At 40.6% G+C, this 144,179-nt stretch overlaps 6 protein-coding genes and 1 long non-coding RNA gene across 9 annotated transcripts; 2 read left to right on the top strand and 5 right to left on the bottom strand.

The window, feature by feature from the left end:
- Nucleotides 1-24,271: 24,271 nt before the first annotated feature.
- On the bottom strand, nt 24,272-31,732 carry stk16 (serine/threonine kinase 16). The gene is made up of 8 exons (XM_080884840.1): nt 31,626-31,732; nt 31,130-31,255; nt 29,932-30,151; nt 29,715-29,848; nt 28,395-28,482; nt 27,698-27,826; nt 27,458-27,579; nt 24,272-26,051 (listed from the first exon to the last, which is right to left on the bottom strand). The coding sequence occupies exons 2-8, from the start codon at nt 31,213-31,215 to the stop codon at nt 25,913-25,915; spliced, it is 918 nt and encodes a 305-aa protein (XP_080740966.1). The 5' UTR covers nt 31,216-31,255; nt 31,626-31,732; the 3' UTR covers nt 24,272-25,912.
- pcnp (PEST proteolytic signal containing nuclear protein) lies at nt 31,700-34,595 on the top strand. 2 transcript variants are annotated; one of them, XM_080884842.1, is made up of 5 exons: nt 31,700-31,806; nt 32,393-32,619; nt 33,331-33,405; nt 33,500-33,555; nt 33,642-34,595. In XM_080884842.1, exons 1-5 carry the CDS (start codon nt 31,761-31,763, stop codon nt 33,751-33,753), a joined length of 516 nt encoding a protein of 171 aa, XP_080740968.1. In that variant the 5' UTR covers nt 31,700-31,760; the 3' UTR covers nt 33,754-34,595. The 2 variants fall into 2 exon arrangements, with proteins under 2 accessions (XP_080740968.1, XP_080740967.1); XM_080884841.1 differs by having other exon boundaries at nt 31,722-31,806; nt 32,390-32,619.
- A 1,551-nt stretch (nt 34,596-36,146) lies between these two features.
- LOC308398471 (interleukin-18 receptor accessory protein-like) lies at nt 36,147-50,776 on the bottom strand (the record flags this gene model as incomplete). Its single annotated transcript, XM_080885131.1, has 12 exons — nt 36,147-36,371; nt 40,282-40,397; nt 40,473-40,613; nt 40,692-40,799; nt 41,035-41,172; nt 41,572-41,732; nt 41,819-41,930; nt 42,078-42,140; nt 48,329-48,497; nt 48,579-48,729; nt 50,363-50,555; nt 50,695-50,776. 12 exons carry the CDS (start codon nt 50,774-50,776, stop codon nt 36,147-36,149), a joined length of 1,659 nt encoding a protein of 552 aa, XP_080741257.1.
- Nucleotides 50,777-52,803: 2,027 nt separating this feature from the next.
- Nucleotides 52,804-71,740, bottom strand: LOC308398469 (uncharacterized protein). Its single transcript, XM_080885126.1, has 23 exons — nt 71,484-71,740; nt 70,317-70,572; nt 69,395-69,578; nt 69,169-69,313; nt 69,002-69,064; nt 68,784-68,907; nt 68,221-68,363; nt 67,977-68,039; nt 67,758-67,881; nt 67,504-67,646; nt 67,270-67,332; nt 67,052-67,175; nt 66,803-66,945; nt 66,536-66,667; nt 66,405-66,420; nt 55,755-55,938; nt 55,496-55,640; nt 55,352-55,414; nt 55,132-55,255; nt 54,873-55,015; nt 54,556-54,699; nt 54,285-54,437; nt 52,804-54,186 (listed from the first exon to the last, which is right to left on the bottom strand). Exons 1-23 carry the CDS (start codon nt 71,524-71,526, stop codon nt 53,828-53,830), a joined length of 3,081 nt encoding a protein of 1,026 aa, XP_080741252.1. The 5' UTR covers nt 71,527-71,740; the 3' UTR covers nt 52,804-53,827.
- Nucleotides 71,741-85,356: 13,616 nt separating this feature from the next.
- LOC308398064 (interleukin-1 receptor accessory protein-like) lies at nt 85,357-94,463 on the bottom strand. 2 transcript variants are annotated; one of them, XM_080884457.1, is made up of 11 exons: nt 94,312-94,463; nt 94,136-94,248; nt 91,541-91,796; nt 89,608-89,791; nt 89,349-89,493; nt 89,205-89,267; nt 88,985-89,108; nt 88,726-88,868; nt 88,482-88,628; nt 88,210-88,362; nt 85,357-88,099 (listed from the first exon to the last, which is right to left on the bottom strand). In XM_080884457.1, the coding sequence occupies exons 2-11, from the start codon at nt 94,191-94,193 to the stop codon at nt 87,780-87,782; spliced, it is 1,593 nt and encodes a 530-aa protein (XP_080740583.1). In that variant the 5' UTR covers nt 94,194-94,248; nt 94,312-94,463; the 3' UTR covers nt 85,357-87,779. The 2 variants fall into 2 exon arrangements, with proteins under 2 accessions (XP_080740583.1, XP_080740584.1); XM_080884458.1 differs by lacking the exon at nt 94,136-94,248 and having other exon boundaries at nt 94,381-94,448.
- A 6,169-nt stretch (nt 94,464-100,632) lies between these two features.
- LOC308397886 (coiled-coil domain-containing protein 81-like) lies at nt 100,633-134,318 on the top strand (the record flags this gene model as incomplete). Its single annotated transcript, XM_080884129.1, is given in 14 exon segments — nt 100,633-100,662; nt 120,081-120,155; nt 120,237-120,408; nt 121,125-121,242; nt 121,893-121,995; nt 127,219-127,365; nt 129,545-129,613; nt 129,870-130,039; nt 130,129-130,207; nt 131,499-131,609; nt 131,749-131,802; nt 131,806-131,855; nt 131,966-132,091; nt 134,180-134,318. Coding segments are annotated over 14 exon segments (1,443 nt in total).
- On the bottom strand, nt 106,090-115,956 carry LOC308397887. The gene is made up of 2 exons (XR_013971857.1): nt 108,163-115,956; nt 106,090-108,018 (listed from the first exon to the last, which is right to left on the bottom strand). It is a non-coding gene; the product is annotated as an uncharacterized lncRNA (long non-coding RNA).
- Nucleotides 134,319-144,179: the final 9,861 nt, after the last annotated feature.

Below are 144,179 nucleotides of genomic sequence, written 5' to 3'. Positions count from 1 at the left end.
TTTCCCTCTACATCAGCCGTCCTTCTCCACCCCTGGAGGCCTCTGCCAGCTGGGGATTGGCTGGAGCTCGAGCTGCTCTGACGGGCCTCTAATCAGCTAATTACTCGCTCGTTTCTCCCCCCAGAAAGCATTCAGAGTGAGGTAATGTCCAACCCTTGTCCCGCCTGCAAACACCTTCAACTGCATCAAAGCACCGAAGTACATTAGAAGATTGGGCAATTGTATTTTCAGTATCTATCTTACTGCCAGCTCATCGTACTCTCCACAGATTGCGGCTACCTGGCTGCCATAAACAAAGAATTATACGCTGCTTTCATTGTCCAGACTAATTATTAGTGCTGCTAATATCCTCCACACCTTAGAGCCAAATACTGGCCTGTTTTCCACACTAATGTTATTGGTTACCTCTGATTGGTGTGACGTTAGAGACGTTGTGTACGGTATTTAAATCATTAGTATTAATGGTTTGTTTCATTCCTATACCAAGGCCATACCGATGCTATTAAAGTTTACGATCAGGAATTGCACACAAACCGTATAAAAGTGTAATGACTTGGCAGAAGAGGCTATAAGTTAATTGGCCCTCTGCTTAATGTGAACTAATGCAGTTTTAAGACTGGAGAAAGGCGGCGTACATCCGTCTCTCTTCGTCTCTCAGACATGGTACAGTTTATCAAAAATTATAAGTCACAGAATAATAAGTGGAATCTGCATGTTGCTGCACCAGAAGGAAAACTCCATCTTTTGATAATGCGACATTACAGATCTCTATCCAACCCAACAATAACTATAAATAATGTGATTTTTTCCTGTGCAGTTGTGGCTTGTGTAATACTAACAATCTAATATTTATATTTATTTGTTTTATGTGTTCCCAAGAATATGTTTTAGGCTCTAACACCTTCACTAACAAATAGTCATCTTTTCCTCATGTCACAATATTACATTTTCCACATAAAAGCACACGTGGGCCTTTGTGTGCTTCGTTCTGCTGATGTGAACAAAAACGCCACCTGTTTGAGGACACCCCCTTCTTAAATCTGTAAAATTGTGCGCACACGTGTGTATGTGCGGTGCAGTTGACCTCCAGGAAATTGCTAGTCCGCCCATTTCTCACTCTCTCTTTCTCCTTTACCGTGTTACTGCGGTGTCTCTCATCCTCAGCTCTCTCTCTCTCTATCAGGCAGATTGGTGTCTGTCTCCGGGGCTGATATAGAGGTAATTTGCTCCTGGGTAATCAGTGCTACCTTCTGCCTGTTTCTCGCAACCTCTCCCCTCTTTTCTTTTGCCTTTATTATTTGAAAGTATTTAAATAGCCAGGCCACCGCTAAACCTGTCACTTGAGTCTGCCAACAGAGGTCCACGAATTAAATTAAATCAGCGCCTGCTTCCAGTGTCTGGTGCATTCTTCTGACGATGGATGGTCTTTTCCTCCTAAAAGATGAAATTTTGCTGCTATATGTACATAAGTCCTGCTAATCCTAAATAAGTTAATAATTGAATATAACAGCTGGATCAGAAGCTTTAAGAACTTATAATACAAATCTTATTAATGAAGAGAAGACTGATTAATATAAATGTCTACAGACAGAACAGGTGGAGCTGGTGTAATTGAGATGGGGTCTAAAGAGCTTTAATAGTTTAGAAGAAGAAGCTGTTGAGGTTAGCTCAGCAATTTCTTAAGTGCCTGTTTGATGATATAAATTTGAATGTTGTTGGAGAGAATGCTATGATTTTTATTTTTTATTTTTGCAAGATGCTCATGAATTTAATAGTAGAATAAATCAAAAGAAACTCTAGTGATTCATTGAGGTTTCCAGGCATTTGTTCATACGCAGCCCTCTTAAGGTCCCGCCACAGGGTTTCAATCAGGTCGAGGTCTTTGGCCCGGACTTTGACCAGGCCATTACAAAACTTTGATTCTTTTCTTTTTTGGGCAATCTGTTGTAGATTTGCTGCTGTGGCTCATGGCTTCAAAATAAGCCCCAATCGTCATCCCTCCACCTCCGTGTTAGACGGTTGTATGAGGTAATTTGTGTTCACCAAATATACTACTTTGAATAATAGCCTAACATCTTCATTTTGTTCTTGTCTGTCCAAAGGACATTGTTCCAGAAGTCATGTGGTTTGTTCATGTGCAACTTTGCTAACTGAGGTTTGTAGAGTTTGAAATGTAGCTCTTTCTTGCAATTTCGAGCACTGATTTCAAGCACAAATTCTTGGTTGCAGATTTTACCATCTAGCTTACAGTGCTGAATATAGTCACATGGCTTCTTGTAAAGCTGATGACTTCTTCTTCTTTGTTTACTTTGAAACTATAAACAGCAGATATAGTAATGCGATCTGTCTTGTGATTAGTTATGGGCAAACCTCTCAGAGGTCAAAACTAGGTAAAATGCAGGACAATGGGAATAGCATGATAGCTTAATTACACTGTTGTTAAAAATGAGTCAGTAAGAGCAAACATTACTCCAGGCTGCAGTTTGCAGGTGAAATATCTGACAGCAGGTGTAGCTGAAAGTGTCTTATTTTAATGTGGTGGAAGGCTTAATAATAAATGTTTTCAGATCTAAACTATCATTACTTCCTTTCCCTTCTTTCCTTGTGACACATGTCCTCACATGCACATGCCCCCTTGAACCTTTAGTGAAACTCTCCAAAAGCAGTGCACACCCTTCTCTCTGTGAGAGGACAATTGGTTCAAAGGAGCCGCGAGCCCTTGACTACAAAGCCAGAGTTTATCGATGAGTTATGCGTCAGTAAACCTAGCGGCTAACAGGAGTTTACTGAAACATTAAAGAACTTATCAGCAATTACAGGCATATTTTTCAATCATTACCACAGCTCTGAGACAGCTCACCCTGTCCTTAAACTAAGTCAGGTGTGCTCTTGTTCTATCTGCATGCTGGACCAGTCATTATGTTTTTCACCTCCACTGGGTCAGTGATTCTTGGCGGTTTGAGGTATTGATAAGATCTTTCCTGCTGCTGATAGAGCAGAAAGTTCAGGCGCTTCTATAGTTCGTCAGAACAACACAGAACATGGAAAAACATCAACAAAGCAATGTAACGGACATTGAAAGATATATTTTCTTTGATTCGCTGTCATTGATACAATACCTAGGCACTGTGATTAATCCTAATCCAGTTTACTTTGATTGTGTGTGCACATTCCTGGATCTGCCCTCTCTTCAGGCATGTTGTGACACACAAAGGTTTCAGGGACGCTGTTGACCAACACCACCTTTCCCACCAGGCCTGGAGTACAACGACCAGACTGCTGCTGTGATAAATGGTTGTGGTGCACAATGGGCTTACTGTGAAGTGAAAATCAGCTCTCCATAGCTCTGGTAATTAGACTAATTCCCACAGCGTTAAAGACAGATGATAAATCAACTCACTTTTCTGCCAGACCTTGAGACCAAAATTAATGTTGTCTCATTAAGGAGATAAAAGTAATTTATTACTTTTACTTCTCCTCCTTGTCTCTGTATCCTGTCCCCCTTCATTTATTAACCAATATTGAGCTTTGCCATATGACATCTAGCCTGCTGGATGTGAATCTTTCGTTGTCTGTCTTTGCTACTTTGGCCCCTTCGCTCTCCTCTCTCTCTCTCTCGCTTTCATTGTGCATTAGCATGTTTATGAGCGTCTAGCAGAGAGATAACACAGGTGTTTGCCAAAGCTGGAATGCACTGCAATGATAAAAAAAACTTTGAACTTTTGGATGTTTCTGTGTGAAAGCTTTGTTTTTATGCAAACTAGTGTACACTTTATATACCATTAAGACAAGAGTAAAAGAAGCCAAATGAAAAGACGATCACATCCTCGGCTGGTACAGAAGGTGCAAACTGACCGTAATTGGAAAGTTAGCAGGGCGAGTGTGTGTGAGGTACTTCCTGCTCGGGAAACCAGGAAATTTCCCCAATTCTGCAAATGTTTGACAACCAAAAGGCTTACAATAACCTAAACCTCTTGAAATGGTAACCAATTCAAGTATTTTCTTTATTAATTTATACAATATAAAGTCTTTATTATCAAGCTAGGTTTGCTGTTAGCCAAATTTACATTACTCATGTTGGTTTGCTAGCCAAACTCCTGACCAGTGTTGGTCAAGTTACTTGAAAAAAGTAATCAGTAACTAATTACTGATTACTTCCACAAAAAAGTAATCCCATTACTTTACTGATTACTTATTTTCAAAAGTAATGAATTACTTAGTTACTTTTTAAAAACAAGATTTACAACCTGAAGAAGTGATAAAGCGATAGATCTTTCAGCCCAATTCTACTTTTTCTGCATAATCCATCATACAAAATGTAATCAAATGGAAAAGTCTCTTTTTTTAACTTGTTTTATCAGTTTTAATCTTTTAACTTTATGCATGAAGCAAAAATTTAATTATATGCACCATTCTCTGACTTGAATAAATTAGTTTAACATTTAAACCTATTTTCTGCACATTCCAGCACATAAAATAAAATATTTTTTGTGTTTACACTCACTCTTTCAAATAGATGCAAGTAAAACACAGCAGGGCCCTATTTCAGGAAGCCGGTTTAGTGCAAACTCTGAGTAAGTATACCCTGAGTTAACGAAAACTCCGGGTTTTCGGTTTCACAAAGCGAGTTTAGATTAATTCTGAGTGAGTTACTATGACGACACACTCCGTGAAGCTAACCTGCCCCCTAGCAGGTTTACTTCAACTAACCCTGACTTTCTCCGCCTCTTTGTCGGAAACCTGACTGTAGGAAGTGTCAGACATGGCGTGCCCCTTCCTTGAAGAGCCAGTAGATGTTGAAGCCCAAATTCTCCGCAGAGCTCTCCGCCGGGAGAGAGTGATTAGAGCGCGTTTGGACATTTTATCATTTCCTGATGATTTTCTGTGTGAACGTTACCGTTTTTCAGCACAATCTATAATTTATTTGAATAACATCCTCAGGCCTAATATTGCTCATGTGACACATCGCGGACATGCTCTCAGTTCTATACATATTATTTGTATCGCACTTCGGTTTTTTGCAAACGGGAGCTTTCTGTATAATATTGATGACGCTGAGCACGTTTCCAAGGCTACCGTCTGTCGGGCAGTCAGGAATGTTACAGTTGCACTGAAACGTCTCCTGTACCCGTTTGTGGTGTTCCCCGGTCCCACAAGATTTATCAAAGAGGGATTCCACAAAATTGCAGGTAGCAGGATGAACAAAACTTAATTCATGATGTGGTGATACTTGAACTACTACTTAAATGTTACATTTATTTTCACGGTTCCCAGGCGTGATTGGCTGTACAGATGGCACTCACATTCCAATCATTGCTCCTTCAGTAAATGAAGGAGACTATGTGAACAGGAAGTCTTTCCACAGCATTAATGCACAGGTACATAGTTCCCTGTAGCATTTCAAACTAACAAATTATTTCATTATAGTAATGGATGCTAATTTGTGTTCTCTGCACTGTGAAGATCATGTGATGCTGCCAACATTATCACAAATGTGGAAGCCAACTGCTCAGCCTCTGTGAGTGGTGGTGGTGGAGGACCCCACCTGTTTTTCGGGCCTCCGCTTTTTTTCTGTTGGCTATAACGGGTCACATTTGAGCATACAGAGTAAGCAAATATGTACTTGTAATGTGCTCAGATAATTTCAATAAGTGCTCACAGAAAGAAAATTAATGTAGCCTCTAACCGCAATTGATTTACATAGGACAAACAGACCAAGCACTATGGCTCATAATACAATACCTGTTTGGACTATATTTTTATATTTCATTTTTACTTGCTGCCAGGCACGTTTGGGGCCTGTTGGGTTGCACCTGCGCTCACATCACGTCACAAAATAAAATGTATAAAATAAAAAATGAAATAAAATATAATAAATAACGTGTTAAATGGGTGGAAATCCCTAGATCAATGTTTAAATTAACACTCACGCATTGACTCTGTCGGCTATGTTTTGCCATGCATGCTCCCTTTCTTTTGCAGCTGAGGCTGTGTTACCTTTTTCCCGCAAAATTTGCATGTTATCGGCATATGCTGCCATCAGAATTTCGGCCTCAAGCGCTGTAAAATACATTGACCGCGCCTTCTTTCCCTCCGTCTCCATGGTGACTCGCTTAATCTGTGCTCCACTAATCAGGGCTTTATGTATCCTCGTGCGCGCACTTAACTTGCGGTTGACGCAACTCCGCGTTGATTGAACTAATTGTTATCAGCCTTTCTGAAACCGAATATTCCGAGTTGGACAGTTCGGGGTTACTCAACCCTGAGTATCGTTTTTCACTCTGAGTTTTCTAAACCGGCTTCCTGAAATAGGGCCCAGAAAATAAATAAAGTCAAAGACTAGCGGTCCTTTTGCTCTATTTTCACCTGTAAAGCAGGAGCAGGGTAGGCGGAGGTTTACCCTGGTGCAGGTGTGCCGCGGTCAGTTGAAGAATCCGCGAGTTTCTCTGTGAATTTCCCATTACATCATTGCGCACTTGGTGCTTGTTTAGGGTTTTTTTCGCTGTAAAAAGAAGTTTTCTTCCCACGCACGATGGACGCTAATGTTTTTGTCACTTTTTATGGAATCAAACTCAAAGTAAGGTCAGTACTTCCACGCTTTAAACGCTGCACGCTCATACTCTCTCCCACAATCGATATGTGATGCATTGTTGATCTGCACACAGCTGTTGTCACTAACAGCTCACTCGCTTACATCACTGTCATGAGACATTCTCGCAAAAAAATCAGGGTTTTAGTAACGCAGTAACGCAGCGTTCCTACAGGAAAGTAACGGTAATCTAATTACCGTTTTTGCAATAGTAATCCCTTTACTAGTTACTTGAAAAAAGTAATCAGATTACAGTGCCCATCTCTGCTCCTGACTAAAGCTAACTTGGTCAGTTTCATTCATCACACAAACAGACCCAAAATATTTAATGTGACAGCATGTACGGGTTTGCTTTGAGCCCTATTATCTCTCTGATAAGTGCAATAAAATGCTCTTAATGGTACCAATACCACAGTTCAGAGGTTATATAAGGTGAGATTAAGAACTCTGGACAACTAATGGCTTAAAATGCTGACCTTACACCCTAATATAATTTGACCCAGGGAGTTGTAAGGTCATATATTTTTCTACTGTATATTTGTGCATTTTTAACACATGTTATTCGGTGTTGGCCTGATTTTGGAGATCCTCAAGTAGCCATTAGCAGAACTGCATCTTTTAGCACTTTCACATTTTCTTAAAATGTTCAGCGTCAGAGGATGCTGTTAAGCTCCCACTGAGAAGAAAGATCTGCATTAACTATGACAGGTGCAAAGGATGAAAGTGATCAACAAAGTCTGCATAAGTAGGAGGCTGCGCTGGAAGCCAAGCTTTGTTTCATGTTACCAGACGACAGTATGCCATCACCATAACTGTTCCCTAGAAAAATACTTATTTTAAACCCCTGCTTTTCCTAAACTGATCCATTGCTTTAAGGCCTGAGGTCTGGGTTATGATCAAAACTAGTTTATACCAAAATTTTTCCACAGGTCAATGTTTTCCAGTGGGCAACATTTAGACTGATTTGGGATGAATCACAGTGCAATTATTGGCTCTGCTCTCACCACTTCACAGCTGACCAATCCCAGCACTATCAGGTTAAGAAAAGTGTGAATGCAATCACATTCAATCCACTGTTAGAAACTACCACCCATCTGGACCTGGATAATGAAAACTCTCCATATTTAGATATAATCAGTCTACAAGAGGCCTTAAATACATGGACCACAGATTAATATGATTTGACATGTGATAGCTCTAACACCATTATCTGGCTTTTAGGTTAGGTAACACCTTTTGAGCACCACATATGCAAAATGTGCAACATAAAGATCTCTAAAAATAGATAATAATAATTACAGCCTGATCTGAATAGCCCCTTTGCACCATTCCAGTTTGATCTTAGGCGATTAATGGCTTGAAATGCGGAGATATCTGATAAAACAACAAGAGACATCGGCTTCAGAGGCTTAATTCATGAAGAGTCTGATTCGGGGAATTCCAACCTTATGACTCTTCAGTCTGTTTCCCTGCTCACCTGTTTCATTATTCCACAATGGAAAACAAAGCTTCCTTTCACATTATCCAGTCCAGTGCGACTTTTATGGCCATTTAATGGGTTGTTCCATCTAACAGCCCCATGTTTTACTATCACCCATACAAGGGCCCCATTGTGCATAGATATGGGAGATAGGAGATAAAGTCACCTTATCAGCCACAACAAGACATCATTACTTTCACCCTGCTATCTCACCAGCCTTCTCCGCCGTGCATTATCAGGCCACTTATGAGGATATTCAGCTTTGAAGATCTCCGCCAGCTGGCGGTTTGTGCTTTTGGTTTTCCGCCTCTACAGATCAATTCAGTTTCAACTATGTTATAAATTTTTGTGTCTTTACCACCACTGTAAGCAATTCTCTGTTGTCGAAAGTGACATATAAATCTACATCTAATTGCACTTTTAGAGATGCAGCTCATTGCTCCTGATAGCAATTCTTCTGCCATTCTTTCCGCTGTGAGGAAGCCGCCTGCTGCCATTAACAATCAGGTAATAGCTTCTTATTGCCCAATTTGCATGTTAACTGTAACCAAAGGTTATTGAAGGCGAACCGCAGAAGAGCAGCGGGAGATATGAGAGCAACATACCGGATACTGAAGGTTTTTTCATTTGCAGAAAATATATTTGAAATATGCTAAAAATATTAAGTTGACTCTTTTTTTTTTCCATCATGCTCTTTTTTTCGGTTTAGATATTATGAATATTAAGCAGTAATTCTGCTGTTCCCCTCTCAGCTGTTAAACCATTTGTAAATGCCAGCGTCCCATAAACCACCAACAGCCATAAGCGACCCTACACCATATTTGACAGAGGAGGTGCTATTTTCTCAGTCAGTTGGCCATAGGATTGGAAATCCCCAATTCAGACTCTTTACATTCGAATTCCACACTGACATTAAAAGCACTTTGGAAAGAGGTTGTATGTGTGAGAAGTCTGTTTCAAAAGAAACTTCACAAGACCCAAACCGATTTTTTTCTGGTTTGCATATAGAAGAACAGAATTCAAATGAAAATGAACAAACATAAATTACTGTCACCTTTTAAGTGCCATAAAGATAAAGTCAACCCTCTTTTTAGATCAATTTATGAGCTTGAATAATCAACTTTGACATTTTTTTTTTCCTTTAAAAGGATGTGGCCTGCAGGCAGCACGATGGTGTGATGGCTCGCAGTGTTGCCTCACAGCACAAAACTCCAGAGATAGACTCCACCGTCATGCCTTTCTCTGTGGAGTTTACATGTTCTGCCTATGTATATGTGAGTTCTTTCCAGGTACCTTCCTCCCATGGTCCAAGGACATGTAATTAGTGGGGTTAGGTTAATTGGTGATTTTTAAATTGTCTGTGGGTGAGAGTGTGAATGGTTGTTTGTCATTATGTGTTATTGTCAGATTTGTGACCTGTGCAGGGTGTACCTGCATCTCACAGGGAAAGGCTCCAGTGCCCCTGTGACCCTGATAAGGACAAGAAAAAGAGAATGGATGAAAGGATACAGGCTGCCTTTTGTCAAACAAATAGACTGTCCATCCATCCTCTACTCCCATTCAGGGTTACAGGAGGGCTGGAGGTTATCTCAACAGTCATAGTATAAAAGACAAAGTACATCCTGGAAAGATCACCAGTCTGTTGCAGGGCCAACTCACAGAGACACACATTTGCATTCACAGTCAGTTTAGAATCACCTAACCACATGCAGCCTGGGAGGAAGTTGGAGTAAACCCCACAGATATGGAGAGAAAATGCTCCACACAGAAAAACTAAAGGCAGGGCCCAAGACTAGATTTGAACCCAGGACCTTCTTGCTGTTGTTGAGGCCACACCACCCTCCTCCTTGTTGTTGTTGTTTTTTTTGCACCACATTTGACACGATACAGACCTCAGGGCTTTGGCTATGGACGACGAACTCTTCCAGTTTTGAGAGGTGGGTCATGCCAGATTCAGGCCATTACTAATAATGATGCTCAACATGAAGACCTATGTTAAAATCCCATATGCAACTGGCAGAATGGCATGCCCCACAGAGTGATCTAAATTAAGCATTGTGGTGCAGAGGTCCACATGGAGACGACCTTAAAGGAAATAGAGGCCAGGTGTAAGTTTTGCTATTTCATAAGCATGCATACTAAGTTTTTGAATACTCTGTGTAACCCGGACAACAAATTAGACCCTGCATGAGGGTAAAGTTTTAAGTAAATGCGTTTCTGTTGACTAATACTAGGAGAGTCACCTCCCAACACATGATTTCTGTGAGGACAAAGTTAATATTTCAAAAAGTGAAATGAATTGATCGGTCACTTTTGACTGTTCAATAGACCTGTTTAGTCTATTGACGTTGTCAATTGGCTAACAGGTCACTATCAAGATTGACCAATCTTTGAAATTGGAGTAGAGGTAAATCACAGCAGCAAGGTATATTTTAACGGCTCTGAATTGATCAAAATGTTATCAGAGGTGTGACAAAGAATGGTCAATAGCACAGGCCTGATGAATTGGCAGTCAAAATACTCCCATAAATTCCCACTTGACAGATCTCTATAAATTCAGCTGGAAATACAAGATTAGATAAAAAATTGAAATCAGAAATATCTACCTTAGCTTTGGCCCTTTTTGACTTTAAGTAAATTTTCATTCAAACCAAACACTCTCCTGGTTAATCTCAAGTTTTATTCTTGACAAACACAATACCCGTTTTGAGGGAGCAAGTAAAGTGGTTTAAATACAAACATCTGTGTGTGTGTGTGTGTGTGTGTGTGTGTGTGTGTGTGTACCTCATTGACTCATCTCGCCTTCACTCTTTGTACTTCAAATTTGTTGTATTTACTGCCCAAAGGTTAGAGAGGTGAATAGGTGGCCCGTCCTCTCAGTAAATTACACATGCTCAATATTTAAGGTGGGCTAAATCACTTTTACACAGCCTGTCACAAATAACTGGAGACTCTGTGCTTTTGAGTCAATGTGTAGGATAGTTAGAATTTAGCATGACATTTTTCCACTGCCATGGCAAGGTCAACATACTATAGAGGCCAAATTTTAGGAAAGTTTGTGGAGAGGCCCGAAGAACAACCAGACTAGACTCCAGGGTGCGTCTGGATTAGCTTTGTTAAGACACGGCATTGCCAGAAGATGCACCTGATTTTCATCTATAATTTTGGAGGATTTTACAGATACATACTAGCAGCTATCAGAACTAAACCCAGTAATGACATGATAAATTGCTTGTCAGTGAACTGTCCATTTACTTTTGAGCCTCAGAAAAAGGAGACCTGCACCAAAATTGCTGTAACTCCTAAACAGTTAATGAACTTTTCATAATCCCCCTGAATTAAAGCTGAAAGTCTGCACTTCAATCACATCTTGATTGTTTGACTGAAAAAACTTCACTGTGGTTGTTTGGAGGCAAAATTCCAACATTTACTTTTTTCCCAACAAATGATTGATCTAACTGTCCCACTGGTTGCTGGTTAAATTTTAGAACAGATTATATGGTTAACTTACTTGTATACTTTCATATTGTATCCTGTGTTTCACTCTTTATGATTCTATCTCATGTAAGTTGTATTTTAGTGACGTGTGGTGTAAATTTTAAATCCAGCTGTTTGTGTGCTGATCTGTTTATATTCTAAAAATGATTCTGGGAAATGAAAATGTACCATATTTACATTTCAATATCTCATGTTTGTTGGCATTTGGTTTTGTACAAATAGTCTTATGAGATTAGTGCCGTTTGTTATATTCTGTTTGCTCTTGGTGTACTGACGTGTTGCGACTCGGGAAATGTGCCATGGTGGGACTCGCTCAGTGTGTGAACTAACCGAAATAGTAACTGCCCGGTCTGTTAGAGGTTCTGACCTGATGAGAGAATGAAATTTGTCTTCTGCTTCGTCTCACACTGTGTCTCGAAGCAAAGGTTAGTCTACAATTAAAGGATTTGTTGTGTCTCACTCTGAGGCTCACACCACACTCTACACATACCTTTAAAGTGTCATTAAAGCTTTGCTGGGTCATTGCGGCAGTGGGCTGCAATGCACACAACAGCAACTTGACAGTGACAACTAAATAAAGTTCTAACATCATTAATTTATTTATTTAGGTGTATATTATTAGCCTTTATGGCAAGCTTTATGCTAAGCTATGGTAGCCCTGCTTTCATATTAGCACTTGCAGAGCACCGACATGAACATGATATACCTGTATTCTAATTTATTTTTAAATCACTATACAAATTGCAATATTTATTGAATTATGACTTAGTAAAGATGTTCGAGCACATCAGTAAAATTCTTCATTTGGGAGGTTTTGGTCAGTTGTGTATGTCAAAGATTTTGAGAGAACCAGGCTAACTTTTACATGACTTCATATTTCATGCTGAACTAGGCTAAATGGCTTCTGGGGAAAGCCAATGAAGGGTTTATCTCCTTAACCCCTAGTGTATCATATTTATATGATATACATACAGTTTTTGAGACTCCTACATCATCAGCCTGATTTTTTTCTCTCTGAAAAACCTAAATAAATTGCACAATATGTGTTTGGGAATAAATTGCTGGCTAAAAAAATGCCAGATGTAGCAAATATGATAAATTAAACTTCATATATGCATATTTAAGATTTAATTTAATTTTCTTTTGTTTTAATTTTTCAGAATTTGTCATATGGCTCCCCTTTCACTATTTCAGGTTTCAGGTTTTAAAGATTAATGACATGATAATTTCATTAATCTTCTTCCAACTAAATGCTCGTATCATTTTTATTTTTTATTTTTTTGTTCCTTCTGACATACAAAAGCATTTCCACTTTGAAATAGAAACAGTCTTGTGGCCAAACATTCAACTTTTGCATTGACTTAAGACTGAGTAGAAATATGAATCCATTGTATAAACGTACGGATACACTTACTAATCTTTTCAGAACTGTTTTTAATGTCCTTCACTATCTTCCTATATTCTTGCAATAACTCCCTTTCCTGCACTAACCCCTATCTCCTCTGCCTCCCACAGGCTTGACCCTACAACACAGCTGTATTGAAATAAATTCTTCCATTAGGTACTTTGTGTTCTGCTATCAGGGGAACCACGCTAAGCTATTATTGGACACAATATTTGCTTTGAATAAAAAAAAAACAAAAACACAATGCAGCCTTTCACACTATCCTATTTATTCACTGAGGTGTGTTGAGTTTAAGAATGTCACCAAACCTTTGACAGGTAGTGTCAAGGACACTTTTCAAATTGATGTTTTTTACTCAGTGAAACACCTGATGAAATCTCAATGATGGCCAGAAGTCTCAAGTTCAATTATTTCAATTCAATTTCAGTTTAGTTTTAATTATGCAGCACCAAATCACAACAATATGCTTTATAGTGTAAGGTAAAGATCCTACAATAACACAGAGAAGACCCTGGAGGAGAAGATGCAAACATCTTAGAGCCACATGAAACGGTTAAGAGACAAAGACCTAGGGCCCGTTCTTCGTACGTCGCTTACTACATCCAAGATCAAATGACACATCCAAGATCAAATCATCGCGCTAACTCTGAGCTCGCTATTCCGGTTCCCCGAACACACCTGTTGTTGACGATTAGTATAGCTGGATGAAGTAATGTGAGATCACTGGGTGGCCCAACAGGGGCTACGCATCGATAGTAGAAACATTGATCGGCAACCCTTTGATTGGTCGGCGAAAATGTCGAAGGAGCGCGCTCGGTATTCTTCGGCAGCAGAGCAAGAACTCTTGAGTGAGGGATTTTAGGAGTTTCAGAGTCTAATTAAAACGCAAGGGAACACTGCAAAGGCTGCAAAAGCAAGGAGAGAGGGCTGGCAGAAAGTTGCTGACAAATTAAACTCGTAAGTAATTTAATAATAACAATAATAATGGAGTGGATCTATATAGCGCTCTTCAAGGCACCCAAAGCGTTTTACAATGCCACTATTCAGTCACTCTCACATTCACACACTGGTAGCTGTCACAGCTGCCCTGGGACAGAAGCGAGGCTGCCATATCGCGCCATCGGCCCCTCTGGCCAACACCAGTAGGTGGTAGGGTAGATTTATCATATCACACTATATTATCCAATATTATATTACATTATATTATATTATAATATGTTATATTATATCCCCTTTCACATTAGAGCCACAACAGGACCCACTAGAACATGGGAACAAGTAAAAGTGAAATATAAGAATATCCTACAGAATGGTAATATTGATCACTTATATTGCTTTTCGTCTCTTGGACAGAGACCCTGAAATAATCTGTTTGTTTGTTTATAACAGCAACCAAGAAAAGGGGCAGCGCAAAAAAAGACAGGTGGTGGTCCTGCACCCCCTCGTCAACAAGTTGGTTAAGTAAATAATATCCTCACGGGAAAATCGATATCTCTCAATGAGCACACTGTCGCGCTGAGCTAAAGGATCCTGTCTGTCCCGCAATATACGCTGGATTCTGAGGACTCTCCTTATCAATCTTGCACCTTCCGCAATGGGTGGCTCGCGTATACGGACAGGACATGGCTGCAACAGGCTTCCCAAATCCACCTTCGCTTTTATAGCCGTGGTCTCCCATCTTGATTACACGAAGTAAATTGCAATTACTACTCTGAAATCTGAATTACATCTGTAATAATCACATACATGTAATAGAATGTTAATAGTACATTTCCCTTTTTTGGGAAATGACCTGTATGTATCTGTGTGACATCAATAAAAGGATCAAGTGCTGCATTATCTTTAGTTACATTGATGTTATTTATTTATGGTGAAACAGTGGTGGAATATCGCTGTTGCTTTCGTATACATGAAGCGGAAATACCTGAGTGGCCGCGATCTAATCCTGTTTACATAAAGTAAACCTGCTCCCCAGCAGGTTTACGCTTACGGCTCTGTTGCTATGACAGCAAGTCCCGGATGGGCTTCGAAGAACCGAACGATCCAGGATCACGCGAAATCGTCAACAGTCAAATCCGGCTAACTTACTTAGCGAGGTACGAAGAACGGGCCCCTAGAGGTAGAAACTTGCCTCTGACCTTTTGGGTATTACCAGCCAGATTTAGCCTAAACTGGGTTCTGACGTTGTAAGACGAGGGATCTTGCGACTGACCCTGTTGCATATGTGTTTTTGGGAAATCCTTTCTCAAAGTGCAAAATATAGAGAAGAGAATTTTTAAATCATGTGTGCAAACTAATTTCCTAACATTTGTGACACACAACTTAGTGCTAACTGCACAGACATTTAGGGAGGAATTTTTTTTTTAGTGCTCGATATTGAAATGAACAGGTTTGGGGATTGACAAAAGGAAAACATAGGATAGGATCCCCATAAAACGGTCCAAGCCTATGAGCATTTGGGAATTGTACGCGCGCGCTGTTTTGCCCCGCTCAGGAAGTCTGGACCTTAATTCTTAATTCTTCAAGATAATGTTGAAATTTGTCATCATTGACCTATCCACGCTTAGGTTATGGGCAAATTTTTTTGTGAAGTTGTTAACAAGATTAGAATTAGGTTTCGAGTCTGAGTCCAAATAACTCATTAGATAAACAGAAGGAAGCCATCCCCGATCCGGAGGGTTCGAGGGCACTCTAAAGGTTCTGGAAATCCATCAGAAGAACATTAAGTAGCTTTAAAGAGCATCCAGGCTTGTAAAAAATTTGCTGGCTGATTAACATTTAGTAAATCCACTTAAGTGTCTTCAAATCCAGCAGGCATACAAACTGGGATTACCACTGACCAAGCCTTCAGTAACGCACTAAGATAAAAGGCTTAACGTATTAACCTTAAGCATAAAGATAGATTGAAATTTAAAATCTGGTTTCAATAGGATCCAAACACAAAACAGGTCATTGCTTAGGTGAACGCAGTGTTTGAACTACATGCTATTTCGATATTTGTATCATCACTCATTCTGTTTGTATCATACAGGCCTTAGTCCTCTCCTCTCCACAGCACAGGTGTTTGTATTTGTATGTGTGTGTACAAGTGTGACTGATCCCATTTATCAGGCCAGTTAACCCTTGGCAGCAAATAGTAATTCGGAGGAGGACACCAGAGGGGGATGCAGGCACTTGCTCTAATTAAATTCCCCCTTTCTTACCCACTCGAACCTATGCTGACTGCTTCCCTTCCGCCGGCAGCGGAGACACTGACCTTCCAACCCTGCCTTCCCTTCCCTCCTACCTCAGCGCTGAAAACTGCAAAGTGACACAAAAATGGTTTTATGTTCTAAAGAAGTGTTTGTATCTCTAACTTCATGTCTCTTACTCTTGCAAAAAAAAAAAAAAGGAAAAAAAAAACATTATAAACAACTAATCTGAATGAAACAAATGAAAAAAGAACCACTTTTAGCAAGAACAAACCCGGTGGTCGAACCAGGGTCACGGAGGACAACCATTTGCCTCGAGTGGTTGAAGTGATTAGGGGAAGGAGAGAAAAAAGCAAACCTCTGAAATACAAAAGACAACAAACACTGAGCAGGTTGGTCAGGCCACTACCTGCAGCTCATAAACATGAAACTCCCATCCACAGACATCTGCAGAAACGTGCAGTGACAGAGAGGACAAAAGCATTGTTGATGACATGCAGTTGTGTCTTATAAAGGCATGTGGAGTGTAAGGCAGATGAATGAGCTGGCAACTCTTAGAATAAAAGGATATTATTATCCTTATTATGATCTGTAAGCAAGGGAGTTTTTTTGTTGATGTAATAAATATACTTTCCCAGGTGTGTTTGGCTAATCAACATATGATGATGATGGTTTTCTCCTTTCAGCTATGGATACTTTCACTGAACTGTTGACCTTTTCTAATTCAGCCTGCTTTCAGTGTGAGTGACATATTATCTAAATAATGACTCAGAACAAATGTGTCCTTCCTCCACTTGTGAAGTAACGACAGCGAATAAAATGGCATTAATGTGAATAAGTGTTTGCACTGGCATGATGGTGTACTGCAGGCTTTTGTGTGGCATGCTTAGTTCAAAAGATGGTTAAAAGCAGGGTAATCTGTCTGGCTGACAGCATCAAAGAGGCTGGGATCACTAACAGTGACAGTCCCGGGCTGAGGCGTAGCCGCAACGGCTCCACTCGACTGTTTGTGAAGGCTGAACCTGCGTGTCCGCATGTAGGCACAGGTACTGGTATTTGAATATGCACAGAAATAAGCACAGGTTAGCAGAACAACTGCAGCCTCAGCTGTTTTAACTACACATTGGAAGACTGATGGAGATGACCCTTATTAAATTACTTATCCATGTTACTGTAAGTTATTGCAAAAGCTGCTTTCAAACGGATGTGCACCGTTTGATCAGCTTGTGCCCGTGTACGAGCTAACTAGTAACTAGCTTTTGTGTCTGTACACAACCACAGTGCATTTTTAAATCAAACATTCCAGCTGTGTTTGAAGTCCCAAGAGATGTTGATGAAAGTGAGGGAGCCCATTATTAACCTTAAAAAACAAAAAACAAAAAAAACAAAAAAAACCCTAATACAGCTAAGACTATAAAAAACAAACAAACAAAAACCTAAGGGGTGGCCAAATGAACGACCTGGTATATTGTAAAAAGGAGGAATGCACGGGTCACCTCTGCCACAAAGACCTGGAAGATATTTCAAGTTGCTGATTGTAAAAATCTTTCTTTGTTTAAGAAAAACCAAATCAAAGAAAGCTCTAGAGGAGGCAACGTGTAAACTTCTGGTTACCCTCAACAACGGTATGTCGATATTAGACTTTCCATCAAAACAGACTGATGAAACCAAGATCAACTTGGACCAGATGATGGGATGTGAAAAAAGAAAGCATGGAGAAGGAGAGAAACTGCTCATGATTGTCTAAAAACTGGATTTATAAGACCTTTCTTCACTGCACTTGTTGGATACTGAATGTTGGGGAACTTTGTGACTTTGATGCTGTTTGTATGCAACACAGAGATTTTAGGTCTGACCAACGGTCTCAGTCGCAGGCAAAAGATGACAGTCAAAATTCTAAGAGATCATTTATTAATACAATGACTCAAAAATGAAGGATAAAACAGTCCAGTGTCCCACTTGAGTACAGAATAAAACACACAGTTCAAGGCCAGAGCAAGCTATGTCACAAGCCAGTTGCACTTCACATGTTGACTGCTTTAACAGGGATCAGCAACTGTCTTCCAAGACCCACCACCCTGTAAGAAGAATGCCAGTAATCACTGTGCCTCAGCAACTCAACTCTGCCTTTAGGCTGTGGCATGTAGTAGGTCCTGGCCTGCACAGAGAGACAATATCACCCAGTTTCATCATACAAGTTACAGAGTAACAAGCTATCCATCATAAACACACCAGGTCATATCACATACCTGCACAGAGAGACAATATCACAGCAGTGTCTGCAGTGTGGGCTATAAGTAGACTAGAGTATCAGTGCAATCAAATACACCTGCCTTCAATTAGTCCAACCCATCACAGCCATAGGGAAACAGCAAATGTGACACACAAAACCACTCCCACTTCACACAATAAACATGGAGATTAATTGATACAGGCAACATTGGCAACATTAGTCCACCACCATGTTACAAATACCTCCTCTTTCAATGTGCATCCCCTGTGGTGCTCGAGGGTGTAACTCCCACACAGTTATGCAAACGTTTTGCAAAACCCCTTTAAATGAAAGCTAAAAGTCTGCACATCTTGATTGGTTGATTTAAAATGCAATGATGTAGTGATGGACAGAAGTATAAGAAAAAGTGCCATTGCCTAAAAACTTTTGGTCCTAACTCTAAATATATTTGCTGCTTGTAAACCTCTAACTTTTGTATTAGTATACATTCTTTTGTATTATAAGCTTTTCTCTGAAAATACTTTACAAATAGCCAAAAACTACACAAGACGATAATCTCGGCCACTAACCCAATTTTGGTTTAGGACTTACACTTAAAACAAACAAACAAAGCAAAACAACTTTTATAACAAAAGAGATGTTTTTTTTTTCTATTCTAGGCTCGTTTACTATTGACATAAAACTAAAGCGACACGGGTGAGTGTATCTCCATGCATGCATAGAAAGGGTCACGCCAACATCTCATTTATGTAATGGCTCCACATTTATCGCCGCTGACATGACTGACGGGTGGAAATGACATCACTAACATTTAAATTGTTGTCCTTCTCTCTGCAAAGTAATACACGCTAAGTGATGCATATTCCACCAACAAGCTATTTTCTACTCTCATTCCCTATGTCTTTACTCCATGTTTCATACACACACGCACACACACACTCTCTGCGTTTCATTTGGCTGTCCCCACAACCTCTCTGTGTCTCTGTGATATCCAATTGGCATAATTGAGCCAGGTCAGATGATAAAGGGACCCATAACAATCTATGCAAGTAAGATAAAAAGCAGCTCCCACTTATTACTTTTGTACTCTTCCTGTGCCAATCACCAATCAGCCTTCCCTTGCACAACAGCAGATTTAACAGACTGACATGTCTGCATTCATTAGAAGAAAAAAAGTGTGACATCCCAGAAGAAGTAAAGCGAAACGAGGAGAGGTGAAGGCAGCAAAAGTTCAGCAGAGTGTGAGCTAAGATAGATGAGATGTGACAGGCTGCCACTCTTCTCAGCACCTTCTCATCAGCATGACACAGCTGTCACAGCCCTATTTCAGGAAAATTAAACGGCCTTACGGTAAACTGGCCTGCCTTGGGAGGAGGGGCTGGAGGAGCAAGGAGAGTATGTGTGTGTGCGAGAGAGAAAATGAATAAGCTTATAGTATGCAGATGGGCTTTCAGTGTCTCTCCTCCCCCAATCTGTTCCCCTCCAGCAAGTGCCACCCTCTCCTTTTGACATGATAATGGCTCCAAATTGATGAAGACACTTCACTCACTCGATGACAACTCTACCAGCAAGCGACATGAACGCCTCCTCCACGCCCCCTCGTCCATCACTGTGAAGGCCTTCCTTTCTGCTTGCATGACACAGGCTGGGTGGGAAGTTGTTTAATCAGCTAATTTGCTCTCCTCTGGCCACCTTTAATGACCATGCCACCTCTGGATTATCTTGTCATCCTATCCTCTTAATTCTCGCTGATGAACTGCTCATCAAACTGTTAGCCTCTTTGTACCTTTGCCACACTTAGCAAAGGTTATAGGCCTGCAATTAAAACTAATATGTCAGAGCACATTCTTCTCTTTAATTGACAGAAAAGGAAGCATTTCTACAACAGCCAAGACATCCCCCAGTTTGGAGAACATAGTTGTGAAGATGATGTCATTGTGTGTCTGAGGTTGTGTATGTCTGCCTAAAAACTGAGCAAACACAGCTCCTCATAAACAAATTTCCCACGTGTGGGACTAATAAAGGTTATCTTATCTTATCTTATTTAAAGACATCAGAAACTAAATTTAAGCCCTTTATCTGTGTGGCCTTTGCATGTTGAGGTGGGAACATGCTTAATTTTGATGGAAATGCAAACTGTACAATGCATGTAAATCAAATAATATGGCTTTAGCAGTGATTCTAGATGTCATCCCTTTAGATTGGAACCACGTTGTGAGGGCTAAAACTAAAAGTTCCTACATTTAGGGTCCGCTAAGCTACAGTGAGTTTGCTTGAAAAAAAGAGGAAGAAAAAGTAGCATGCGCACTTGTAAGGGGTATCTCTCCAGCACTTTAAAAAGAGTCAACCTAGCTCTGTGTCCTGGTTTGCTTGACTCGGGTAGCCTAACCTGCCCCACATGTCTCTGTTATGAGCTGAAGATCAGTCCTATAGCTGCCCATTTAAGCCACTCTCTTGCAGATTCAGCACAACCACAACAAGGTGGCCACGCTGCTGGTGAAGGAGTTGTGATGCCTTTAAAATAATTCATAACATCCGACCTGTGTTGACCTTATACAGCAAATAAAAACTATCGATCCACCTCCCCCAACTCCCACTTTAAAAGACTTATTGTGGAGCTCCATTTCATCTAATCACTTGGCAAAAGAGTCCAGTGTCTAGATAAAAAAAGAATAAATAAAAAAGTCCCCGGCCCAACGTGTTGCTCTCACCTTTGCAGATGAAATTACCCGAAAAGCTGTTACAAATCAATATAATCAATGCAATCAGCTAACTGACACAGGCAATCTCCTGCCAGTAAGTAAAATACCCCCGGCGGAGATCTTTCAATCTCTGGTGCCATAATTGCCCCCAAGGGCGACGTTAGGGTGTACCGTTTTGTACACTTAATTAAATTAGTGAGCTCTGTGGACAGGGTGGGTTGCCGGTCTCAGGGAGAAGGGATAGGTCTGGCTCTGTGCCAGTAATTAAGCCAATACCTTTCTTGATTACGCCAATCCCCCTTAATGAACTCATTATGCATTTTAACCCAAACACTCCCATGAATTAATGAGCGCACAGAAAGCTCCTTCTTCAAAAGGACGCCCCGATCACAAGCCCGGACTGTAACTCATCCACTCTACGAGGGAGACGTAATGTCCATATTTCTCCCTCTTTCAGCCGCAGCCAAGACTAATCTGGACTTGAGTGACAGCAAAAGTTTTCAGTCTGTACACATAAAGCTTTAAAGAAACACGGGCCCTCATCTGGCAAGTGGCAACAGGAACTTACTGGGCGACTTTACAAGGTCTCCCCGGGATCGTGTCTGAATTCAAGGTCCAAAACAAAGACCACGTGACTTCTGTGTGGTCATTTTTGCAGAGATATGATGACGTGCACATACGCACACGGGTCCCAAACATATGTGCAAAATGATTTAAAGAGACCCAGGAGCACTGCGGGGTGGGAGCAGCCCTGCACTGACCCATAATGTTTTGCTAATTAAATAATTCACTAATTGATTCATCGCCAAATCAATAAAGCCTGCAGATGGTTTATGGTGTGAGAGCTAAAGTGTGCTTGTGATTCAAGTCTTGGAGGGAGGAATGCAGATCACTCAGGCACACACAGCATCCGAACCAGCGGTGTGGGTCCACTTAATGAGTGATAACCAAAAGCATGTGAAACTGTGCTAAAACGCAGGCGGCCGCTCTGTTGACCTTGCACTTGTGTTGTATGACATCATTCAGCCCCTCACATGGACATGATCGTGAATATAAAAGGTAGGCCCAGAGTGTGTCTGTATCCCTGTTGAACCCATAAAAACAGCTCTGTCCTGAACCCAGCACCCCCACTCAGGGGAGGCTGGGATTTGTAGGTGGGCCTGAGGAAAAAATTAGATGGAATATTATTAATTCAAGTGTAATGATTCCTTAGGGTGTTTGTGTATAAGAGGGCATACGCACTGTAAATATGCGAGGCGGGTGAACTTTACGGCTGGTCATATTTGTGTGTTTGCGCCCGCGGAGGTAGACATTACCTCTGAAAGTAATTGGGGCAGCCGTGAAGTGTGACACCTCAGTGATCTGAGTGGGTGTTAAGGCTGTAAATTCAGCTACATGTGCGATTGGATATTTGTTTGCGAACATAAGCGCAGGAGGAAAGATGCAGAGAACGGCCACCAGCGCTCGGTGCCATCAAATGAAGGCTGTGATTGTCAGCCACTGGATACAATTTAACGGAGACTGAGACAGCTTGATTGAAATATAGAATTCTTTTAATTTAAAAGTGTGCGCAAAAAACCAAAAACGTATTTGAAAACCACATAACACCGCAGATTAATCTTTTAAAGGCCGGGTTTTGGAGCCAGGCAGCAGGCATTTCCTTCTGTTCAGCCACTACTTAATTTATACTTCTGCAGTGAATATGATGCTTACGGGAGATTTATGCTTCTGCATTAAATCTACATATAGGTATATAGTAACCACGACTACACCACCATCAAAAACACTGGTATAAATACTTGGTAGTGCCGTTGGCCACTTTAATCATTGATGCATTGTAGTCACTACATGGATTCACCACAGAAGTATGCTGGCCAGATCCCCCAGAAAACTAAATGTGAGGTAGACAAATGTGTTCCTGTGGGACAAATGGGACACAATGTTGTAGTCTAAATATTTTGATTATATTTTGGTGTTATCTCAGCTGCTCTTCTGTCCCGTAACAAATTTTGCCCTTCACTTTAGGTGTGTCCAAAGATTGTTACCCTTACCCTTTTTTTAAGCTATATCTGACAATTTTAGCGATTTTCATAACCCGGATATTCTGTGCTACGCCACATACACAGTTAATTTGGGCACTGTCATGTGATACCTCAGTGATTTCTGTAGCTTGATAACCAATATAGGTAAGATGTAACCTCAAATGTAGAAATTAGGTTTTATTCGTCATTAGCTCATTTGGCTAAAACACTGATGGGCTCATGGTAAGGCATCTGTCCAACTGCCCACAGTTCACAAGACCCCTACAGTACTGGACACAATGACACCTAATGCATCATTACCAAAATTGTGCTCAAGGTCCTATTTGTTGTTTTTTGGGCACTTTTCCATTTCATAGCATAACATCCCTTCCTACTACAAGCTCATCAGATTCTCACTCCTGATGTATCAAAATGAGATTCAAACCATTTAGCAAAGACGTTAACATACTGCTGATAAAATTACGCATGCAAAAATGATAAAGGAAGAACTTAAAATATTGCTTTGCCACACAGTGCATACCACTGGTGTCGTGTTAGGTGGTGATGATCATGGAGGGAGTGGTTGACTCTCACATTAATTAGGCAGGGTTGGGGCTTTCATCAGTAATATGTAATCAATGCTATGACATGCTGATACATTCACGTATTTTCATGCTTTTTGTGTCCATGGTTACTACTGACCACATGATCACATAACACTCCTAAACTCACACACACTTTAATTTGGTGGTGAACGAGATTAACCTTTTACTGGAGGAGACTGTTTGTAAGCAAACTAATTTTAATTCTCATTAATTTGTAGAGCCAACTAATGACACGGAAATTGATAACTTGCTTTCTGTACATCATAAATTACTATTATCTGCGAATTGTGATTGATCATCCACCATAATATCACATTTACAAATAAAATTTTATAGGCTGCAAATTGATGCTGCATCACAAAACATCAGGTTATCAAAACAATTGAAATGCAAATATCTGATGATCCCCTAGGTTGAATTTATGAAGTTTAACCAACTAATTAATGCTTTCAGAATGCTTTTTTTGTTTGTTTTTTTAAATTGGGCGATGTGTCGTAGCGGTAACTATACTTAAACACAGATTCACATAATTTATTTGACAGACTACTTTTAAAATGCCACGATGCCATTTTATTTCACAAGTATATTAAAAACTGTGTACATAGTGCTACAGTACATATTTACCACATTTATCCTTTTACTTGACAGTGAATAAACACAACTTCAAAAGGATTTTACAAAATCAAATAACACACTCATCCGTGATCTTCACCACTGTGTCTGTAATACAGGAGAGATTTCTTACTGCAGGCATCAAGCCAGTTTGTGCGCCATTAACAGCCACACAGAAGTTCATAGTCAGTTTACATAGACAGGCTTAGTAGGAGGTGGTGATACAGTTAAATGCTGTGTTAATTACTGTTCCAGTACATACCAACAATTAACTGGACTTCTTAGTTTTATTATAATGTACTTCATCACTGCAGGACAGCCAAAAATGAAATTTAAAACGCCTAAAAATTTACTGTGTCTAGTAACCATTTAAAAAGTATCATTAGGGTCTAATGAGAAACACCATCAGACCCTTTGGGATGTTTGCGTACCCTGAGAAAACAAAAGTGTCAAACTAATCACTCATGAGTGAAAACGCAGGATTCAACACAAACATAGCTGGAATGGAAAATATTTAACTGTTAAAACACAATACAGTGAAAAGTGAAGTTTAATAAAAACAAAACAAAAACCAACCCTATAAGGTCACATAAAATTGCAATTTTGATGACAAGCATGCCATGAAGTGATTCCTCAGTGTCATTAAAATTTGAATTTACCGTTGTAACATTAGAACCTGACATCTCCAATCATTCTCTTTTCTTTTTTGTGTGTGCAAGTAATTGAATATGTGGAGAAATGCAGACGAGGAGACTCCTGCCTCTTTTCTCCATCTCTGCTAAAACGAGAAAGCTGACGATTACGGTACACACGTGTAACTAAGTGTTACACATAATAAGGAATAATAAGGAATTAAAGGGGGAAAAAGAAAGAAAGAAAGTGGAACATATTCCTTCTTGCTAGGGAATGTCATCTGGGGCAGCTTTCACTCACAGGAAATTTTGGCAAAGCTTTTATGTTTATCTTTTATCTTTACACCATTGTCATTAAGAAAACAAAAAACAACCACACTATAACTGAGAAAACAAAAAGTTGAATATCTTAAAGTATTATTATAGAAATATGCTTATTTTGTAAGGCCACAGCCAGTAGCTAGGCAGCTTTTCTTCATAACTGAATTTTAAGTTAATGTACACCGATTTTAACCTTCATATAGAGTAATAAAGCTAGCCTGTTGCCCTCATCATAGTCCCAAACTAAAATTCCACCCTGCTAGTTCCAGCCTCAAACTGAATTGACAGAGTGGTGTCCTCTTTATTCTACTCTTGGAAGAACGTTGAGATTACAAAACAGACCCACTTCATTATCAGATGCACATAGCCTCAGCCATAATTGGCTTCTGGGTGTAATTACATGTAAGGCTTCTCTGATTCTTCAGAGCTTTAGGAGGACTATACAAATGTTTTGTGATACCCAAACTGAACTGGAACATTCAAACTAAACTCATGCCAAGCTCCCCAAGATGAGTGAAAATTGGTATATTAGAGTCAATAAATAAATCAAAGAATTTTAACCTGGAACTAAGATGTTCCTTTCAAAGGTCTACATGACCACACATTTGGTTCACTGTGCAGGATCAGACCATGTTGGTTTCGGTGTTTGGGCTGCGACTCTGCAGGTCCTGTACTTGATCAAGAACCCAGTTGATGTTCGGTCTCTCCTGAGGATTTGACACCATTATGGAGCTCAGCAGCATCTGCAGACCCTCTGAGTATCTGGGTACAAGACAAATACCAACTTTAGGTTTGATACAGTGCTGTCAAAGGTCTTGAGTTACCCCCTCGCTTCTTTAGATTTTGGTTCCAAGGAGTCAGAATTTCTTGTAAGCTTTTTTCACTCATTTTCAGTCCAGTCCTTGTACCGAGCATTTTCAGAGGAATCTTTTTTGTTTGTTAAGCAACTTCACACTGACATATGAATGATTCAAGCAGAAAAAGGCACCTAACTCAAAGGATGAACTAGTGTCTATAGATAACAGACAACTCGGCACAGAACCCATTCTAAATGGTTATTTTAGGCACTTTGTTAAGAGCAGCATGTCACAACTTTAGTTCAAACTTCAAAAAAGAAAAAAAAAAAGTGTTCACTGAAGCCTAATCAGAAACGGTCTTTGGGGAAGGATGGCTGTCAAGAAGCCATTGTTAAAGAAGGGAATAAACATGGAGAAAATGTTCAGGGTGACCAAATTACACAAGAACTGGACTGAAAATCAGTAGGAACAGGTCTTATTGGGTGATTAATCCAGATTTGATAACTGTGGTTCAAATCTTAGTCAGTGTGTTTGGAGAAGTACAGGTGAGAGGTACAATAGAGTGTCCACACCAATCTATGACGCATGGTGGAGGCTCTATCATGATTCGGGGCTGCATTTCAACCAGTGGTGTTGGAGAACAACATTTGTGAAATTATCAACACAGAAAAGTGAGGTTAGATACACCATACAGTGCCATGAGGAAAGCATCTGGTTGGCAACTGCTTCATTTTTCAGCATGTAAATGATCCTAAAGCTCAAACTTCAACATTACTGAAAAACTATTCCTGAAGACTACTTTTAAAAAAATGACAGAAAGCTTGTCTAAGAGAGTTCAAGCTGTGTTGAAGAATAAAAGGTGGTGATACCAAATCTTGACTTTCAAACTTTTGAAAGAACTTCAAAGAACTGCAATACCTTTTCCTTCCTATGAAAATATGATGAAAGGAGGGGTAGCTTAAGACTTCTACACCGCACTGTAAAGCATGTGCGGTGTTAAGCATGCACAATTTTTATTAACAGTGAAAAGGTTTCCAGGGTGTAGCCAGGCTCACAGCCACATAGCTTTTTTTTTAAAAAATGAAAGAGAAACTAAACTTAGTTTTTTTGTACTACATTTGAGAGGTCAGTGTTGTGTTAGCTTAACTGAACAGTACCAAAGAAAATTCAAGCATACAAAAATCTTGGTAAGGTACCTATTCCTGTTACTATCGGTCCTAAAATCAGTTGCACGCCATTTGAACTGGAACATGCTTTTATTCTCCAGGGCTTCTCAATTCAAAACAACTGTTTTTTCCTACTACTCTGCAAAGCAGTAACACAAACATTTAAATAAATAGGAAACTTTCAAGCTACAGCCTGAAGACTGACCTGCAAGAGGGAGGGATGGATACTGGATTCTGGACAGCCAGAGCAACACTGTCTCCCTTCTGAAATATCAGATCGTACGGCCCTTCCAACATCATCATACAGTAAAGCACACAGCCAAGTGACTGGAACGGTGGGGACAGCAAAGCACAAGAAAGAGGTTTCATCTGTGAGTGACATTTACTGAGAACAAACATACGCAACACAGACAAGCCAAGAGGAAAAAGGTCTACACAGCTTTACCCAGATATCAGTGCGCTCATCTATAATGCAGTGGCTCTCAACATTGAAGAGTTCAGGAGCCCTGTACGAAATGGTGCACCGCTGGGCGGCCCAGTCCTGTATGGTCATGGCTTCTCTGGATCCTTTTACCTGCAATGAAGTCATTTTTATTAAATCCATTGTGGGTTAAGTAGTTTAGGGGCTCTAGCGGTAAGACGTTGGATGGATGTGTTAAAGAACCACAAAGTAGTTTCAGAGACATACAAAAAGCAAATCTAACAATAAAAGCTATGGAAATGTTAAAAGTCACATGTGACATTGCTCATTACACAGTCAATTATGTTTAAAAAGAAAAAAAAAGAAAATCTAGAAAGAAAACAGCTGTGTCCTGAGAAACTAAAGACAAAACCCAGACATTTAGCTGTATAACCTAAATATGAGCTTCACTACTCTGCCATCTAGTGGTGGAGCTCAGCAACATTTAAATTCAATAAAATTGAATTGAATTCAATTAAATAAAAGCCTGAAAATTACTTTTCAGTATAAACAAACACAAAAAAAGTAGTGAGGACGGCACTTTGTTCTTACACATTCAGAGCACAAAAATGCTGTGGTGACCAGTCTCACCTCAGGCTTCAGTTAAACTAAGTCTTTTTTTCCACAAAAAAACCCATAAAGTCACAAATCTTAAAAATCCTTCTTAGACCCTGGATTTTACCTCAATCCTGGCACGGTTCATTGAGCCAAGGTCCATCAGAACTGGCCTGTCATCCTCATCAAGAAGCACATTTGTGGGCTTTATGTCTCTGTCAAATTATAGCACACAGCAGGCATTTAGATGTAGACAACTCTGTCGGGTTAAAAACAAAAAACACAAAAGCAGGTTGACTGTTGCATCAGTCACTCATGCCTGGAGGCCTGTTGCTGACCATCTGGCAACAACCAGTCACTCGGGTAAGCTGTGGGACGTTGGACAAGAAGTAAAAATGCTGTGCAGTCCCACATAAAGAGGAACATCTGGTCACTCGAGCTGAAATTGCCATTTTGATGATAACCAAACTACCTTTAGTTTGTTTTTCAAAAGAAGTACAACTATTTAGACAAATAATCTTGAGACAATGTGCTACATTTTGACTGGTTCTTCAATACATGCACTTTTCTAAAGCCTGGCTTTTAGTCAATGTGTATGAAGGGAAGTATTTTTAGCATAGTCACATTGGGTATAACATTAGTCAGGCTAAAGTTCCAAATTACCAAAAAGTAAGAAGCTTTGCAAATTTTTGTGAAAATGATAGAAACTACAACACAGAAAATGAAAAGGTAGTATATAGTGAGAAATTTGTTTTTCTAAAGTTATTTTTACATTTTGCACAAGAACAATTATTCTGTGAAGTGACATCGTCTGTGTGCATGTGCCATAACTTGTTAAAAATTACTAAAATTGTCAGATATGAGATATACAGATGCTACTGACAACTATTTAGTAAGTTGGCAAGAAAGTTTAAAAGGTTACGTTCAAATATATTGCATTTGAACACGTCCCAGCATTGTAAACGTGTCCCACTTTGACCCACACAAACACTGTGTTTGTCCCATATGTTTGTTGGAATGTGGTCAAGCTATTTGCAGCTGACCATCAATAAAGACAATATGGCAATGAGCTGCAAGACACACAACTGGTTCAACTTATTTAAGTGGTGAAATAATGTTTTTGTTTCTAAATGCATAAGTATTGTGGAGCTTTCTAAAAGATAAAAATTATGGATTTCCCCCCTTTATGGGAGTAATGAATCTGAATATGGCAAAATAATCTGGTATTTCTTTTGAAATGTGTGAAACATGATATGCATGTAGTGCACTCGCTTGTCATTTCTGCACCACCATGCACTGCTGCTGAAAAACTGCATACCCCAAGTCAAAAATAAACAGATCGGAAGTAAGATTAAAGTTTTAATCAAATAATGCATAACAGCACAATGATGTTTATTCTTTTTTTCATATAGTTTCTCATTCAACATCTCAGATGGTTAGGGATTACCTGTGTGCATAGCCTTTGTCGTGAATGGCCTTGAGTCCAGAGCAGATACCACGAAAGATTTGCAAAATTTGTTTTTCAGGCATTGAGCTCCCCTTGTCTCTCAGCTTCTCCAGAACAGACCACAGACTGCCTTTCTGTTTGCATAAGCACGCAAGCATATCAGACCAAGATCATTTCTCTCAAGATTATGCTAATGATAACTGCTGCAAAAACTTACTCTCATATATGGCAGAAGTAGCCGGGCTTCAGTCTTGCCTCCATGATCAACAAAGGAATGTGCAACCAGGCTCAAGACGTTGGGATGGTTAAACATCTGGTGCATCTCCACCTCTGTCTGAGCCTCCTGGCGACCCTCACGGTCATGACATAGGATTCTCTTCAGGGCATAGAAGTGCCCATCCTTTACCCCTTCAACCAGATCAACGAAACTGAACCCACTGAAAAGAGAAAAAGGTTTATCAATGCAAAACTGACTTAAAAGGAAAGGAACAGTGACATGCCATACATACTTGCTTTGGTTTGAACAAAGGAGGTGAAGAAAAGTGTGCATGTAGTGGGTTGGAGTTTGTTGAGACAACTATCAGGGGGATTTATGACAAAAGGATAGCAAATTAATCAAAGTTAAGGTTTGCAAGATGGTAGTGAAACCTGCTATGATGTATGGCTTGGAGCCTGTGATACTGCCCCCCCCCCCAAAAAAAAACACCCACAAAAAGAAACAAAATAAAAACAAAGAGTGGGCAGAGTTGAAGATGCTAAGATTTTCACTGGGAGTGACCTGATTAGACAGGATTAGAAATAAGTAGATCAGAGGGACGGCTTTGGAAACACAGGTAGAAAACAAAGATTGTTTGGACATGCACAGAGGAGGGATAGTAGATATGTGTCAGACAGCAGGAAAAGAGGAAGGCCACAGAGAAGACTCATGGATGTAGTGAAGGAGGATATACAAAGGGTTTGTGTGACAGAGGAAGACTATGGCTAAGGTGAGACAAAGGGAGATAACCACTGTTATCCTAAAAGGGAACAGGTAAAAGAAGAAACTGGAGCCAAAAAGTTTTAATAATCAACAATGCATTAATCCATCTTTCATTGCCTTATGATTTCCCAGCATATCTGAGGTTATAAACTTGATTCGTCCCTGTTAATAAAATAAAATAACAAAGAGAGTGTATAGGATCTGTTTACAAACTAACAACCAGTGCCCATGTTCCCAGTAAGTTGAGATGCGGTCACCAAGTGCAGCTATGAGACTCATGAATGAAGGTCACAGTAATGAGCTACATCGGGATAACTCTTAGAGGATTAATTATTCATTTGTTTCTTTTTCTAATTTAGGATTTGGTGACAAATATAAAATCTTATGATATACTTCTGCGTAGTTAAAGTCATACAGTGTGAAAATGTTTTCTTACCCTTCGTCGAGCTTCTGGACAAAATAATACTTTTTGTTATCAATGGTGATGGAGGCACGGGAGCATACGCACATTGTCTGTCCCATCTTGACTGGTACATTGTCTTAGGGCAAGCTTTTAAAGGGACTGGGAATTTAAAAAACAAACAAACAACAAAAGACAGAAAGTTATCCAAGGGTGACAGAAATGCATAAAGTCTATCAATTGTGTTAACTATGTAAAATAACCGTTACTGGAAGTAATCTAAAAGATATCGGCCGTGTATATAAAACACACTGGGTCTTACAGCGCTAATGAACTGTAACATAAATGTTAGCCAACACAGCATTACATTAACACGTAGCATAGCTGAGGATAGCAAAGCTACAACAGGTAATATTTCACATTAGGGTCAACTTTTAATATTAACTCAAGTCGACCTGTAGCTTTACCTAAATACCTACAAGCTATAAATAACACGCTATGCGATTAAACTCGTTAAGTTCCTTATTCTTACCAGTTTCTGTTTACCAGGTTAGCTCGCTGTCATATTGCTACGTCCATTTTCCTCTTCTTCTATTATCAGAGTGGGAGGGTTGTACTGCTAACAGCGCCAGAAGACGACTAGCGGTGAAATTGAGTGGAGAAAAAAATGGCGGATAACGAGCGTAAAAGGAGGGGTAACACCGACGACAGAGGTGATATGTGTGCTGTTTTATAGTGTATAATATGGTTGAAAAATATAAAGTAGTCAGTGTTAGCTTGATATGCCCCCTGTTTATTAAAACTAAGAAGAGACGTTAGCAGAAGGTGTCTTAAGACAACTTCATGCTAAGTAGATAAGCTTGCTAATGACAAGTTAGCAGTTAATATTGTGTTGACGTTAACCTATTTAGGTGCGTGTCAGATGTACTATTAATTAACAGTTGATAAGCCAAAGGCATCACTCTTTACTACAGTCCACTGTTTTGTTTTTAGCTTCATAACTCGCCGGAATAGCTGGTGTGCTATTAGCTAACTAATGCTAGTTAGCGCTGGCATCTTAGCTTGGGGTTACCTGGTCTTATACATCATGTAGAGTGCTTCAAACACCAAATTCTGATAAGGTTGCGACTTACTACGCACACAGTCGTCACGTGGATTGATAAAGCACCAAATTAAATGGTAGAGTGGTACTTATGTTTCGTTGCTTCATTAATGGCTAGCCATACAGGTAAAGATGATGGATTTAATAACGCCCAGGAAACAGTTGTTCACCTTGGTGAGTTGTCTTGCCTCAAGCAGGGCCGCAGGAGGAGGGAGGCAGAGTGAAAACTAAGCCTGTCTCTTGTAGCACTGTGGGGGGAGAAGGGACCGCAGTCAAACGCACATCCCAGCATCTCACCCACGAAGATGAAGACGAGTCTTCAGCAGACCCACCAGCACCAACCAAAGTCTCCAAAATAGGCTTCAGCATGAGCAGTCAATTGGGGAAGAAAACAAACCCCATATCTATTAAACTGGGAGCACCGGTGAGTATGTGAGACTGTAGACTAACACTGTGCAACGCTGTTATTTAAAAATCTGTACCCTATTAATATAATGGGTGTTGTAACACCCATGAAATTGTTGTACACAGTCTCTGAATAGCATAAAAGTTAGAGCATGGGATTGTAAATGATCATGGCACACTGCTCAGAAAAGTCCTAAAGAGTTTTTAAAAAGTAGTAGTGAAGTTTTTAAAAGTTTTAAAAAGACATGTCATTTGAATCTGGCCACCAGTGTGAAAGGTGTTGAAAGAATAAGGAATTTACCTCATTCAAGATTTGCATGTTGCTGTGTTTATGCTTCCAAAAGACACTGTGACTGCAATCGCAATTTATTACCTTGAGTGAAGTTCTTCAAAATTGTCATTAACAGTCAATAGACCATAAGAATCAAATGACTAGTTTTGGATGATCAGCCATCACTATGACGGTTGCCTCACAAAACACATTTCATCCCTATTTTCTCCATTTTATGAATGTGTTCATATGCATGTTGGTGTTGGTAATATCCAAAATATCAGAGGTCAGTTTCACGTTGACCTTCTGTGTTGTTACATAAACTTCTTTATTCACTGCTATAATTCAGAAGCTGAAGGAAGGATTGTGATTTCTGAGCATGGAGGTGTGATGCTTGATGCTAAGTTGTGGTGTTTTATTTTGTTTTCCTAATTGTCATGTCCCCCAACCTGTTTTTAGAAGCCCAAAGAGACTGCGCCATCACTTCCTGCAAAAAAGCTGGGCCTAGCGTCTGTTTTTAACGAAGATGATGATGTAAGTGTCTGTGCATGCAGGCATGTCACGATCACAAAAAATGCTTGAACAGTAGATGTTCAGAGGCTGATATTAACTTTCTTTTGTCATGTAGAGTGAACCTGAGGAGATGCCTCCAGAAGCAAAGATGAGGATGAAGAACATTGGGAGGTACAGACTGTACTTTACAATTTTGCACTTGGCTTCTGTGGTCAGCTTTGAAATCTTTAATTTCTTTACTTCTGTCACCTTTTTAGGGAAACGCCAACATCTGCAGGACCTAATTCCTTCAACAAGGGCAAACAGGGATTTTCCGATCATCAAAAGCTTTGGGAAAGGAAGCTCAAGTCCCAAGCAGAAAACTTGTAAATAACTACAGCAAATTTTGTCACTACTAGCTAATTTTGTATAGGTTAACCATGTTAAATATCAGTGAAGGCTCAGATAATTAGTCATTAGAGTCCTAGTTTTTCCAACTTCTCTGTGGGTCTGTGATGATGAATACTTTAAGCCTGCTTTGATTGTGACTGAATTTGTTTCCACTTTGAAATACTGGTTGACCTCTGTGTAAAAGGTGTGAACTGGTGATGAAAAGAAATTCCCCAGTATGATGGCTACAATTGTATTTGCTTTTTCAGGTTAATGAAAAAAACAAAACTCTCACCTTACGCCCCACATTTTCCTTTGCTCCTCTCCAAAGCTGGTGAGCAAGTGTGCTGCTTGCTTAATTTCTGTGTAAAAATGTAAATAGGAGTGCCACAGTGTTTTATTTTTAAAATGCCACAAATCAGAGTGTGAGACCTATGCTGTCTTGAGTGTGAAGTACACTAGACATGGCATGAGTTTGTCAGTTCCAGATCCTTGGTTTTCACCGGCTGTGCCACCTCAGTGTTTATGTTATGCTTGCTTTCTTTTACCCATTCAGGCTAATTACTGTAGAAATATGTCTGATTTCATTTTTATGTCCAAAACTAATATGTCTGTAGTTGACCTCTGTGTGAAACCCAGACTGAATGCGGCATGATGTGGATACCAGGGTGCGGGTAACAGTGCTGTTGATATGTTAATCAGGCCCATTTTAAGTTGCACCTCACTGATATACATTGTGCTTTACAGTCTGGGGGAAATCCATCTTAATGAGAAATATGAACTTTGAATTTCTGTGGGTTGAGTGTTCTGTTAACGTCCCCTAATAAATTCAATCAACGTTATGCTGAAATCTGTTTCCATTAAATATTTCCTTTTTTAAAGTGTGTATTTATAAGTCAGTCTTTGTAACATGTGAAACCAGGTACATACTCACGGACACTAATAAAGTCAGTATAGGAGGTGACTATAGTATAGTAGGGCTGAGTTTCGATAATCGATTTTCCAATTAAAATCAATTTCACCTTGAATAAAGCGACATCGATTCATTTCTCACCCGATGGCACGTACACGCCGTTGGGGCTGAAAGCTGACAGCTCACAGATCCTGATGCTGCAGATTGTGTCACTCTCCATCCAAAATTGACTGAACCAGCAGCAAAAGAAGATCCAAACTATGCTTCACATTTCGCTTCACATAAACATCATTGTGAATTTCCTCTTACTTTTGCTTTTTTTGGCTTCTACCACAATAACATCACACTTCCTACACAGCTTTCTCTCTCTGTGTTTTTCAAGAACAGTTTCTCATCTCAAATCTCTTTTTTTTCTGCATTCGTTTGCTTATTACCCACCAGTCTACTGTCGTTTACAGCGGTAGACTGGTTTAAAAAAAAAAAAAGAGACATCCAACAAGAAAGCCTCATTTTTTTATGTTCAATACCAAAGAAATGTAAATTTTTTTAAATTATGCCAAATTGCAAAACGCTTAGCTGTGTCTCTAATAAAACCTCTAACATTGCTCTGCTTCACTTCAGCAGCATTAGGTAATGATCGTATGCTGATTCATGTTTTTTTTTTTTTCGGTTTTTGTTCTACTGCAGAATATTTTTAAGGTTATCTGCTTTAAAGCCAGGCCAGGAAAATCTCCTTCATGTTTTTCTGTGTTTTATCCTCAGTTACTTTGACACAAAGGCATCTGCTGTGATGCTCACACCTCTGATAAAGTCTTATAGGTGTCAGTACTGACAATTGATCAGACTTATAATATTTCTGACTTAGTCAAAATTGACTGAATCGAATCGAATCGTGAGATTATGAAAAAGAATCGAATTGATTCTAGAAATAGGGGCGATACCCAGCCCTATAGTATAGGAGGTGACTCACCCTTTTTTCCCTCCCAAAATGTTAAAATGATAGCTATGAATCTACATCTGTGTCATGGAAATTTCCTTAACGTGTGTTTTTGTTCTGACCTTGAGAATCAAAATACATTATTAAAGCCAGGAAGAATTTATTTTTTTATTGCAGACGCTCAGAAAATAAATATGAATGATAAACTGTGAGCTCTATATAAGAAAAATAAGTACAAAGCAAAACCAAGGTGTTAAACAGTATTTCAAAGTTAAAAAAATACTATGCACAGTATACACATGAAAATATTTCAGGTATCATAAGGATTTCTGGTTTTTTTTATGATGATTTCCGTTGACGTTCTGTGGTTAATTGTGGTTGAATGGCTTTTGCTGAAAGTGCTTGCAACATTTTAATGAAAACTATATTAAGAGAACTTTCACCTTTACAGTACACAGTAAATAAATATAATGTACAGTAAGAAAAGAAGAGTAACCTTATAAATTCTATAGTTTCTTCCAACACCAAAAAAAATCAGTAATGCTACCTCACTGAAACTAGCTTCACTTTGTTTTTGGGCATGGTCTTCCTTAAAGATCTCCAGAAGTTGCTGTGGGAAGGTTCCCCTGACCTCCAATCCAGGCTGGGTAGCACTCCCAAGGCCCTTTGCACAAGTGTGGGCAGGGGGGGATCAGGCTGGATAAGAGATGGCGAGGCTTTAGTGGTCCATAAAAGCAGGAGTTTTAGGACAGAGTTTTGCAGCAAAGCCTAAAAATGTGTAAAAACCCCCAAAACAAAACAATAATGATAAATAAACGATAACAATCTAATTGTTAAGAAATTATAAATATTTTCTTGTTTAAAAAAATTGCACCTTCATCGTAAAAGAAGATTCACACAGCTATTGGTTTCAATTTAAGTCACTGAAGTGATTAAATGAAACTTACAGGATTGTATTCGGGTTGTGCTTCTTGCAAAATGAAAGTTTTCCACTGGCAACTTCTACATAGTCATTATTTGCTAAACATAAGTGTGAAGTTTGGAATTAAAATTGCATGTTTTCATAATGTGTCCAGGGAAAAAATAAAGCTTTAGAAGGTACACTTAACTGCCAAAAGTATTCAATTACCATCAAAACATTTGTTAAAATGAAGTCCACAGCCACAGGTGTATAAAACCAAGCATCTAGGCATGGAGACCGCTTCATCTTCCTCCAAGAGACCTAGAAACACTTATTCATGCCTTAATCACCTCTAGACTGGACTACTGCAATTCACTCTATTTGGGTCCTTAACACTCATCTCTCCATCGCTTGCAGTTAGTCCAAAATGATGCTGCACTTCTTTTAACAGGTGTTAGAATGCATGAACACATCATTCCAGTTTTAGCAAATTTACACTGGCTTCCTGTAAAGTATCGTATTGATTTTAAGATTCTTTTACTTACTTTTAAAGTTTTAAATAATATGGCGCCCAGTTATTTAAACAAACTCCTCAACATGTATGACCCCAAAAGAGGGCTGAGATCACCTAACCAGATGCTCTTAGCACAACCGAGGCCTTGATTGAAGCATAGAGGAGATCGGGCCTTCGTAGCAGCAGCACCCAGACTCTGGAATAATCTGCCAGTGGAGATTCGTACTTCAGAGTCTTCAGTCTTTTAAGTCGCGTCTTAAAACTCACTTTTTTACTTTGGCTTTTAATTCGAGTTCAGTTTGAGTACCTGTTTTATGTTTTTAATGTTAATTCATTGTCTTCTCATTTATCAGTATTTGTTTCTAATTTATCTATATTTGTTTCCTATTGCTTTCTCTTGTTCTTAACTGATTGTGAAGCACTTTGATTAACTGTTAGTTAACCAAAGGGTTAGCTGTTTTTAAATGTGCTATACAAATAAATTTTGAATTGAATTGAATGGAATCTGGAGCTCAGTGAACTCCAGTTCGGTACCGTGATATGATGTGTATAAGAATGTCTTTTATTTATGTATTATTCACATTATTTTATTGTATAATGCCTTAGTGCCACTGGATTTTAGCATGTCTCACACTCAAGCAGTTAGACAGATGGTGGGGGTCTGGTAAGGAAGTTGGGGGGAAGCAGACAACTCCACAGGAAGAGTCTTTTGTGTCTTCGAGGACTCTGGGAGGTAGCAAGGGAGTGTGAACCTTAAGGTGTGAAACAGCTGTGTACTGCCTTTTGTTCCTAGAGAAGGTATTTAACTGAGAGCCATGCAAGGCTCAGAGAGGGACTCTGCTGACCGTCTGCCCCACGGTCATGCATCCTCTCCACCAAGCTTAGTTTTCTGTTCTTTGATTTGATTAAAGAATGTTAGCTACCGCTCACCACTTGTCTGCAGGCTTTATTTAATGGAAAACTTCCGCAATAAGATGATGTCACAAACAGGATGGTCCGTGTGATCGCTGAACAACGGTTCCGTGGACGGGCTGATCACCCCTGAGAGAAAAGGTACCGTTGGGGGGCGTCCAAATTCATGGGCTGCATTTGTAGGCCGATTACGCCACAGCGATGCGACAAAGGCTGCCCAAATTCGTAGACTCCTCCGAATGCAGACAAATGCGTCCTCCTTTTCCACGAATTTTAAGGATGGGTCGGGTGTGTCCTTTATGGCCCACCATATCGCAGAATTCATAGCGTGGATCAGCCAATTCCAGTTTTCAACAATAGCGGCCGCTACTAAGTTTTTAATATTACTCTTATTACTCTTTCTGGGTCACAAAATAAACTTTTAACATATTTTCAGGGGAGAACGTAGCTGTGTAAACTTCAAATATCTACAAAGCTGTTGAAGCAAGTAAGGTGGCCAATTTTTGTATGCGATTGCAGAAGAGATTTAAAACTGTGACCTAGAAGTGTGATTGTGAGAGTCGTTTTTGCCACAGGTTATCCCGGGGGGATCAGTAATCAATGAATTTTAACCTGTCTTACATGTAACAGTCCATCTGGTCTGATTACTACTAGAGATGGACCGATCCGATATTACGTATCGGTATCGGTCCGATACTGACTTAAATTACTGGATCGGATATCGGAGAGAAATTAAAAATGTAATCCGATCCGAAGTATCACAAAATCACCTCACAAAACGCGCTGATTGGCGTAACCCAGCTCTGCGCATCGGAGCAGTATGTGTCACGTGATAGAGCGGCTGTTGTCTGCCAGACCTGTCGGTGGTCTGTTGGAGCATTTGGAGCCTCGCTACATGCTTCCTAACCGCGGCATTTCATCTTGGCGAAAACTATCCCAGAGAAGTAAAGCAAGTGTGTAAGTTCACCCCTGAATGTTTGCATAGTATTTCCACGTTAAGCTTAACAACTGATATATGGATCCACAGCTGGACTGGCCATCGGAGTTCCATATTGAGGTGAAAAGGAAGCGATTTGTCCCATACTTCAGCTAGAATTAAAAAATAGACACAAAGCTGGAGTTATTCTGTCTTTGCTGTGCAGTTGCATCTACTTCTCTCATTCACTCCCCCTTTCTCTCCTGTTATTACTTCAAACATGAAACTGATCAATGATCAGCTGATCGGCTTTTCTGCAGCAAGTCCCGTCTTTCAGCTTGATAAGCTGTTGTTAGAATGTATTTAATATCACTTTCTAGTATCAGCTGAGGTTTGCTGGAGCCACGGCTGTAAAAGCTGCTGGTCATGATATCCGTTTGGATATGTGGTGAGAGGGAAACATGAAGATGAAACCAGGAGATGTCTTTACTGAATCATCAGAGCTGAACAGGTGATGGAGAAACAGGTTTACCTTTTAGGTGACATGAATGAGTTGAAGGGAAGTTATGAACTGTTTCTGAGAGATAACACCAGGATCCTTTTTTAGGTAGCTGACGGCTGGTAACTGTGCAGGGGCGGGTCTAGCAAAGTGTTGCCAGGGGGCCAGGTAGGGCATTAACAGGGGAAGGGGGGCACAAAGAAATATTTTTCTTTGTTATGTCATTTAAAAACTTTGAACAAATAATTATCTGAATCTTACAACAAAAGTGGTCATCTGATTAAATGTATAGAAATCCATTATTGTATATAGTAACTAATAAGTGTAATATACACCCTAGTAAGCTATAGTACGTTTTCCTTTGGGAAGGTACCATCTGTGCAGTCTGCAATTCTGTTGAAGAAAGATGTTGAATCTCTTTAAATATTGTAGAAAAATAATTGATTTCTGTGCATTTGTTTTACACATGCATTAAATTAAAGTTGATTACATCGATTAAGAGCGGGGGGTGGTTCCCTAATATTTTTGCTGGGAGTTGGCAACCCTATTAGTTAGGTAGGTAAGTACTCTATAAAATACCAGAATAGGGAGGATGGTGTAGGTTTAAATTTATTAGATTGATCAGTATTGCTGAACTATAAAATGTTTTGGGTGGAGTGTATTTTTTGCATACAGGTATAACAGAATAGCTTTAGTCCCTTGTTTTTTTAAAACTTGAGTATGAACTTCTGCAAAATGCAGCAAGATATTTATTAAAAACTGTTTTATTGATTACAAAATGCGCTGTATCGGATTCATATCGGTATTGGCAGATATCCAAATTTATGATATCGGAATCGGTATTGGAAAAAAAAAGGTGATATCGTGCCATCTCTAATTACTACAGAAACTATACAAAACAAGAAAAAGTTCTGCTTTGTGAGTATGTAATCCTACCTGAACTCCTGATTCCAGTTCAAACACAGCATTACTGTTGGTGAAGTAGTCATCTGACAGGACACAGATAAGCATTTGGCTTTTCTTTAATGCAAGAACCACGTCATTTGTGTATGCTGTAGAGAAAAAAGAAATTAGGAACCCTTTTGGGAAACATCTCTCACACAGACACAGATATATGATCTTTTAACCTCCTCCAGGAATCACATCCCTCTCCAGTAGACAGAGGCGATACCCCCACTGGTCCTCTAACACTTGGGGCAGCAGCACCTCTAGTGGCTTTTTGGTAGCTTTAACTTCCTCGTTAAGTAGGTCGGTGATACACAGGTCTCCTGTCAACAAAAGAAACTGTTACTTTATGTTTTTTAAAAATGTAATAGGGTGAAAAAAGAATCCTTGCTTTGGCTTACCTTCCTCATCATTAAGAGGTGATCTGGAGGAAATGATCTCACCTCCCAACACTTCTTCTGATGCAGGGCTCCACACATACGACAGAAACACATCAAACTCTTTCTCATCTGGTAGAGGTGTCAAGTTGCGAAAGACAGCGTGAGAAAAAAAATACATATGATAACAGTCTTTCTTTGTGGAGACAAAACAATATATTGACTGCCACTACTACAAAAAGTGACTATTTTAAAGCATTGACACAGCGTTTCAGTTAGCCTATGGATTTAATGCCCATCCTGAAGTAATGCCATGTCCTATAAAGAGGAGAGACAGGTGTGCCAGTCTATGTGCATCTGCATTAACCTCCATTGTGTTTTCCATTTTTAAAGTAGCATCTGTAGATGAGCTGTATCTCCAGCCATTTTACACGCACGATGATTATCAGCCCACCCACCGGCAGGAAGGCTGTAACTAGATACCCAACCAGTGATGGCCATTGCACTGCAAGAAGAAAAAAGCAACAACAAAAGAACAACTTTTAGATTGTATTACGTCTTCAAAGCAGGAGTGACCGACATGGGAAGCTGGATGGGTAGAAGCTGGAAGACAAAACTGAAACAGTTTAACTACACATTAAGCAGACACAGAGCAACCCTCGCGTGCTTTAAGAATTTTGTTTGTGATGAATATGAGTTAAATAGCTTTCTCTTTAGCTTTAGATTGGATTTCATCACATTTTTTGCTTGTTTGGTGATTAGTTTTTTTGGTTTTTTTTTGCAAAAATATTGTCTATTGCAGCAGACCACAACAGTGACTAAAGCACAGTGGTATAACAGTGTTATTACACATATATTCTGACTAAAACATGAACACATGAAGTAACAATAAGAACATTATTACCTTTAATTTTCCTTTTCAGCTTGATTGTGGCGCTGATGTTTCCAAATGTATTACTGGCGATGCAGGTGTACGTGTACGTCAAGTGATGTGGTGTCACCTCATTTATCGTAGCTACCTGTATGACCTCGTACTCTTGCGTGTACTTTTTCAAAGACTTCTGTCTGCATTACAGAAATGATGTTGAGAGCTTTGCATGCTACATGAATGGATTTTATAACATTAGTAGTAAGGGACTGATGCAACTTACTTACTGTCTAGTAGAGTCATGTTACCATCATTATTCATGTACCACTCTATCTTTGGTGAAAAATTTAGTTCAAAAGGAAAAAGTGCCTTACATAAGAATGTGTAAGGCTGGCCTAAATTGAGTGGAGGAGAAAAAAAGCCATTAAAAGCAGGTCACTAGAAGTGACACAAACAACTAATGGGCTGCTTGATTTTGTGTGTTCACTTCCTGTACATGTTTTTCTTTAAAATAAGTTTTTCAGAATGATGTAACTAATCACCAATTTCCACTTCCTTTGGCTCATTATCAACAGGAATCCTGGGAGGACTGCGTGATGGCGGTGCTGTGAAGGCGATTGGAAATAAAGTCAGAAATGTGTACCTAATTTACTACAGAAACAGTCATACACATATAGATCTGAGCTCTACTTTGAAACAGCCACTACAACAATTCAAATGACTCCTTGCAATCTGTGTATATCAAGACATACCGACACCTTAAAATTCAGCAAGAAACAAGCAGAAATAAGCCAAGATGCAGGCAGCTCTGTCAGGCTGATTTTTGCATCACAACACTTGTCAGCAAGCTACAGAGGGGCTCAGAGCACAGTATGTTTTAACTGTAACAGCACTAACTTATAGCTAGCTGCATACCCAGAGCTCTTTTATAAGACAAATCTACAGATAAATGAAATGTACTATCACCATATGTATTTGCATGCATTCTAAGTTGTTCTTACACAGGAAAGCAATGATAGCAACAACCACACAAACAGTTAACCACTTAACCACCTACTGTGGGTTAGGCCCTGTGGTATTCAGTTTCTGAGCAGCATATGAACCAAATAATATTTTTTGGTAGAGTGTGTAATGTACAAATTGAGTCTGGGATGTAAATGGTTTTCTTATAGGGCAGTGGCATTCAGGTGTCCCTTGTGTAATTGTATATTTCTTGAAATTGGATTGGAATATGGATGAAATGCCATTGCATCAGTGTAAATGAATACACTAATGACATACTGGTGAAAGAACAAATTTGTCTGACCTGGCCTAGAAAAAAAATATTATTGCAATTTATAGAATCTGACTTTTCAAAAGTGTGTTAAAATGGATGCTTAAATTTGGGACATCTGTTTGACGTGCAAATGTGTAAATGAGTACGTACAGACATTAGATCTTGCAAGATATGGCCATGCTGTTTTATCCGGTAGTATGCGCTGGCCTACTTTAGTATTACTTTTTTATCTTATTAGACTGTAGTATCAGATTTCTAATTGGCCAAACTATCTATTAAAAGCAAGTAAGAGGACGCACATAACTTTGTCTTATATACATACATACATGTGTGTATATATATATATATATATATATATATGTAAATCTTTTTGCATTTTTTTTGTTTGCTAGCCTTTAGTGGCACAATCTTTTGCAAGACGACTGCAATAAATAACCTAACAAAACAAAACAGAAAGATGCAAGTTGTGTAACCAATGTGTTTTCTTCCACTGAGTTACATTATGTAAGGATTATAATAAAGCATTATATTAAAATTCCCTTTTTAATAACCTTTAAGAGTGGTGCTGCAGCTGACATGAAGCATGGTATTGGAGCTTTCAGAAAAAAAAACTGTTGTGAATAAAACAATTGGTGCAACTGGTTATGAGTTTAACTTCACAGTTTAGCAATTAAACTGGGAAGCTGGAAGGATGGAAACTGTGACATTAAACTGAGCAGGGCGATAAGATAAGCTCTGTGTGTGATGTCTGCTGTTTTGCAAGTGCACTATAAGAGATCAATGTGGACACTCAAGTGTACAATAGCAAGAGTACAACAAGATAAGACAAGACACTGTTGGGAAACAACACGCATTCGCCATCAAAATAAAAGACGTGCACCAGATAAGAAGTTGCAACGCGCATTTGCGTACATATAAAAGCCACTGTTTTTGTCTGCTAGAGTGGGATTTTCACGGGATATTCTGCACCATATCTCTGTGCGTTCATCTTTTATTTGAAGCCAGCTCACCTCCTGCAACCACTTTTCCGAGAATACGTGCTTCTTTTGTGGTTCGGACTCCTTCTTACATTTATTTGGAGGTGGAGGAACACCAAAGTAATTGCTTAAAGGAGCTTGCTTCTTCGACATCTTTAAGAATTCTAAACAAATGTCTGTCCTCCTCCAGAAAATCTTATGTACGCAAACGCGCGTTGCAACTTCTTATCTGGTGTGCGTCTTGTATTTTGACAGCGAATGCGCACCTGTGGACCACTTATGTGCACCCCTGTTAATAGCTATGGATCACATAGCAATAGCAGGAAGCAGGAATAGTGCAGTCGCTGAATGTTAATAGCTAGACTATGTATAGAGCATTAACCAGATAAAACATCTGGCAGCTATTGATGCTGTGCCAATCAGTGTTTCAGTGCAGAAATGTTTTAGTGAATAAATGAAAGCTTAAAGATGCTGGTGTTGAGGCTCATGATTTTAAGCGGAAGAATTATGGGCGAAAATGAATGTTGTGATTGGTAGCTGCACTGAGATGCGCAGAAAGGACGAGAAGTCTGTGCAACTGTGTATGTATGAATTGGACTATGTAATTTTAAATGCCCAGCAGTTAGGTGAAGATTAACAACCCTAGAGTTACAGTTAGGTCAATACCACACAACTTTTTGTAGTTTTGCTTGTTTTTTTGCCTGCTGTTCACTATTACAGTGGATTTTAAAATCAAACAGCCAAAATGCTATTGAAGTGCAGTTTCAGCTTTAATTTAAGGACTTTGACAAATGTGTTACACAAACTGTTTCGGAATTACAGCCATTGTTATACATATTCCCATACTGTTTTTTCTCATATTTGGATGCTGTTCACTGGAACTCTTAGTGTGCAGTCCAAAGAGGTGCAAATGAAGGAGGCCATCATGTTGAGTCTTAATCATGTGCCAAAAACCAGTATGGTAGATTGTAAAAAAAAATAAATAAAAATGAATGCACTGGCCAGTTCAGCAACACCAAAACATCCTAAAGACCATTGAAGACAACTAAAGTTCTTGATCACAGAAGTTTTAACTTGGTTAAGACAAACAAACAAAAAATTTAAAAAAACTTTCGCAACATCCAGCTAAATTAAGAACTTTGTCAAGAAGGTAGGCATATCACTGACATCTACATTCAAGAAATTGCCTCATGAATGTGCGTACAAAGAGATTACAAAAAGTCGCAATCCACCGATTGCATTTAAGAACAGGAAGGCCAAATTAGACAGGCAGAAAACTTCATGATCCAAAGCATACTGCATTATGTGTCAGAAAAGGTGGTGCAAATGGTTACGGGCATGTATGGCTGTGAGTAGAAAAGGTAATTAGTGTTTACTGATCATGTGACTGCTCGTAGAAGTAGCAGGATGAAGTGTACAGGGCTATACTCTTTCTCTGTACTCTGCTCAGGTTAAGCCAAATGATACAAAACTGATTAAACTCCACATTACAGTGCAAATGGATAATGATGGAAAGCATAGTGCAAAAACAGAGATGGGATACTATTTAAGTCAGTCAGCTGATCTGTAATCCCAACAGAGCATGCTTTGTAGTAACTGAAGAGAGAGACCCCAAACGAGCAGCACCCAAATATTATTATATTCATATTTACAAGCATCCTGTTTGTTGCGAAGAGCTCATGATTTTAAGTGGACGTAATCTTGGGCGGAAGTGATTGGACTAAGTGCAGAAAGTGTATGTATGAATTGGACTATCAACAGTCTTTGTGGATATGCACATTCTACAAACTGCCTGTGAGAAGCTGGAGACATTTCTCCTAAAAAACACAGTGCAGCTGCTCATGTTTGCATTAGCTTTAAGTTAGCATCACTGCACACACGGGTGTCAGCTCATTAGCTGAGTGGCTAAATATGTAGAAACTGTGAATATTCATCAGTTAGTTAAGAGATGCCAAGACAACCTAGAGTGCATGTGATACTAATACGGAGCCCGCACCATCTTTGGATGTCTGCCGATCACTCTTCATTCCTTGAACTGACTGAGAGACTAGAAGCTAGAGGTGCAGAGACTTTTACTGCCAGATATCTTCCAACAGCGAGTTCTTTTCCTCATCATGCTCTTCCAACAGCATAAAGACTGCAAGTTCGGCATTATAGGGTACAATATTTTATGTATTTTTTCATCTTTGAGTGAAGTGACCATCACGTTTTGGGCCACACTGCTCCCAAGCATCACTTCAGGCCTGCAACAAGTTTTCATTTCTGTTGGTGTTATTTTATTTTAACATATGCTGGCTTGAGTGTGTGCACAGAGAGAGTGTGGACCCCCCTTTGTGTTACTGAAGTTGAATTTGAGTTATCCAAATGACCATACCAAACATAATGAGACATTTTAAAGTAATTGTAACCCGGCATTTTACACAATTCTCTGTTTTAGTTTTCAAGATAATTTAATTCAACTCAATTGTTTCTGAAACTGGTCCGAGTCATTTTATTTCCTTAGTTACTAAGGTTGGGGCATTTGATGACTAAGTGTTACATTAGCGATTTGTAAGTGTACTAAATTTGTTACTTTTACAATACCTGCATTTGATAGTTTTAAATAGGTATCCTAGTATTTTAAAGTTAGTTTTGATCCTCTTTAAATAGGGGGTTATTTATTAAAAAAAAAAAAAATGCTGTAATTTACAGCTAATCTAAAAATATTGATTATTAAGCCCCTTGAATTAAAGCTGAAGGTCTGTATTTCAGTTTCATCTTGATTGATTTTAAAATCCACTGTGGTAGCACAAAGAAAAATGACACAAATTTGTCATCATCCCAAACAATTATGGTCCTAACTGTATGCTACTGTGTTTGCTCAAAATTGGTGGTACTTACAGGGAGTGCAGAATTATTAGGCAAGTTGTATTTTTGAGGAATAATTTTATTATTGAACAACAACCATGTTCTCAATGAACCCAAAAAACTCATTAATATCAAAGCTGAATGTTTTTGGAAGTAGTTTTTAGTTTGTTTTTAGTTTTAGCTATTTTAGGGGGATATCTGTGTGTGCAGGTGACTATTACTGTGCATAATTATTAGGCTACTTATCAAAAAAACAAATATATACCCATTTCAATTATTTATTTTCACCAGTGAAACCAATATAACATCTCCACATTCACAAATATACATCTCTGACATTCAAAAACAAAACAAAAACAAATCAGCGACCAATATAGCCACCTTTCTTTGCAAGGACACTCAAAAGCCTGCCATCCATGGATTCTGTCAGTGTTTTGATCTGTTCACCATCAACATTGCGTGCAGCAGCAACCACAGCCTCCCAGACACTGTTCAGAGAGGTGTACTGTTTTCCCTCCTTGTAAATCTCACATTTGATGATGGACCACAGGTTCTCAATGGGGTTCAGATCAGGTGAACAAGGTGGCCATGTCATTAGTTTTTCTTCTTTTATACCCTTTCCTGCCAGCCACGCTGTGGAGTACTTGGACGCGTGTGATGGAGCATTGTCCTGCATGAAAATCATGTTTTTCTTGAAGGATGCAGACTTCTTCCTGTACCACTGCTTGAAGAAGGTGTCTTCCAGAAACTGGCAGTAGGACTGGGAGTTGAGCTTGACTCCATCCTCAACCCGAAAAGGCCCCACAAGCTCATCTTTGATGATACCAGCCCAAACCAGTACTCCACCTCCACCTTGCTGGCGTCTGAGTCGGACTGGAGCTCTCTGCCCTTTACCAATCCAGCCACGGGCCCATCCGTCTGGCCCATCAAGACTCACTCTCATTTCATCAGTCCATAAAACCTTAGAAAAACCAGTCTTGAGATATTTCTTGGCCCAGTCTTGACGTTTCAGCTTGTGTGTCTTGTTCAGTGGTGGTCGTCTTTCAGCCTTTCTTACCTTGGCCATGTCTCTTAGTATTGCACACCTTGTGCTTTTGGGCACTCCAGTGATGTTGCAGCTCTGAAATATGGCCAAACTGGTGGCAAGTGGCATCTTGGCAGCTGCACGCTTGACTTTTCTCAGTTCATGGGCAGTTATTTTGCGCCTTGGTTTTTCCACACGCTTCTTGCGACCCTGTTGACTATTTTGAATGAAACGCTTGATTGTTCGATGATCACGCTTCAGAAGCTTTGCAATTTTGAGACTGCTGCATCCCTCTGCAAGATATCTCACTATTTTTGACTTTTCTGAGCCTGTCAAGTCCTTCTTTTGACCCATTTTGCCAAAGGAAAGGACATTGCCAAATAATTATGCACACCTGATATAGGGTGTTGATGTCATTAGACCACACCCCTTCTCATTACAGAGATGCACATCACCTAATATGATTAATTGGTAGTAGGCTTTCGAGCCTATACAGCTTGGAGTAAGACAACATGCATGAAGAGGATGATGTGGACAAAATACTCATTTGCCTAATAATTCTGCACTCCCTGTATATATATCATGAACTTTTAACCATAGTGATAATATCTTGATCATATAAGAAAACAAAAATACACATACATATGAGAACATGAAGACAGCACTTACGTATAACTATGACCTCAACCCCCGTCCTCAAAGTCCATGTCACTCCTCCCTCAATTATTTGTGTGTGACAGAAAAATACTCCATCATCCTTTTCATGGACTGGTTCGAGATATAACACCTCTCTGACTTCCCGGGACGGCCTGTGTTGGTCTGAAACCTTCTTTTTATTCTGTAAGAAAGCACACTTGTTTTGCTGTGATTTCAATGTTTAGATTGTGAAGTGGTTACTACTATCTTGTATGGAACTCACCTTGTACCAAGTGACATTTGTGTTGTTACTACAGCCGAAGCCTGGGCAGGAGATTTGACCACCAGCACACACAACCAGGATTTTAATGCTTTCATTACGCCAAAGGCATCTCATTTTCTCCACTTGCAGACGGAAGAACAGCTTGTTGCCACTGGATAGCAGCGACACGAACATGTAACAGAAATTTGTGAAGCAGCAAGTCATTTACACTCATTGAAAACAATTTATTTTGCATTTGAAGATAGATTTAAAAAAAGGTTTTAAACAAGTTTTGATTAAATTACTGCACTCAATGAACTGGGCCGCATTCAGATTTGTGAAAGGTACTATAAATGTGAAGTTTCATTGACTAATGATAACATTTAAACATCTCAGAGGTGTGATTCACACTTTGACACTTTTAAAGTGAAAACAGGTTTCGCATTCTCATGTGTATATCTGTTAGTGGCTGAGAAGAGGTGTCTTGCTGAAACACCTACGGTGAAAATGATGAGGGTGAAACCCACAGACATCTTTCTATGCTAATAAACTTCAATCTGACATAAGATGACCACTGACAGGAAAAGTGAATAACACTGATTATCACTTCATCTGTTAGTGGGTGGGATATGTTAGGGAGCAACAGTTTGTCCTCAAAATTGATGTTAAAAGCAGGAAAAATGGTCAAGAGTAAGGATTTGAGTGAGTCTGGCAAGAGCCAAAGTGTGATGGCTAGACGACTGGGTTAGAGCATCTCCCAACCTGCAGCTCGTGTGGAATCACTGGTAAAACCAGCGACAGGGTCCTGGTCAGAAGAAGTCGAGTCAACAGAGGCAGTGTGATGCATTTGGATATGTTTTGCTGGGAAACATTGGATCCTGTCATCCATGTGGATGTTATTTTGACACGTACCACCTAACTAAGCAGTGTTGCAGACCATGTACACCCATCTGGGGTGGCTGTAGCTCAGGTGGCAGAGCAGGTCAGCCACTAATCAGAAGGTCGGTGGTTCGATCCCAGGCTGCCTCCTGGCTGCATGCCAAATATCCTTGGGCAAGATACTAACCCCGTGTTTGCCTACTGGTGGTGGTCAGAGGGCCCGGTGGCGCCTGTGTCCAGCAGCCTCGCCTCTGTCAGTGCGCCCCAGGGCAGCTGTGGCTACAATGTAGCTTGCTATCGCCAGTGTGTGAATGTGTGTGTGAATGGGTGAATGACTGAATGTAGTGTAAAGCGCTTTGGGGTCCTATGGACTAGAAAAGCGCTATACAAATGCAGGCCATTTACCATCTGTGGGATGTGCTTGAAAAAAAAAACAGTCCAATCATTGTAGGCCTTACCTCATAACTTACAGGACTTATATAAAGACTGTGACTAAAAAGAGAATGACAAGACAAGATCCATTAATTAAGTTGTGCAGAAAGGTGGGATGATTTGCAGTGTGATCCACTCAGAGGGAGTCATAGTTTAGATTTCTAAATTATGACTTAAAAATAAAGTTAGTAAAATAAACCAAATGTCAGACAACACTGCCAGATACCACAACCCACCTTCAGGGGTTTAGAGGAATCCATGCCCTGGTGGGTCAGGGAAGGGATTCCTTGATTAAACAGTGATTTTTAGTAACATTTGGCATTTTGTGCTATTTTTATCTGAGTCCTCGTTAGGGTCTCTATGGGCAAGAGAAACAATTACAGCAGCAAAAAACAAAAAACTGTTCCGGGGTGCAGTGTCTTTAAACATACCTAAAATAGGAACAATATATCACTGTATACAACATATCAGTACTTGAACTTAGCATTATTTACTTTGTGAAACATGAATAATTTCCAGAATGCTTAGCTTCAGCTATAAACAGTTTTCCACAGTCTAGGAATTGCTCTTCATTTCCTCCTCCTTCAGCACTGGAACTTGTACTCTTCATATCCACCATCTTTGAACAGTTACAGTATGGCATCGTAAAGTTTTGTCCCTCCGCAGCTTTGTAGTGCTTCTGAAGATCTGGACACACAGATGAGTCGTGTTGTTGTCATATTTCAATCTAAAATAGTCACTCTTCACACTTCCTCTAAAAAAAATACAACATTTTAAAACACTTCTGCTGTAATGTATGATTTACAATTTGTATTATGATAAATACCTGATTTGTTTGTTTGATGATTTGCTTCACAGTATCCCTTCAAGGAAAGGTGTAGAAAAAACAGGAAATATGCAGTTTCCATGCTGCGTCTTCGAATCCGAGAAAGCCGGTTGTTGGTGTCAGGCGTCGCAGTGATGGAGTTCTTAGTATTGCCTACTTTTCATGTTCTTTCTTCTTCTTTGGTGGAAAATCTTGCGGTTGAAGCAATTCACAGGACATATGTTGCAGCATGTGGTGTCATACAATTTCCTGTTTAGTTACACCCGAACATCATTTCACTGGAACTCACTCTAATATGTGAGTTCCTGCTACTTCTTAGCCACTTCCTGTGTGAACAGCAGAACAACATTTGTCTGTAGGCTTATATTTTACTTGTGTTTTAAGGGAAACCCTGTTTGACAGAGGTAGGGGACCCTTTCAGGATTTAGTGCAAAAAATAAATAAATACATAAATAAAGCAAACCCCAAACACAATTTTATATATATAATTACCACTGTATGATCTTTTAGAACAGATGTGTTAAGAACTACACATCATCTGTTGAAAACGGCAAAATGGTGTGATCCAGTCTCATTGTTGTTGCGCTGCTACATGCACATACAAGTTTATGATGGTATCTGCTGTGTGGTGGCATGCATATTTATTGGGCATCATAGTGGAGATATATGTGTCAGGGATAAGGATAACCTTGAAGCTTTAGGGAAAACCTAGATGACAAGAATCACATCCAAAAGGACTTTTCTGTTATGTGTGCATGGATTCTTGAAAGCGCTGGAAACCGTTCGCTGCTAAAAGGCAAGCCGCAGCCAATATCTACTTGCCACAGAGATTTAGGTAAGATCTGTGGTTAAAACGGGAATTCTTTTTTTTCACATTTCTACCTGAAATACACATTCAAGAAATTTGACTGTAAATTTGACTGTTACTGTGAACCTTGTACAAACTTCGAAACTAAAATTATCCTTGCATTATGTGCGACAACAATTGTAGTAATTATTTCCTCCAAACCATCAATGTGTCTTTTAAACCCCAATCCTACAAAACTGCTCAAAGACGTCTTACCATTAATTAAAGCTTCAATCTTAAATATGATCAGCCATTCTCTATTCTGTACCACAGGTCTTCAGGCTGACAGTAGTTAAACCATTACTTTATTTGAGCACTTAAAGCACTTCATATAACTTGCGTCATTCACCCATTCATGCAAACACTTTTTTCTACGTAAGTGCTTTCTATCTAACATTCACACACATTCATACTCCAATGGATGCATCAAAGAGCAACTTGGGGCTAGTATCTTGGCCAAGGATATTTGGCATGCAGGAATCAAACCACCAACCTTTTGATCAGTAGATGACCTGCTGAGCTACAGCCACCCCACAAAGACCTCAATCACCTTTAATTTCTTGCTTTTAAATTCAGACAAAACTGAGGTTATTGTACCCAGCCCTAAAAACATGTTATCTAACTAGATGCTTATTGTGGATAGTATTTACCCTAATCTCCACATGCCACGTTCTCAGTAAGAAAATTTAAAATGGTCTAATTCATGGACACTGGCTGTATTCAGAGTATTTTATGACCACCTTTGTAGACCTCAACCTGACAATAAGATTATTGTGTTATTAAAAGAAACAGGGGAGCAGTAGAGGTTTTTGTGTGTTTTTATTCAGTCCTTTAATTGGAATTTTGTGCTGTCAGCGTTAATCTCGTTAATGCCATAACCACATTAACGCGGCAAATCTCCGTTAGTGAGTTAGCGCGGATCGCCTCGTGGGTGGGGCTGCAGGGCGTCACCAGGTTAGTGTGGTTAGCTTGTTAACGCATTAGTGCCATGCAGCCCCACGCACGGGGTGAGCCGTGCTAATTCGCTAACGGAAAATTGCTGCATTAATGCAGTTATGGCGTTAACCTCATTTTAACAAGATTAACGCTGACAGCACTATTGGAATTATACTGACTATACATACGTTGTTATGTGACGGCTGTGTGCAGGCAGGAGAAGGACCCAAAGTGCAGACTCCGGAGACAGAAAGTAACTCAAAACAGCTTTAATGCTGAACTCAAAAAGGTAACAAAAACTAAGAATACAAAATACACCAACACAGCAAGATGACGGTAGATCGCAACAATGACAAACTGAAACACAGGGCTTAAATACATAGAGGGAGCAATCAGGGAATGGACAACAGGAGGGAAACACAGCTGCGGCAAATCAGAACTGACGAGACAAGGAAGCGTAAACTGAACTCACTGAGATAAGACAGAGACCTTCAAAGTAAAACAGGAAACACATAACACAGACTGAACAAAAGACACAGACTCACATGCAGGCACTACAACAGAGGGAACAGAGACGTGGGACCAGGGCAGACACAGACACTGACTGGACACGGGGATATAGCGGACAGGGGAGACAGCAACTAAGGGTTACACAGGGACAAACCATAAGACATAACTCTAACAAAAACCCAAAGACTAAAAATTATAAATAATATAATAAACTCAAAAACCCTGGGTCAACGACCCAGGCATCCTAACATACATAAGGTAGGATAAAAATACATTTATTTTAATTTTATTAATATATAAGATGAAATGTGCTTTGAACATATTTGGCCAAAAGGCACTATGTTTCAGTAAGTGCAAGCAGTATGTACAAGCGAGGAAGATAAAAACTGGACAAAGAGTAGGATGATATGGCATTGGTAATAATAAATGAGAAAAGTTCAAGTATGGTATGATGAAAACTAGGAGTTACATTCACTGAAACATTATGAAAACAGTACTTGGACTGAACTCATCAGGAGGAACAGCCTAAAGGCTGATTTAAAGATGCCTAATAACACAACAAGATGAAGCAATTTTACACATAAACTTCATACATTTAAATTCTCTGTAGCTTACTAAAACAGTTGCTGGTATTGTCATACTGTACAGAAGAAATGTTTGCAAAAACAGGAATAAAATTGATTAAATAGAATAAAATAACAATGCCGAATTAAAAAAAAAAACCCCATAAATATTAATTTGTCTTAAACTCAAAATATAAGCTCTTGGTGACGTGTGTAAACTTACTCATATGTTAAGACCAGATAGAAGTTATTAATTCTGACTTGGCTAAACATTTTATCATGAAGTAATATCCTGGATTGTGTGTGGTAAAAGCTTTACTGTTGGCGCCTGCTGTGGTGCAGGAAGGTAATATCGTAGCTGCTTCCAGAAGGAGGAGGAAGTCAGCATGGAGCTTATGCCCTTCCAGGTGACGCAGTTCCCAGCCTTACTAAGAAGCTGTAAAGCCTCTGGAAAGGAATCCGATTTTGAAGCCATTGATGTCTCAGTGGTGATGAAAACCAAGCGAGTCTGCCGCTCCACTAGGGCTTCGTGGATCGCACTCAGCAGGCCAGATTCTGGATCAGGGTCTGGAGAGACGGGAACCAAAACTACCGCCCGGCTCTGCTCTACGCAGTCTAGCACAGCGTCTGCGATTGCTGCAAACAACCAGATTTCAGAATGCAAATCAATTCATGAATTTCTATCTTTATTTATGTAAGTAAATGTTCTGCAGAGGATCCTTCTCAATCCATACCTTTCCCTGGTAAGATGTCACGATCATAAAGACAGAGACTGTAACCAAATTTATCTTCCAAAACACTCTCCAGCCATCTTTTGTCGCTAGGATTTAATCCTCCAGCCGCGTCGCATTTGTAACACATTAAAAAGGCATCATAGCATTTTCCATCTGAGCAAAGGACAATAAACTCCGTCACTGTTGTTGCTTTGTCTGCAGCCCACACAAAAAGCACAAATGCTTAAACATGTGTTGTCAGGTAAAAAGAAACAAAAAGCATTTCTCTCACCTGAAATGCCACCAGACCACTTAAAAGTGTCTCTTAGGAAAAGAGTGATGTCAATCTTAAACTTCACATAGATAACTACAGTCACAAATGTCACCACAACAATGATGACAAAGCAGACACCAAGAGACGTGTACGAACGGGAAGCTGCAGGGAAATAATGGGGAGGTTAAAATGATCAAATATCAGCTACTTAACTCTTATTTAATTGTAATAACGTGAAAGATGCCTTTTCAATCTGTCCTAATCATGCTTATATATAATATAACTTATATTTTAAATTGTTTAAAAAAAATACTCAAATGTTCAGCTGGCCATACGTTTTTGTTTTAGAGTGATAGTGACAAAGCTTGTATGGTAGGCAGCTTGCAGTTTACAGGTATAATTTTTTGACAGATCGTCCTCTGACACTTTTCTGAAGATTAGAGATGTTCTCATTCTGATTTCCTCTGTGCTGATGACCCTGAGAAGAGAAGGAAATGACTGAGGCAGATCTAAACGCAGAATTCATATCTGAGCTGATGTGACTACATATAACATCAGTGTGACCCACAGAGGACCTGTGTGTGAAATATTTACCGTGTATCATTATAGAAAACTGGTAGACTAGTGTCTGTATCCACAAATGAACTTCCACTTAACCAAAACAAGTCATCCATTTTTGACATCATAACTGCTTTACAATCAATCACCACTGTTGAACCTAGAAAAAGCAGAGTTAACACAGGTTGTTATAAACGATTAACATTTAAGCTTTAGCCAAGAGTGTGAAGGTGTATGAATATAGACAATAACTCACCTAAATCTACCTCAAATACCTGCTTGTCCTCTGGTGAAATTATCACTGCTTTCTTAGTTATTTCTGTGGAAATAAAAAAAACCTTTTGAAAAGCACATATTAAAATCATTCAAAATAAATATCTGCAAAATGTGTTTTTCTTACTGTTTGGTTGGACATCAAGTTTCACCGTAGAGGTCATGTTATATATTTGACCATCATACAGGTAAGACCGGGTGCAGGTATAGTTGCCACTGTCCTCTTTTTTCACACTTGGGAAGTTACCGTCTTTTGGTGATGACCCGTCCTCCTACAACATATAAGCTCGATTTTTAAGTAGTCAGCTGTCAAATTTGGAAAAACATTAAAACCCTGTAACAGTACTTTACAGTTTGATCTCATTCACATAATCTGCTCTGTTTACCTTGTGCCATGTGATGCCGCTTCTGGTGATATTCAGGGTGTTAAAGGGAAAAAAAATTTCAGGGCAATACAACTTGCAGTACTCCTCTGTGTAACATTCTTTAGAGATCTGGTTCATTTGTTCAGAGTCTCTGGACTGTGCTGTGTAAACTTTGAGGCTTATCCAGGACTGTCTGCTGGAATTCCTACCAAGGAAAGAAAACTGTAACATGAAGTTTTAACTTTCATTCTGAGCAACAAGCAAAATGAAACAAAAAAATGGGAAAGTAAGAGAAGACTTAAAGGATTAGTTTTAAAATGGTGTTCATCTACTTAGCGGGCTATTTGTCCATCAGGATTTATTATTAGCTGAGAAAGTTTTGTGCTGCAAACAGTGAAATTAAACTAACATATCTGGCATTCTGTATAAAAATCCCTCTCAGCTTCGCCTTCAGTAATCCATTCCTTTAACGCTGGATTACTGAGAGGCTCTTCTCTGACCCACAGAAACCCGATGACCTGTGATACACTCGTGATTTTATGTATCTTTGTCTTATTTTATTTTATTTTATTTTACCTTATTTATTTTACTCACAACAAAACTCAGAAAACACAACCAATATTTTGAGTGAGAGCTACCATTTCAGGAAAATTGAATTTGATGACATGTCTCAACAAAATTGAGAGAGCCGATAAAAGGCTGAAAATGAATTGTTTCTAGTGTTACATCTGCAATTTTCAGAAGAATGTCCCTCCTAAAAATGCAGAGACGTATCATCGTCTACATAATATCATCAAACATTTCTAAGAATGTGAAGGAATCTCTGTGTGCCAGGGACAAGGACGAAAATCAAGATTGAAAATGAATTAACCATGGAACCGACTACATGGGCTCCACTAATGCAGGTTAAAGCAACACCGTGCAGAGAAGAACATAATCGAGAGCCGCCACAATCTTCTTTCACTCAAAGCTCTTTTTCAATGCACTGAGACAAAGTGAAAAACTGTTATTTGGTCAGATGAAACAAAAGTTGAAAGTCTTTTTGGCAGAATATGATTGCAACATCCTACCACCATTTCAGTTTTAACAAATGAATAAATGTTTTCTATGTTCTACTTTGAATAAAATATAGCTTTATCCCAGCTTTTTTGGAAATCCGGTTGTGCATTTTTCTGAGCTTTCTGAATTGGATCGTCACAGCTCTGGGGAAGAAGTTGTCTCTCAATCTGGTGGTGCATTTTATTATGCTGGTGTAGCTGCAGGACGAAAGACTGGTGCTGCTCCTCCAGGGGAGATGTACAGTCTCTTTGGTGCTGGATGAGTCAAAGCATGCAAAGAGACTGTTCAAGGTGTCGGGGAGAGCTGGATGATGACTGGCCTGTTGGTTACTGTGTTTACAGCCTGTTATGCTCCTGATGCATCTGCACATATATTGTGGGTTGCTATTTTTTTAAGATCTCTTCAATACGCTGTTTGTACCATAACTTTGCTTGCTGGATTTGTTTTTTTCAGTTCCTTCCCATCCCTGTTATAAGCCAGCCTGTTACCTGACCTGTAGGTAGCATCTCGAGCTTTGCAGATCAGAGGTTTTTAGGTTGGGATCAGCTGCACAGAGATTTGGTCTGACCTGCCTAAGTGTGGAACTGCCACTGCCTTGTATGCACCTGAGATGTTACAGTAAACCTGGAATACTATTGTCTCTTGTTTGGAAGTTTATCAATTTGGAAGTTTGGAAACACTGCTTTTAGTTCCACATAGTTGAAATCACGAGCCACAATCACAGCCGCCTTCGGAGTTGCATTCATGTGCCTGTTGATCAGGCAGTACAGATCCTCCAGTGCTAATTTAGCATTAGCCCACCATTGAATATAGGCAGCTACGATCAGGATGGAGCAGAACTCCCTAACCTATTTGAATGGTCTGCATCTTACTGCCAGATGTTCTAGGTCAGGATAGCAGCATGTACCAAACAACCCACCTTCCATTTTCATGCTCTCTGGGTCTGCTCAGTGTGTATTTTGAGGCTAATCTACTTGCTGGAATTCCTGTCAGTGTTATCACAGAGATATTCAGAACCTAAAGCTAATTCCATCCTTTAAATACAGTCTGCACTTTGTAATTTCACATCCATGAACTTGCTGACACACAGCAGTAGCAGAGGAAACACAGTTTCCTGAAATACTGCTACTGCTTTAAAAACTGTGAATGAGATATCTACTGCAAACAAATCACTGCCGGAATGACTCATAGATTAAAAATGCACGTGCTTAAGAAAATACACTGAAATATGAAAGTTTAACATATGATAAGTAAGGTCAGTTATGTTATTACTGTAGGAGTGCTTGTATCTTACTTGAGAGAGCATGAGTAGTTTCCCTCATTTTTCTCAGAGGCACTGAGAATCACAAGGATTCCCTGTTGAACCATCACCCCCATCTGCCTGTGCTCAGCTGCAGGCGTGTTGTTGTGTAGATGCATCCCCTGCTTGGTGAAACTTCTCCAGAGTGTTTCATTATGATCACACTCCTTGAAGAACTCTGCCACAATTTCCCCTTCCTTGACACGTATTTCTTTGGGACTCTGGGGACAGACACCTGCAAAGTGAAATAATTTCAGCGTGTCATTGATTAAAATTATAACATGAACTAGCTCAAGGGCTGCTTGAACAAAATGTTTGAGTATATCAGACAGAAATCTGGCTGATTTAAAACTTTTTTTTAAAGTCCCGGGGAACATGTGCTTCCTGCCTATCGATAAAGCTTGCACGTAAACTCATTGCTCTGTCTCACTATCAGCCAACATATCAACAGACATTATGAACAAAATGAACAACATGATTTAGAGATTTAGTTTTGCTGTGCAGTTTATTGGCTATGCTTTAGTGAATCGTTTACAGTCTAGGTCAGGGGTCCCCCAACCTGTCCTGCAGGTTTTAGATCTCACTCTGGGTCTACACACCTGAATCAAATGATTAGTTCATTACCAGGCCTCTAGAGAACTGCAAGACATGTTGAGGAGATCATTTAGCCATTTGAATCAGCTGTGTTGGATCACGTACACATCTAAAACTGAAGGGCACCGGCCCTCGAGGGGCATCTGGTCTAGGTGTTGATCCTAGTCCTCTGCAGAGCCTGAACGATTGATGACATTTTTTACTCTGAGCAAAAACTGAGTAAATATTACTTTGAATGAGCCCAGTGTTCACACTCTAACATGTTCTACTAGAAAACATGTTTCAACGTGTTTTTTGTCATTATATAGCTTAACAGATTTTGTTGTTTAATTAACTGTAATTGCAGCGATACCATAGAGAAGCATCAGTCACTCATATATATTAGTAAATGTTATCACTTTCATTTATAAAATGATATTAGTCACAAAGGCAAACCTTGACTTAAACCGCTGTTTTATGTATGTACGTGCATGCTCTTTTTTAGTGGTTACAGGGCACTACAACATAATCATGCTTGCTATGAGTCTGAAATTTGAAGATGAAAGTTGATCTATGCCAGATAAGAACCCTCCAACCATAACTGGCAGTGTCACGGAGAATGCAATGACACGTGCAATAAAATAGTCAAACATCTTGCAGCTGACGGAACTGAGCATGGAGCAAGAAAATAAAGTAATTAGCAAGCCAGTGATGCAAAACACATTCAAATGCTTATTTCTTAGATAGGGTGTGATACTGGTGTACTATACTCTGCTTCTTCTATCTGTTATATCGATATTAAGATTATTATTATTTAGATAAAATATATTTTGCATTTTCCCCTCTATGTCTATTTTTCTAAGCACAGTAATTAGGTTACTACTTAATGCTTAATAATGAAAACAACAGCTAAATGAAGAATAATGTGTTGTCACAGGGAAACATTGGAGTTTGTGGCTTAAGAAATACTTACATTTGCTTCTAAATCTTCCAGCTGCAAAGATAAACTGTCACACATTAAATTATCACAAATCAATGAATCAGTTATTCTAAAACCGATTATTTTGTAACATTTGAAAATATGCTTTTCCATAGGTATAGTTTTTGTTTTTTTGGTTTTTTTGCACACAAATAACTAAGAAAGCAGTGATAATTTCACCAAAGAACAACCAGTTATTTGAGGTAGATTTAGGTGGGTTATTGTCTATATTCGTACACCTAAAGCTTAAATTTTAATGGGTATTCAGATCGGTGTAAACATTGCTTTTTAAGCTCAACAGCGGTGATTGATTGTGAAGCAGCTATGCTGTCAGACTTTGATCACTTTTTCTAGTTAAGAGGAAATTAATTTGTGGAGACAGATACCAGTCTGCCAGTTGTTTTTATAATGATACATAGTAAATATTTCACACACAGGTCCTCTTTGGGACTTTGGTCAAACTGATGTTATATGTGGCCACAATCAGCACAGGTCTGCTTCTAGATCTGTCTCAGTCCTTTCCTTCTCTTGTCAGGGACAGCACTGCAGAGGATCAAATTCAAGGACAACAACATCTCTAATCTTCAGAAGGTGTCAGAGGACGATCTGTCAAAAAGTTATATCCGTAAACTGTAATCTGACCTATAAACGAGTTTTGTAAATAAAACTAACCTTATTGGCTCATTATTTATGACTTTGTAATTAAAACTGTCGCAAGTTTATCAGGATTAGGTCAGACTGATATGAAAGCCATCTGTTAGTTTATTACAGTTAAGTAAGAGTAAGGCGCTGATATTTGATCGTTTTAGTTTCTCTGCTGTGTTACACGTAATTTCCATCTCATTACATAATTAGCATATTATATCCTCGAATGACAATTAGCGATATTGGTCTCTTACCTGATAAAAATGTGATGAAGATCAACGACAGGATCATCGCGGTATCCTTCGGCAGAGCACTCCAAGCCCTCATTATCTGCGTCGAAAACAGCGGATGATGCAATTCTGCTGTACTCCAGATGTGAATTAACCAAACCAAAAATGCGCAATGATGAAAAGAAGGGAGGGAGGTAAAAAGAAACTGAAGGAAAAGCCCCAAGTTGCGGGTGCAACAGCCCCGCGAGCTTCACTGCTTTTATGATGTATGATATCTTTTCACCACAAGTGTTGCTGCGTCCCCTAAAGCCGTTTACACCAAACTACAAGAAACTGCAAGAACGCAAGTCTACCATGTGCCTTTTCCCATAGCCTTTATGTCATTGCGAAAGCTAGGACGATGTTTTTTTCACACCATTTCAGGTAGGTGGTAACCGCTGTGACACGAATCTCATGGTGTGAACCCCCCAACTGTTTCTTTCAACTAGCAGTTATGTGTTTATGTACTGTTCTCACACACGCACACTGGAAAAATAGCATAACTCTTTTCATCAGCACCGTGGACAATAATTGCAGTCACAGGTCAGTGGAGTGGACACATCTAAGCTTATGCTCTAACCGCACATCATCGTTTTCAACTAATCTGCCAAAGGCCCCAAAACACATTTAGTGACACAAAGAAAACTGTGATCTTTACAAGGAAAGAACAAAAGAGGAAAACCCGTTAACCACAGCTCCTCACAGACTGACTGTATGGGGTCACATTTACAAACAAGCATACTCATTTATTCAACGATCATTTCCAGCGTATTAGTTTCTAATGACACACATAGCATTTCCGTATGAGCGCATATTTTCAGCGCATTATTTAGCATTAGTCATGTTTAAATCCTTCGCAAAAACACAGAAAACTACTCACCTGCAACAGTTTCATCTTTCAGTCCTTGCGCTCAGCAAAGTCAACGACAGCACTACTCAGATCCAAAGCCCCGGTGGGTTCTTCTTCCCCATGTTAGCGCCACTTTATTGATTTTCTTCGCGATATATAATTTAAAACGATACACATGCCTAACAACACCCCCCAAAACAAAACAAAACAAAACAAAACAATTATTGCACAGTTTGCGGGCATGTTGCATAGATGGCAGGGAACAAGGTCAGGAAGTATATGCAATTTATTTCCCAGCATACCCCTCTGCAATCAAAAGTTTCACAACAGGTTCCTGTTATAACCAGGGAGTTAAAATAACAGCTAAAAGTTTATAAAAAGGATTAGAATTTGGTTTATGACTTAGAACTATGACTTACACATATAATGGAGCTTTTATGTGTCCAATTATGAATATAACAATCCAATAGAGGAAGAGCCTCTTTGACAGTTTTTTGAGTGGGCCTCTCCCATTTCTTGCCCACTGGGTATTGCCCCAGATGTTCCATGTGATGTTACACCTTTCCATTTGGGGACATTTTAACAGAGCTGACTAAGTTCACTTAGACAAGGCACACTTGATGCAACAGTTTTACCAGACTTGCAGGTACACCCCATGAGGAATTTCCTTGATCGGCTCAAATTTCCAATGGTTACCCAGAGTTTTCTTTTATTTGAAATTCTGATTCTGAATAGTGCTGTAGAAAAAATCCTGTTATTGCAACTACATTACTCAGTGTATTTATACTTACAGGCTGGTGTGATTTGCTCTCAGGCAGAGGGAGAAGCAGAGAGCTGTTGGGAACTAGTCCATCCTGTTTAGCCTAGTGTACATCATCTGAACATGAGTTTGACTGTATTGTTTAATTACTCAGTTTTTTCACACTTTTAGTTTACTTACTAATTAGTCTAATTACCTGTAGAATTACCTGATAGTTTCCTCCCCTTATTAAAGGGTTTAGTAATCAACTTCAGTGTTTAATGTGACTTTTGTTTAATGCACTGTGTTGTGTGCCAGTGTTAAGTGGAGATGGAACAATATTCCTGATCTACAGAGACAAGATGAAGATCTGACTACCGACCGGCTGCCCAGGTAGAGATACTGTCATTCTTTGTGTTGGAGTACCATCTTAATGCTTGTTTAAAATATATATTTGCATTTTTTTGTACAGCAAAATGTGGATAATTCACCTTCTTAATGGGATTGTAATGTGTCTGAATCCAGTTACCTTGACCTTTAGTCCTTATTTTTATTGTAATGGGTTTCCCCCCCCCCCCCCCCCCCCCCCCCCCCTTTTTTTTAGAAACCCCTGCCATAGCTAACCTTCATGTACCATAACACCGAATATAAAATAAAAATCCTTTCTTGCAACTCGGACTCCTGGATGTCAATGGTGCAATCCTGGGTTAAAATGGCTTATTGGTGTGTGGAGGGCAGATGGCTAGAATCCTTCAAGCTTATAGGAAGGCAACAACGGCTCAAATTACCTCCTGTTAACCAAGTTATGCAGAAGAGCATCTCTGTATCCACAACATGTTGAACCACACCAACTCCCACTTCTGAAGCATTTGAGTTTCCTTTTTTACTCTTACAGAGTATGTTTAACGGCACTGTTTTGTACTGTGTCTTTAATCTGTTGCAGGGAAGGTTGGAAATGACAGCATTTTTCTTGATGTTGTACATGAGACTAAATGCGATAATCAGCATATCTGAGAGGGTTTGTGTGGAAGAAATTAATGCCCATGAGCTTGAACAATTATAGCTATAAACAGATAAACAATCATTAGATTAATTTAAACACTGTCAATGTGAAGTCATCATTACACAAGAACAGCATTCTGCCCTTTATATGATCTTCTAAGGTTTATTTGCATTCATCCAGTGACTTAATGCCACCTTGTGGTCCCATTTGACTATTAAAAAAACGGGACGTTAGTGTGGTAAGTTTTGCAGATGATTTGCAAAAGTTGCATTGTTTGCGAAACAGAGTTCATTTCAATATAAATGCCCATTCTGCTAAGAGCCATGCAGTATGAAGCAAGGTTGCAGAATAAGAGATGATATTCTGCTGCGTGTAACTCACCAACAGAACAAGCGCACTATGCTAGTTGTAATCAGAAAATCACATACACATAGACAGGAATAAATAAATGATTGTTTATTTATTTTTAAATAAATAAATAGACCATACGTCAAAAACATTAAACGTAGGCCTGCAGTTGCAGTCTGGAAGAGAGAATCGTTATAAATGGAAACACACTTCAGCAACGACAGCAAACCATGCAACAATAATTTATCGTGTTCTGCAGCATTCTTACACACTTACATCCCTTACAGCCCCCTTACAGTTATTGTTTTCACTTTTGCTTTTGAACTTTGTGTTTTGCTTTATTGGAATTACCGCTTTCAGCCAAATAACAGTTTTCAGTTCCATTCAGCCCCGTATGTCTGCATTTTTGTCCTCCACACACATTCTGCAGCCTCATGACTTGTGGAGATTATGTTATGGTATGTTACCTGGTGCCATTGTCAGTGGAACCAGGTAACTAGTCTTTACTGATGATGTGACTGCTGATACAAAGTAGCAGGATGAGCTGTCCAGTGTGCATGTTTATACTCTCTGCACAGATTCATCCAAATCCTGAAAAATTACGGCCATTTGTTTTTCTTTTGATTCTCATATTAAAAGTGGTCTTTGATGCTCTCTAAATTTTGCATGTATAATAAGAAATGTTTAGATACTGTAAGTTGCTGGCAAGTAGTAAAATGTATTGATTGGCCAATATGTATGACCCCCCCCCCCCCCAGATTACTGAATGTGTGTTTCATGCAGTGCAGTTGATACCAAGTAGTTGATGAAAGACAACACTGCAAGTGGGATTGAGTTTAGTAACAGAGCTGTCCCAGTTTACTGGTGGAAGTATTGGTATTTTTGGTATAATGGTATGGTGTTGCACACTGTTGTGGCAAATCCACTTAGCCCGAAAAATGGATCGGACATCAGTTATAGAAACGATAGTCTTTATATAGGACTTCAAAAAAAGGGTGTACAACACATAAAGTAACTGACATCAGAGCAACATATAATGGCTTCCTGAAAACTTTTCTTTTCCTAGCTAAACATGAGTAACTTCCATCTCTATGAAGTATCTAATGAAAATACGTATTAAATGCTCTTTTTGACAGAAAATTTAATCTATAATTAACAGCTCTCACTAAACATGTGGCTAGCAATTAAATCATTTACAAAATAATCAAAATGCTGTTATGAAACAATAAACTGCAATAAAGTTACAACACACACCCAGTCCCTCTCCGCAAGTCTTAGTTTGTCTCACCTGAAGTGAGCAGAGCAGGAGAGAGTCCAGATATCAACATCAATGAGATATGTTACATTGTACATGTTACATTGGCAGATGGTGAAGGGCATAAAGTTTGGTCACAGAGTTTATCATCTTTAATAACAAAAATGTATAAATACAAAGAAACACGAACATGAAATTAGACATCCAGTAAGATGCCACACAGAGATTATTTTTTGGGGGTTCCACATACAGAGGAGAGACATTTACTGTGACAATAATAAATGGATAAACAAATTGGCTGGGAATCAACACATCTTTATTCTCTACAAAATCTGATTTTATTGATTAATTTGTTACTCCTACTGCAGTTGTGCTCATCAGTAAAAACACACTAGGTAGGTCAGTGTATAGGTAAATCTTTCCATTATTAAAGAGTCACACCAGGACTTGTATAATGAACTCCATAAACCCAAGAACGAATATCAATGGATATTAGTGTTGCTGTAAAACCACCACTATTTTTTTCCCTTTTCTACAATTGCTTCTCCTGATGTATGTTGTATTTTGAGTCTTAAGGCACAGTGGTTGATGTCATCAGAGCCTGAAGACAACCATCACAGTTTTATGTTTTATAAAAAAGAAAATAATAAAAATACACCTACACAAATATAATAAGCTAAAGAAACATTTATATCATTCCTAAGACTCGATGATTGCTTTTTTTGCTTGTTTGTTTTACTTCTCCTTTAAATAACGATGTACCCGTAATAACATTCACTACAAAAAAAAAAAAAAAAAAAATCGATTATGATAAAAATCTTCGTTTCAAGCTTAATCCTTACTCTTAGATAAGGAAATTAATCATACCAGTGTCATAACCTAAGGAGTAGAAAGGCTAATAAAGTAAAATATGATATCAACTATTAAAAAATTACAAATGACTGCACATAAAGTAAGCTGAGTCAATATGTTTGATAAGCCGCCATAACATGAACATTATTAACAGTTGCAAAACTGACCAGTTATTTACCTCCAGGAGCGTTCGTGCATAATAATGCATGAAAATGACTTCAGAGCAATACAAGCTTCAACCTTTTTGCTCTTTACGATGCAATAAATTAAAGCAAGTAAGTCATGTTAAATACATGACAGAATTAGAGTTGAGCAACTTCCAGGGTTAATATACCACATTAAACATTTTCTGGAAACATTGTGACATTTTCCTTAGTAAAGGGAAATGCAGCTTTGAGGCTGTCACATGAGTGGATGTCTGCAGATGCATTGCACACATACTCACGCAATGTGTGAGTATGTGTGCTGTCCATAAACATTATATGAGCTGGTACAGGCCCATATATCACAAAGAGAGACATATGTTTAATTTTTTTTTGTTGCTAGGCGGATGCCTGGCACCTGGCAATGTTCAGGTGTCTAAAATAAACTCTGAATGTACCTCTACCTGTATACTCATATTAAATCTCTGGGTGCTCTCTGTGGGACGGGCAGGTAATGACGAAGCTTCTTTCAGAAGGAGGAGGAGTGCAACATGGAGCCATTTCAGGTGACACAACCTCGCAGAGCTGTAAGTCCCTGGTGATGAACCTGTACTCAAGGCCTCCTGCTGTTTCTGTTTAGAAGCGAGTCTTCAAACGATGCAGTTTCCCTGTCTTAGCATGACAAAGAAAAACAAACAATCACACTGAAGTTCACTTCAGTAAAATGCTATTGTTAAAATGACAAAAAAATATGAATCTGTAACACATGTTTAAAATAGTATCCCACCTGGGGCTCTGTGGTAGAAGCCAAGATTTTTTTGCAGCCAAAGAATGATGTTAAACATAGTATAAATAGCTACTGGTAATACCACCAACACAACGAGAAAAATGCATAAACCCATGGCGAGATGTGAAACAGCTGTAGGGAGTAATGGAGAGTAATCAGAACATTAACAACACACTAAGACACTTTTATTTGGTCAGAATGACGGTGACACCCTTTATTGAAAAACAAACAAAAAATACAGATTATTCTGAGTTTACTGATTCATACCTTTTTGCTTTAGGGTGATGGTGACAAAGCTTGTTTGGTAGTCAGATTGCAGTTTACAGGTATAATTGTTTGACAGATCCTCCTCTGACACTTGTCTGAAGACTAGAGATGCTGTCATGTTGATTTCCTCTGTGCTGTTGACCCTGAAAATGAGATGAACATCATCGAGGCAGCTCTAAAAGCAGAATTCAAAGCTGTGACAGATACAAAACATATCAGTTATATAGAAACTGTGTGTGAAATATTTACCATGTATAATTATAGAAAACGGGCAGAGTGCTATTTGTCTCCACAAATGAATCGCCGCTTAACCAGAACAAGTCATCAATGTCTGAAGACGTGACTGCTTTACAATCAATCACCACTGTAGAGTCTAGAAAAGCAGAGTTTACACAGATTTTATAACTGATTAACATTAAAGCTTTAGCCAAGAGTGTGAAAGTATGTGGATGTAGACAATAACTCACCTAAATCTACCTCAAATTCTTGTTTGTTCTTTGGTAAAATGATCACTGGTGGTATAAACGGTTCTATTAAAGAAGAACAAACATTAAAAAAAATCTAAAACCTTTCAAAAAGAACAAATAAAGTGTTTGAAAATAAAATGTTACAAAATTTGTTTTTATTACCACTTGGCTGTACATCAAGTTTCATCTACATATTTATTCATAAAAAGACTCAAAGTGTTCAACTGGCCATACCGTTTTGCTTTAGGGTGATGGTGACAAAGCTTGTTTCATAGTCAGATTGCAGTTTACAGGTATAATTGTTTGACAGATCCTCCTCTGACACTTGTCTGAAGACTAGAGATGCTGTCATGCTGATTTCCTCTGTGCTGTTGACCCTGAAACGGAGATGAACAAGATGATTGAGGCAGCTCTAAAAGCAGAATTCATAGTTGTGACGGATACATAAAGCATACCAGTTACATATAATCTGTGTGTGAAATATTTACCATGTATAATTATAGAAAACGGGCAGAGTGCTATTTGTCTCCACAAATGAATCGCCGCTTAACCAGAACAAGTCATCAGTGTCCGAAGACGTTACTGCTTTACAATCAATCACCACTGTTGAATCTAGAAAAAGCAGAGTTAACACAGATTTTATTAATGATTAACATTAAAGCTTTAGCCAAGAGTGTGAAGGTGTATGACTATAGACAATAACTCACCTAAATCTACATCAAATTCTTGGTTTTTCTTTGGTGAAATGATCATTGGTGGTATAAAAGTTTCTATTAAAAAAGAAACAAAAAAAAAAAAAAAACGCCAAAATCTAAAACCTTTTGAAAAGCACACGTTAAAGTTTTTGAAAATAAAATGTCACTAAACTTGTTTTATTACCACTTGGCTAGACATCAAGTTTCATCGACATATTTATTTATAAAATGACTCAAAGTGTTCAATTGGCCATACCGTTTTGTTTTAGGGTGATGGTGACAAAGCTTGTTTCATAGTCAGATTGCAGTTTACAGGTATAATTTTTTGACAGATCCTCCTCTGACACTTGTCTGAAGACTAGAGATGCTGTCATGCTGATTTCCTCTGTGCTGTTGACCCTGAAACGGAGATGAACAACATGATTGAGGCAGCTCTAAAAGCAGAATTGATAGCTGTGACGTTTGTATAAAGCATATCAGTTAATAATAATGGATTGGATTTATATAGCACTTTTCAAGGCACCCGAAGCGCTTTACAATACCACTATTCATTCACTCTCACATTCATACACTGGTGGAGGTAAGCTACAGTTGTAGCCACAGCTGCCCTGGGTCAGACTGACAGAAGCGAGGCTGCCATATCGCGCCATCGGTCCCTCTGGCCAACACCAGTAGGCGGTAGGGTAAAGTGTCTTGCCCAAGGACACAACGACCAGGACAGAGAGCCCGGGGATCGAACCGGCGACCTTCCGGTTACAGATGTGATTCCCAACCCACAGTCGCCCCTACAGTTACATAATATGTGTGTGAGATATTTACCATGTATAATTATAGAAAACGGGCAGAGTGCTATTTGTCTCCACAAATGAATCGCCGCTTAACCAGAACAAGTCATCAGTGTCCGGAGACGTTACTGCTTTACAATCAATCACCACTGTTGAATCTAGAAAAAGCAGAGTTAACACAGATTTTATTAATGACAACATTAAAGCTTTAGACAAGAGTGTGAAGGTGTATGACTATAGACAATAACTCACCTAAATCTACATCAAATTCTTGGCTGTTCTCTGGTGAAATTATCACTGCTTTCTTAGTTATTTCTGCACAAATTTTTTAAAAAAAAGAAAAGAAAAAAGGCTGATATTTTGAAAAACACATATTAAAGTCTTTGAAAATAAAAATTTACAGAATGTGTTTTGCTTACCGCTTGGTTGGACATCAAGTTTCACCATAGAGGTCATGTTATATATTTGACCATCATACAGGTAAGACCAGGTGCAGGTATAGATGCCACTGTCCTCTTTTTTCACACTCGAGAAGTAGCCGTCTTTTGGAGATGGCTCGCCCTCCTACAACATAGCACATATGTTGTATATGGAAAAACAGTAAAACACTGCTTTGATCTCATTCACATAATCTGCTCTGTTTACCTTGTGACATGTAGTGCTGTTTCTGGTGATATTCCAGGTATCAAAGAGAATATTTTCATCATGGCAATATAAAGTGCAGGACTTATCTGTGTAACATGTTTTAGAGTCCTGGATCATTTTTCCAGACTCTTTGGACTCCACTGTGTATACTCTGAGGTTGATCCAGGAACGCCTGCTGGAATTACTGTCGAGAAAATAAAAAATATATAAAGTGTTTCATTTCTTTCTCTTTTTGAATCCATCAGTTCAATGTTGGATTTGTGCGATTCTTTAGTGATCCTCGCCATGCTGGTCATGTCCAGTGAAAACATACACATCTTTGACTCTCCACCTGCTCTATTGTTGCCAGCTCCACAGTCTCCAAAGCAAGCATCATAGCAGGCCTCACTCCTATCTTGTAAAACCTTCCCCTTCACTCTTGCTGTTCTCCTTCTGTCACACATCGCCTGACACTAGTCTCCACCCGCTCCACCCTTCCTGTGCTCTCTCCTTTCCCTCTCTTGTGCATTGTCTATAGCTCTGAATTGTTAACTCCAGTTATTTAAACTCATCCAAGTTCATGACCTCAACTCCCTGCATCTTTGCTTTGCAGATGTTAGCATTTACGACGACAACCTAGCATCCTCAGGTGTGCTTTTGGATTCTTCTAACCTCAGATGATTGTCACATAGATGTTTCACACCATAATGCAACCTGGTTCAGGACAAAGATAAAAATCGCTTTTCTGGTGCCGAAGGATGTTCAATAACAAGCTTTCAAAAATAACCACAAGATAAAAGTTGCTCTGGTATCCTGTAGTGTAGGAAATAGTACTTTATATCAGTGTGGGCACGACATCTATTCATAAATGAGGCCTGTGGCTTTGGTTGATGTCAGTCTTAGATAATTAAACCGTTAATGTGGGAATTGTATTAAATTTTACCGAAAAGAGCAGGAGTAATTCCCCTGATGGTTTACTGAAGCTCTGAGAATGACAAGGATTCTTCCATGAACCAGCACACCCATCTGCCTCTGCTCAGCTGATGTTGACATGTTGAAGAGTTTCATTTCATCCACGGTGTGACTGGTCCAGAACACCTCAGCATCTCCATCACTGTACCCTCTGTAAGAAGGGCACTGCAGTACCGCCATCTCACCTGACTTGACATGTACTTCCTGGAAACTCAGTGGGCACACACCTGTCAATGACATTAGTAATGACATGAAAAAAAGCACCGTTGTAGACTAAAAGGATCAAATTTGTCCGATTAATTTAACTCCGGCTTCGCAGTGCAGTCACTACCAGTATTCTACTTTTAGCATGAGCTGATGTCACAGATATCTTTAAATGCCACATAACCACAGAGTGCAGGCAGCACAGCTAACAAACACATCATAAAGCAGTTGCAGACTCATCCTTGTGAATGTACAACTAACCGTTATCCTGTGCACTTTTCTGTTTCACTGTTCTTCTTTTCATTTTTTTTGTTCATCACCAGAGGGATAAGCCCCTTTTGATGTCATATGAGCATCACTGTGATTTGGTGGAGAAACATAAGGAAGGTTCTTACTAGCAGGTAGACACAGGCTACAGCTTCATTGCAGCTTAGTTTTACATGGTAGAGCTTAGCTAGCCACAAACGAAGCCAAGTCATTTTATGCTAGATATATTTGAACTCGTCTCCCTCTAGTGGAAGCAGGAACATATTCATTATAGGTTTTGAAGGAATAAAGAAAGTCATTTTAATATCTGCCCTGTTTTTCTTTTTATTTAATTCTTTTTTGTGTTCAGTGAGTGTTATGTCTACTGCATTTTAGAGATATCTGTTGAACCAATCAGTTTAATCTTCAGTTCAGTATGTTGGTGTACAGTTCTGTACCACTGTCTTCCAAATGATTCCAGTGCTTATATTCAGGCAAAATTATTAATTGTCCTTTTAAAGCTAGGTGGTAAAGTACACAGTAAACCTTAGCTGAGCTATTAAACCATCAAGTATGTGACCTCCTGTGCTGGAATTCTAGCTATATGACTGGCCTATTAAAGGAACAGATTTATATACCCTTTGCTTAAGTTCACTTCACGTATAAAATGTGAAGGTCTAAATCTTACCTGGCCAGAATAACAAAAGGACCAGAAGTATTTTTCCCTTCATATCGTCAGTCTGAGAAACACCTATGAAGACACATAGAGAAAGTGAAACTTTTCACTTCCCCAAGAAAGAAATAGTGACAAACATATCCACCCGAGGAAAAAAAAAAACCATAATCACGAGTGAAAATGAGATCCTCGAGGGTAAAACTCAGGGGCGTGCACAAATAAGAGATCGCAGGCGCGAGAGTGCCTACTGTGAGCTTGGCACTGTCAGGTGTCTGCCTGGGAGCAGAATGCTTCGCGCGAATCAACTGAGCCGTGTGGAGGGCGAGGCCTAAAGGAAGAGGTCCTAATGTGGTTGGTCACTTTGGTGGCCATTTCAGGTCAGTTCCTTTAATCCTGTCACACCCCGGCTGCAACAAAAACCTGTTTTAAACCGTATTTGTGCACCTTTTATGAAAATACAATTTGCAGAATTCATTATCAACAGTTATTATTTGCGGTGTAGCAGTGGATATACCGACAATTGTCCCTATGGTGAATGATTTGTGTGTCTGTGCGCGTGCACGCGCGCGCGTGTTTTGTTCGAAACGTTAGACAGAGATATGATTCCACCCACATATCTCTTTGTTTGTAAGCACAGCTTGCCCGGATTGTGTGTTGTTTGTGTGTGTGTGTGTGTGTGTGTGAGAGAGAGAGAGAGAGAGAGAGAGCTTTACTTGGGACAAAGTGGCCATAAAGGGCTTTAGAACATGTGCAGCACCTAATATGTGTGAAGTGCAGAGTCCTGTAGGTAATTCTTTTTCTTTCTTTTTCTTTCTTTTTTTTTTGCAGTGTTTGTGATTTGATAAGCTTTAGAACTAAGACATCAGCTTTCATATCCTTTTACTTTCAGGATGTGAAAGTGACCTCTGCAGTAACATCCCTGCTTCTGCCAACTGGTTTTTGGTGGTTTTTTCCTTCGAAAACCAAAAGAATATGAAAATACCATCACAAGTAAGAGCAATAAATTCAGATAAGGATGCCTTTCAAATCATCTGTGATTAACAAATCACTAAAGATACAAAAAAAAATTATGCTTAGATGGGAACACTTAGAAATAAGCTGGGTGGGAGATTGGGACAATAAGCAAACAAAAGCTACAGCTCAGGGCTCAGTTACCATGTGAAATATTAAAGTTCACGATAGCACAGTTAGAAAAGGACTGACTTGTTTGGCAGGCTTGCAAAGAGAAAGCCTGTTCTCTCTAAGAAGAGCATGGCAACATGGCTTAGATTTAGAAAAACTGCATCTGAACAAACCACAAGATGTCTGGAGCAATGTCCCTTGCACAGGCAGGACCATAGTAGAGATGCTTGGCGTAACCAAATGCAGCATATCAGGATAAACCTGGAATAGTTCTTTCATAGCTGAGCACTCAAAGAGCTTTATACAGCATTCCCCATTCACCTATTCTCAAAGAAGCACCTTTTCTGATATATATATATATATATATATATATATATATATATATATATATATATATATATATATATATATATATATATATATATATACATACATTTGTATATATATACATATATACATATATACATTTGTATATATATATATATATATATATATATATATATATATATATATATATATATATATATATATCTGTCGATCGATCGATCGATGGATATATAAAAATAAAACCACAAACACACACACATTTTTATGTAAAGTAGATAAAGGTGTTATATATATATATATATATATATATATATATATATATAAATATACGAAGGGAAGATGCTGCAGCTCTCTCTTGGGCTGTACAGGACCCTCACCATGGTAGTACAACTCCGGTTGTAAGATTATTAAACTCGGTAAAATGAATAAGTATTTGTCAGTCCAGGCAGGGTTAAACCGACAGTTTTCATTGTCAATTTTGCGCTTTTGGAGTGAGAAAGACATGCTGTTGTCGCATCATATATTACGATGATTGTTTAATATGTTTACATCACGGTGCATTGTGGGTTAAATATTGCTAGGCTACTAGGAGTGTTGCATTCACAGTCTACACTACGCTGTAGGAATTTTTAATTTAAAAAAAAAATTAATTAATGAATTAATTTTTTGCGTTTTCTTTGTGTTTCTGCCAGGACCACAGGCAGGGCCACTCGCAGGTTGCTTCTGGGCCGCATTTGGCCCGCGGGCCGCCATTTGAATAGGCTTGCTGTACAGCATACACTATGCTGTTAAGTTTCTGTTTAGGAAAACTCATAAATCACATGACAGGGTGGGGCTAAGTTTCACAATGAGTTCACCCGAAACCTTGGCTGATTGTGACCTACACTCGTTCTCACATCTTGGCTTGTGTGATTAGGTAGAGGTTCATTAGGTGGACCTTTGTCCCTCTTGGTGGGTTACTCCCACAGAGCTTAAATCTGGGACTCTCCACCATTTCACTTTAGAACTGAAGAAGCTTCTCAGATGAGAGGTGAAAAGTCTTTAAGCAACTTAAAGAAGTCCAGACGCTTTTCTTTCCAAGCTCCTTATACCATGTTTGTATATATTTTTGCATGCTTTTATTTTGAAAGGTTTTTTATGTCCTACCCCATCTTAATCAAAGAAATCATCACATGTGCTCACTCTTTGTAAAAGATGGGAGGTGATGGCAGCATGTGCAGAAGTGGCACAAGAATGAAGACAGCAGAGCTTCAACAGGAGCAACAGGATTGACAGGTCAGACCAGATGGATGGGGACTTGTCCTGGAATTGTATGTGGAACTGGTGTCAGATGTGGTGGAGGACTTGGACCCAGTGGCTCGTGCTATGCTCACACTCCTGGCTCCACAAAATTACCAACACAGCTTAAAATGAGAGCACTTGATTTTTCCGAGCTGACTCCAATAATTACTTCTTCCAAACCATCAACATGTCTATTAAACCCCATCCCTACAAGACTGCTCAAAGAAGTCATAGCATTAATTAATGGTATAACTCTTTTTAAAAATTTGATCAATTTATCTCTGTTAACAGGCTCCTTACTACAGGCATTTAACCCTTTTAAGCCCAACATAGAACCACCAGACCTCATCTTTAGATTTTTACATGCTGTAGTGCCATTTTTTTTTGAGTATTTCAAGATTCTATGCATCATTACAACTGTTATATCCTAAATCTTAATAATATGTATGCATTAAGTCCATAGTAACTAAATAAATTGCTAAAGAGTGCAATAAACTACAAAGAAATTGAAAATTGTTTTTGATTTTACACATTCTTCTACTCAAAATTGCAAATGCAAAAAAAATGCACAGTGTCTTTAAATTTCATTTTTAAGATGCACTAATTTTTATTAACTGCAGCAAAACATGAAAATGGATATTATTGTGCACAATTTGCAAAAACAGCATGTGCATCAAAATAAACTATTTCCAACAGTGCAATCAAACCTAAGCATCCCGGGAACAATACAGAAAGAGGCACAAAGTCAAACATGACTTTCATTAGCAAATGAAATGAAAGTCAAACATGACTTTCATTTCCTGGAGAGGAAAAAAAGACAAACAACAAAAAAAATACCTTTCCCATGAAAATGATGTCACTTCCTTTTTTCGCAGGTAATGACAGACATGTGATTGTTTGTGCTGACAACGTGATGTTGTTTATTCCAATGTAGGAAGTGCTATGAACAGCCCGATCAGATTGACAGAGCATGTGTCTGGATCATAATGTTTTTATTGTTGCATGTGCTTTTTATGTGATTTTGTCAAAGCCATTAGTAGTTGGAAACTGCAGCTTGGGACAGGTTGAATTCATGATACAGTGGCTTGCAAAAGTATTCGGCCCCCTTGAACCTTCCCACATTTTGTCACATTACAGCCACAAACATGAATCAATTTTATTGGAATTTTATGTGAAAGACCAATACAGAGTGGTGTACACGTGAGAAGTGGAACGAACTAACTATCCATCCATCCATCTTCATCCGCTTTGTCCGGGGCCGGGTCGCGGGGGCAGCAGCCTAAGCAAAGAGGCCCAGACCTCCCTCTCCCCAGCCACCTCCTCCAGCTTATCCGGGGGAATACCAAGGCGTTCCCAGGCCAGCCGAGAGATATAATCTCTCCAGCGTGTCCTGGGTCTGCCCCGGGGCCTCCTCCCGGTGGGACATGCCTGGAACACCTCACCCAGGAGGCGCCCAGGGGGCATCCTTGTCAGATGCCCGAACCACCTCAGCTGGCTCCTTTCGATGTGGAGCAGCAGCTGCTCTACTCTGAGCCCCTCCCGGATGGCCGAACTTCTCACCCTATCTCTAAGGGAGAGGCCAGCCACCCTTCGGAGGAAGCTCATTTCTGCCGCTTGTATCCGCGATCTTGTTCTTTCGGTCACTACCCACAGCTCGTGGCCATAGGTGAGGGTAGGGACGTAGATCGACCGGTAAATTGAGAGCTTCGCTTTTACACTCAGCTCCCTCTTCATCACGACGGACCGGTGCAGCGTCCGCATTACTGCAGCTGCAGCCCCAATCCGTCTGTCGATCTCCGGCTCCCTTCTCCCATCACTCGCGAACAAGACCCCGAGATACTTGAACTCCTCCACTTGGGGCAGGAACTCATCCCCGACCCGGAGTGGGCACTCCACCCTTTTCCGGCTGAGAACCATGGCCTCAGATTTGGAGGTGCTGATCCTCATTCCCGCTGCTTCACACTCGGCTGCGAACCGTTCCAGTGCGAGCTGGAGGCCCTCACCCGATGAAGCCAACAGAACCACATCATCTGCAAAAATCAGAGATGAGATTCTGAGGCCACCAAAGCGAAAGCCCTCCGCCACTTGGCTGCGCCTAGAAATCCTGTCCATAAAAATTATGAACAGAACCGGAGACAAAGGGCAGCCCTGGCGGAGCCCATCACCCACCGGGAACGAGTCCGACTTATTGCCGGCAATGCAAACCAAGCTCTTGCAACGGTTGTATAGGGATCGAATGGCCCGTAGCAATGGGCCAGACACCCCATATTCCCGCAACACCTCCCACAGGACACCCCGAGGGACACGGTCGAATGTCTTCTCCAAGTCCACAAAACACATGTAGAGTGGTTGGGCAAACTCCCATGCACCCTCAAGTATCCTGGAGAGGATAAAGAGCTGGTCCAGTGTTCCGCGACCAGGACGAAAACCGCATTGTTCCTCCTGTATCCGAGGTTCGACTAACGGACGAACTCTCCTTTCCAGCACCCTGGCATAGACTTTCCCAGGGAGGCTGAGGAGTGTGATCCCCTTGTAGTTGGAACACACCCTCCGGTCCCCTTTCTTAAAGATGGGGACCACCACCCCGGTCTGCCAGTCCACAGGTACTGCCCCTGATCTCCACGCAACATTGCAGAGGCGTGTCAACCAGGACAGCCCTACAACGTCCAGAGCCTTCAGGAACTCGGGGCAGACCTCATCAACACCAGGGGCTCTGCCACCAAGGAGTTGTTTAACTGCCTCAGTGACCTCGCCCCCGGAAATTGGCGGGTCATTCCCCTCATCCCCAGACTCTGCTTCCTCCTCGGAAGACGTGTCAGTGGGATTAAGGAGGTCCTCGAAGTATTCCTTCCACCGCCTGACAATTTTCTCAGTCGACGTCAGCAGCGCTCCGCCAGCACTATACACAGTGCAGGTAGAGCACCGCTTTCCCCTCCTGAGACGTCTGACGGTTTGCCAGAATCTCTTCGAGGCAGTCCGAAAGTCTTTTTCCATGGCCTCTCCGAACTCCTCCCACACCCGAGTTTTTGCTTCAGCCACTGCCCGAGCCGCATTCTGCTTGGCCTGTCGATACCTGTCGGCTGCCTCCGGAGTCCCACAGGCTAACCAAGCCCGATAGGACTCCTTCTTCAGCCTGGTGGCTCCCTTCACCTCTGGTGTCCACCATTTGGTTCGGGGATTACCACCACGGCAGGCACCAACCACCTTGCGGCCGCAGCTCAATGCAGCAGCTTCAGCAATGGAGACGCTGAACATGGTCCATTCGGACTCAATGTCCCCAGTCTCCCTCGGAATGCTGTTGAAGCTCTGCCGGAGGTGTGCGTTGAAGATCTCGCGGACTGGGGCCTCTGCTAGACGTTCCCAGCACACCCTCACTACGCGTTTAGGTGCACCAGGTCTGTCCAGCGTCTTCCCCCGCCACCTGATCCAACTCACCACCAGGTGGTGATCAGTTGACAGCTCAGCCCCTCTCTTTACCCGAGTGTCCAGAACATATGGTCGCAGGTCTGCTGATACGATTACAAAATCGATCATCGACCTACGGCCTAGAGCGTCCTGGTGCCACGTGCACTTATGGACACTCTTATGTTCGAACAGGGTGTTCGTTATGGCCAAACTGTGATTAGCACAGAAGTCCAATAACAGAGCACCGCTCGGGTTCAGATCAGGGAGGCCGTTCCTCCCAATCATGCCCCTCCAGGTCTCGCTGTCGTTACCCACGTGAGCATTGAAGTCTCCCAGCAGGACAACAGAGTCTCCAGGTGGAGCACCCTCCAGCACCCCCCCCCCCCCCCCCCCCCCCCCCCAGGGACTCTAAGAAGGCTGGGTACTCTGAACTGCCACTCGGCGCATAAGCGCAGATGACAGTCAGGACCCGTTCCCCGACCCTAAGGCGCAGGGAACAAACCCTCTCGTCCACCGGGAAAAACCCCAACGTACCGGCAGCAAGCCGAGGGGATATTAGGATACCCACCCCAGCCCGCCGCCTCTCACCAGGGGCAACTCCAGACTGAGACAGAGTCCAGCCCCTCTCCAGGAGACTGGTTCCAGAGCCCAAGCCATGCATAGAGGTGAGCCCGACTATATCTAGCCGGTACCTCTCAACCTCACGCACTAACTCAGGCTCCTTCCCCACCAGAGAGGTGACATTCCATGTCCCTATTGCCAGTCTTGGCAGCCGGGGGTCAGTCCGCCAGGGCCTCCGCTCCTGGCCGCCACCCGGCACACAATGCACCCGACCCCTATGGCGCCTCCTGCGGGTGGTGGGCCTGCGGGAGGATGGGCCCATGTCTCCTCTTCGGGCTGTGCCCGGCCGGGCCCCATGGACTAAGGCCCGGCCACCAGACGCTCGCCCTCGGGCACCCTCCCCGGGCCTGGCTCCAGGGCGGGGCCCCGGTAACCCTATCCCGGGCAGGGTAAACTGTTCCCTCGGTGTCCTTTTCATAAGGGTCTTATGAATCGCTCTTTGTCTGGTCCCCGAACTAACTAACTATTTTTAAAGGCAGTTTATAAGGAGGTATCATAAGAAGGAACTGAGCGCGATTTACTAATATATAGAGTTCAATTCAAAGCTATTTGGTGATTGGACTCATATGGCTCAGCACAGTGAGACTGAATCCCAGCAGTGACAGGAATTAGGGCAGGAGACCCTGGAATCTAGATGCTGGTGGTGGTCAAGATAAAGATGGAGGCTTGGATGGAGCTCTGAGATCCTTGTATGAGATGGAGTTTGGGTAAAGGTGGGTTGCACAAAGAATGGAGGCTGACTGGCTAGAAGAAGGCTGTCAGAAAGAAGACCCAGGAAAGCAGACAGATGAGAGCTTCCTTAGTGAACTTACGAATTAGGTTGATTTTCATGTGCAGGTGAAGCCTGTTACCTCTTTATTCCACGGTGAATCAAGCAGATAAAAGATTTGGAGTTCAACTTTCATTTGTTTACTTTACCCTGGAATTCTGAGCATGAAGTCCAAAGATGTGTTAATGCTGGATACACTAGAATTGTGCATGAGACCACAAGAAATCAGTACATGAGCATGTGTTTTATGAGATAATAGTGGGATGTTCTTGCTTGTTTTGTTTTTGTCTTGGTTTGTTTTTGTTGGTTTTTTTTAGCAAAATGTGTGAGCATGCTTCTGAATTCATTGCGCTTCATTTTACTTCCACGGGCATATCAACTGTATGACAGGTCCCAGTGAAGATATTTTGGGGCTCATATTGTTCTGGAGCAAACACAGCAGTAGCATAATAAATAAAATCAATAGTATAATTTCAGCTTTTGATCAGCATCATGGACAACAACTGCAGTCAGAGGTGAGCAGAGAGGGGCAGTAACGCGTTACTGTAATCTGATTACTTTTTTCTGGTAACGAGTAAAGGGATTACTATTGCAAAAACGGTAATTAGATTACCGTTACTTTCCCGTAGGAACGCTGCGTTACTGCATTACTAAAACCATGATTTTTTTTGCGAGAATGTCTCATGACAGCGACATAAGACGTTGGTGACAACAGCTCTCTGCAGATCAACGGTGGATCATATATCGAGTGCGGGAGAGCGTATGAGCGTGCAGCGTTTAAAGCGTGGAAGTACTGACCTTATTTTGAGTTTGATTCCATAAAAAGTGACAAAAACATTAGTGTCCGTTGTGCGTGGGAAGAAAACTTCTTTTTACAGCGAACCCCCCCCCCCCAAACTTCCAAGCGAGCACCAAGTGTGCTACAACGTAATGGGAAACTCAGAGAAACTCGCGGATTCTTCCACTGACCGATGCGGCACACCTGCACCAGGGTAAACCTCCGCCTACCCCACTCCTGCTTTACAGGTGAAAATAGAGCAAAAGGACCGCTAGTCTTTGACTTTATTTATTTTCTGCTGTGTTTTACTTGCATCTATTTGAAAGACTGAGTGTAAACACAAAAAATATTTATGTGCTAGAATGTGCAGAAAATAATTTTAAATGTTAAACAAATATCTTCCAGTCAGAGAATGTTGCATATAATTAAATTTTTGCTTGATGCATAAAGTTAAAAGATTAAAACTAATAAAACAAGTTAAAAAAAAGAGACTTTTCCATTTGATTACATTTTGTATGATGGATTATGTAGAAAAAGTAGAATTGGGCTGAAAGATCTATCGCTTTATCACCTCTTCAGGTTGTAAATCGTGTTTTTAAAAAGTAACTAAGTAACTAAGTAATTAATTACTTTTGAAAATAAGTAATCAGTAAAGTAACGGGATTACTTTTTTGGAGACGTTATCAGTAATTAGTTACTGATTACTTTTTTCAAGTAACTTGACCAACACTGGAGGTGAGGTGAGTGGACACACATATCTAAGCTTATGCTCTAATCCCACATCATATTTTTTAACTAAACTACCAAAATCCCCCAAAGAGATTTAGCTTTGCTGAAGTAACACAAAGACAACTGTGATCTCTACAAGCACAGAAAAAAAGAGAGAACAACAGGTCTTCGCAGACTGGATGAGGTCATCATGACAAATAATCACACTTATTTAAAGAATTGCTCGCTCAATGAGCTTTTCCAGTGGACCAGCTTCTAGATGTAGCACGCACTCACACATGTATTGCAACATATTATTTTTAACATAAATTGGTAGCAATGTTTCAGTCCTTCACATAGACACAAAGGCAAACAACTCACCCATCAGAACTTCGTCTTTCAAGCCTTGCTCACAGCAAAGTCAATGACAGCATTGCTCAGATCCAAAGTCCTGACAGCAAACTCATCCTCTCTCTGCTCTCCTTCCTCTTCTGAGAACCACTTTCATGATTTACTTTCTAACAATAAGACAACAAAACATGCCTAGTTGATGTTAACAGGTTTGCGGGATTTTTCTTAAATGAGAGAGAGACAATGGTCATGAAGGACAGATTCCAGACCTACAACATGGTTTCCACATCCAGATTTTTCCAAACAGGTGCTTGTTTAAATTCATTTCATTAGGGAAAAACTGATGGAACCTTGAATTAAACATAGTGTATCTTATGCTATTTATATTATCAAATATCCACTTTACAAAAGTAATGTGAATAAAATTCTCCAATGTTGTATGAAGCAGTGTTCCTTTGACTTCTTTTGTGTGACTCAGCTCCTCTGTCTTCTGATGCAGACGCATTGCCTATGCTCACCCGGTTCCACATTACTAAGACCCATATTTTGTTGGGTGGTGAATTTGTAGATACATTGAGCCTCCACAGCCTCTAGGTGGCCCTCAAGCTCAGCCTCAGTATCTTTGGGGAGAATTAAAATGACTTGTCTTCATTTGTGGCCAGACAAGATGGCGGCGCGCACGGGTGCAGCGGCTCTTAGCTCTCCAGTTTGGTGCTCGTTTTTACTTTTAATGTGGATATTTTTGAATGTTTGCAACGCCGCCATCTCTTACAGTCGCCAGAACCTAATTGACCTAGGTTTTAAATATAGTTTGTCTGTTTCTGGCGACTATCAGCGAACACACAACATCCTGGTGGAGATAGCGAGACCGCCAGGGTCACCGTGGATGGTCTGCCCGCCCAGCAAGCGTAGAAGGCGACGGAGGGAAAGAAAGCAGAAGAGGGGATGCCGGTCGGGCTCAGACGCTAGGCTACGCAAACATCCACACCGGCCAGCACTTCCGAGCCTTTTCCTATCGAACGCCAGATCCATCACCCACAAACTTGACGAATTGGAGCTACAGATAGCCAACACAAGCTTTGCACGTAACTGCAGCATTATTCTTATTACGGAGACGTGGCTTCACCCGCTGATTCCCGACGCTGCAGTCGAGTTAGCAGGCCGCACGCTACACCGGCATGACAGAAACAGCAACTCAGGTAAAAGCAGAGGAGGGGGGCTATGTGTTTACGTGCATAACGAGTGGTGTTGTAACAGCAGGATCATTCACACACACTGTTCTCCTGATTTGGAGGTTCTGGCAGTCTCGTGCAGACCTTTTTACATCCCGAGGGAGTTTACAGTAGTTATTGTGATAGCTGTTTATATACCGCCGGATGCTAACGTTAGCACGGCTCTCAGCCTCTTGCTCAACACCATAAACAAACAACAGCTTGCCCACCCCGATGGGGTTTTTATTGTCGCCGGCGACTTTAACAAAGCATGCCTAAAGACTGTGCTTCCTAAATTTGTCCAGTTCGTGGACTTTGCTACGAGAGGAGAACACACTTTGGACCATGTCTATTCAAACATCAGGCATGCTTTTAGAGCGACACCCCTCCCCCACCTGGCTGGATCTGACCACCTCTGCATGTCCCTCACCCCCACCTACACCCCCCTGCTGAGAAAAACAAAGCCCCAGACAAAGACAATAAAAACCTGGCCTGAAGGAGCCCTTTCTCAACTGCAGGACTGCTTCTCAACAACTGTATGGGATTTATTCTCCAGCCACAACCTCCAGGAGTACACGGACACTGTACTCTCGTACATCAGGAACTGTGTTGACAATGTCACCGTCAACAAAAGGGTCAGGGTGTTTCCAAATCAAAAACCCTGGATGAATAGCGAAGTGCAATCCCTCCTAAAAAGCCGCAACACTGCCTTCAAGTCAGGGGACAGGGCTGCGTATAGGGCGGCCAGGGCAGACCTGAGTAGAGGCATCAGGAAAGCTAAGGCTGCCTATAGGAGGAGGATTGAAGATCACTTTGCTGACAACAACCCCAGAAAAATGTGGCAGGGGATCAATCACATTACCAACTACAGAAGCAATAACCAGGCAACATCTAGGACTGATGCCTCACTGGCTGAGGATCTAAACCGTTTCTTCGCCCGCTTTGAGACGACCAAGCCCTCAGCTGCCACACCACTTCCACCCGCCCCCAGCACTGGCACACTAACACTTAGGGAGCACCAAGTGAGGTGTGTTCTAAGGTCAGTGAATCCCAGGAAGGCGGCAGGTCCTGATGGAATACATGGAAAGGTTCTCAGAGCATGTGCTGACGAACTGACCGGAGTCTTCACTAAAATCTTCAACCTTTCCTTGTCATCAAACACCGTCCCGCCCTGCCTCAAAACCTCCACCATCATCCCCATCGCCAAGAAGACAGCTGTGGCCAGCCCAAATGACTACAGGCCTGTTGCACTTACGCCTGTAGTGATGAAGTGCTTTGAGAGACTGGTCTGTCAGCACATCAGGGCCGGTCTGCCTCCCACTCTGGACCCCCACCAATTTGCCTACAGGACAAATTGTTCCACCGAGGACGCTATCACCATAGCGCTCCACACTGCGCTGAGTCACCTGGAGCACCGAGGAAGCTATGTGAGAATGCTCTTTCTGGACTTCAGCTCAGCATTCAATCATATCATCCCGGAGATCCTGGTCCAGAAACTGTCTCACCTGGGACTCTCCACCCCCATCTGCCTCTGGATCAAGGACTTCCTGACAAATAGACCACAGTCTGTCAGACTCGGCCCCCACCGGTCCAGCACCATCACACTCAGCACCGGGTCTCCACAAGGATGTGTTTTGAGTCCCCTCCTGTTTACGCTCTACACATCCGACTGCTCCCCTACCCATCTCTCAAACACCATCATAAAGTTCGCGGATGACACCACAGTGGTTGGACTCATCTCAAGGGGGGATGAGTCGGACTACAGAGATGAGGTCAACAGACTGACTGAGTGGTGTTCAGTTAACAACCTCCAACTGAACACCACGAAAACTAAAGAACTTATCTTGGACTTCAGGAAGGGCAGAGCAGACCCGGCCCCACTTTACATTCACGGGAGCTGTGTGGAGAGGGTACACTCCATGAGGTTTCTGGGCGTGCAGATATCTGATGACCTCTCCTGGACTGCAAATACTACATCGGTGGTTAAAAAGGCCCAGCAGCGTCTCCACTTTCTGAGAGTGCTCAGGAGGAACAACCTGGAGGAGAGGCTGCTGGTGACATTTTACAGAGCCACCATAGAGAGCATCCTAACGTACGGCATAACAACATGGTATGCAGGGTGCTCAGCTGCAGACAGGAAAGTACTGCAGAGGGTCATCAACACAGCCCAGAAGATCACTGGCTGCTCTCTGCCCAGCCTGGAGGTCACTGCAAACTCTCGGTACCTCAGCAGAGCTGGCAATATCATCAAGGACCACTCTCACCCCAGCAACCAACTGTTTGAACTATTACCGTCAGGCCGACGGTACAGGTCACATAAAACCAGGACAAACAGATTCAGGGATAGCTTCTTTCCCAGAGCTATCACCGTAGTAAATAAGCACAAAAACAATTGAACCTATTCCATACCGTCACTGTCATTATATTAATGCTGCTATCCTGTATATATTGTACATACTATTGTTTGAGTACTTACGATTGTTTTTTTTGTACTTTTTATATTTTACATTTATATTTATTATTGAAACTTGCACCAAGGGAGTGGCACTCCAATTTCGTTGTACTCTGTACAATGACAATAAAGGCTATTCTATTCTACATTTAATTTAAGAATTAAATGAAGAACATGATCAATGATAAGTTGCAGCGACAGAAAAGCTGTGGCTTGTGTTTGTGGAGTAATCAATTCAAAATCGTGATCGAGGAGTGATGTCTACCGACAGGTAAAGTGGGATCATTGACAGGGTGACATCATGTCAGGAGGCAAATAATGGTAGCCCAAGCCACAGCCTGCCTTGAAGACATCAAAAAGGGCTTATCCATCTCAACCCTCAAGAAAGATGTGCACATCCTAAAATTATCAGCCACTAAAGTACAAGCTCTGCGATGTTTTTGACAGCAGGGTAGGTGAACCAACCATGGATAGGGTGTCACAGATAATGTCACACTCTCTAAGCCCTATATGTACCAAGAGGAGATGACCCTCTAGATTACTGGACCAACATGCCACCATATTCCCTCATCTATTCCAGCTAGCCAATCTTTCCACTTCAACCACATCAGTCTCCCAAGAGAGAATATCATTCAAAGCAGGAGATTTTGTGCAAAAGACAAAATTGTCTCAGTACTGTTGAACACGTTGTTTTTCTTAATAAAAATAATTAAACATGCATAAAAACACACCCTATAAATATTGATTGATGTCTTTATGTGCAGAAGTACAACCTACAATTACTGACTGATTCAAACAAAATATCCTTCCATACAAATAATACTATAAACCAACAGAAAAGGTGACAGACAAAAAGAAAAAGACACATGAAAACATTCACATTTATTCAGTGCAATAATTTAAAATCACATTTATTTGGCCACCAGATGTCGCTGTAGTAATGTGTTCCAAATTCTCCAAAAGATCAAATCTTTTTCCAAAACAGCTGTTCCAAATGATTTGATCTCTCAAACGCTTCATTTCTGCCATCGCAAATGCAAAGGTTTAATATGAAATACTGGGTCAAGTTACAAAGTCCAGAAAACCAGAGAATATGTAAATGAAAGCCTGGGAATCCCGTGTCTCCAGAAATCATTAAACATATGGATACAGAACCAGAAGGCTTAGAGAGACAACAACAAAGTACAAGCGGAGAATATGGAGTCCAATCAGTGAGGTCATTCATTATTCAGAAGAACAGTGTGCTTTAATCAAAACGTTGATTGGATAGGGGGAAACATATCAAGAAGTGCAGAAAATCATGGGCTGCTCAGCTAAAATGATCTCCAATGCTTTAAAATGGAAAGCCAAACCAGAGAGACTACCATTCGAATGGATTGAACAATAGCCAGCATGGCAAAGACTCAGCCAATAATCACATCCAGGGAGATCAGAGGCAGTCTGAAGTTACCTGTGAGTACTGTGACAATTAGAAGATGCTTGTGTGAGGCTAATCTATCAGGAAGAAGACCCCGCAAATTCACGCTACTAAAAAAAAAAAGACATGTGCTAAAGACGATACAATTTGTCAAAGAACATATCGACTGGCCTAAAGAGAAATGGAGAAACATTTTGTGGACTGATGAAAGTAAGATTGTTCTTTTTGGGTCCAAGGACCGCAGACAGTTTGTTAGATGACCTCCAAACACTGAATTCAAGCCACAGTACACTCTCAAGACGGTGAAGCATGGTAGTTCAAGCATCATGATATGGGGATGTTTCTCTTACTATGGTGTCGGAACTATTTATCGCACACCAGGGATCATGGATCAATTTGCTTATATCAAAATAATTGATAAGGTCATGCTGCCAACAAAATGAAGCTTATGGAGTGGCCAGCCCAATCCCCACACCTTAATCTAATAGAAAACTTGTTGGGTGACATCAAAAATGCTGTTTCTGAGGCAAAACCAAGAAATTCAGAGGAATTGTGAAAGGTTGTCAAATCATCCTGGCTGGCATACGTGTTTATGATGATTTTGAGCTTTACTCACATTTTAAAACACACTGCTATTATTTTGAACATAACTGTATAATCAAACTAAAAACTTGAGGCACAAATAAGGAAAAAAAAGAACCAATACCAGATATCAGAAGATAACACAATAAACAAACCCATCAGCATAAGGAAATACAAAATAACACTATTAACAGAAAAGTACAATATTATACAGAACATGACAAAAAATATATATAAATAAATATATCAGTAGCAATAAAAGTGTCTGTATATAATGATACATTTGTGTGATAGTTATAAATAAATATTTCCTCTAATAGTTAAAATGTTATGCTTTTATCCAGACTAAATGAAGATCTGGATTAGTGAGATGCTGCTTCCTCTCCAGCTTGCAGTCTAAGGAGCTTGGAAAGAAAAGCGTCTGGACTTCTTAAAGTTGCTTGAAGACTTTTCACCTCTCAACCGAAAAGCTTCTTCAGTTCTAGGGTCAAATGATGGAGAGTCCCAGATTTAAGCTCTATGGGAGTAACCCACCAAGAGGGACATGGGCCCCCTATTGATCCTCTACCTAATCACATGAGCCAAGGTGTGAAAACGGGTGTGGGTAGCAATCATGCATGGTTTCGGGTGTACTCATAGTGAAACCTAGCCCTAACCCTATCATGCGATTTCCTGAGGTCAAAAGGCCCAGGATGTGAGTGGTCGTTAAGGCATCTGGGAAGGGATCTCAAAACTGGGTTATAGATGGCAGACAGTTGGTGTTGTAAGCCACCGCCTCTGTTCATAGATTGTCATTGACAGTGGACATAGACGGCTTCCTTCACTCCTCTTTCAAACCATCTGTGCTCTCTGTCCTAAATGTGAACATTGGTGTCCTCGAAGGAGTGTCTTTGTCCTAGATGCAGATGGACTGCTGAGTCTTGTCCTGTGGAGGTGGCTCTTCTATGTTGTGCCATGCGTTTATGAAGTGGGTGTTTGGTCTCTCCAATGTAGGGGTCTGGGCATTCCTCGCTACACTGTACAGCATACACCACATTGTTAAGTTTGTGTTTAGGAGTTCTGTCTTTCGGATGAACCAGTTTTTGTGTGGCTGGGTCTGAAGTACACTGGGATGTTGTGTTAGTCTTTCTGATCCTCCCTAGTTTCTGTCTGATCGTCTTCTCTGTGCCTCTTTGCTGACTTGATGAAAGACCAAATAGGATAACCACATGTTTTAAGAGCTTCCTTTACATGTGTGTGTGTTCAGTGGAGGAAATACAGTCTTACATCCTAAATACTGTATAGTCATATTAAAGCTCTGGGTGCTCTCTGCGGGGCAGGTAGGTAATAACGTAGCAGCTTCCAGAAGGCAGAAGAGGGCAGCATCGAGCTTTTTCCCTTCCAGGTGACACAGTCTGCAGCTTTGCAGAGTTGTAAGGCCTCTAAAGATGAACTTGTGCTCAAGACTCCGGCTGTCTCAGTTTTAATCAAAACCACGTGAGTCTGCAACTTCTTGAGGGATGCTTGGATACTTTTCAGCAGGTCGACTCCTGAACCAGAATCTTCTGAGCAGGGGACCAGAACCACTGTCTGACTCTGCTTTATGCAGTCTAACACAGCCTCTCCTACAGGAGCAGACAAGCACAGATCAGAGTGTGTTGTTTTCCCCTTGATTGAATTTGTAAGGACAAAATTTAGAATAACAATTTTGTAAAAATATGAAAAATGTAAGCACCTCTCTCTGGTACAACATCAGGACTGTAGCGACAGAGACTATAACCAAGTCTGTACTTCATTTCACTCTCCAGCCTTTTTCTGTCATCTTCATTTAGTCCTGGATCTGTGCTACTCTTGTAATACATCAAGCAGGCGTTGTAGCTTTTTCCATCTAAATGGAAAAAAATAAAAATGTTGTTTTAAAAGTGGATAGAAAAAAGCAGATTTTGCCGCTCTGACAAAAATGTGAACACAGACAATGTTTGAATTAGCAAAATGTATGAAAACTACCTGGGATGGTTCGATGGCAGCCAAGAATTCGACGAAGGAAAAGCGTGATGTCGACTTTAAACTTTGCATAAATAATTGCTGTTAGTACCATCACCATCAGCACAAAGCCCACAATCCATAAAGCCACAAAGTAAGAGGAAGGAGCAGCTGTAGGGAGTGATGGGGATTTTCTAAATAAGCTCATCTAATAAATAAACACATTAAAGAGTATTATTAAGTACTCAAAATGTTCAGCTGGCCATACCTTTTTGTTTTAGAGTGATAGTGACAAAGCTTGTTTGGTAGGCAGATTGCAGTTTACAGGTATAATTTTTTGACAGATCGTCCTCTGACACTTTTCTGAAGATTAGAGATGTTCTCATTCTGATTTCCTCTGTGCTGATGACCCTGAGAAGAGAAGGAAATGACTGAGGCAGATCTAAAAACAGAATTCATATCTGAGCTGATGTGACTACATATAACATCAGTGTGACCCACAGAGGACCTGTGTGTGAAATATTTACCGTGTATCATTATAGAAAACTGGTAGACTAGTGTCTGTATCCACAAATGAACTTCCACTTAACCAAAACAAGTCATCCATTTTTGACATCATAACTGCTTTACAATCAATCACCACTGTTGAACCTAGAAAAAGCAGAGTTAACACAGGTTGTTATAAACGATTAACATTTAAGCTTTAGCCAAGAGTGTGAAGGTGTATGAATATAGACAATAACTCACCTAAATCTACCTCAAATACCTGCTTGTCCTCTGGTGAAATTATCACTGCTTTCTTAGTTATTTCTGTGGAAATAAAAAAAACCTTTTGAAAAGCACATATTAAAATCATTCAAAATAAATATCTGCAAAATGTGTTTTTCTTACTGCTTGGTTGGACATCAAGTTTCACCGTAGAGGTCATGTTATATATTTGACCATCATACAGGTAAGACCGGGTGCAGGTATAGTTGCCACTGTCCTCTTTTTTCACACTTGGGAAGTAACCGTCTTTTGGTGATGACCCGCCCTCCTACAACATATAAGCTCGATTTTTAAGTAGTCAGCTGTCAAATTTGGAAAAACATTAAAACCCTGTAACAGTACTTTACAGTTTGATCTCATTCACATAATCTGCTCTGTTTACCTTGTGCCATGTGATGCCGCTTCTGGTGATATTCAGGGTGTTAAAGGGAAAAAAAATTTCAGGGCAATACAACTTGCAGTACTCCTCTGTGTAACATTCTTTAGAGATCTGGTTCATTTGTTCAGAGTCTCTGGACTGAGCTGTGTTTACTTTGAGGCTTATCCAGGACTGTCTGCTGGAATTCCTACCAAGGAAAGAAAACAGTAACATGAAGTTTTAACTTTCATTCTGAGCAACAAGCAAAATGAAACAAAAAAATGGGAAAGTAAGAGAAGACTTAAAGGAAATTGTTTTAAAATGGTGTTCATCTACTTAGCGGGCTATTTGTCCATCAGGATTTATTATTAGCTGAGAAAGTTTTGTGCTGCAAACAGTGAAATGAAACTAACATATCTGGCATTCTGTATAAAAATCCCTCTCAGCTTCGCCTTCAGTAATCCATTCCTTTAACGCTGGATTACTGAGAGGCTCTTCTCTGACCCACAGAAGATGAAACCTAATAACCTGTGATACACTCATGCTTCTTGTGTGCCTTTGTCTGATTTTATTTTACCTGATTTATTTATTTTACTCACAACAGAACTCAGAAAACAAATGTTTTGACTGAGACGTACCATTTCAGGAAAACACTCATTTTGAATTTGATGACATGTCTCAACAAAATTCAACAAAACACTTTTCAACCAATAAAAGGTTGAGAAGGAAGTGTTTGTGTTACACATGAAAATCATGATTTTAACTTTAGGCCTGCAGGCAGCACTGGTTTAAATTTAATTTATCATGAAAATCACAGCATGGGCTCAGGGACACTTGTGCCATCCACTAATGTAGGCTAATGCACCACCATGCAAAGAACAACGTAATCATCTTCTATGATTCACTGAGGCAAAGCGAAAAACTGTCCTGAGGTCAGGCGAAACAAAACTTGAAAGATTATTTGGCAACGTGTTACACAGCTTGTAATAATGGATGCTGAAAGGTATATACATGTTTTAAAGCCACATATACTCTATGACTATGTCTTTCGGAGAAGGCCTTGCATATTTCAGCAAGACAATGCTAAACTGCATACTGCTGTCATTACAACAGCATGGCTTTGAAGTAGAAGAGTCTGGGTGCTGAATTGGCCTGCCTGGTGTTTAGACCTTTCACCAATCAAAACACTGGACAAAAAAAATAGGGCAATGAAGAGTGACTGTTGAGAATGGGACAACATTCCTTTCCCAAATATCCAGCAGCTGCTCTACCCAGTTCCCCGATGTTCACAGACTGTTGTTCAAAGAAGAGGTGATGCTACACAGTGTTAAACATGGCCCTGTCCCACCTTTTAAAGCACTGTAAAGCACTTTGAATCACCTTGTTGTTGAATTGTGCTATACAAATAAACTTGCCTTGCCTTGCCTTTTGAGACATGCGGCTGCGGTCAAATTCAAAGTTATTAATTGAAAATTATTAAGAATGATTACAATGATTGTTTTCTTAAAATTTAGTTAAAATGGTACATTAGTTGTTAAACCATCTAAGTTTATAAAAAAATGAATGTTTTCTATGTTCTAGTTTGAATAAAATATGGCTTTGTTCCAGTTTTTCTGTACCTTAACAACAACCCGCCGTCCTCAGTTGTGTTTCAGGATTTGCTAACTTCAGATGGCGGGTTGTTATTTGCAAACACAGGATCCTCACATATATGTTACCAGCATTTAGGGAAACTGTCATACCATAATGCCAACAAGCAACCTGGTTTAGTACAAATATAAAAAGTGCTTTTCTGGTGCCGTGATGTTCAATAACAACCTTAAAATGTTATAATAAAATATAATACAAGTTAAACTTGCTCTGCTATCCTGTCGTATAGGAAATAGTACTTTATGTCAGTGTGTGGGCACGACTTTTGTTTGATGTCAGTCTTAGACAAGGAAACCATTCATTTTACCGAAAAGAGCAGGAGTAATTCCCCTGATGGTTTACTGAAGCTCTGAGAATAACAAGGATTCTTCCATGAACCAGCACACCCATCTGCCTCTGCTCAGCTGACGTTGACATGTTGAAGAGTTTCATTTCATCCACGGTGTGACTGGTCCAGAACACCTCAGCATCTCCATCACGGTACTCTCTGTAAGAAGGGCACTGCAGTACCGCCATCTCACCTGCCTCGACATTTACTTCCTGGAAACTCAGTGGGCACACACCTGTCAATGACATTCATAATGACATGTGAAAAAAAGCATTGCTTTAGTCTAAAATGATCATATTTGTCTGGTTAATGAAACTCGGGCTTCACAGTGCAGTCACTAGCAGTATTCTACTTTTACCCTGAACTAATGTCACCGATATCTTTAAATGCCACAGCATTACCACAAAGGGAGGGCAGTACAGCCCTGGTGCCCCTTAGCAGGCTTCCAGAAACTGGGTAATAAGAAAATGGGGGGGGGGGGGGGGGGGGGGGGGGGGTTGGTGCAGGGGCTATAATAACTTGTTGCAGACAGAGGAATTAATGAGGGGCTCCCTAAAGAATCAGAATTAGAGAAATAAGTATGACGTTTAATGTAAAAATGTTGTAGATTCCCCTAATAATGTAAAAGATAATGTAAAGGGTTATTGTGTGTTGTCGTATTTTGAAGGTTCTGCTCTGTGAATTCTCTCCACGCTTCTTCCAGTTGGCGCCTGCTCTTGCTACCTAAAAGGAATTTGATGAATACTGCGCTCCTTCAGGCAATGGCTGCCATTCTGGGGTTTTAAAAGGCTTATGAGGCGCATAACTGTCATAATCTGTGTGCAGGCAGACAGGAAAGGACCGAAATGCAGACTCAGACACGGAAATGAAACAAACTCAAAAGGGCAGCTTTATTGCTGGACACCAGAAAGAACTAAACTGGAATACAAAACAAAACAAATGTACACATGTACACTGATGGACACATTTGCAGGACCATGAATGCTTTAGGCAGCTGTAGACTTACACTGTAAAAAAAAAAAAATTCCGTAGAAAAACGGAAAATGTCCTGGTAAATTTTTGCCAGTACATCGGCATCACGGGCATCGGCAAAATAAAATAAAAAATTGCTCGTACTCATGCTGCCCCGACATCAGCCAGCGCATATTGGGAATGGTACAGGCACCGATCGGTTTTCTATCACCCATTTCCTGGGAGTAAGGGCGCCCTCCGTATGCGAGGTGCACCTGCTGCTTGCGGCACAGGGAGGAGAGGGCGGGGTGGCGGGGGATTCACTGGTGGCTGGAGCGGCATCTAATAACCAACTCGCAAAATAAAACAAAACAACAAACACGAAAACACCAGACATTATAATACAGACTTATAATCTGCACCAATGCTTTATCGAAATTCTATACGCGAAAAGTGTGCGCCTGCTCGCTGCTGAAGTCAAAGTAAACTTTATTGTCATCTCTCTATATACATTCCAGTATATAGAGAGACGAGACGACGAGGCTCCTTTTACAGCAGTGCAAGTAAACAAACAATATATATAAGAGTAAGAAAATAAATATACACTTTAGGACTAGGGGTAAAGGGATCAATAACAACCAAACAACCAAACAGACCTGACCCAGCAACACTGCTGCTGGGTCAGGTCGTGATGTCACTGATAACATTGTTAAACACGGTGTTAGGAAGCAGAATTAATAAATAACAGACTGAACTTACTGGAAGTCAGATACGCATTTGAATAATAATGAAACCATAACACAAAGAGCAGTGCTTGGATAAAGTGGGGGCACTGCAGGGGCAATGTTTTGTAAGGGGAGGGTAAAGGGACTAAAATAATTTAATCACACATAATGAAAGAAATGAGAGGAACAAAGTAAAAACGAAACTGAGGATGAAAATGCCTTACATTGCCTGTATTTAGCTTTCTTTAAACTGCCTTAAAATAAAATCTCTGCACACCTGAAGAAACAACAGGTGCCTATGAGGGAAAAACACAACTTCCCCGAACTGTCTTGCTTGTCACCATTTTATTGAATCACATTTCATTCCAACAGACTTTCATCAGTTTTGTAAACTGTTTTGTTTGTAATTGATAAAAGTCAGTTGGAAGGAGATGTTCTGATTGAATTAATTTTTTTTATAGATGTTAGCTTTGGAATGTCAGTCACTTATCTTCCACCAGTATTGCTTAAAAATAACTTTTTAATGTAATAATCTCATCACTTGTCAGCATCACATTTATATTACTCACAAGGCTCTAAGGAACCAGGCGAATGAGTATTGACACAAGCTCATGTGCCTAATATTGTGCGTGTATTTTTAGCAGCTTGGTATACTTTAACAACACTGCAAATTCATTTTTTGAATAAACATATTTTGGTCTTTTTGGGGGGTTTTTTTGTTTTTATTGTTCACGCTCAAAACACCGTTAACCACTCAGTTTAAACTCGACATTTCCAACAGTGTTTAATAATAAGTTTCACTGTAAATGTAAAAGAGCAATGTTTTTTTAGATTATGAACTGTAGATTTATGTTCTAAATAAAATAAAAATCACCCATAAAACATGAAGAGGTCTTACCTGGTGTCGATGTAAGGAAGACGAGAAAAAGAAGGAGAAGGTTTATTTTTCCGTTCATATCGTCTCACGTCAAAACTCAACACGAATCTTCTTAGGAGCTAAAGTGAAGAGAACTGAACTGGAATGTCTGACTGTTCGCTTATAATTTCAAATAAAGTTCGAAAAAAAAAGCTTACCAACGTGTAGGTAATAAGCTAATACTCCTGGGTGCTACACACTACAGTGTACGCTGTACACCTACTTACTGGTTTTGTCGCATCAGTCTGTGTCTCTGAGTTAACTTGTGTTTCTCCTACAGCTCCGGACCGCTAAAAATGCGCGTGCTCTTTGTGAGCTCGTTCCCGGCTCGTAACCAGCGCGTTCTGCCGTCGAGGGCGATCATTGGTTAAATGTGATCATGTGACTGATGCAAGCCAGATCCTTTTATTTAACAAAACTGTGATTAATAGTTAAATATTATTGTTGAGGGGCACAGACAGGACTCCGCACGCACACACACATTAAAAAATAATAATAATAATTGGTTTTTTAAAAAGTTGCCTCAACAAGAGGGCACTTTGGGAACCCATCAGGAAAGGGGCGGGTGCTCAAGCCCCTCTAGCCCCCCCCCTCTGCACGTGCCTGTTTCCAGGTGCTGTACACAGTCAGTTCAGCATAACAGGAGTGTTCCAGTTATCTAGGGGGCAAATCAAGTTCAAAACTGCCAAGCTTTCTTTGGATTAACTTGCTAAACAAAACCTAAAATCCCAGTTCGTAGGCGTCTTATCAAGCTTATCCTTTAAGCTTGGCTCCCTGCTTTAGAGTGTGTAGGTGGCCTTAAGTTAAGTAAATATTTGCGGATCACGAAATTCATGAAAAGTGAAACATGAACATGAAACGATCCGTGTGAGTTTCCGTCAAAGGCTGATGATGATAAAATGGTGATTAATCCCCCCTCCACACATACACACACAATCCCATAATAATAATAATAATAATAATAATAATAATAATAATAATAATAATAATAATAATAATAATAATAATAATATGCAACAGTCCTGCAAAAAATTGGAATAAATCGCACTGAACAGTAAGATGGTATTTATTGGTAATTATTTTTTTCTCAGTGGGTAAACTGAAAAATAAAACAACAAAAAAATGACATAAAATATTCCTTATCAGATTATAACAATTAATAACAACATTTACCTTAATTATACTATATCAAATATTTTCGAACCCAAAATTACTCACTATTGCCAAAACAAAAATAAAAAATAAAAAAATAAAAAGGGCAATTTACCAAGTCTTGAAAAATAAAACTGAACAAAATTGTACACGCACTGTACACTAGTGCGTGTACAGTTTCTTGTCAATTTTAAATACCATGTCCAGACATGGTTCTTTATTATTAGTGTTGTAAAGACTCACCTTTCAGCACAATCACTTCACCAGATGCATCTTGCTTCCATTAACTGAAGATTTAAGATGTTCTGGTCGTGAACGGCAACCCCCTGCCTACCTACAACAGTATGAAGTTCAGTATCCTGGAGCTAGAAGTGCTAGATGTGAGGCAGGGTGTCAAACTGAACGCCAGCATATTGACACAGACACACATGGCCTGCAGGATCCTGACGGACAGGCAGATATCCAGACAGAGACTGTTACGGATTCAAATATTGGGGATGGATACAAGAGGAAAAACCAAAATAACAACACTGGTCCGGCAGGGTTGAGTCAAACGATGATTTTAATGATCACACGCGTGGGAGATGGACACCGTACGCAGACAGCATCAGATCTCAAAATGGTGGAGCATTGATCAAACTCTTATAGCCTCTAGTGGCCCCCACTTAGTCATAAAAGCCTAAACATTCACATTCTTTCTCTCACACAGCGCCCAAGCTACGACCTTGGCTCCCTGTTTATCTGCTCCTGCTGAGATAGGGCAGAAAACCTCTCCAGTATGTTCTGTTCTCTTCCAATCAGACAAATAAGGCGATGACTTTCTGCGAACAGCATTTCTTATAACTCAGCAGTATAATGCGTCATAAAACAATATCATTCATTCACAATAAATCAGCAGTCTAATGTAATGCAAATCCGTTTAACAAATGTAATAGTTATCACCTTCTTCTATGTCATGATCCTGGGTCCTTTTGACCCAGCGTTTTGTGTTTTCTCTTCTTGTGATTTTGGTTCTGTTCTTCCTCTGTTTAGTGTTTATTCTGTTCTGCCCGTGTGTTCCTGTATCTAGTCCGCGTTTCTTAGTTGTGTCCTTTCATGTGTAAGTTCCTGTTTTATTGTGAAGGTCTGCGTCTTATGTGAGTGTTTTCAGTTGCCTCCCTAGTCTCGTCACGTTAATCACTCCCAGCTGTGTTCCCCACCTGTGTATAATCTCCCTGTGTTCTCTGAGTGTATTTAAGTTGTGTCTTCTGTCATAGTAGTGGCTGGTTCGTCTGTGTTGTTTCCCCTCGTCTCCCCGTATGTATTTCCTCGGACCTCCCTGTATCTTCGTTTCTGGTTTGTGTTGTTAGTTTCCCCAGTTTAGGTTTCCGGTTTCATGTTCACCCACCATTGCTGTTTGTACCCACTCCTGTAAATAAATACTCACCTGCACCAGAGCTGCCGCCTTTTGGGTCCTTTCTCCAACTCCACACGGCTTGCCCCGGCAAACCGTGACATTCTAATTCAGGAGAATAATGCAAACTAAAACTACATAATAATTCACAATCTTTAATTAGGGGTCTAACATGGCATAAAATAATATTATAATCCCACAAGACACACCCTGCTCCTTTACCCACCAATCAAGATGAGGTGATGAGGAACTCCTGATTACGATGAGGAAGATTAGGCAATTCATGATTCATTTATCTCCTCCCCGTTCTTGCAGTTCCTCCAGATCTTTAATTTGCACTGTCTCATCTGATGAAATCAAATCCTCCATTCCTCAAACGCATCTGCAACATGAGCAGTTCCCAGTGATTGATTCAGCAACCTGTAAATCACCCTCTCAGCTCCCACAGATCAGTCGTCATTCTGGTACAGTTCCTGCTGCCAGCCCTCCTTCATAGAATTCATCAATATTAGATGCTGCAGTTCCTTCAAGTGGTTTGCCTAGACCAGTTTTTCCTACACAAGATGACACTCCCTTTAACTTCCCAGCCACACCGCTGCAGGATCCTTACCAGATCCCCTGTGTTCAACCTGCTGTTCCATTAGATGAACCTTTCATTTGCATTCCAGAATAAAAGCAGCACCCGCCTTTAAAGCAGCAACCAGCTACATCTATGGTTTGCATGCACAGAAACCTTCAGTACCCATTACTGCTAGTTCTAGTCACCCTGTTACTACCAGAACACATGTATATAAGCTTGAGGGTCCTTCTTTCCCAGACCTTACCAGAGAAGATGAAATGCAATACAGTATGTTACGGATGGCTCTTACCAACCTTCTTGACCCTCACGAGACAGAGCACTTCAAATATCATGTCCTTCTCGATCATCTGAAAGTACACCAAGCTAAACGATTAGCTCTTGCCTTTTCCTATGCTCCTGACCCATATACTCAAGCCATCAAAGCCCTCGATGAGCATTACGGGCAACCCAGACAATTAGCATTGAAAGAACTACGGAATACACTAGAGCTTCCTCCTATCAGAGCAGGCGATGGTCGGACTCTGGATAACTTCGCTCTTCGTGTACAAGCTCTAGTTGGTTTGCTTAGCACCATGGGTGATCAAGGACAGAACTACATTGTGGGTCCCATGTTGATCGCCTGCTTGAAAAGCTGCCTGCAGAGCATTCTAGTCGCTTTAAACGGCATGTTTATAGGAAACAAGGAGAAATGACATATACCTTACCTTTGTTCTCATCCTGGTTGCAAATGGAGTGCAGGTGTCAACCAAGAAAGGACCGTGCTGTTTCATCCTTCAACCAGCCATGTGCCCGTAAGTATTCATCTCCACTCACAACAATTCTACATCAAATACATCTGATGATCCGGTACAGCCAGCACAGCCCATCATAACGACTAAGGCAACATGCGCATATTGCTGCTCACCTGAACACCACATCAGCAAGTATCCTGAGTTTATTCACAAAACAAAGGACGAGAGAATAAACTGGATAAAGAGGAACAAATGGTGTTGGGGTTGTGCTAGGACTCATCAGGCTGCAAAGTGTGATCTGAGAAAAGACTTTGCCACCTGCATGGGACGACATCTACAGAGCCTGTGTGACGTAAATCAGAGACCTAGAACTGAAGTTAATCCTGTAGTGAGGACATTGTCAATGTACCATGCTTCTGACATCAGCTGCGCAGCATCTCCACCTAACTGGGAAAGCTGAAAACATATCACTCAGAACTGTCTGTCAAGAAGTTGAAAGCATTCAAGGTTCTTTAAGTTTCAAGATCTCGCCCATTTCACACCCAGAGAAAACTTTCACAATTAATAATGCCTTCGCTACAAGTCAGTTAGCACTTTCAGAACACACCTACCCTATATTCTCGCTCCAAAGGAATACAAGCAGTCCAAGGTATCCCATTACCATCTGTTAATAAAGTAGCTCCACTACTGCTTATAGGCTCTGATCATACTCACCTTATCATTTCTACTACTCCAGTGAGACATGGTCCATATGGATCTCCTGCAGCGGTCAAAACCCACTCAGGATGGACACTCCAAGGTCTGATCACAGACTTCCATCCCCAGAGTAGTTACGCGCATGTCCAGTGTGTGTTCACATCTTTCAGTTTCAGTTCAGGTTCAGGAAAACCGCTCCAGCACATCCTCATGTCCGCTGATGGCTCTAGTGAGTTTGTTCAGCCACCTCCTACTTTACCATCACCAGTTCCACCGCCTGTGGCTGCCATGCCACCAGACGTCAGGGCACCACCTGGTCCTGCCTCACCTGGTCCTGTCTCTGCCAAACCCAGTGCCTGCATGTACTAACCATATGGTAAATGGCCTGCATTTATATAGCGCCTTTCTAGTCCCTAAGGACCCCAAAGCGCTTCACACTACATTCAGTCATTCACCCATTCACACACACATTCACACACTGGCGATGGCAAGCTACATTGTAGCCACAGCTGCCCTGGGGCGCACTGACAGAGGCGAGGCTGCCGGACACTGGCACCACCGGGCCCTCTGACCACCACCAGAATATCAGAATATCACTTGTGCTTATTTAAAAAAGTCCTTCTATGCAAAACTGAGTTATAGTCGTCACTTTGTAAGAGACGGTCTGACCTGACCACTATTCAACATGAAAAAAAACATAGCATCCAGTTTTAAATGGGGAGATGACGCATGGGGATTTCAGTCTTGTTTTCTGCAGAAGTACTACTTGCGTGTGGGGAAAAAATGACTTGTGATTCCATGTGTTACACACATTCATTATTCACTAGTCAACACTGAAATTAATCTGGATTGGCCATCAAAAACATTATTCAAATACAGCTTGTGGTTCATTTTGAATAGCATGTCCAGACATGGTTCTTTATTATTAGCCTATTATAAGCTGAAATTTTAAAGTTAGTAGATTATTAAGATAGTTTACTAGCTTAGTTCAAATAAATACCTGACTCTGTAGTGGCTGCACCACCTGACTATTGCCTGCTTTTTAAACTGTGTTCAACAGCTTTATCTTCTGCACATTCATGAAGCTCGACCTGATGCTCAAGTTTCGGACATTTGGAAACCTGACTCGAGCATCCTTGCAGGGGTGCTTTGCTGGAGGCCAGGACATGCTTGTCTTGATCTGTTGGAGTTGCAGTCAGGCAGGAACAATTTGGCAAACTTCACCTTCTGAGTGTCTTTCCCAGAAATGACTGACTCATCTGGCGGTAGTTTATGTTAATACTACAAAGTGACCAATTCATCTTAACCTAATGTTTGTGCTTGTATTTAGAAATGGACTACATTTGGGCAAAAGTATCCTCCTACATTCAACACCAGATGACTTTAAGGAAGTTAAATCCATCTGTCTGTCTCTCTGTGTGTCTGTCTGTTTGTTCAGTTGATTGATCTGTTGTAAAAGGGGTCCAGCTGGTAGAACTGTGGACCTTTAGCATCTCTCAGTAGAACTTGGATTTGGGAAACAAATTCAAAGTGATCCAATGTGATCCCAACGTCCTTCTGGCTGGGAAACTGCTCCAGTCTTGGGGTTTAAAAGAGACCACACCTCTGGCTGCAGGTAAGCCCAACGAGAAAAAACTTTGCAGTTAAATTTTAAAGAAGTGGTTACATCTCTTAAATCATCATTTACTGACTTTGGGTTGCCAGATTGTGGATTATCTTATTGAACAGGGCTGCAGTGCATCTGGACTAAAAAATAATGTGCAAACTTGGCACATAACCTGTTATTATGATACCATCATCGATCAGTGTATAGACAGAGTGAACTTGCACTTTATATGGGTGCATAGACTGGCATAATCCATTATTTAGATATATATTCATATATTTTACATAACTCAAACTTGAACCTCTCTTTATACTGTTGATCATGTATCTTGCATTGTTATCACAGCACACTGTAAGTGTTCTTTTATTTCTTTTTTTCACAAATATGTACTATGCTTGGTTTGTATTTGAAGCTATTAGCAGTGCTCCAGTGAGCTTTGCTTAGGACAGTGATTTAAAACAGACAAAGGAGGATTACGCATCCGCAGCTTTTAATGTGACAGATTAATATAATATGTTTCCTCTGCTCTTTCTGCTAATCCCTCCTATATCTTTTGGTGCTCATAACGGCTATCCTTTTTGAGATATTAAGCTTTTTATGCCATTTTTTGGCCCATTTTGATGTATGAACCACATTACAAATGTGATCACTCAGTGAGATGAACAATCATTCTCAGAGCGTGAGGCCCAGGTTCGAATCTCGCCCATGACAACATGTTTTCCGCAAATACTTCAAGCTGACGGAACTTCAGGTTGTGCAGCCTGGTCAATATTTCTGCCAATTTATTAAAATTCTGCAATGTTTAATTATTTTAGCAAATTTTCTAATATCCATTTCAGCTTTTTCATCTGTTTTCAGCAGAAAGTTCAGCCTTTTCACCTCTTTCCAGCATAAACTGAACATTTATTCTCTCATCATATCTCTCTTTGGGATGAGAGCTAGTTTGGCTCAGTGAGATGAGCAGCCGCCGTGAGACACGGTGGTGCAGGTTTGAATCCTACCTGTGGCTGTCACACATCTTCTCCATTTGCTCTCACTGTGCTTTATTGACACTGTTCAGTGTACCTTTTCAAATGCAGCAGTTTTCAGCAAACACTACGTTTTTTCAGAAGATATTTCTCCTTCTGCTGTTTTCAGATTCCAATACACGGCATTCACACTGCATTTTCACAGGAAATGCAACTTTTTCTAGTTCTTGTTGCTTCCGTACGTTTTTTGGCCCTTAACTGGCCCCACAGTTTTTATGCGATTTTTGCCATTCAAACTTTAAAAAAATCTGCCCTTTCGGCTTATGCTGGCTATATCTCTTGGTGCTCATAACTTCTATACTTTTTGAGATATTACATTTTTTATGCAATTTCTTTTGCCCATTGAAATGAATTGAGCACATTATCAGTGTGGCCACTGATTTTGCGTGTCAGGGTTAGTTGTGTTTTAACTCAGTGAGATGAGCAGCTGCTCTCATAGAAAGCTGTAGTCTGCGTCTGTGAATACCCGTGTGTACACCTGTGTGCATACCTGTGTGGATCAGCATGCTTGCATTCCAAAGGTTTCTCCATGTAACGATCTGCTAGGGAGTGTGGGGAGCCACAGCCCCGTCCTCCAGGGTATGAAGCAGGTATGGAGGAGATCAAAACTCCAGACATCCAGAGGCCCCCAGAACACAAGAGACCAAGGAAGACCAACAGAGGGGCAGCCGCGCCACTGTCCCAGTAAGAGCTGAGGAGAGTCCCAGATGAGGGCTCACTCAGCAGCCGCGGAGCAGAAGCCAGGGGGAGTTGCAGTGACGCGCCCGTGAGCTCCGCCGGCAGCCAGCTGTGCCTGAGTGACCGAGCCCCAGGCCGAGAGGCCGGGGGCACCCCACCTCCGAAGTGGCCCGAGCGAGCCCCAGGCTCCAGGCCCCGATAAGCGGCCGCCAAGGAGTGAGCCGGTGTGTACCCGGACGCCCACCCCCAGACACAAAGAACCACCAACGCACCGACACCTGAGGGAGTCCGCCACTGGCAGGGGAAGTGGTGGTGGGTGGAGATAGGCCTCCAAACCTTGGAGGGCCTGAGATGTCCCCAGAGAGGTGGCGTCTGATACCCAACCTGACATATAGACACAGACATACAGGCACACACAGATACAAACATCCATTCCCACCCTCATGCTCTCATATGCACTCACTCCACACTCAACCAACGTGGAGACAGACATAAAGAGACGCTGTACACACGATCACACTCCCCAAGCGTACTCTACAAACCGGGTCTAGGTACCCTTGCCCCTGGAGGGGGTATCTGCACCCAGACCCAGGTGATGTTACCCTTTTCCCTGCGGTGGGGAGAGGCAGACCGCCCCGACTCCGCAGCAGCAGGGAGGCCCCACACTCCAGACCGCAGTTGGACGGCCAACTCCTCCTCCCAGCCCCCCCGCTCCAGCAGGCCGCAGAAAACGGGGGTGAGAGAAGACTCCAGACCTCCCTCCACCCGCTCATTGTAGTGTTGATGCATGTGTGTTCTAAGGTGCAATTAAAACCCAGGAGGGCATGGAGCTACCTGCCAGAGAGCAGCAGGTAAGCGCATAGTCCCTCCTGCTAGCCCTCAATGTCTACGTGTATTCAAAATTGAGAGGTGGGCAACGACGCCAGGGGTGAGGTGTACACCCTGATGGTAATTTGGACTCCGTGTATCGTGCCCACCCCCAAGATCCTATATGTATGTGTAATGAGAGTGTGAGTAATGTGAATGTCTAAGTAGTGGGATAAAATTGAGGCAGAGGCAGCCAGAAGGGGACAGAGGGGGGGGTAGCCTCCTCTGCACCCTGGTGACCTACCCCTACTCCAAGGCCCTGCATGTGTGGGTGGTTGTGGTGGAGCGGGAGGAGGGAGGCAGCTGGAGATGGGGAGGGAAGGAAGGGAGGGGCAAGTGACCCCTCCCTGGGGCCAGCTCCCCCGCTGACCCCAGTAGGCACTCCCATACTCCGCGACCCACCAGGGAAAGGGGGCCCAGGCCCATCCAGACCGGGGCCCAGCGCAGCAGCGCCCCCCGGCCCCACAGAGCCCGGGACAGTCCACCCAACCCCACCACAGAGAAAACTGCACCCACCCCACCATCCACTCATCTTCCAGACTACATAAGACAATAAACACCCAGGCTGAGATCTTCCTCCACCTCTCCTGTATCTCCCCCTCCTGCAGAGAGTTCCTGGGGAGAGGAAAGCTCCTGCTAGGTGTGACAATCTCCCCCACCAGTTGAAGAGCCCCCCAGGTGGCTCGACGCACCGGCGGCACCCTGCGCCAGGGATGGGCCCCCATGCACCCACCCGCCCACAACCCCAGCAACACACAAACCAGGACCCAAGGCCCCGAGGCCCGGCCAGGGCCCCAGCCCAGAGACGGAGCGCCCCCAGAACCTCACGCCCATCCCGGACCCACCCAGGGGCAGACAGGCTACCAGGTCAGTAACCCACGTCCGTCAGCACAGACCCTCCCCTAGCCCCGCTGCACGCAGCCACGAGGAAACAGTCACCCGAGAGCCAAAAGAGCCCCCAACCGGACATGACCGCTACCCCGGGTTGAGCTCCCCAAGGAAGATGCCTCCGGGGAACCCCCCGACGCCCTAAGCCTGTCCCTACCCCCACACCAATCACAACAGTGAAGGCGGGATCAAACTATGACCCCCCACCCCCACTAGGTGATGGAGCTGATCAAAGGAGCCCAGAGCAATTGATCTGATGTGGTGGCAGAGGCTGTATCAAGACTAATGTAATCTAATAGATAATTTCTATATTGGTTAGAATTAAGATTATTTTTATTTTTCCAGTTCATGAGGACTGTTTTCTTGGCTATGCATAGGGCAGTGAAGATCATATGGGCTATATTCTTTTCTGAAGTGACATTATCTAAGCTGCCCAACAAACACACTAAGGGGGAAGTTGGAATGTTACATTTCAGACACTTTGATAAGTCTTCACATATCTCGCGCCAAAACTTCTGCACTGGTGGACAGAACCAAAGAGCGTGAATGTAATTGTCTGGTGTATTGCCTTGACAGTGTGAGCAGTTGTTGGAAGATGTAAAGCCCATCTTGAACATCCGATGACCTGTATAGTGCACTCTATGTAGTATTTTGTATTGTATTAATTGCAGACTGGGATTTTTAATCAATTTAAAGGTTTTTAAGCATACCTGAGACCAGAAGTTTTGGTCTAAACTGACTGATAAATCTGCTTCCCACTTTGCAATAGGAAGGGATATTGATTCATCTAATTTAGAAAGTGTTCTGTATATTTTAGATAATAATTTGGGTGATTTAAGAGTAAGGAAATGTGCCGCACTTGGTGGTGTTTGTAATTCAACTTGACTGAGGTTACATTTCTTTTTTACTAAGGATTTAATTTGTTGATATTCTAAAAATCTTTTCTTGTTGATCCCATATTGTGCAACTAGTCTGTCAAATGGAATAAATTCTGTTCCCTCTAATATATGTTCTAAGTATTTAATTCCTTTACAACTCCATTCTGGGAAATTAATCATATTATTGTTTTGTAATATGTCAGGGTTATTCCAGATAGGTGTACGTTTGCATGGGATTAATGAAGACTCCGTTATTTTTAGAAACTCCCACCATGCTGTCAGAGAAAAGCTGATGTTGATACTTTTAAAGCATTCATGTCTTTTGATGTTTGAGCTAATAAATGGTAGGTCTGAAATCTCTAGATCCTTGCATAGTGCCTGTTCAACATCTAGCCAGGGCTCATCTAAGAAGGTATGTTTTGACCATTCTGAGATGAACTGAAGCCTGTTGGCTAAGAAGTATTGGTGAAAATTAGGCAGATCTAATCCTCCTCTATCCTTGGTTCTTTGTAGCATTTTTAAGCTGATACGCGGGGGTTTATCTTTCCAAAGGAATTTGGAAATATATGAATCCAGAGATCTGAACCAATCTTGTGATGGTTTGTTAGGGATCATCAAAAATAAGTAATTTATTTTTGGCAAGATCATCATTTTTATAGTGGCGACCCTTCCCATGAGTGATATGGGTAAAGATTTCCATCTAGTCAGATCGCCTTCTACTTTCTTTAGAAGTGGGATATGGTTTAATTTAGTTAAGTCTGAAAGCTTAGGAGAAACATTAATACTGTTAAGGTTCAAAATATTGGGGATGGAGACAAGAGAAAAAACCACAATAACAACACTGGTCCGGCCGGGTTGAGTCAAACGATGATTTAATGATCACACACGTGGGAGATGGACACTGATGCAGACAGCCTCAAAATCTCAAAATGGTGGAGCATTGCTCAAACTTTTATAACCTCTGGTGCCTCCACCTTATCATAAAAAGCCTAAACATTCACATGCTCTCTCTCTCACCCAGCGCCTAAGCTACGACCTTGGCTCCCTGTTTATCTGCTCCTGCTGAAATGGGGCAGAAAACTCCAGCACACTCTGTTCTCTTCTACTCAGACAAATTAGACAATAACCTTCTGCGAACAGTATTTCTTATAACTCAGCAATATAATGCATCATAAAACAATATCATTCATTCACAACAAGTCAGCAATTTAATGTAATGCAAATCAGTTTAACTAATGCAATAGTTATCAGCTTCTTCTAATTCAGGAGAATAATGCAAACTAAAACTACATAATAATTCACAATCTTTAATTAGGGGTATAACATGGCATAAAATAATATCATAATTTTACAATTCCCCCTGATGAGGTGATTAGAATAATGACCTCACAAACACCCTGTAGCCCAGTGTGGCCGGGTTCATCTCTTCTCACTCCCGAGGTCCTTTGTCCCCCTGAGGGGCAAACCATATGTAAGATGACCTCTGTGTTTGCGCAAGTCAGGTGCAAGACAAACTATTACTACAAGGATAGCAGGTCCAGATGACACTCCCCTGTTCTCCCACAGCTTTATTTGGTGTTCCCTGATACCATTCAGACGTAGACTAGAACCTCTGTCCGAAGAGCTCTTAACCTTTATTTTATTGCTGCAGCTACCAGTGTCGTCCAGTTGGGTGATCCTCTGCTCTTAATTCCTCAACCTTAGGGGTTAGACAACCCTTCAGTCGTAACACAGATCAGGGGATTATTCTGCTCCGATTTCAAACAACGATCTGTGTATTCTCCAGAAAAAGGAACAGGAAGGTGTCCCCTTTTTGCCCAAAAGCCTCTCGAACTTCGTTGGTCTGGTGTTCCCGGATTTCCGCCAACCCCTTCATGGTTATTGCTGTGTTTATGGGATCCATCCTTTTGTGGTGACTAGCTGGAGCCCAAACGCCATGACCCTTGGACCCAGTTGATGTCTCGGCAGTCACTGTGTCTGACTCTGCTACGGAGGGTCCTCGCATCTCTGTGACCTCGTCTGGTGTCTGTTCCTTTCTCTGTAAGAGACAGAAAACCAAAACACCTCTCTTCCTAACCCTAATAATCTAATGTTATTATCTACTGACCTTCTAGTGATTCAGAATTGGTCTAAAACATTCAGAATGTCCCAGGGACTTATTCTAATCATATCTTATGTGTGTGTAAGCATGTTTGCATTTAGCCCTCCGCACTCAAGGCATTTCTTACACTTTATCAGTCCGGACAGTCACGCCGAACGAAGCTTCTGACCTTCAAAAGGCCGAGTGCCAACTCGTTATAAGCACATTTGCAAGGTGTGTCTGAAAATTATTGAAACCCCTCTTTTTAACAAAAGACAAAAAATTAACAAATCTTCTAAACGCTATTCAGTTCATTTCAATGAGTAATGATTAAACATGAAAGTGATAGTTTATGCTTTTTCACTGATTCTCTAAAAGGTCCGTCTTCTCGGACCGCTATTAGCTTAAGCTTTACCATTCCTAAATTATTAAAGACACAAATGAAGTTATAAAATGTTCAAATAATCCTGGTTTGATGTTAAAGCTCAACCTTCCCCCCCTTTTTTGACACATTCCAATGTGTCAAATCAACGGAGCTAGAACATTCAAAAAAAAATTAGGCAGCTACAAAGTTTCCCAGACTCTTAAGGTGATCCGCGTGTAACGTTCTGACTCAGGTATTTAATATTTTAATGAATCTCGTTTAATTAACTGCCACTATTTAAACTAACCTTAAAGACATAATTTAAGAAAAGATCACAAAGAATAACATGATATCAGTGTTTTGTAAGCGCGTGCGGCCCTCCATGCTCGAAGCCTTTCCCCTCAATAGATCAGTCAGACATTCGCGCTGACTGTAGCTTTTAACCCTTATTAACTTGAGCACAACTCTACAATGAGCAACAAGTTGCAATATGTATAAAAATGATCGTGGTTACACCTGCAATGAAAAATTATATCATTATCCTAACACCTGTAAATAGAAGATTCATCAGAAGTTATAACAATCACAGGAACACAGATGTTAGTATAAGGTCAAAAGCTTCAATAAATGATCATCGATGCAATGCTTGTTGCATGATTCTCATACAATAATAATGCTGACATTGAAAATAACAGTATAACACCCCCTTTTGTCCCGTTTCACTTGACACCTAAACGTTTATAAATGCCTCTTTAATTCTTGATTTTATTTCCCCCTTTTCTCCCCTTACTGACCACAGCAGGGGGATCTTAGTTTTGAATCAGCCATGAATCCAGCTCACCTGATTCATCAGTGAGCTCCACCATCACTGGCGTCTGACAGGGTGGCGCTGCATACTCTTCCTTTAATATCACTATTTTCAACCTGTTAATGAGAGTGTTTAAACCTGAAGTCGACTACGTCCACAACAAGTCAATACAGCTGTAAATGTGGCCAATTATCAATCTATTACCAATCAATAACAACAGATAACTTCTATTTTATGCATGCTTTTAATCAACCACTCACCCAGAGGATCTCCAATCCCAGCAAGTTCCTTCTCCTCCTTTAATGAGTCTGTCCTCCTTCCATGCCCTGGTAACCGGTCCATCCAGAGCCATATGATCTCAAATATACATACAACAAGCCAAACCACACCTTGGTCACACCAACCCCTTCCCACCCCCAAGATGTCCAATGCCATCCTAGTATGGACTGTCAAAAGTGGCTTTAACGCTGACTGTCCTGACAATCCATCTCATACTTTTCCTGGTCAGATTTGCCAATCTCTGCACCAGGGTTTTAAACGTTTCGCCATTTTCATTAGGTTTTATTTGTGTTTTGCAAAAGTTAAGTGTAACCAAATCTCAGTTGCATCATATCAGTCATGCTCTTCTAATTATCCTTGGGTGTTGAGACTAATAACTATTAACTCTTGCCGCACCGAGTGGTCCTAATTTTGGTTAAAGTTAATTGATAACCTTTTGAAGGCGATTGTTTCACACCTTTATTTAGATGTCCCAGTCCTGTTATCTCGGGATACATCACGCTGCCTTATCTGGGGTTAGCTGTTTTCGGGGGATGCGGGTTGAGTGGGGGAGCTCTTCAACGAGGGGGAGTGTGCTCCCCCTGATGAGGTCTTCTAGGTAAGCTAGGTTAACCTTCTTGTGTGAGCTTTTCAAGTGCACTTTTAAGGTTTGTGGGATTTTTTGTTTTATAAATGTCCCTCAAGACCCCCTGATGACCCAGTAATTCATTTTTGCGCACTGTAGTACACATTTAGTTTTTTGCTTGTAGCTCTCATACTCTACTTGCCACTCCTCTAAGTCCTGATGTTTCTTAGAGAGGACAACAGAACCTTTAAAATTATATCACATGTGTGGGGGTGTGGCCTTGCCAATTGTTTTTCCCACCTTTTCAAAATGGCTGGCGTGCCCACAAGCACATTTTATGGAAGAAAGAAAGGTAAGCTTGATATTTACAATTAAAATGTTTTGTTAAACTCAGATTTTTATTTTATTCAAAAAATAAACATCTAGTAAATAATTTCAGGGGTCTTTAAGAATTAGGCTCATTTACTTTCACAGGGAACATGACTAATTTATTAATGTGTGCTCTACACATTGGGACTTTATATTTATATTTATTTCACTTTTTCCTAATACCCAACTTTTGACAAAGGCGGAGAGAATTCTTAACACAATTATTAAGGGAGATTCAAACATAGATTTTTCAAAATATGAGAGGGTCAGGACCCACTAAAAGCCACAGAGAAGATTATCGAGATGCAGTGGCAGATGTAATAGAGAAAGACACAGGGCCACCTGAAATCTGTCGTCCTATCTGGTGCAAAACCAACATGTAGTAGAATCTGGAATTTTGATTTTGAGTTAAAAATAAAATATGGGTAAAATGCAGAAATCTTTTCCAGTAAAGTAAAAAAAATAAGTGTCGCAATTATAGTTGAATCCATAACACCTAATTGTTTCTACGAGATCACGTCGTTGCTGAAAGTTATCAGTGATCTCAATGTGTGAAAAGAACTCACAGTATCTGGAGTTTAAGCTCCTCTTGGCTGAGAAACCTGGGACAAACATGTGAACAAGACCTGAATAATACCAGTAATGAAGACTTCTCTCCAAAGATCAATAAAAGGAAGCCCCAATCTGATGAGAGTCTAGCAAAATATGGTTCACTCCACTTGCCTGAAATGGTTAGCAGTCCAAGGCATTTCAGTTGTAGAATGATTGGGTACAACAATGAAACAGATGTGAGATGAGGGAAGTGCCAAATGTTCCTTTGTGTCTCCAAATAAAATCAGTACTTCCTCAGATATCCTAAATAAATTGACTTTTGTGAAATAGACAGTTCAGTGCCATCACTTATTCCTAAATCAATAGTTTACAGCTAGTGAAGTGTCAGTGACTTCTGGGTTGGTCCCTGATCTTCATCTTATGAGATTGTTATTTTAATAACACTTGATTCATTTAAAAGAAAAAAGAAAAAAGAAAAAAGAAAAAACGAAAATATTTTCTCCCTGTTTTTTCTTGTTCTCTGGGTCTCAGGAGGACATTACGTCCCTCTCCACTACAAGACTCTTGTTATGTCTACAAAACAGTCATATTAAAATCATCCTCAATTCTATTCTGGCGCTGTCTCCCGACTTTTCCTGACCTGATTCTGCGCGTGAACGGAGCAGCAACACAGACAACTCGACTAACGTACTACCTTAATTTCACTATAGGGCACGCACACATCAATGCAACCAAACACATTTTGCTATAAATCTAGTTAATTTTAGTTAGTTTTGTGAACATTCAGTACAGTTTTAGTTAGTATTTCTTTTTTTTTTTTTTTTTATTACCGTTAACGCAAATTTTCCACTTCTACTTTTCGTTATTTCATTTGTTGTCTTTAATAATAATAATCTCCTCTGCACCCTGAATAAACACCATTAACATGATCAACCTTTTGCTGCTTGTTATTACACTATGTTATTGAATCAAATACTTCATGCTTATGTGGTTTACGACATTATATGTATCTAAATCTCCACTTTGTGTCTAAATGTTTGAAGGATTTTTGAGGGTCAAATTTTGAGAATTTGACCATAGTGAAAGTTATGGCATTATCACCCCCTTTGGGGATTACCTGTTTCCAGTTTTGATGATATTCCTCCCCGTTCTTTATTTTTGCAAGTACCCCTCTTCGGTGGCGAGAAACTGTTGGTGCGATCAAGCGGGTGCTGTAAAAACAAAAGCTCAGGACAGAACAGTCACCAGTCATGTACTTCATTCAAAATTAACAAATATCAAGCTTCATATTGATCCTCTGAGTGTAATGGTACATTTTAATTTGCACTTCTAAAAACAATATTTTCTTTATTTTACTCTTGTTCTTGTGCAGCACCACCCCTCAGCACATGCCCCTGTTATTTTATCTTACTTTTAAATTGTTGACTACTTCAAGAGAGCGCCCAAAAGACGGGGACCAGTGTTTATCATTACATATCTCCATTTTGAGTGTGGCTGTCTATCATTCCCCTCTTATTCATAGACCTCGGTGGAGGGTTTTTTGTTTGTTTGTTTTTTTTTCTAAAATTAATTGACTCTCTATAGTGACCCACTATGGTTAATAATAACATGCTCAGTCATGAGTGGGATCAAACCTTTTCTTCACTTTAGCATTTAATATTCCCAACAATATAATGTAATACCTTAATTAAAACACAGCTACTAAAACACAATTTCCTTAATGCAAACATCAGTAGCTCAAAATTAGCAACCAAAGGGTTCAGTCTGCAGTTCACACTGCTGTGAAGCTACAGCTCTTTAGTCTCTGTCATTCTTCTGTCCTTGCAGACAAAACAAAGCAAAACAAAACATCCACCCTTCTTTTACAGGCTGGGTGAATTGTCTGTGGACATTCAATAATCCTAAAGTCAGCACCGTTTTTGTCTCAGTATCAAGTCAGTTAAACTTTTAGTCGTCAGTCCATGACTTTCAGTCGTCAGTCATATGCATACATCCACACACATTCATACCAAAAGTTGCTGATAATGGAGTCTCACGCGCAGCCTATTCGAGGCTCCATCACCAGCAAGATGACGTCATCATTTTAAAGGAAACAGCTCCTTGTTTGTTTTTCCTTCTTTGGACTGGATTGACTCGCTGCAATCCTTTTAGGCTTCAGGATCAGTGTCCCATATAAGTGAATTTTCTCCCAAGCCCATTATAATCATGGAGAAAAAATACTTTGCGACTGTTTTCAATAAGAATATTTTATAGCGCTTTAAAGTTCAATCTCTCAGGCCTGGATTAAAGAGCTGATTTGTTAAATCAGGAACTCACAAAATACCAAAATATCACCACCGGTGGATCACACCTCTCAGATGTTCTTATCTCAGTGCACTGTAACAAAAGCAAACCCAGACGTAACCAATTAAACACTCATATAATAACAGATACTGGGGCCCATTGCAAACATGTCCAAAGTTCAAACCATCTTTCTCTCTCTTAGAGAAAGAGAACAATCCAAACCTCACTGATAGAATCAACCTAGTATCAAACAAAACCCAAAGATCAACCAAAACTCCTTTTTGCACCAACAAAACATGTTGGATTTACTTGACTCAATAGTGGACACTAGTTACACACCAACTCTTTACCTTGGCAAAAACGTAAACAACTAAGTTGAATCAACACAACCTTTTCATAATCTCTTCGAAATAAAACTCACACCATTCATTCATCATTTTCGCTCTGTACCACTGCTCCTTGTTAGACTGTGTGAAGCACAGTAAACAATTCAGTGGAGGCTTTGAGCCATAAACAGACATCACGCACAGACATTGTTTTCATTATCAAAGTGCTTCAGACCATGTCCTCTAAATCTACACAAATGCCCTCTGCGTGGCATGAAATACATTTAAGCAATAAATAATCAATCAGTTCTTGCTGTTGTAACCAACTCCGTATTTGGATGTTTGTGTGCAGCATTTGTTAGTAAAGCATTCTTCATTGCATCAGCGTGTGTGTGTGTGTGTGGATCACTTCTCAGTTCATTGAATCAACATTTTAATTTGTGTGTGTGTGTGTGTCATTTCTCCCTCAATCAACGAGTGCATATGTTCATATGTATGTTTCTTTTCACTCTGAGTCGGTGCATGTAGATGTGTGTGTTTGTGTGGGTGTTTGTGTTCATCACTTTCCTGTTGTAGTGTTCTGGGTAAACCACGGCCTGAAGCGTGCCCTGGGTCCTGCCCTCCTCCTTTTCAGTCTGTTTGCATCCATTGGTGCTGCTGCTCAGAGTTCTGTCCATACTGGTTCTGGCCCCAATTGAGGCAGTCCTTTTCTCCAGTGTCCAGCATCTTCTCCTTATTTCGCTCCTCCTTAACTTGACCCTTTTGCTTCGGTCTTCCTTCAGGGTTTTGATACGCAGCTCAATTGTCTGGATGTCCGTTTGTTGCTTGCAGAAGTGCGACTGCTGTCCGTTTGTTTGCAGGTGGAACGGCTGACATCCAGAAGGTGTATAGGAGAGTCTGCAGCTTCCACCTCCCCAGTGGAAGACCTCAATCTTTGTTCTGTTAGTTTCACACAGGCCTCAAGGCTCTCTGGGATCCCTGCTTGCACTTTCAAGCCCACGGCTGAGGTCGTAGTCGTGGTCCCATTCCACGGGAATGGAGTCCATGGTTGTTTGGGTGTCTCGGCCCGAGCGTTCAGTCCAGAGCTGGGCAGCCCAGGACGCTGAGCGATCGGAGGACGGCAGAGGCGACAGAAAGCCATCCCCCTAACGTTCGCTCCATAGCAGACCGGACAAATCACACTGCTCATCTAGCTCCAGGATGCTCCGGCCTGATTTCAAGTCCGGTGTCTAGGACTCCAAGCCTGATGGGTTCGATTTTCAGCTAGCTCCTCCTGGGCCATGCTCAGTTTCTGCTCTGATGCCTCGAGGTCTTATTGAGGGCAGAAACCTCAGAGTCTTTTCCGTAGAAATCAGATTTAAGTCCATTGATGTTTTCCTTGCTTTGCTCCACGGCCTTTTGCGGCTCTGCTGTTCGGCTCTTCTCAGAGGTCAGCTCCTGGCCGAGCCCCGACACCTGTGCCTTCAGCTTATTTTCTCCTGGTGTTTTGTCCATTCTGAGGTGACCTCAGTTACTCCTCCTGTCCCTGGCACGCCCTTTTTGCTGCCCGATGGTCATTGTTGGTCCGTCACTGTCCTGCACAGTTTTAATGCAGAGTGGTTAAGGTCAGCATGGTTTTGCTCGGCCTCACTTTTCATCTGGGCTTAATGGGCGTCTCGTCACAGCTCTGTCAGCTGAAGCTGTCTTTTTCCATATGGCAAGAATGTAAAGAGTGTGTGAGAGGGGTGTGTCCAATCAGGCACAATGCTGGTGGCTTTGCGAGTGCCTCGTTTTCCAAATCCAGATGTTTATTTGTCACGTACACAGCAACAGAGAGAACAGTCTGTTGTTGGGATGGCTGAGGTCTTTCACGATCTTCCTGGTCTTGGTCCAGCACCGCCTGCTGTAGATTGAGTGCAGGTCAGGGTGCTCGGAGCGGATGGTGCGCTCAGCTGATTGCACAACCCTCTGTAGTGCTTGTCTGTCCGGCATGGTGCTGTTCCCGAACCAGACAGTGATATAGCTGCTCAGGATGCTCTCAATAATTCCTTTATATAAGGTGGTCAGAATCGGTGGTGGGAGCCGGGCCTTTCTCAGTCTTCTCAGAAAGAAAAGACGCTGACAGAAATCTCCCCGTGTAGTGAAACGGGCCTTGGATTACCGCTCTCCGTCTCTGCTGCATGAGATCATTTTCCTGCAGCACTGTTGACATTTTCAAGTTGTCGTTGCGGGTTCAGCTGCTTTAGCATTTAGTCAGGGTCACATCAAAGATGGTAGAGGAGAGAGCAAAGATGGTAGAGGGGAGAGCAGGAGTCCAGGGTCAGCCTCGGCTTTTCCGGGCCGACAAAGCAGCCTGTAATCAAGCATAAAGAGAAAAAACAAAACAAAACAAAAACAAAAACAAACGAACAGGAAAATCATGTTGTATTGGCTGTGTTACTCAGAGAGGGGAAAAACAACGGGACCAGGCCCTGTGTCAGCCTTCTCTCCCCCTTTTTTTTTTTTTTTTTTCTCACCATATAATCCTCTCATAACTCACCAAGCTGACAGGACAACACAGGTACATGTTAAAATTCTTAAGATCATGTTTAAAGCACAAAAATGGAATTTTCTTTCATTCAGTAATCACTTGTATTAATCAATCAGAAGAAAACATGTCACAGTTTGACTTTTATTAACCACTAAATTTGTCGTGTTATCACTGGTTGTGATTTTTTTTTTTTTTTTGAAGTTAAGTTGTTGTCCTGCAACCCAGAGGGTTTATTTGTTAGTAGTGGATAAACTTTATTGTGTAACGGCGGGTGTATGTTAAGTTTCACTGCTTTAAACTTGCTGGAAAATCTTCACGTGTTCATGGGTGTAAGCTGTTTCTTCATTGCGTGTATGTGCGTTTGTACATGGGCTAATTTAACGTTTTTTCTCAAACGAGGCATTTCTCTAGCACGTGCCTCTCTCTCACATTTCTCTGCTTGTGTGTTTTTATTTCACCTTTTTGTTGTGATGCTCCAGGCGCCTTCCCAACCTCCACAAGTCTGTTGGCCGCAATTTTATGTGTTAAAACTTCTCTTAATTTCTCCTTTAATTCTCTGCTAGCTGCTGTCTTTTCCACAGCTGCTGATTCTTGCTGAGTTTGGTTTCCATTACTATAATTTTGCTTCGGCCGCCGTGCTTGTGGGGGCAGTTGGTCCAGCCCTGTAGCCACCTGTATCAACACACTGAGAGATTTATTTAATATCATTTTCATCACTGTTAAATAGACTAGCAGGCAAGACGCCCACCTTTGCACTGCAGACTACATGCCAGTCTCCCAACACACTCCTCTCTGAGTTTCAGCTTTAAAACCCAACCTCATTCACACCCTAGTCATTCGAAACCTTATTTGTAGTATCATAATCAGCAAAATCAGCGTTTTAATTACAGGCATGTATCATTGTTTGCAAATCAAAATTATAAAACTCAAAAACACGCTAAACAGGAAGCAAAGTCCTCTGTGCGCGTCACAGCTCATTTGCATGTTCACACACCGTCTAAAAATAGCTCGCAGCGCTGCAGTGCGCTGTCGTCACACACAGGGTCACACAAAGCTCAGACAAAACTCTTCTATTTTATATTACAAAGACGTCTTGTATTTACAATCACTGACAGGCCTAACAGATTGAGCACCTAAGAAATTTCGACAAATTTAACCATAACGGGTCCAACCGAAGAAAGTTAACTTTTTTGTAATCAATTAAACAGTATCTGTTACTTCTGGAACCGTTTCTGACCTAATTTCTAAAATCCCTAACTCAATTTAACAGTATCCAAACAAGCACATGACACCGTTTAAAACGGTGAGGAGACTCGGTAACTCCTAGCTTATTTCGGGATGCCCTGTACCCCACAGTTAAACCAAAACTGAACTACCCCTGTTCGCCGACAGGTCAAGACCGCGCGTCCACGGCCAGGAGGGAGCGTAACCTCCGGGCTATGTGCTTCTTAGCATCTTCCAGTGCCGTCCTATAACAATTTTCACCTAACCGATTTTGAGAAATTTTACCATAACGGGTCTCACCGAAGAAAGATAACTTTTTTACGACCAATTCAACAGTCTCTGTTACTTCTGGAACAGTTTCTGACCTAATTTGTAAAACTATTAAACAGTATCTGTTACTTCTGGAACAGTTTCTGTCCTAATTTCCCTACCAAACTACCTGAGCCTTCAGCTCAACATCCAGGGACTCAAACCCAACATTCTCTGTTACTTCTGGAACAGTTTCATATTTCTTCAACTTCATTAAATACTCTTAAGCAACTTTAACTGCATACCACACGGTGATTCTCATCAAAATCAAAACAGACACCTACCAGTAATTTCAGTGAGTAGACTTTAATTTAGTCATATCCAATTTGGCACATTTTGGAAATCATTCAACAGGTAGTGCCTTACCTTTAGATAAGCCGGCTTTTGTCCACTCACATCAGACCACTGGCTCGTGCCTGTCCGTTCGACAACCTCGGACCGTCCAAACTTTTAAATTCCACCCCAATACCACAGGACGAGCCCCCAAGCTGTTAAGGTTCAAAATATTGGGGATGGAGACAAGAGAAAAAACCACAATAACAACACTGGTCCGGCCGGGTTGAGTCAAACGATGATTTAATGATCACACACGTGGGAGATGGACACTGATGCAGACAGCCTCAAAATCTCAAAATGGTGGAGCATTGCTCAAACTTTTATAACCTCTGGTGCCTCCACCTTATCATAAAAAGCCTAAACATTCACATGCTCTCTCTCTCACCCAGCGCCTAAGCTACGACCTTGGCTCCCTGTTTATCTGCTCCTGCTGAAATGGGGCAGAAAACTCCAGCACACTCTGTTCTCTTCTACTCAGACAAATTAGACAATAACCTTCTGCGAACAGTATTTCTTATAACTCAGCAATATAATGCATCATAAAACAATATCATTCATTCACAACAAGTCAGCAATTTAATGTAATGCAAATCAGTTTAACTAATGCAATAGTTATCAGCTTCTTCTAATTCAGGAGAATAATGCAAACTAAAACTACATAATAATTCACAATCTTTAATTAGGGGTATAACATGGCATAAAATAATATCATAATTTTACAATACCTAAATATTTAATATTTCCAGATTGCAGTGGGGCAGAGGAAGAATTATGGAAGGAGCAGTTAATGGGGAGAACTGTAGATTTTGGCCAGTTAATTGAATAATCTGAAACTCTTGAAAACCAGTTTATTAGAGTAATTACCTCAGAGAGGTTGGTTTGTGTGTTTTGCAGAAAAAGCAACACATCATCCGCATAGAGACTGATTTTATGTTCTATGTTCTTACATTTTATGCCCTTAATTGTTGTAGCCTGTCTAAATGCTGCTGCTAGAGGTTCGATAAAAATTGCAAAAAGTGAAGGGGAGAGTGGGCATCCCTGTCTGGTGCCCCTCAGGAGACAGAAGCTGGAGGATGTCTGGTCATTTGTTCTGATACGAGCCGTTGGGGAATTGTATAATATTCTTATCCAGTTTATGAAAGAGTTTCCAAAACCAAATTTGTGTAAAGTTGCGAATAAAAATTTCCAGTTAACTCTGTCAAATGCTTTTTCTGCATCTAGAGATAATATTATGGTTTCGATGTTTTTATTGTATGAGTAGTCTATTAAATTAAGTAATCTACGAGTGTTTGTTGAGGAGTGCCGACCTTTTATGAAACCAGTTTGGTCAGGATGAATTAAGAGGGGGGTTATTTTCTCCAGTCTCTTTGAGAGAGCTTTGCAGATTATTTTAAGGTCCACATTTAAAAGAGAAATTGGACGATAGCTTGAGGGAAATAAAGGGTCTTTGCCTGGTTTTAGCAGGAGACTAATGTTGGCAGAATTCATATTTGGTGGTAGTCTGCCATTTTCCTCGATTTCCTGCAACATTCCGTGGAATACTGGTGCCAGAATTGTCCAGAATTCTTTGTAGAATTCTGCAGGGAAGCCGTCTGGACCTGGAGCCTTATTATTGGGCATGCTTATCAGGGCTTCCTGGAGTTCACTTGGCGTCAGTGGCGAATCCAGTTCCATTGCTTGACTGTCTAGTAATTTTGGAAGAGTTACGTTGTCAAGAAACAGATCAATTTCATTTTTAGATGGGTTTATTTGTGGTGAGTATAAAGTTTCATAGAAATCCCTAAAAATGTTGTTTATTCTTCCAGGGTCATATATTGTGTTCCCCGATAAATCTTTAGCAGCACATATAGTTGTTTTTTCTTTATTTATTTTTAACTGGTTGGCTAGAAATCGACCTGATTTGTTACTGTGTTCAAAATTCTGCAAGCGTAGTCTTTGTATAAGGAATTGTGTTTTTTTATTAATAGTTTCATTTAATTCTAGTTTTGTCTTGCGTATTTTGTTCAATGTTTCCTGATCTTGGTCGCACGTGTAGGCTTCTTCTAGTGATTTGATGGTTTTTTCTAATTCCTGAATATTTTTGTTTTCTTCTTTCTTTTTGTGTGATGAGAAAGAAATTATTTTACCTCTCATCACAGCTTTCCCTGCTTCCCATAGAACAGAAGCAGATGTTAAAGGAGAAAGTGTGAATGAATAAGAAAAGAGTGTAGCGGGTTCTTATCTGGAGTGCAGTCAATATAACCACGGTGTGGTGCCGGGGTCGCGGTAGAGCTGTCCGTCCACGTATAGCCGGTCTACGGCGATGACAGCACGGGAGCCTTTCTGGATGAAGCTACGTCGAACTGGGAACAGGACCTTGCGTCGTTCCAGGATCTCTTTGGGGAACTGGTCGTTCACGCTGAAGTCCGTTCCTTTCAGCTCTCTGCCGCGACTCTTCACCTGTTCCTTCTGTTTGAATTGACCGAATTTGGCCACAATAGGCCGTGGTCTCCCGGTCCGCGACCTCACGCCCCCCAAGCGTTGTACTCTATCGAAGTCGATGTTCTTTACGGTGTCCTCCGGCAGCTTCACGTGGGTTTTGATGAAGCTTTTCACCGTTGCCTCCGCGTCCTCTCCGGCAGATTCTGGAATACCAGAAAACACAAGATTATCTCTCATGCTACGGGCTTGTAGATCGATAACGGACTCTTTTATTTTTTTATTTTCAATGTTTAGCTGGGTCACGTTATCGGTGAGAGATTTGACCGACTCCCGTAGCGTGGTATTTTCAGCGGCAAGCGTTTCCACCTGCTGCTGGCTGAATTCCAGGGATTCTCTCAGAGATTTAAATTCCCGGTGTAAAATCTCCACCAGGGACAGCTTCGCATCGAAACTGGACAATCGCTTGTCGATTGACTCCAGGATGTCTGCGATGTCTTTGCCGGCAGGCGATGTTGTACCGGGGGAGTCTGCCGGGCGACATCTCTTCGATGACGGCGTCTCAATTTTGGCCGGGGAGGATGCACTCTGGGCCTTCTTCATTACTAAATCTTGAAAACAGCGGTCGATGTAATCTTGGAGAGCGTCTAAACTCTCCCCGTTGTCCTCCAGGGTGTTAGAGATGATAAAACAGATGTTGTTAGTTATATGACAATTGATTAGTATATTTGGTAATACTGAAGCTTGAAAAACCTTTGTTAAACTCTCTGCTACCATTTGCTTTTTTTCCGCCAATTCTCCGGCGTCTGACGTCACCTACAACATGGGTCGCTTACCTTACTCCATTCAGTTGAGAACCGTCTGAGGGATGCGTTAGGGAGACTCTGCTGCTGCTCTTCAAAGGTTCCTTTAAGAACAACAAGGTGGTTGTTCATAGTATTTCTTATTATGTGAAATCATTACAACTTTTTTTTCTTGAAAATTAACTAATCTCTCATCAATTTAAAGGTCCAGATGAAATTTAATAGAGCTTTTATTAATGCCATGGATGGAACCGGTATGTTGCCTTTAGCCATTAACAAGGTAAGCTAAAATGTTTGTTTTTCAGTTTTACAGTGTAAAATTAATGCATTATACATGTACTCTGGTATTTCTTCCCCGCAGAGACCTGGGAGCACTACTTCTTTACAGCCCAGTGAACTATCCAGGTTTGAAAACCATCATACTGCAAACCCTGTCACCCTGCAAGCTGTCCGCTGTCTTCAGCCAGGCAACAAAGCCAGAGATGAAAATGGATGGCGCTTGTCATCAGCTCCAGACCCAAGGAACGGAGGAGGTGAATGAGCCTTTTGCACAAGCCTAACAATTCTGTGCTGAGCTGGGATTTGACAGTGCACTGAATCAAATACAGGTTGTTCTAAACGGCTTAACAACAGAGAAAAAACAAAATTCTTTTCCCACAGTCAGGATGAGCTGGAGCTGCAGTAACTATAGAAGCAGAAATAGATTAAATGGTATTAAAAATAAATGGCATTGAGCATGCATATGATTGCTTTAGCTTTAGATGGAAAAATCCAAAATACTATCGGCAGCAAAATGTAGTGTCTTGTTTGTTAAATCTGTCAAACTGCCTGCAGGATTGTGATTTTATGGTGATATTATGCAGGAAAACAGGAAAAGATTATTACTTCTATATGTACCTATGTGTTTTATGACAGTTTGGTATTGAAAAATAAAAGAAAGAAGATATTATGCAGGAAAACTATTAGTCTGTGGTTATACTGACTTGTTTTCTTCTTTTCCAGTTTTAGAACAAGCTGAACTGAAGTGAAAGGGAAATTTATTTTGTTGGCTGATTTTCTTTAAGAACGCCAATGAGCATATTGTATATGTTACACTTGAAGATAAAGTGGTTGCACCCACAGCTTTTTCTGACACTATATAGAGCGACCTAAAATTTTCTACCAATGAACACGTCTTTGATAACAAGGAATAGATAGGTAACTGAACCCATGGCACTGAACCTGCTCACAGTGTTGTGTGTCTCTACAGAAATTCCCCAGTTTAGAGAACCTGATTCCCATCAGACATTGCATCCTGCAAAGGTGAAAACTGTCATTCTGAAGACTGAGAAACTACATCCAAAACCCCCTGTGGAGGGTAGAGACAGGTACCCTGTACACAGTGATACAAAAACACAGACAGGCCCAGACACTCTCACTCTCTCTCTCTCTCTCTCTCTCTCTCTCTCTCTCTCTCTCTCTCTCTCTCTCTCTCTCTATCTATCTCTTCACGGTCAGTTTACAGGTTGATGAGTACATGAGAGCTGAGCACTCAGTGTTGGTGTATGTTGGCACATATTGTCTCTGCCCTGGGGATGTATACTTGTCTATTAATGATGCACAGCTACCTTCCACGCACAAACCTGTAATCTGGCTAAATTGTAAAGGTGAAAGATTTATCATGATATACGATCCTAAATCCACCGGAAGGCAACTTTAAAACCTGTAATTTATAAATTGTAGATATGGTTAATTATGTGTCATTTTAAATGCACCACTGCTGTTTATTTTGATGTTATTTTATTTTTTTTACTTTTCCATCATCAAGTACTTCAATAATGTGCCTTGGCAGTAATGTGGATTGCAAACATATTAACCAGGATGAAAGCTTTCATAAAAAAGTTTACTATTTTAATTAGAAATTCCTTTTAACAAGGAACCCACAGTGGTTAATATCAAATGACAAAACCACATACTTACAAAGAATTCATTGTCGTCTGTGTGCAGTACACAGTAAAGTATATGGTTCTACTTTCAGGTCCGCCACCACCAAGTCACCCCATGAAGCCCTGCCTAAACTAAAAGAGCACTCTGTGAACTGCTCTAGGCAGGCAAGTATGTGCATGTGTAGCTGCTTTCATGTAAACATACACTTCAGCACTGTCTCAACTTGACAACACTAGTGCACTGTATAATTTTATCTTTCTGCTTCAGATGTTTTTCTTATCTTGGTAAGCCAATGGATATTATTCATCCTCTTTTCAGGCAGCATGCCCCTGGTAAATGTTGACTTAAAGTTATTTTTATTAAAGGGTTTGTTTGTTTTTTACTGGAAATGACACAGGCATCTCCCAAAAGATAATAAGACGATGTACAAGAGGCATCATTGTGAAAAAATATTTCTCAGCTTTTATTTACATTTGAGCAAAAAGTGTCATGTCCAGAATTATTCATTCCCTTCTCAATAATCAATAGAAATGCCTTTATTGGCTATTACATCAATCAAAGGCTTGGTCTGCACACTGAAATTTGGAAGCAAGACCACAAAGTTGTGAAAGTAAAGAAAACAAGAAAGAAGAAGAACAGACGATGTAGGAACACTATGTACACGATGTAGACCTCATAATAAAATATTGTTAATAATAAATAAGGGTGGAAGGGCTATGGAGATTAAGGGATGGAGACTGCACATCTCTTGGTGTTTCCCTGGATAAGCTAGAGGAGGTGGCTGGGGAGAGGGAGATCTGGGCTGCTCTGCTAAGGCTGCTGCCTCTGTGACCCGGCCCCGGATAAAGCGGAAGAAGATGGATGGATTGCACATCTGCCGAAATATTGCACAGGAGGAGCAGAATATTTTTACGGAAACAAAAGGAAACTCACAAATGCACACACACACACAAATAGTAATAATAATAAATAGCAAGTAGCATCAACAGAATAATTGTAAGAAACTCTCAGTTTGTATTTATGTTCCGGGAAGAAGCTGTTCTTTAGTCTGTTGGTTTTGCAACTAATGGATCTGAACCTTTTTTCCAGAGGGCAGGGTGTTGAGTAGATGGTGGTTAGGCTGGAGGCGGTCTTTTATGATTGCCCTTGCTATTGAGGAATATCTAGTGCTGGCATTGGAGTCCAGGGTGCAGTTTTTATCTTGCTGAAGTCCATGACCACTTCCTTGGTTTTCCTGGTGTTGAGAGTTAGGTTATTGTAGTCACACCACTCATTGGGTATGTGGTCATTTACTGTGATTAGGTCACCTGGTCCATTGGCTGAAAAATGACCCCCATTAGGTTCCCACCACCATGTTCGACAGTGGGGATGGTGTTCTTTGGGTTGAAGGCTTCTCTTTTTTATTTTTTACCCCAAATGAAGGAAACATCATCGTGACCAAACAATTCCGTTTTCGTTTCATCTGACCAGAAGTCTTCTTCTTTATCCAGATGAGCATTTGCAAAGGCCAAGCAAGTTTTTGTGTGCCTTATCTGGAGAAGTGGTGTCCTCCTTGGTCTGCATCCATGAAACCCAGCAGTGTGCAGTATCTGTTGGACTGTCTGCCTTGAGGAATTGCAACCAGCAGAGCCCAGATTCACCAGGATGGCCTTGGTGGTTATCCTTGGATTCTTTTTCACCTCTCTCACTATCCTCCTGGCCAGCACAGGTGTTACTTTTGGCTTCTGACCACATCCTCTAAGATTTTCCACAGTGCGGAACATCTTGTATTTTTTAATAATACTTTCCACTGTAACCACTGGAACTTGAAAACATGGCCTTGTAGCTCTTTCCTGACTTGTAAACAGCCACAATGTGCAGCCAGAGGTCATCACTGAGCTCCTTTCTCCTAGCCATGACTTTCCACCAGTGTTGGTCAAGTTACTTGAAAAAAGTAATCAGTAACTAATTACTGATTACTTCCCCCAAAAGGTAATCCTGTTACTTTGCTGATTACTTATTTTAAAGAGTAATTAATTACTTAGTTACTTTTTAAAAACACGATTTACAACCTGAATAGGTGATAAAGCGATAGATCTTTCAGTCCAATTCTACTTTTTCTGCATAATCCGTCATATAATATGTAATCAAATGGAAAAGTCTCTTTTTAAAACTTGTTTTATTAGTTTTAATCTTTTAACTTTAGGCATCAAGCAAAAATTAAATTATATGCAACATTCTCTGACTGGAAGATATTTGTTTAACATTTAAACCTATTTTCTGCACATTCCAGCACATAAAATAAAATATTTTATTGTGTTTACACTCAGTCTTTCAAATAAATGCAAGTGAAACACAGCGGAAAATAGATAAAATCAAAGACTCAACGGTTCTGTTGCTCTATTTTCACCTGTATAGCAGGCAGATGTTTGCCCTGGTTTAGGTGTGCCGCAGCGGTCAGTGGAAGAATCCGCGAGTTTGTCTGTGAATTTCCCATAGACCCTGTCACTACCCGATCCGTACCGGAAACCCGATCGGTACCCCGCATGCGTGAAAGGTGTCTACTTCCGGTCAGAGCGTTTTACGATAGTTACGGGTCAGAGTATCTGTTAAGATGTTAAGAATAATAAGTATTTCTTAAAATGTTTCCAATAATGAAACATTTCAATATAATGTAGACAAAAAAGAAAAAGATAGTTACGTATCAGGACTCCCCGATCCTTACTGCGCATGTGCAAAGTCAGACCGTACAAATCAGGTCTACCCGATCCGTATCGCGCATGTGCAGATGTTTTCTTCTTCTTCTGTTCGTTTAATGGCAGTTTACTCCCCAGTGTACGAGGATACCGCCACCTGCTGACCGAGCGAATGAACCCTATTGTAAACTGAATTAGCATCATTACAAACCTGTGTTAAATTTGATTTAGTGATAGTCGAGTGTGTTTATGCTTGTCTGTGTGGAGAGGATTGATTGGAAGTGATGGATTGATGGATGATGATGTCCACTATCACTGTCAATTGTCAGTAAATAATTCATCTGGCTGATGAATCTTCACGTGACATATTAACATAATAGACATAATAAGTCTGTATTATTAACTCTGTAATTAGGCGCCATTCTTCTTATTTTACAGCGCTGTTGTTCAATCAGGGGACACTCGCTGTTGAGCAGAAAAGTATGAATTTGTTTGTATATGGATTATCCATTGTTTAAATGCCATTCAAATATATTGAATGTCGCAATGTTGGCAAAGAGAGGAAGTGACGTAAGATTTGCGCATGCAGGGTACCGATTGGGTTTCCGGCACCGATCGGGTAGCAACAGACCCTGTGCACGAGAAAATGCTAACTTCCTGTTTTGAGACTGGATGTAGGGTTGTACATTTCCAGTTCGCTACTGCGAAGATATACTCCAAAATCATGTCCAAAAATCGAAAACTGAAAGATCACGTTAAGTTACAAAGAGCAGAAGGTGGGAACACTCACCACTGTTGTGTCATAAAGAATCTAATGATCAATTTTGACGTTTAAAGAGTTTAGATCGATCAGTTGTTTACATCACTCAACACAAGCAGAACTGCACTACAGAATCAGAAGACACATCGTCCACATTCAGAAGCACATCTCTGTATAGTGACTGGTCTTATGATTTAAACAGGCAAATGTTCAGCATTCAAACTACAGGTGAAGAATAGTCAAACCAGATGTTTCCCCCGTTATGTCGATATCAGCTCGTCAAGTACACACCTACACAGCATGTCAACAAGCCGTGAAAAAAAGCCACACAAAAAATGAATGATTGCTGGTAAGGGTTTCTATACATTAGTATTTACGAAGGGTATGTTGTGACTTACCTTCAAAATTACAGTGGTCCTTCGCTATAACGCGGTTCACCTTTCACCTCGCTGTTTCGCAGATTTTTAGTGCAAGCTTTTTTTTTTTACATCACATTGTGTCCTGCGTCCTGATCGCTGCAGACGATCTCCTCCATGACGTCTCTCCTGTACAGTACAGAATCGCTGCATCGATTGCTAGCAGTGTGACTCTGAAGTGTAGTACTGTATGTCGACGACGTCGACGAAACGCTTTGCACCGTCAAAAAATAAAATTGGCTACTTGATTTCACCTATCGCTGGTTATTTTTAGAACACAACACCCGCGATAAACGAGGGACCGCTGTTTACAGATACTGAGAAATATAACATTTGAATCCATTTTCTCTTTTGCTCTGGGGCGCGGGGAAAAAAACATTGACAAGTCGATGAACATCATTTACAGATATACAGTATTGGGTAAATGCCCAAGACATTTATAGAAATGTAAATCGCCACTTGATTCATTCATTTGCTTAACTTGTTTTGGACCGTAAACAGGGCGCAAATAGGACACCGGAAACAAAGCTCCCCACAGGAGTTTCCGCACCGGAAGTAGCATCGGCACACAACTGTTGCCACAAACGTCACACTCGCTTACGTCATTGTCATGAGACACTCTCGCAAAAAAATCATGGTTTTAGTAACGCAGTAACGCAGCATGCTTACGGGAAAGTAACAGTAATCTAATGACCTTTTTTGCAATAGTAATCCCTTACTTTACTCGTTACTTGAAAAAAGTAATCAGATTACAGTAACGCGTTACTGCCCATCTCTGCTGTCCACAAACCAACTGCAGAGAGATGCTGTTCACCTGTTGAGTTGATTAAAACAGCTATTAATCCAGGTAATTAGGATGTTTTAGAACAGCTTGGACTATTTGGAATGGTATAGAACTTTCTCAGAGACAGTGACAGTTTGTGAAGGGTATTAATAATGCTGGACATGACACTTTTTACTCAAATGTAAATAAAAGCTGAGAATTTTTTTTTTTTTAAATCCACAATGTCTCTTGTACATCGTCTTATAATCTTTTGGGAGCCACCTATGTCTTTCCAGTCACACACAAAAAACTTGCTGGTTAAATAAATTTAACTTTAAGTTAAAATTTGCAGGGGTATGAATAATTATGGGCTTGACTGTATTAGCAGCTCATTAGTAGCTCCAAAGACAGATTCCTTAAGGAGTTACTAAAGAATAGAGTAAAAATTCGGCGGACAGGCGAATTGACTTCAAATTCGGCGGACAGGCGGCGGTTTTTCGCTTCTTCACTTGTATTTCGAAATAATCGAAGGCGGGTATTTCGAAGTCGCAAAGGAATGACGTCACAAGAAGGTGATTGGTCACTTGCAATGTTGAACCTGGAACAACATTAATTATGATGATGTGGGAACAATGCTGACACGAGGAAATCAGATCGTCCTTACATGGTTACATTAGACTAGTCTTTCAAACAAGGCTCCAGTGTTTCCCTGGTTTCTGCTGGATGTGTAAATAAGGGTTTGCTAGCAAGCTTAGTGTACACTGTGCAGTATCAGTCACTTGCTTGATTCCTTATGACTATAGGAGCTGTGCTACCAGTGTATGCAGTGGACCCAAAGAAATGTCCCAGTGTATCTGAGGAGACAGCAGCAGGCAGATGAGAGAGCACTGGAGAAACTCCTATTTCTTAAACAACAAGAGAGGGATGAGCAGTACATGGAGGAAGAACAGGTGGGAGCACGTGTACACTTCAACTGCCATAAAGCAACATTTACATCCATTAACTTGATCTTTTCCCAGAGGTAAAACTTGACCAAAGACACTAGTGATCATCCTCTGAGAAACATTTAATTTCTCAGCAACACATGCAACGGTTCAGTAAGACAATATAATCTGCACTGAAGCGTCACCCAAATAATGGACGTAGCATCATCACGATGACTGAAAACATGGCGTTGGTTCGGTCAGGCCACAAAGTCTCAAGTCACAAAGCTCAGTCACACTGTCAATCATATGAGCACATAACCAGACTCGGCAGTACTGTCTTTATTCTGCTACACATACAATTAACAACACATGGGATCTAACTAATGCAAAACCAATACACTACCAGTACTGAATACAGCACTTATAGACATACATGAGTTGATCAGTGCAGTCCTTTATTTTAAGAGTGTCCCAGGTCATTTAAAGTTTTTAATATGCTTAAAGAAATAGATATTCTCTTTTCTATATTGTGACTTTTTTTTAAAGTTGTAGTTCACTTGAGAGTATCTTAGGAACCATTGTTTGTGGTCAAAAACAAAACCATGTCTCCATTCAAAAAATGGGATGTGAGAGCTGAAACTTGTCATGTTATGCCGCTGTTACATGTCACAACAAGTTAAAACGTCAGTCGTACCTTTGGAAAAAATTCACCAGAATTCTCTAACCACTTCTCATTCCTTTATATTTTGATAGGAAAATGGAAAATAGCTACTGTACATTATGCAAGTATGTGCACATGACACTGCATTTGTGTAATCATGAACTTTAGCACTGTCTCACCTTGACTGTTCTAGATACACTTCTGCTTCTGCTTTGGTGTTTTTTCCTGTTAGTAACCTTATTGTTTTCATCCACTTTCACTACTCACATGACATCGTTTTCAGGCAGTAGATTTTATTATTTTAAAAATACTACCTGTTTAGACAGAGACAATTAATTTGTAATAATAATAACACATAGTTGGATATTATCATTTCTAAGAGGATATTCCCTCAAAAGTTACCAAGAATAAACAGAGTGAAAAGAGAGCTGCACTGGACCAGTTTATCACTATGCAACTCTGGTTCTGTTTGATGTGTAAATAATGGATTGTTACTATGCCTGATTCATTGACACATGCACAAACAAACATGAAAATACAGTACATAAGGCAAAAACAGAGTTTATACAAATCTAACAAGCTTAAAAGTCAATATTTGATCAATTGACCACATTTATTCTCTATTCCCCACAGCTTGAACTCTCGTAAACAAGCTTTGTTGTCATTTCTGTAAGAAGTCTCTAGTCTTCCTGAAGAACACTCAACATTCTCCTTTGGATCTTGGCTGGCTTTTGTTCTCGTCTCTGTCAAGATGATCCCACACTGTTTCTGATCAATGACAGCCATACTGAGATGAAATGTTGAGGACATGTTGAACCGTCAGTAACTGCAGCTGTTTTTGCTGCTGTTAGCTGTTGCTTACTGGTGTTAATGAAACCTTCTTTGAAGTGAACGTAACTTTATTGAACTGTGACACATGACGTAAACTGTTATGCAAGAATTTAGTTATACTGTTTATGAGAGGGAACTCTTGATATATGACTGACAGCGGTTGCTTGTCTCTATGTGTGTTGGTGTGATCCCCATGAAGGACTAGCCAGCTGTGCAGCTAGCATACTGTTAGCTTATAACCAGCCTTTTCATTGCCCAAGCACTATTTTATGCCTGTTTTCTTTGGTATTTTCATAGATTAATGCTTGAACGATTCAAAGGTCAGTGATAAGGGACTCAGCAAATGACAAAACATTGCTCTGATAATGGTTAGGCACAAGGGCTGACTAAAAATGAGTGAAAAAGCAGACAATTACATACTCAGAAATAATGGAGAACTGTTGTTTAAGAACAACAAATAAGAAAAATTAAGAAGAATCACACACACACACACACACACACACACACACACACACACACACACACACACACACACACAACATATCACAATGTTGCTAACGATATATTTAGGAATCCAAAAAGTCATCTTAAGTTAATTTGGTGAGTTTGATATGCTTTGCTTATAATGTTTTTATTATTATTCTGTTTTGTTGTTTTTCTTTTCATTATGGACTTTCTGATAAGGCTTTTTTGTTTTGCTTTTTCTGGAAGGTGAAACTGAAAGAACAGGTGGCTTCATTCAACCTGCAAATGTCAGAGAAGGAGCTGACTCAGCTTCCTGTGAATTCTGTAAGATAAATGAAAACTGTGATTATTCCCACACTCCCATAACCATTTACATCACAGTTTTGGTGATTCGCAGTTACTGTTCAAGTTTCATGTGAAATGACTCAGTGAACAGTGACTAGCGATTTTAACCAGATGACGTCATGACTCATTTATAAAATGTAATTTATTTCGATCATGTAAGCAATATACATGTCCATCAAGCAAAGCACAATATTAAAATTTAGACCACACTCTGGGTTTTCTGTAGAATTCCTTCATCTTCCTGGCTCGGCCACTCACGCCTCCCAGGAGTATCCAGCAGCATCGTTACATGAACGAGCTTCAGATTCAAATAGACAGACGACAGAAATTCAAGGCTCAAGAAGAACAGGAACGTCGTGTCACGGAGTGTTTAGACCAGCTACATCTGATTAAGGGGTGTGTAAAGGTGCCACAAGCCAGATGTTTCAAATAATCATATGTTGTGATCACAAATACATCATGTAATGTTTACCTGTGTGATTTAGAGTAGCTTTGCAGCAAGCCCAGCAACTCCAACGTAAACGGGAAAAGGCTAAGCAATACAAGAGTGCTCTGGACACCCAGGCAAGTCAAAGTTACTTTCAAACTTGACACAAAGGCACAAATTCTTGCTAAGAATTGTGTTCAGTCGCCAGTGTTGGGAAGGTTACTTTTAAAATGTATTCCATTACAGATTACAGAATACATGCCCCAAAATGTATTCTGTAACATATTCCGTTACGTTACTCGATGAGAGTAACGTATTCTGAATACTTTGAATTACTTAATATATGCTGTTTACAACTACGTGAATGTACTATTGCTGTGATTTATTACTGTTACTGACGGTCCGCGGCTCCGAACTGTAGTAAAGGGACCTCTGACTAATACGTCGGGTTCGTGTCGGGCTTGTAGCTGAAAACTAGCTTTACTTTGTTGTCTGGGTCAACTTTGTTAGCCAGAGACAGAGAGAGGCGTTGAAAGGCTGCTCCAACGGAACTTATTGTTTCGGAGGAAAACACGAACACGGTGTACAGTCGAGTCTTAACAGCTTACTTACAGCTGGGCTCGTCAGGCACTCTTATTGGCTGAAGTGGTTATTATTATATTTACATGCTTCCAGCTCCCGTTTCTGCTCAATGACAGCTCGTACTTTTCCTTTTTCTCCCTCCCTCGCTCACAAACACATAACGGGTATGGCAGTCCATTCTCCCTGCAGCACGGACTACACTGCCCATGAGGCTACGTTCTTTAGAGCTATACCTGTAGCATTCTCCCTATTAGCTTAGCACAACAACAACAAGGCGCTCTCTCACCCAGGAAACACGCAGAGAGAACGTCACCCTGTAACCATGGCAACCGTAACGCTGCCGCCTGGAACAACAGAACAGCTGTCAAACAAAACCCAAACAGTCCTGACCCGCGACAATATGAAACAGGAAAGTACCGCCGTGTAATCCATTTATTTCAACAAAGTAACTGTATTCTAAATACCACCTTATTAAACGGTAACTGTAACGGAATACAGTTACTCATATTTTGTATTTTAAATACGTAACGGCAGTACATGTATTCCGTTACTCCCCAACACTGTCAGTCGCATAGTCTTGGTAGCGAATTTGGAATGAATTCAGCGCAAGCAATTATCGGTATGAAACTAATGTACCATATTAAAAAAATTTTCCATAGTCCATAAACGGTTACAAAAAAAAGTTACAAAAACTCACGGGTGAGGCTTTGGACCTCTAAACACAGCACGCAAAACTTACAGGGAGAATGTAGGGAAACTGTCCAGAAAAGTAGTTTTCACGTTTTTGTCATGTGACCATCTGCATTCAGTCTAAAATCTAAAATCAGACTGTTAATTTGCCCTTAGATGTCTGAAAAGAAGCGCGCAGAACCTCCAGATTACCACCCTGACAGCTCCACGTTCAGCCGCCGTGAGACAGCAGCGTGCAAAGCAGAAAGCCGCGAAAGGGCGCAGAAGGTCACCATCCCTCCATAACAGTTTAACATTTCACTGTTAGCCTTATCATACTGCAACAACATTAGTCATACTTGCTCTGTGCGTATTCGGTCCATTGTTGTATTAAAACTGCGACGTGTGATGCGTTTCACACTGACAGATCTTCCAGGTAAATTTTAGTGCTGCCACCAAGAGAACGAAAGAACTGCACAACTAACAGGCACAGCTGGAGAAGGAAAAGGAGATGTTGAGACGCAATAAAATGGAGTAAGTAAAGGCAAATAAAAGAAATGGACCAAAAAGAACATGTAAGGAAAAAGAAGACATAATAACTGTGAAACGTACTTTCTTCTTCTCGTGGTTTCGTTTCTGTCCAGGCTAATGCACGATCGTATCAAACGCTTTGAGAAGATGCAGGACATCAGCAAGTCACTAGAGCAAGACTGGAGTCGCAGTGTGAAGCACAAATACCAGCAAGAGGAAGACGAGAGGCGCTTTCGGAGGTGTGCGGGGGCAGGATCACACTAACTTTTATAGTTAGTAAAATACAGCATCTCTTTGATCCATGATGTAATTACTGACACTGATCTTCTAAGAGCCTCTGGACCTCTAATGAATCAGAGTCCAAAATTTACTCTTTTTTTAGCCCTATTTTTGAGTCTTACTGCCTCCTGGGGGACATATTTGCCTCTTTAGCTGCTTGATGCTCCTCTTTGTTTGCCAGATAGTCATTAAATCTATGTCTGTTGTCTATTTCTTCCAGTCTTTTATATCTTTTTCACTAAATACACAAATATATTAAAGTTGATGTCTGATGCATGATACACATATGAGAAAGAAAGTGCACCTTCTTTCAATTCTAAGGTTTTATGTATCAGCACATAATACATTTGGTCCTGCAGGTTATGAAATTACTTCAGTATATTCAGATGAACAGCACATATCCTCCTAAAACCAAGAAATTCATTCTCGGGTGACAGAAGCCTGAGACCTCTATACGTGATGGCACCCAGAGTCGATTATGGCTCCCTGCTCCCCTGCCATTGATTTAAATAAATAATATTTATGCTGGTGGCCAAAATATTTCATAAAACTGTTATTAGGCAATCAGGTTTTTGGAAATGTTAGAGCTCAAAAACTGCAGGAAGGTTCGTATCTGAAGGCAGGTTAAAATCTGAAAGCTTTCCTCAATGTATCTGTGTACATGGCATGACTCAGATACCCTAGTATCCAGACATACTGGGTCATTTTCATAGCAAGTTCAATAAATTAAGCTTCTTCAAGATTAGGCAATCGGTCAAAGTAACAAATGATGGAAAATATTAATCACTTTGTGAATCTTCAGAATTTGTGAAGTGGAGTCAAATATATTCTGGTAAGGGATGAGGCAGAGAATTACATTATAGCACGAATCGAGTAAAAGTTAGGATTTTCAAACTATTTATTTTGATTTATATAATTAATATTTGCTAAGTGCATTAAACTGTGTCTCTACTTCCGTTCTTTATTAATTCAATTTCATCCCAATTGAAAATGAAAGATATTTTTAAAACGAAACATAAAAAGAAGACGTTTGGCCACAATCACTAAGACTGGTAATTATATTCAAACAGTAATTAGGCAACCACGTTTTTGTAATCATCAGAGTGCACGAACCACAAGGTGCTCATCACTGAAGGCAGTCCAAATATCCGGGAGAAATAAAACAAGCCTCAACGTGTCGATGCTCATAGGTTCCCATCTATCATATGACTTGGATCTGGGTAAACTGGATCCAGTTTAATAAGTCAAGACAGATTCTTAAAGATGAGACAGTCCTGTGTAGATGATATGAGCCGGACTATGAGAAGTTCTTTGCTCAAACGATGTTTTACCAGAAATCCACACAAAAACAAAAACAACATAACTACATCACATCACCTTCATGTGAAAGCACCTTGGAAGTGAAAGCGTGCGCTTTATTTTTCACATGATTGTATTGAGGGGGAACTGTGGAGTTGGGTGCTACTCCTCTGTTATTTACTACAAGCACAAACTTTCACATCAGTTCTGAAAGATCGTACGGTTACAGTGTAACCTTGGTTCTCTTAGTGAGAGACTATCTCTCCACCGTGAGGCCACTCGGAGACGCGTTCCGATCAAACAATCACCGGTGTCACGTCTGCACAGCTGTTTTATACGTATGCTGTGGGGCGTAGCCGGGCGTGCCGGAGTGTCTTAAAGAAATATCCACGCGCCACGACCAAGGGGGGTCGTACCCTGTACATATGGAATACGTAACGGTGTGGAGAGATAGTCTCGACATGCTAGAGAACTCTAAATCAAATAATCATTCCACATGCAAATCACAAATCTCTACAATAGAAAAAAATAGATGTCACATATTCTCCTTTACATTTCTTTTCACACTTTGAGCTTTAACTGTTTCTCCTTTAATTATGTTGCACCCAGACTGGAAAATAAATTCTGGAAAATGGTAGCGAATGGACACATGCACTAGTTTCTCTGATTTTTTTTCCCTCACAGTCTCAACTTGAACATGTCCATCATTCAAAATACAGCTCATAATAATTCTGTCTCCCTGTGGTTAGGTCTGCTGGTCTCCTCCTGGTTGATAAGCTTGCAGAGTACAGGCGATGTAGCCAGTGTAAGAGGAGAACCACCAACTATGGAGAGACCAACATCTGGAAAGACTCTCATTACCTGTCTGGTACACAGTTCATGATCTGAGGACATGAATGTGAATAAACAACCAAACCTCAACTTATTGTGTGATGATTACCTAAACAAAAATTACAAGGTTATGTACATTGGTGTGAAAAAGTGATCGCCCCTTCCTGATTTCCTATTTTTGTATGTTTGTCACACTTAAATGTTTCAGATCATCAAAGAGATTTAAATATTAGACAAACATAACACAAGTAAACACAAAAGGTGATTTGACTAGGCCACTCCAACATCTTTATTTAGTTTTTCCTAAGAAATTCAGAGATGGACTTGCTGGTGTGTTTGGGATCATTGTCCTGCTGCACAACCCAAGTGTGCTTCAGCTTGAGGTTACGAAGAGATGGTCAGACATTTTGGTAGAAAGCCAGAATTCCTGCTTCCATTTGCCACAGCAGGTCTTCCAGGTCCTGAGGCAGCAGATCAACCCCAGACAACCAAACTGCCACCACCATATTTTACCAGATCATTTCATTTTTATCATCCATCCATCTTCTTCCGCTTATCCGGGGCTGGGTTTTGGGGGCAGCAGCCCAAGCAGAGAAGCCCAGACCTCCATCTCCCCAGCCACCTCCTCCAGCTTGTCTGGGGAAACATCAAGGCGTTCCCAGGCCAGCCGAGAGATATTATCTCTCCAGTGTGTCCTGGCTCTGCTCCGGTGCCTCCTCCCAGCATGTCCCTGTCATATTTTATCAGATCATTTCATTTTTATCACGTCATCATATTTATACGTTGTTCCTTTTCTAAAATGCTGTGTTAGTTTTATGCCAGATGTAACAGGACTCCAACCTTCCTTTTCATGATCTGAAACATGTAAGAGGGACAAATACGAAAAACACTAGGAAATCAGGAAGAGGGCAAACACTTTTTTTAAACCACTGTATATATGATACTTTAATGGTGTGATGTTCAGGGTGCTGTTGTTTTTCTAAATTATTTTTGCTACCCATTTTTGCATGTTAGAAAACTCTCCTCTAACCATAATCTCTTCATTTCTCTGATATGTTACACATGATGACTGTCCTGTACCACTGTTTCTTGAATAGACACAGATAAATGCAGCTACATGTCTCTCTCTTCTTTGCTGGCTGGTAGATTTTTATGAAAATAGTCTGTGTTTGGGCAATAATCGTCTTATGAAGAAGGCACAAGCAGTTAGGTCCATAAGTGGACAATGACAGCATTTAAAATCCACCACACTGGACTTTAAATCCATGAATCCATGAATCAGGATGTGATAGAAGTGCAGACTTTCTGCTTTAATTTAAGGGGTTTAACAAAACTTTTGCATTAGTAGGAATTATTATTATTCCCTCATTTTCATAGGCTCAAACATAACTCAACAACCTACCATAACTACACAAACTAACTACAGTACAAGGACTGTTTTAATACTGGAATGTAAATCCTTTGTTTTCAGTAACTCCCTGAAGTCACTGACTGCAAATAAAAATTACCTGTTTGTACCACATTCTAAAGCTGTGGGACAGGATGTTCATTTTTATTCTCCCTCATGTGCTTCGATACTTCCATGTAATAAACACAAGTATTCCATAAAAAGTGCTTGTGGTAAACTTGATTGTTGCTTTTTTTGTATTCTTAAAAGATTTATGATCACATGGAAAGCATTTTATACTGGGTTAGTCACTTTTACTTCAAATGGAACTTATATTCCTGATATTCTGTTTATTTCTGTTAACATTGCTGTTTTTTTGTTGCTGTTTTTTTTATATGAGCATTGGGCCTGAGTTGACAGTAGCAGCGATTCAGACTGAAAACAGCAGGAAAAGAAAGAAAGGAAAAGAAAAAAAACGTGGGACATTTCAGGTGTTTGTTTTAAGCTTCACCAGACCCAAGACATCGCACGGAAGTTTGCATTACTCACAGACAAGATTTTACAACTTAAAGGTCAAGCTGTCAACTATTATCTTTAGCGACATCAATCACAAGGTTTAAGAAAAGAAAATGATACACGTTACCCTGCTTTGTTTGTGCCAGAGCGGAAAATCCCAACTGAATTTACAGCTGCTTTGTTTTTGTTTTTTTATTTGACCTTAACTGTGACCGTTATTCACTGCTGAGGGTGAGCTGCTTGTACATGTACTGAACATGTCTAGTGTTTGCATGCATGCAGCCAGTTTCTTTTTTAAATGTTAGATCATTTTGAATACAGCTGAAATGCAGCGACACCTACCGAATTTTCCTACAATACCTTATAACCACGGACAACTGCTCGGGACTCCAGGCCAGTGGAGGGCCTCCAAGAGCCGACAAACTTCAAGGTGCAGCAGTAAAAAGGTGCAGTTTGCAGCGACAGCAGGAGAGACCTGGCCTGCCCCACCTCACTTGTTTCACTCACTTTAAAAGTGAAAGGCATGATTTTGTTCAGCTCTACTTTCAATGGCACGCAGTCTTTGCATATGGAGGTCATAATAGAAACACTTCCTCAGTATTTTCAGAGTAAGAAAATGTTTACATTTCATATTTGGTTTGTTCATGTTAAAATATTTATAACGTGACTTCTGTTGCAGCTCACAGGCTTGAGCAGACGATTCAATTCAATTCAATTCAATTTTATTTATATAGCGCCAAATCACAACAAAAGTCGCCTCAAGGCGCTTCATAGATACAGAGAAAAACCCAAACAATCATATGACCCCCTATGAGCAAGCACTTTGGCAACAGTGGGAAGGAAAAACTCCCTTTTAACAGGAAGAAACCTCCGGCAGAACCAGGTTCGGGGGGGGGGCATCTGCTGCGACCGGTTGGGGTGAGAGAAGGAAGACAGGATAAAAGACATGCTGTGGAAGAGAGACAGAGGTTAATAACAGATATGATTCAATGCAGAGAGGTCTATTAACACATAGTGAGTGAGAAAGGTGGCTGGAAAGGAAAAACTCAATGCATCATGGGAATCCCCCGGCAGCCTACGTCTATTGCAGCATAACTAAGGGAGGATTCAGGGTCACGTGGTCCAGCCCTAACTATATGCTTTAGCAAAAAGGAAAGTTTTAAGCCTAATCTTAAAAGTAGAGATAGTGTCTGTCTCCTGAATCCAAACTGGAAGCTGGTTCCACAGAAGAGGGGCCTGAAAACTGAAGGCTCTCCCTCCCATTCTACTTTTAAATACTCTAGGAACAACAAGTAGGCCTGCAGAGCGAGAGCGAAGTGCTCTAATAGGGTGATATGGTACTACAAGGTCATTAAGATAAGATGGGGCCTGATTATTTAAGACCTTGTATGTGAGGAGCAGGACTTTGAATTCAATTCTGGATTTAACAGGAAGCCAATGAAAGGAAGCCAAAACAGGAGAAATATGCTCTCTCTTTCTAGTCCCTGTCAGCACTCTTGCTGCAGCATTTTGGATTAGCTGAAGGCTTTTCAGTGAGTTTTTTGGACATCCTGATAATAATGAATTACAGTAGTCCAGCCTGGAAGTAATAAATGCATGAACTAGTTTTTCAGCGTCACTCTGAGACAGGATATTTCTAATTTTAGAGATGTTGCGCAAACGGAAGAACACAGTCTTACATATTTGTTTAATATGTGCGTTGAAGGACATATCCTGGTCAAAAATGACTCCAAGGTTCCTCACAGCGTTACTGGAGGCCAAGGTAATGCCATCCAGAGAAAGAATCTGGTTAGATACCATATTTCTAAGCTTTTCAGGGCCGAGTACAATAATCTCAGTTTTATCTGAATTAAGAAGCAGAAAGTTAGCGGCCATCCAGGTCTTTATGTCTTTAAGACATCCCCGCAGTTTAACAAATTGGCCTGTGTTATCTGGCTTCATGGACAGATAGAGCTGGGTGTCATCTGCATAGCAGTGAAAATGTTTGCTATGTCTTCTAATGATACTGCCTAAGGGAAGCATGTATAATGTAAACAGAATTGGTCCTAGCACTGAACCCTGTGGAACTCCATAATTAACCTCAGTGTGTGAAGAGGACTCTCCATTTACATGCACAAATTGGAGTCTATTAGATAGATATGATACAAACCACTGCAGTGCAGTACCTGTAATACCTACAGCATGTTCTAATCGCTCTAATAGGATATTATGGTCAACAGTATCGAATGCTGCACTAAGGTCTAGCAGGACAAGCACAGAGATGAGTCCACTGTCAGAGGCCATAAGAAGATCATTTGTAACCTTCACTAAAGCTGTTTCTGTGCTGTGATGAGCTCTGAAACCTGACTGAAACTCTTCAAATAAACCATTACTCTGCAGATGATCTGTTAGCTGTTTGACATCTACTCTTTCAAGGATTTTTGATATGAAAGGAAGGTTGGAGATTGGCCTATAATTAGCTAAGACTGCTGGGTCTAGAGATGGCTTTTTGAGTAAAGGTTTAACTACAGCTAGCTTGAAGGCCTGTGGTACATAGCCGATCATTAGAGATAGGTTGATCATATTTAAGATTGAAGAATTAATTAATGGCAGGACTTCTTTGAGCAGTTTTGTAGGAATGGGGTCAAAAAGACACGTTGATGGTTTGGAGGAAGTAATTATTGAAGTTAACTCAGAAAGATCAATTAGAGAAAAAGAGTCTAACTTAACATCGATGGTACTAAGAGTAGCTGTGGATAATATTACATCTGTGGGATGATTACTGGTAATTTTTTCTCCATCCATCCATCCATTCGCTTCCGCTTATCCTTTTTCAGGGTCGCGGGGGGCGCTGGAGCCTATCCCAGCTGTCATAGGGCGAAAGGCGGGGTACACCCTGGACAGGTCGCCAGTCTGTCGCAGGGCTAACACATAGGGACAGACAACCATTCACACTCACATTCACTCGTAATTTTTTCTCTAATGATAAAAATTTTATTTGTGAAGAAGTTCATGAAGTCATTACTAGTTAACGTTAAAGGGATTGTTGGCTCAAAAGAGCTCTAGCTTTTTGTCAGCCTGGCTACAGTGCTGAAGAGAAACCTGGGGTTGTTCTTATTTTCTTCAATCAGTGATGAATAGTAAGATGTTCTGGCTTTGCGGAGGGCTTTCTTATAAAGCAGCAAACTATTTCTCCAGGTTAAATGATGATCCTCTAAATTTGTGACACGCCATTTCCTCTCCAGATTACGAGTCATCTGCTTTAGGGTACGTGCTTGAGAATTATACCACGGAGTCAGGTACTTCTGATTAGAGACCTTAGTTTTCACAGGAGCTACAGTATCCAGAGTCGTACGTAGTGAGGAGGTGAAATTATTAACAAGATAATCGACCTCTGTTGGGGTAGCGTTCAGATAGCTGCTCTGCTCTGTGTTGGTACAGGGCATTGAAGATGATAACAGTGGGTGGATTATATTCTTAAACTTACAGTTTTTTCTGATTGCTTAAGCACATTTTTTGTAACTATTGGCTAATTTTGCAAAACTCTTCACACAAATAAGAAAACCTGTCACCCAATAATCAAAACACTGTAGTTCTCTTGCAAAAGCAAACACAGCTAGATTAACTCTTCACACCTTCGTAAAAATGGTGTTTCCGTATCAAACAGTACACACAAGCCATCATCTACTAAGCACACAATGCGCCAACTGCACACTGATGGTATGAATATAAAACACATCTGGCTTTTGCTTTCTCTGTGCACAAGGTAGGCTATGTCAGTTTGAGCTCATACTTCTGTCATAGATCCATAAGCATAGAGGGATCCAAACTTCAAGTACTGGTGTTTATTCAAACACATCAAAACAAACACAAGTGTTTATTTCCAAGTATAGGATTATTTGCAATCGCCATAATGACTATATGGGTTACTTGGTCTGCAGTGAACATGCTTCCTCTGCCCCCAGCATCTGGTCATCTAGCAATTCTGTAAAGTAACAATTTCAGTATTTTTACATCAATGGTACTGGTGTGTTTCTCATTGGCATATGGCAGTGCTACAAATCTTTGTGCGAAGTGACTGTACTAACCGATTCTCATTTCAAGATGTCCTTATGGTGCTTGCTACAGTGTAGCGGCTCAGTTTAGGCTGGACCCGTTGGCCAGCTACCCTCAGGGTCATTCCACGGTTGATGACATGGTCCACTATTGTAGCTCTGATGTCATCAGCAATTCTATTTCTTACTCTTCCTACCCTTCCTCTCCCCCCTCCTCATCTTCCTCTCCCCCCTCCTCGTCTTCCTCTTGCTCCTCCTTGTCCTTGTCGTCCTCTTCATCCTACTTCTTCACCTCCACGTCCTCTTCCTCGGCCTCCTCTACTTCTCACTCTTTCTGCTCCCTCCATTGTACTCCGCACACACAGCTTACCTGTATTATAGTGCTTAGGCTGATTGCAAAGTGAACTAATTATCTAAAAAAGTTTTCACATGTGAAAGTGTGCCAGACAGTTGGCAAATTAGTGTTAATGATAGCCATACATGTGTATACTTTTGCTAGGAGTGTGTTGGAAATTTGGTAATTGAGTGTTGTGCAGTGAATTGTGCCTACAGCTTTGCAAAGTGTGTGTTACAAAATTGCAAACTGAGTGCAAAGCAGTTTTTGTGCTTTTAGTTTTGCAAACTCAGTGAGTGGTTTTGCTATAAGTCTGAATAGTTTTAGAGATTGTGCTACAGGAATCACAGTTAGGGTTTAAGCATTCAGAAAAAACTGTAAGCAATCAGAAAAAACTGTAATTGTACCAGTGTGCAAAACTCTGTTGTAGTGTGTGTGTTTTTGAGGGCTTGTGTTTGATGTCTGAGGGCAAAGTTTGGTTTTTCAGCAAGAGTGAATAGTTTTGGGTGTAGAGCTTCATTTTGACCTGGAAATAGGATGTTTGGGAAATTGAGTGAGATGTTATGGATTTGTGTTTACTGTTGTGAGGATATGAGGCGTAGTTTCAAGAAATGTGTTTTAGCAATCGAGAAAAACTGTAAAACAAGATCTAGAGTGTGATTAAAGTGGTGGGTGGGTTCTTTTACATTTTGAGAGAAACCAATTGAGTCTAATAACAGATTAAATGCCATGTTGAGGCTGTCATTTTTAGCATCTACATGGATGTTAAAATCACCCACAATAATTATTTTATCTGAGCTCAGAACTAAATTAGATATAAAGTCTGAGAAATCAGACAGAAACTCTGTGTAAGGCCCAGGTGGACGATAGATGATAACAAGTAAGACTGGTTTCTGAGTTTCACAGCTGGGGTGGACAATGTTAAGCATCAGGCTTTCAAATGAATTAAAAGTCTGTCTTGGTCTTTCATTAATTAATAGGCTGGTGTGAAAAATTGCTGCCACACCGCCCCCCCGGCCTGTGGTTCAAGATTTCTGGTAGTTAGAATGCCAAAAGGCTACAGCGCACCCCCCAAAAAACAATGACTAACATGTGTTTGTGAGTTTTTGATTAGAGCCCGAGCAAACTCTAATCACTAATACTTATTACGGAAAATCTCGTGGAACAATGTTGTCACTCAAACATCCGAACACCCAACGTTTTAATAAACTGCAGCCTTCTGCAGTGCGCACAGACTAGACGCTGCACATCTTGTAAAGTTTTTATCACCAATTTTCCCATATAGAACAAAAACACGTGTGGATTCGTTCAAAACTTTAAGCCTTTCCCAAATTGTAGTCCTGCTGTCTTTTTTGTTGTTGTTTGTTTTAGATTTTCCAGCAATGTGTTGTAAAATATGTTGCACTGTTCCTGAAAATGAATTAACAAATATATGTTCAGTGGGTCTCTTTTGGTTTGGTTCAGAAGCCCATTGTTAATAAGAGAGCTTCCACTGCATTCAGAATACATAACAGCAATAAGTGCAACAAAGTAGAATAACACTGACTGTAAAAAAAGGAAGTAAATAAAGGAGGCGTAAAAAGCAGATCTAAACACTGAACGTGGGGTTCGTCAGTGCAGCTCAGCAGTCAGATGAGTAATGAAGCCGTCTGTGGGGAAGTCCCTTCTACTTTAATGTAGCTATTCCACATGTGATGCTCAGCACAGGTGTGTGACTCAAAATGCACAGAAAACGTTACAAAATGATGAAAAGCAAGAGGCCCCAAGTTTGTGAGGACTGTGTGGATGGAAATAGAAAATACAAACCATTAGGAATAGCTATGGATTTTTTCAATCTGTCATTAATGTAAAAACAAATTGAAGCAAAGGTAAAAGCGAGGAAAATGGAGCAAGATGATGATAAACCGTTTCTTCGGTATGGGAGGATGTGTTCTGGCAGTGGGGAGTTTTTATAGCTGATAAATGTTGTGTTGCAGGATTGTAACAACAGTCTTCTGGCTGGAGTTGCAGTTTTCCGATTACCCAAAACTCCCTTGATTAGCTCATGAAGGGTTTCTGAAAGGTTTAAAACACAGCTGTAAAAAACTGGCCACACATTATGCATGAGAGTTTACTAAACAGCAAACTGTGCTGCGTTATAGGAAAAAAGACGTTTTTTAGGATATAGACTGTGAAAACAAAATGTCCCCAAGCTTGTGCTGTAAAAGCAAGTTTCTTTGTTTGTTTTTTGTACTTAATCTATCTTCTGCCCTAAGTGTTTATCTCTCAGTGTTTGTACTAGCTGCACTCTCAGAGACTTTTCGTGAGTTAGGTCTGTTAAGTGTGCTGGAAACCCCTGAAGTCTACCACTGATGTCAATAACTATCATGGACTCTTTTCTTACAGTGATAAAAGGTTCGAAGAGAATAAATCGCACTGACTCTCCTGACCTCATTTCTGTTTTCTCTGGTTTTATTGAAACGTGGTGACACATATTGGATATTTTTATGACTTTTAGACCAGATAGCAATGGAGAAGATAGAAGCCTGTTCAGTGATGATCACTAATGTCACCTTAGGGTTTGCATTTGTGGCTTTCTGTGAAATGTAAACTACAAGTTTGCTTCATTTTGATTGTTCTGCCTTGTACCTAATACTACTGGGCCTTGTGCATTTTTGTCAGTACAATATGCACTTTGACCCAGAACAGGAAGTCAGACATGTTATCTATTCTATTCAATTCAGTTTTATTTATACAGCACCAGATCACAACAACAGTCGCCTCAAAGCGCTTTATATTGTAAGGTAACCCTACAATAACACATAGAGAGATAAACCCAAACAATCATATGACCCCCTATGAGCAAGGCCTTTGGCAACAATGAGAAGGGAAAACTCCCTTTTAACAGGAAGAAACCTCCAGCAGAACCAGGCTCGGGGAGGGGCGGCCATCTGCTGCGACTGGTTGGGGGGAGAGAAGGAAGAAAGAATAAAAGACATGCTGTGGATGAGAGACAGAGATTAATAACAAGTATGATTCAGTGCAGAGAAGTCTGTTAACACGTATTGAGTGAGAAGGGTGACTGAAGAAATACTCAGTGCATCATGGGAGTCCTCTAGCAGCCTACGCTTATTACAGAATAACTAAGGGAGGATTCAGGGTCACTTGATCCACCCCTAAATATATGCTTCACGTGCATCACTCTGAGACATGACATTTCTAATTTTAGAGACATTGTGCAAATGGAAGATGAGCACTCCTACATATTTGATTAATATGTGCACTGAAGTCATAAATGACTCAAGGAACCCTCACAGTGTTACTGGAGGACAATGCAATGCTATCCAGTATGTGGTTAGATACCAAATTTCTAGGATTTTTAGGGCCAAGTACAATAACCTGAGTTTTATCTGAATTTAGAAGCAGAAAATTAGAGATCATCCAGGTCTTTATGTCTTTAGACCTGGATGACCTCTAATTTTCTGGGTCAAAGTGTTATCTGGGTTTAGCAGGTGCACACATCCTGAAGGGTTCCTGTAAGCTTGCAGCATAGGAAAAAAAAAAGTAAAGCCCAATATAATCCTATTTTGAAAAACATGTTTACAATGTTCATGAGGGCTTCTGGAACTACAAACAAGTAAATTACTACTCCTATTATGGTGTATTAT

This window comes from Rhamphochromis sp. 'chilingali' (genome assembly GCF_963969265.1).
Source record: "Rhamphochromis sp. 'chilingali' genome assembly, chromosome: 6".
NCBI classification, from domain to species: Eukaryota; Metazoa; Chordata; class Actinopteri; order Cichliformes; family Cichlidae; genus Rhamphochromis; species Rhamphochromis sp. 'chilingali'.
Note: the sequence above shows the minus strand (reverse complement) of the source record. Positions and strands in the feature narration are given on the sequence as shown.

Coding starts and splice junctions, on each gene's coding strand:
- stk16 (XM_080884840.1), bottom strand. CDS start 31,215: ATGGGACAGACAATGTGCGTATGCTCCCGTGCCTCCATCACCATTGAT. Junction 29,849..29,931: donor TACTTCTGCCATATATGAGA/GTAAGTTTTTGC, acceptor TTATGCAAACAG/AAAGGCAGTCTGTGGTCTGT. Junction 27,827..28,394: donor TGAACCGTGCCAGGATTGAG/GTAAAATCCAGG, acceptor ACTTCATTGCAG/GTAAAAGGATCCAGAGAAGC.
- pcnp (XM_080884841.1), top strand. CDS start 31,761: ATGGCGGATAACGAGCGTAAAAGGAGGGGTAACACCGACGACAGAG. Junction 31,807..32,389: donor GGGTAACACCGACGACAGAG/GTGATATGTGTG, acceptor TCTTGCCTCAAG/CAGGGCCGCAGGAGGAGGGA. Junction 33,406..33,499: donor TTTTTAACGAAGATGATGAT/GTAAGTGTCTGT, acceptor TTTGTCATGTAG/AGTGAACCTGAGGAGATGCC.
- LOC308398469 (XM_080885126.1), bottom strand. CDS start 71,526: ATGAAGGGAAAAATACTTCTGGTCCTTTTGTTATTCTGGCCAG. Junction 69,065..69,168: donor ACTTGATGTCCAACCAAGCG/GTAAGCAAAACA, acceptor AAATTTGTGCAG/AAATAACTAAGAAAGCAGTG. Junction 54,700..54,872: donor TATCACTCTAAAACAAAAAC/GTATGGCCAGCT, acceptor ATTTCCCTGCAG/CTTCCCGTTCGTACACGTCT.
- LOC308398064 (XM_080884457.1), bottom strand. CDS start 94,193: ATGAACGGAAAAATAAACCTTCTCCTTCTTTTTCTCGTCTTCCTTACA. Junction 89,268..89,348: donor ACTTGATGTCCAACCAAGCA/GTAAGAAAAACA, acceptor TTATTTCCACAG/AAATAACTAAGAAAGCAGTG. Junction 88,100..88,209: donor TGATGTTGTACCAGAGAGAG/GTGCTTACATTT, acceptor CTGCTCCTGTAG/GAGAGGCTGTGTTAGACTGC.